We start from the raw sequence: 144179 nt of genomic DNA, 5'->3' as shown, positions 1-144179 counted from the left end.
GAGACTCCAGACTTGACTCGGACTCCAGTGATAAAGACTCCAGACTCGACTCAGACACCAGTGATGAAGAGTCCAGACTCAACTTGGACTCCAGTGATGAAGACTCCAGACTCGATTCGGACTCCAGTGATAAAGGCTCCAGACTCGACTCGGACTCTAGTGATGAAGACTCCAGACTTGACTCGGACTCCAGTGATGAAGACTCCAGACTCGACTCAGACACCAATGATGAAGAGTCCAGACTCAACTTGGACTCCAGTGATAAAGACTCCAGAGACTTGACTCAGACTCCAGTGATAAAGACTCCAGACTTGACTCAGACTACAGTGATGAGGACTCCAGACTTGACTTGGACTCCAGTGATAAAGGCTGCAGACTTGACTCGGACTCCAGTGACGAAGACTCCAGACTCGATTCGGACTCCAGTGATGAAGAGTCCAGACTCGATTCGGACTCCAGTGATAAAGACTCCAGACTCGACTCAGACTCCAGTGATGAAGACTCCAGACTTGACTCGGACTCCAGTGATAAAGACTTCAGACTTGACTCAGACTTCAGAGACTCGATTCGGACTCCAGTGATGGAGACTCCAGACTCGACTCAGACTCCAGTGATAAAGACTCCAGACTTGACTCAGACTCCAGTGATGAAGACTCCAGACTTGACTGAGACTCCAGTGATAAAGACTCCAGACTCGACTCAGACTCCAGTGATGAAGACTCCAGACTTGACTCAGACTCCAGTGATGGAGACTCCAGACTCGACTCGGACTCCAGTGATAAAGACTCCAGACTCGACTCAGACTCCAGTGATAAAGACTGCAGACTTGACAAAGACTCCAGTGATGAAGACTCCAGACTCGATTCGGACTCCAGTGATGAAGACTCCAGACTTGACTCGGACTTCAGTGATGAAGACTCCAGACTTGACTCGGACTCCAGTGATAAAGACTTCAGACTCGATTCGGACTCCAGTGATGAAGACTCCAGACTAGACTCGGACTCCAGTGATAAAGACTCCAGACTTGACTCGGACTCCAGTGATAAAGACTTCAGACTCGATTCAGACTCCAGTGATAAAGACTCCAGACTTGACTCGGACTCCAGTGATAAAGACTCCAGACTTGACTCGGACTCCAGTGATGAGGACTCCAGACTTGACTTGGACTCCAGTGATAAAGGCTGCAGACTTGACTCGGACTCCAGTGATGAAAACTCCAGACTCGATTCGGACTCCAGTGATAAAGACTCCAGACTTGACTCAGACTCCAGTGATAAAGACTCCAGACTTGACTCGGACTCCAGTGATGAGGACTCCAGACTTGACTTGGACTCCAGTGATAAAGGCTGCAGACTTGACTCGGACTCCAGTGACGAAGACTCCAGACTCGATTCGGACTCCAGTGATAAAGACTCCAGACTTGACTCAGACTCCAGTGATAAAGACTCCAGACTTGACTCGGACTCCAGTGATAAAGACTCCAGACTCGACTCAGACTCCAGTGATAAAGACTCCAGACTTGACTCGGACTCCAGTGATAAAGACTCCAGACTCGACTCAGACACCAATGATGAAGAGTCCAGACTCAACTTGGACTCCAGTGATAAAGACTCCAGAGACTTGACTCAGACTCCAGTGATAAAGACTCCAGACTTGACTCAGACTACAGTGATGAGGACTCCAGACTTGACTTGGACTCCAGTGATAAAGGCTGCAGACTTGACTCGGACTCCAGTGACGAAGACTCCAGACTCGATTCGGACTCCAGTGATGAAGAGTCCAGACTCGATTCGGACTCCAGTGATAAAGACTCCAGACTCGACTCAGACTCCAGTGATGGAGACTCCAGACTTGACTCGGACTCCAGTGATAAAGACTCCAGACTCGACTCAGACACCAGTGATGAAGAGTCCAGACTCAACTTGGACTCCAGTGATGAAGACTCCAGACTCCATTCGGACTCCAGTGATAAAGACTTCAGTCTTGACTCAGACTTCAGAGACTCGATTCGGACTCCAGTGAGGGAGACTCCAGACTCGACTCAGACTCCAGTGATAAAGACTCCAGACTTGACTCAGACTCCAGTGATGAAGACTCCAGACTTGACTGAGACTCCAGTGATAAAGACTCCAGACTCGACTCAGACTCCAGTGATAAAGACTTCAGACTTGACTGAGACTCCAGTGATAAAGACTCCAGACTCGACTCAGACTCCAGTGATAAAGACTTCAGACTTGACTCGGACTCCAGTGATAAAGACTCCAGACTCGACTCAGACTCCAGTGATGAAGACTCCAGACTTGACTCGGACTCCAGTGATAAAGACTTTAGACTCGATTCGGACTCCAATGATAAAGACTCCAGACTTGACTCGGACTCAAGTGATGAAGACTCCAGACTCGATTCGGACTCCAGTGATGAAGACTCCAGACTCGATTCGGAATCCAGTGATAAAGACTCCAGACTTCAGAGACTCGACTCGGACTCCAGTGATGAAGACTCCAGACTTGACTCGAACCTGTAGGCAGCTTGAATGGTCTACTGATATTCCATTTGATTGTGTTAGTGTTAGTCAGCTAGTAAATCACTCTATCAAATGAAATGTCTTTTATTTAAAATCTGCCTATATTGACACCCATACCTGAAGGTACATTTTTATGACCAGCTAAAAAATATGCTCCAGAATGAATGAATGGGCTTTCATATGTACTACTGTACACCCAAAGCTCTTTACACTCAGGACAGGGGTCTCTCCTCACACACCACCAGTATGGAGTACCGCTAGGCTCAGTGCTAGGACTGCTGCTTTTCACCCTGTACATGCCAACAATTCATCTTGTTGCCAGGACAAATGTTTTGTATTTTACATTATAATGTATTAAATGTAACAGGCTGGATGTATACCTTATAAATTAGGACCTTTATTCCAGTGATAAAGACTCCAGATTTGACTCGGACTCCAGTGATAAAGACTGCAGACTTGACTCGGACTCCAGTGATGAAGACTCCAGACTCGACTCAGACTCCAGTGATGAAGACTCCAGACTTGACTCGGACTCCAGTGATAAAGACTGCAGACTTGACTCGGACTCCAGTGATGAAGACTCCAGACTCGACTCAGACTCCAGTGATGAAGACTCCAGACTCGATTCGGACTCCAGTGATAAAGACTCCAGACTTGACTCGGACTCCAGTGATGAAGACTCCAGACTCGACTCGGACTCTAGTGATGAAGACTCCAGACTTGACTCGGACTCCAGTGATGAAGACTCCAGACTCGACTCAGACACCAGTGATGAAGAGTCCAGACTCAACTTGGACTCCAGTGAAGAAGACTCCAGACTCGATTCGGACTCCAGTGATAAAGGCTCCAGACTCGACTCGGACTCTAGTGATGAAGACTCCAGACTTGACTCGGACTCCAGTGATGAAGACTCCAGACTCGACTCAGACACCAATGATGAAGAGTCCAGACTCAACTTGGACTCCAGAGATAAAGACTCCAGAGACTTGACTCAGACTCCAGTGATAAAGACTCCAGACTTGACTCAGACTACAGTGATGAGGACTCCAGACTTGACTTGGACTCCAGTGATAAAGGCTGCAGACTTGACTCGGACTCCAGTGACGAAGACTCCAGACTCGATTCGGACTCCAGTGATGAAGAGTCCAGACTCGATTCGGACTCCAGTGATAAAGACTCCAGACTCGACTCAGACTCCAGTGATGGAGACTCCAGACTTGACTCGGACTCCAGTGATAAAGACTCCAGACTCGACTCAGACACCAGTGATGAAGAGTCCAGACTCAACTTGGACTCCAGTGATGAAGACTCCAGACTCGATTCGGACTCCAGTGATAAAGGCTCCAGACTCGACTCGGACTCTAGTGATGAAGACTCCAGACTTGACTCGGACTCCAGTGATGAAGACTCCAGACTCGACTCAGACACCAATGATGAAGAGTCCAGACTCAACTTGGACTCCAGTGATAAAGACTCCAGAGACTTGACTCAGACTCCAGTGATAAAGACTCCAGACTTGACTCAGACTACAGTGATGAGGACTCCAGACTTGACTTGGACTCCAGTGATAAAGGCTGCAGACTTGACTCGGACTCCAGTGACGAAGACTCCAGACTCGATTCGGACTCCAGTGATGAAGAGTCCAGACTCGATTCGGACTCCAGTGATAAAGACTCCAGACTCGACTCAGACTCCAGTGATGAAGACTCCAGACTTGACTCGGACTCCAGTGATAAAGACTTCAGACTTGACTCAGACTTCAGAGACTCGATTCGGACTCCAGTGATGGAGACTCCAGACTCGACTCAGACTCCAGTGATAAAGACTCCAGACTTGACTCAGACTCCAGTGATGAAGACTCCAGACTTGACTGAGACTCCAGTGATAAAGACTCCAGACTCGACTCAGACTCCAGTGATGAAGACTCCAGACTTGACTCAGACTCCAGTGATGGAGACTCCAGACTCGACTCGGACTCCAGTGATAAAGACTCCAGACTTGACTCGGACTCCTGTGATGAAGACTCCAGACTCGATTCGGACTCCAGTGATGAAGACTCCAGACTCGACTCAGACACCAATGATGAAGAGTCCAGACTCGGACTCCAGTGATAAAGACTCCAGACTTGACTCGGACTCCAGTGATAAAGACTTCAGACTCGATTCAGACTCCAGTGATAAAGACTCCAGACTCGACTCAGACTCCAGTGATAAAGACTGCAGACTTGACAAAGACTCCAGTGATGAAGACTCCAGACTCGATTCGGACTCCAGTGATGAAGACTCCAGACTTGACTCGGACTTCAGTGATGAAGACTCCAGACTTGACTCGGACTCCAGTGATAAAGACTTCAGACTCGATTCGGACTCCAGTGATGAAGACTCCAGACTAGACTCGGACTCCAGTGATAAAGACTCCAGACTTGACTCGGACTCCAGTGATAAAGACTTCAGACTCGATTCAGACTCCAGTGATAAAGACTCCAGACTTGACTCGGACTCCAGTGATAAAGACTCCAGACTTGACTCGGACTCCAGTGATGAGGACTCCAGACTTGACTTGGACTCCAGTGATAAAGGCTGCAGACTTGACTCGGACTCCAGTGATGAAAACTCCAGACTCGATTCGGACTCCAGTGATAAAGACTCCAGACTTGACTCAGACTCCAGTGATAAAGACTCCAGACTTGACTCGGACTCCAGTGATGAGGACTCCAGACTTGACTTGGACTCCAGTGATAAAGGCTGCAGACTTGACTCGGACTCCAGTGACGAAGACTCCAGACTCGATTCGGACTCCAGTGATAAAGACTCCAGACTTGACTCAGACTCCAGTGATAAAGACTCCAGACTTGACTCGGACTCCAGTGATAAAGACTCCAGACTCGACTCAGACTCCAGTGATAAAGACTCCAGACTTGACTCGGACTCTAGTGATAAAGACTCCAGACTCGACTCAGACACCAATGATGAAGAGTCCAGACTCAACTTGGACTCCAGTGATAAAGACTCCAGAGACTTGACTCAGACTCCAGTGATAAAGACTCCAGACTTGACTCAGACTACAGTGATGAGGACTCCAGACTTGACTTGGACTCCAGTGATAAAGGCTGCAGACTTGACTCGGACTCCAGTGACGAAGACTCCAGACTCGATTCGGACTCCAGTGATGAAGAGTCCAGACTCGATTCGGACTCCAGTGATAAAGACTCCAGACTCGACTCAGACTCCAGTGATGGAGACTCCAGACTTGACTCGGACTCCAGTGATAAAGACTCCAGACTCGACTCAGACACCAGTGATGAAGAGTCCAGACTCAACTTGGACTCCAGTGATGAAGACTCCAGACTCCATTCGGACTCCAGTGATAAAGACTTCAGACTTGACTCAGACTTCAGAGACTCGATTCGGACTCCAGTGAGGGAGACTCCAGACTCGACTCAGACTCCAGTGATAAAGACTCCAGACTTGACTCAGACTCCAGTGATGAAGACTCCAGACTTGACTGAGACTCCAGTGATAAAGACTCCAGACTCGACTCAGACTCCAGTGATAAAGACTTCAGACTTGACTCGGACTCCAGTGATAAAGACTCCAGACTCGACTCAGACTCCAGTGATGAAGACTCCAGACTTGACTCGGACTCCAGTGATAAAGACTTTAGACTCGATTCGGACTCCAATGATAAAGACTCCAGACTTGACTCGGACTCAAGTGATGAAGACTCCAGACTCGATTCGGACTCCAGTGATGAAGACTCCAGACTCGATTCGGAATCCAGTGATAAAGACTCCAGACTTGACTCAGACTTCAGAGACTCGACTCGGACTCCAGTGATGAAGACTCCAGACTTGACTCGAACCTGTAGGCAGCTTGAATGGTCTACTGATATTCCATTTGATTGTGTTAGTGTTAGTCAGCTAGTAAATCACTCTATCAAATGAAATGTCTTTTATTTAAAATCTGCCTATATTGACACCCATACCTGAAGGTACATTTTTATGACCAGCTAAAAAATATGCTCCAGAATGAATGAATGGGCTTTCATATGTACTACTGTACACCCAAAGCTCTTTACACTCATGACAGGGGTCTCTCCTCAACCACCACCAGTATGGAGTACCGCTAGGCTCAGTGCTAGGACTGCTGCTTTTCACCCTGTACATGCCAACAATTCATCTTGTTGCCAGGACAAATGTTTTGTATTTTACATTATAATGTATTAAATGTAACAGGCTGGATGTATACCTTATAAATTAGGACCTTTATTCCAGTGATAAAGACTCCAGATTTGACTCGGACTCCAGTGATAAAGACTGCAGACTTGACTCGGACTCCAGTGATGAAGACTCCAGACTCGACTCAGACTCCAGTGATGAAGACTCCAGACTTGACTCGGACTCCAGTGATAAAGACTGCAGACTTGACTCGGACTCCAGTGATGAAGACTCCAGACTCGACTCAGACTCCAGTGATGAAGACTCCAGACTCGATTCGGACTCCAGTGATAAAGACTCCAGACTTGACTCGGACTCCAGTGATGAAGACTCCAGACTCGACTCGGACTCTAGTGATGAAGACTCCAGACTTGACTCGGACTCCAGTGATGAAGACTCCAGACTCGACTCAGACACCAGTGATGAAGAGTCCAGACTCAACTTGGACTCCAGTGAAGAAGACTCCAGACTCGATTCGGACTCCAGTGATAAAGGCTCCAGACTCGACTCGGACTCTAGTGATGAAGACTCCAGACTTGACTCGGACTCCAGTGATGAAGACTCCAGACTCGACTCAGACACCAATGATGAAGAGTCCAGACTCAACTTGGACTCCAGAGATAAAGACTCCAGAGACTTGACTCAGACTCCAGTGATAAAGACTCCAGACTTGACTCAGACTACAGTGATGAGGACTCCAGACTTGACTTGGACTCCAGTGATAAAGGCTGCAGACTTGACTCGGACTCCAGTGACGAAGACTCCAGACTCGATTCGGACTCCAGTGATGAAGAGTCCAGACTCGATTCGGACTCCAGTGATAAAGACTCCAGACTCGACTCAGACTCCAGTGATGGAGACTCCAGACTTGACTCGGACTCCAGTGATGAAGAGTCCAGACTCGATTCGGACTCCAGTGATGAAGAGTCCAGACTCGATTCGGACTCCAGTGATAAAGACTCCAGACTCGACTCGGACTCCAGTGATAAAGACTTCAGACTAGACTCAGACTTCAGAGACTCGATTCGGACTCCAGTGATGGAGACTCCAGACTCGACTCAGACTCCAGTGATAAAGACTCCAGACTTGACTCAGACTCCAGTGATGAAGACTCCAGACTTGACTGAGACTCCAGTGATAAAGACTCCAGACTCGACTCAGACTCCAGTGATGAAGACTCCAGACTTGACTCAGACTCCAGTGATGGAGACTCCAGACTCGACTCAGACTCCAGTGATAAAGACTCCAGACTTGACTCAGACTCCAGTGATGAAGACTCCAGACTTGACTGAGACTCCAGTGATAAAGACTCCAGACTCGACTCAGACTCCAGTGATAAAGACTTCAGACTTGACTCGGACTCCAGTGATAAAGACTCCAGACTCGACTCAGACTCCAGTGACGAAGACTCCAGACTCGATTCGGACTCCAGTGATGAAGAGTCCAGACTCGATTCGGACTCCAGTGATAAAGACTCCAGACTCGACTCAGACTCCAGTGATGGAGACTCCAGACTTGACTCGGACTCCAGTGATAAAGACTCCAGACTCGACTCAGACACCAGTGATGAAGAGTCCAGACTCAACTTGGACTCCAGTGATGAAGACTCCAGACTCGATTCGGACTCCAGTGATAAAGGCTCCAGACTCGACTCGGACTCTAGTGATGAAGACTCCAGACTTGACTCGGACTCCAGTGATGAAGACTCCAGACTCGACTCAGACACCAATGATGAAGAGTCCAGACTCAACTTGGACTCCAGTGATAAAGACTCCAGAGACTTGACTCAGACTCCAGTGATAAAGACTCCAGACTTGACTCAGACTACAGTGATGAGGACTCCAGACTTGACTTGGACTCCAGTGATAAAGGCTGCAGACTTGACTCGGACTCCAGTGACGAAGACTCCAGACTCGATTCGGACTCCAGTGATGAAGAGTCCAGACTCGATTCGGACTCCAGTGATAAAGACTCCAGACTCGACTCGGACTCCAGTGATAAAGACTTCAGACTCGATTCGGACTCCAGTGATGGAGACTCCAGACTCGACTCAGACTCCAGTGATAAAGACTCCAGACTTGACTCAGACTCCAGTGATGAAGACTCCAGACTTGACTGAGACTCCAGTGATAAAGACTCCAGACTCGACTCAGACTCCAGTGATGAAGACTCCAGACTTGACTCAGACTCCAGTGATGGAGACTCCAGACTCGACTCAGACTCCAGTGATAAAGACTCCAGACTTGACTCAGACTCCAGTGATGAAGACTCCAGACTTGACTGAGACTCCAGTGATAAAGACTCCAGACTCGACTCAGACTCCAGTGATAAAGACTTCAGACTTGACTCGGACTCCAGTGATAAAGACTCCAGACTCGACTCAGACTCCAGTGATGAAGACTCCAGACTTGACTCGGACTCCAGTGATAAAGACTTTAGACTCGATTCGGACTCCAATGATAAAGACTCCAGACTTGACTCGGACTCAAGTGATGAAGACTCCAGACTCGATTCGGACTCCAGTGATGAAGACTCCAGACTCGATTCGGAATCCAGTGATAAAGACTCCAGACTTGACTCAGACTTCAGAGACTTGACTCGGACTCCAGTGATGAAGACTCCAGACTTGACTCGAACCTGTAGGCAGCTTGAATGGTCTACTGATATTCCATTTGATTGTGTTAGTGTTAGTCAGCTAGTAAATCACTCTATCAAATGAAATGTCTTTTATTTAAAATCTGCCTATATTGACACCCATACCTGAAGGTACATTTTTATGACCAGCTAAAAAATATGCTCCAGAATGAATGAATGGGCTTTCATGTACTACTGTACACCCAAAGCTCTTTACACTCATGACAGGGGTCTCTCCTCAACCACCACCAGTATGGAGTACCGCTAGGCTCAGTGCTAGGACTGCTGCTTTTTACCCTGTACATGCCAACAATTCATCTTGTTGCCAGGACAAATGTTTTGTATTTTACATTATAATGTATTAAATGTAACAGGCTGGATGTATACCTTATAAATTAGGACCTTTATTCCAATGATAAAGACTCCAGATTTGACTCGAACTCCAGTGACGAAGACTCCAGACTCGATTCGGACTCCAGTGATAAAGACTCCAGACTTGACTCAGACTCCAGTGATAAAGACTCCAGACTTGACTCGGACTCCAGTGATAAAGACTCCAGACTCGACTCAGACTCCAGTGATAAAGACTCCAGACTTGACTCGGACTCCAGTGATAAAGACTCCAGACTCAACTCAGACACCAGTGATGAAGAGTCCAGACTCAACTTGGACTCCAGTGATAAAGACTCCAGAGACTTGACTCGGACTCCAGTGATAAAGACTGCAGACTTGACTCGGACTCCAGTGATAAAGACTGCAGACTTGACTCGGACTCCAGTGATGAAGACTCCAGACTCGACTCAGACTCCAGTGATGAAGACTCCAGACTCGATTCGGACTCCAGTGATGAAGACTCCAGACTTGACTCGGACTTCAGTGATGAAGACTCCAGACTTGACTCGGACTCCAGTGATGAAGACTCCAGACTTGACTCGGACTCCAGTGATAAAGGCTGCAGACTTGACTCGGACTCCAGTGATGAAGACTCCAGACTTGACTCGGACTCCAGTGATGAAGACTCCAGACTTTACTCGGACTCCAGTGATAAAGACTCCAGACTTGACTCGGACTCCAGTGATAAAGACTTCAGACTCGATTCAGACTCCAGTGATAAAGACTCCAGACTCGACTCAGACTCCAGTGATAAAGACTGCAGACTTGACAAAGACTCCAGTGATGAAGACTTCAGACTCGATTCAGACTCCAGTGATAAAGACTCCAGACTTGACAAAGACTCCAGTGATGAAGACCCCCAGACTCGATTCGGACTCCAGTGATGAAGACTCCAGACTTGACTCGGACTTCAGTGATGAAGACTCCAGACTTGACTCGGAGTCCAGTGATAAAGACTCCAGACTCGATTCGGACTCCAGTGATGAAGACTCCAGACTAGACTCGGACTCCAGTGATAAAGACTCCAGACTTGACTCGGACTCCAGTGATAAAGACTTCAGACTCGATTCAGACCCCAGTGATAAAGACTCCAGACTTGACTCGGACTCCAGTGATAAAGACTCCAGACTTGACTCGGAATCCAGTGATGAGGACTCCAGACTTGACTTGGACTCCAGTGATAAAGGCTGCAGACTTGACTCGGACTCCAGTGATGAAAACTCCAGACTCGATTCGGACTCCAGTGATAAAGACTCCAGACTTGACTCAGACTCCAGTGATAAAGACTCCAGACTTGACTCGGACTCCAGTGATGAGGACTCCAGACTTGACTTGGATTCCAGTGATAAAGGCTGCAGACTTGACTCGGACTCCAGTGATAAAGACTCCAGACTTGACTCGAACTCCAGTGATGAAGACTCCAGACTCGACTCGGACTCCAGTGATAAAGACTCCAGACTTGACTCGGACTCCTGTGATGAAGACTCCAGACTCGATTCGGACTCCAGTGATGAAGACTCCAGACTCGACTCAGACACCAATGATGAAGAGTCCAGACTCGGACTCCAGTGATAAAGACTCCAGACTTGACTCGGACTCCAGTGATAAAGACTGCAGACTTGACAAAGACTCCAGTGATGAAGACTTCAGACTCGATTCAGACTCCAGTGATAAAGACTCCAGACTTGACAAAGACTCCAGTGATGAAGACCCCCAGACTCGATTCGGACTCCAGTGATGAAGACTCCAGACTTGACTCGGACTTCAGTGATGAAGACTCCAGACTTGACTCGGAGTCCAGTGATAAAGACTCCAGACTCGATTCGGACTCCAGTGATGAAGACTCCAGACTAGACTCGGACTCCAGTGATAAAGACTCCAGACTTGACTCGGACTCCAGTGATAAAGACTTCAGACTCGATTCAGACCCCAGTGATAAAGACTCCAGACTTGACTCGGACTCCAGTGATAAAGACTCCAGACTTGACTCGGAATCCAGTGATGAGGACTCCAGACTTGACTTGGACTCCAGTGATAAAGGCTGCAGACTTGACTCGGACTCCAGTGATGAAAACTCCAGACTCGATTCGGACTCCAGTGATAAAGACTCCAGACTTGACTCAGACTCCAGTGATAAAGACTCCAGACTTGACTCGGACTCCAGTGATGAGGACTCCAGACTTGACTTGGATTCCAGTGATAAAGGCTGCAGACTTGACTCGGACTCCAGTGATAAAGACTCCAGACTTGACTCGAACTCCAGTGATGAAGACTCCAGACTCGACTCGGACTCCAGTGATAAAGACTCCAGACTTGACTCGGACTCCTGTGATGAAGACTCCAGACTCGATTCGGACTCCAGTGATGAAGACTCCAGACTCGACTCAGACACCAATGATGAAGAGTCCAGACTCGGACTCCAGTGATAAAGACTCCAGACTTGACTCGGACTCCAGTGATAAAGACTTCAGACTCGATTCAGACTCCAGTGATAAAGACTCCAGACTCGACTCAGACTCCAGTGATAAAGACTGCAGACTTGACAAAGACTCCAGTGATGAAGACTTCAGACTCGATTAAGACTCCAGTGATAAAAACTCCAGACTCGACTCAGACTCCAGTGATAAAGACTGCAGACTTGACTCGGACTTCAGTGATGAAGACTCCAGACTTGACTCGGAGTCCAGTGATAAAGACTCCAGACTCGATTCGGACTCCAGTGATGAAGACTCCAGACTAGACTCGGACTCCAGTGATAAAGACTCCAGACTAGACTCGGACTCCAGTGATAAAGACTCCAGACTTGACTCGGACTCCAGTGATAAAGACTTCAGACTCGATTCAGACTCCAGTGATAAAGACTCCAGACTTGACTCGGACTCCAGTGATAAAGACTCCAGACTTGACTCGGACTCCAGTGATGAGGACTCCAGACTTGACTTGGACTCCAGTGATAAAGGCTGCAGACTTGACTCGGACTCCAGTGATGAAAACTCCAGACTCGATTCGGACTCCAGTGATAAAGACTCCAGACTTGACTCAGACTCCAGTGATAAAGACTCCAGACTTGACTCGGACTCCAGTGATGAGGACTCCAGACTTGACTTGGACTCCAGTGATAAAGGCTGCAGACTTGACTCGGACTCCAGTGACGAAGACTCCAGACTCGATTCGGACTCCAGTGATAAACACTCCAGACTTGACTCAGACTCCAGTGATAAAGACTCCAGACTTGACTCAGACTCCAGTGATGAAGACTCCAGACTTGACTGAGACTCCAGTGATAAAGACTTCAGACTTGACTCGGACTCCAGTGATAAAGACTCCAGACTCGACTCAGACTCCAGTGATGAAGACTCCAGACTTGACTCGGACTCCAGTGATAAAGACTTTAGACTCGATTCGGACTCCAATGATAAAGACTCCAGACTTGACTCGGACTCAAGTGATGAAGACTCCAGACTCGATTCGGACTCCAGTGATGAAGACTCCAGACTCGATTCGGAATCCAGTGATAAAGACTCCAGACTTGACTCAGACTTCAGAGACTCGACTCGGACTCCAGTGATGAAGACTCCAGACTTGACTCGAACCTGTAGGCAGCTTGAATGGTCTACTGATATTCCATTTGATTGTGTAAGTGTTAGTCAGCTAGTAAATCACTCTATCAAATGAAATGTCTTTTATTTTAATCTGCCTATATTGACACCCATACCTGAAGGTACATTTTTATGACCAGCTAAAAAATATGCTCCAGAATGAATGAATGGGCTTTCATATGTACTACTGTACACCCAAAGCTCTTTACACTCATGACTAGGGATGGGTACCGAAACCCGGTATTAAACGGGCCCCGGGGCTGAATTTTGAAAGACCGTTGTATCGATAAGCTCGGCCGTTATCGGTTCTGCTTTCGGTACTTTTGAAAATACACGTAGAGAGAGAGAGAGCAAAACGACAGCCCTAATGATGACGGAGGACAGAACAGAGCTAAGCATTCAAACATAGCCTGGTTATACTTTACACTAGATTGTGATAATGTGATTTTATTTTAGATTTTGGCTTCTTTGGCAAAGATTTTGGCTTTAGATTTTGGCAAAGAATATAATTTTAATATTTATGTCTAGCGCAACTTAATTCCCTTTGCAGCAGTAGCCTACGCTGTCATTTCTCCCTATAACTCAAACGTAATGACAGAATCAGCACGATCGGTGATTGTTGTAAAATACAGTCTAGCAACTGCTGGTAAATTGTGGGATGCGTTTAATAATAAAAAGAGCGATTAAAAGCACAAACATGTGCGGAAGAGATTGTTCCCAAGTCGGCGCGCGCTCTGAAACAGCCGCAACGAGACGAGCAAATTACACTTTCGGTTTCACACTCGCGTCTAAACGATCAAATGAACACAAACATCTGTGTCAAAATGACCGGCTTGGAGAGTCTCTTAAACACAGTTTGTGTCTAAAATGGACGTTGTTATTATGAATAGTCGGGAGAAAATTTAGTGCATCTGCCTATTATCAGTCGCCTATAGATCTGCACATCTGTCTTAAAGAGGCAGCAGTGTAAATAAACATGCTGACGAATTACTGCGAATTAAACAACCAAATGCAAAGAGAAAATCCCTCACAGCTCTTGAATGAATAACGTCAGCTTTAATAAGCATTTATTTATCCTATCTATGATAAACTATGCAGTGTTATTTTACATTTGATTACTAGAATTCTTCCTGAAATTAAAGCACTGTGTAGGCCTATATAATGTGTATCTTTGTTAATTGTGTGTGTGTGTGTGTGTGTGTGTGTGTGTGTGTGTGTGTGTGTGTGTGTGTGTGTGTATGGAATATATATATATATATATATATATATATATATATATATATATATATATATATATCAGGGATGGGCAGTATTTCAAATACATGTATTTAAAATACGTATTTGAAATACAAAATACTATTTTGTATTTTGTATTTTAAAGCCTTTGGAAAAAATCGAATGTAATTTGTATTTAAATACATTTAAGATGAGTATTTTTGTATTTTCAAAATACTCAAAATACTTTGAGCCAGGCAACCTCTTTATCAGGAGCTGTTTTCATGCATCTACTAGTTCAGACCAGACACGCCCCTCCCCCCAACATTCATTCAGGTGACCCGCAGCTGTACAACCCTAGCCTGACAAGCCTGACCCACATCAAGAGTTTTGGTCTGGAAACTCACCATTGGCAGCTCAATCCGAGGGGCGGATAAACGGCTGTCTTTCAAACTCCTTCTGCACGCGATAGGATAGCGCTACAACCAACCAGAGCAACGTGAAGCGGAGCTCATTGATAGATTAAACATTCGCCGTATCCGGTCGGCAAAACTCAGAACACATCTTCCCTTCTTCAGAATGACTTCAGTGCCGTTCTTTGTTCTTTTCTCAGAGAAAAGCTTAACTCCAAGTCTTCCAGAATCGCGGTCAGAGCAGATTCGAAAGACCGCCGTTCGCCAGTTTCTGTTTACTAGAAGCACGCAAACGCAACTCTGCCATCATTATGTTAAGCCCCGCCCACCGACTCTATACACGATGTGATTGGCCCGACCAGAGTTTGGTTTTTACAGCTCAGAAGTGTATTGAGAGTTGCTAGACGGCACTCGTGGCAGATTAGATTTGCTGCTGCTAGGGTGCGTCTAGATTTCTAGGCTAGTACAACCCAGCCTTGGATCGGCAACTTTACAAAATTGTTGGAATAAGGTGAGGATGTCATGGTCAATTCTACTTGTTGATTAAAGTAGCTTGTCAAATGTGTTTGAAGTATTAACGTTACTGCATGTTAGGGATGAGTGATATCATATGACAATACATATCGTAGATTCGTAGCAATAATATAAAATATGAATCGATGGAACTTTTTCTAAATCATTTACATAGATAGGCCTATCGGGGTAAGCACATATATCTGTGCAGCTTTTAGTGGGCAGGAATAATTGGAATGTTGGAGTGGAAAAAGAAGTGAGGGCGAATGAGTTATTGACATAATTTGTGTTATTATAACTGCCGCTAAAGGAAATTCAAATTCAAATTGAAAACGAAAGTCTAAGCAGTTGCACACATCTAAATGCTTTTTGGCATTCAGAATAGGCCCAGATAGATTACAGCCTAATATGGATACCTTCACTGAATTGCCAATTTCACAAGTATTTGGTGTATTTTCAAAATACAAAATACTGTATTTGTATTTAAATACATTTTTCCACACAGTATTTTGTATTTGTATTTAAATACATTTTTCCTCACAGTATTTTGTATTTGTATTTTAAATACATTTCCATGTATTTATGCCCATCTCTGATATATATATATATATATATATATATATATATATATATATATATATATATATATATATATATATATATATATATATAGTAAATCTCAAAAAGTACCGATAAGAATACCGTTAAAGTACCGGACCGATAAGCAGTATCGTTAAGAGTAGTAATACCGTTAAAACCTTAACGATACCCATACCTACTCATGACAGGGGTCTCTCCTCAACCACCACCAGTATGGAGTACCGCTAGGCTCAGTGCTAGGACTGCTGCTTTTCACCCTGTACATGCCAACAATTCATCTTGTTGCCAGGACAAATGTTTTGTATTTTACATTATAATGTATTAAATGTAACAGGCTGGATGTATACCTTATAAATTAGGACCTTTATTCCAGTGATAAAGACTCCAGATTTGACTCGGACTCCAGTGATAAAGACTGCAGACTTGACTCGGACTCCAGTGATGAAGACTCCAGACTCGACTCAGACTCCAGTGATGAAGACTCCAGACTTGACTCGGACTCCAGTGATAAAGACTGCAGACTTGGCTCGGACTCCAGTGATGAAGACTCCAGACTCGACTCAGACTCCAGTGATGAAGACTCCAGACTCGATTCGGACTCCAGTGATAAAGACTCCAGACTTGACTCGGACTCCAGTGATGAAGACTCCAGACTCGACTCGGACTCTAGTGATGAAGACTCCAGACTTGACTCGGACTCCAGTGATGAAGACTCCAGACTCGACTCAGACACCAGTGATGAAGAGTCCAGACTCAACTTGGACTCCAGTGATGAAGACTCCAGACTCGATTCGGACTCCAGTGATAAAGGCTCCAGACTCGACTCGGACTCTAGTGATGAAGACTCCAGACTTGACTCGGACTCCAGTGATGAAGACTCCAGACTCGACTCAGACACCAATGATGAAGAGTCCAGACTCAACTTGGACTCCAGTGATAAAGACTCCAGAGACTTGACTCAGACTCCAGTGATAAAGACTCCAGACATGACTCAGACTACAGTGATGAGGACTCCAGACTTGACTTGGACTCCAGTGATAAAGGCTGCAGACTTGACTCGGACTCCAGTGACGAAGACTCCAGACTCGATTCGGACTCCAGTGATGAAGAGTCCAGACTCGATTCGGACTCCAGTGATAAAGACTCCAGACTCGACTCAGACTCCAGTGATGGAGACTCCAGACTTGACTCGGACTCCAGTGATAAAGACTCCAGACTCGACTCAGACACCAGTGATGAAGAGTCCAGACTCAACTTGGACTCCAGTGATGAAGACTCCAGACTCGATTCGGACTCCAGTGATAAAGACTTCAGACTTGACTCAGACTTCAGAGACTCGATTCGGACTCCAGTGATGGAGACTCCAGACTCGACTCAGACTCCAGTGATAAAGACTCCAGACTTGACTCAGACTCCAGTGATGAAGACTCCAGACTTGACTGAGACTCCAGTGATAAAGACTCCAGACTCGACTCAGACTCCAGTGATAAAGACTTCAGACTTGACTCGGACTCCAGTGATAAAGACTCCAGACTCGACTCAGACTCCAGTGATGAAGACTCCAGACTTGACTCGGACTCCAGTGATAAAGACTTTAGACTCGATTCGGACTCCAATGATAAAGACTCCAGACTTGACTCGGACTCAAGTGATGAAGACTCCAGACTCGATTCGGACTCCAGTGATGAAGACTCCAGACTCGATTCGGAATCCAGTGATAAAGACTCCAGACTTGACTCAGACTTCAGAGACTCGACTCGGACTCCAGTGATGAAGACTCCAGACTTGACTCGAACCTGTAGGCAGCTTGAATGGTCTACTGATATTTCATTTGATTGTGTTAGTGTTAGTCAGCTAGTAAATCACTCTATCAAATGAAATGTCTTTTATTTAAAATCTGCCTATATTGACACCCATACCTGAAGGTACATTTTTATGACCAGCTAAAAAATATGCTCCAGAATGAATGAATGGGCTTTCATATGTACTACTGTACACCCAAAGCTCTTTACACTCATGACAGGGGTCTCTCCTCAACCACCACCAGTATGGAGTACCGCTAGGCTCAGTGCTAGGACTGCTGCTTTTCACCCTGTACATGCCAACAATTCATCTTGTTGCCAGGACAAATGTTTTGTATTTTACATTATAATGTATTAAATGTAACAGGCTGGATGTATACCTTATAAATTAGGACCTTTATTCCAGTGATAAAGACTCCAGATTTGACTCGGACTCCAGTGATAAAGACTGCAGACTTGACTCGGACTCCAGTGATGAAGACTCCAGACTCGACTCAGACTCCAGTGATGAAGACTCCAGACTTGACTCGGACTCCAGTGATAAAGACTGCAGACTTGACTCGGACTCCAGTGATGAAGACTCCAGACTCGACTCAGACTCCAGTGATGAAGACTCCAGACTCGATTCGGACTCCAGTGATAAAGACTCCAGACTTGACTCGGACTCCAGTGATGAAGACTCCAGACTCGACTCGGACTCTAGTGATGAAGACTCCAGACTTGACTCGGACTCCAGTGATGAAGACTCCAGACTCGACTCAGACACCAGTGATGAAGAGTCCAGACTCAACTTGGACTCCAGTGATGAAGACTCCAGACTCGATTCGGACTCCAGTGATAAAGGCTCCAGACTCGACTCGGACTCTAGTGATGAAGACTCCAGACTTGACGCGTACTCCAGTGATGAAGACTCCAGACTCGACTCAGACACCAATGATGAATAGTCCAGACTCAACTTGGACTCCAGTGATAAAGACTCCAGAGACTTGACTCAGACTCCAGTGATAAAGACTCCAGACTTGACTCAGACTACAGTGATGAGGACTCCAGACTTGACTTGGACTCCAGTGATAAAGGCTGCAGACTTGACTCGGACTCCAGTGACGAAGACTCCAGACTCGATTCGGACTCCAGTGATGAAGAGTCCAGACTCGATTCGGACTCCAGTGATAAAGACTCCAGACTCGACTCAGACTCCAGTGATGGAGACTCCAGACTTGACTCGGACTCCAGTGATAAAGACTTCAGACTTGACTCAGACTTCAGAGACTCGATTCGGACTCCAGTGATGGAGACTCCAGACTCGACTCAGACTCCAGTGATAAAGACTCCAGACTTGACTCAGACTCCAGTGATGAAGACTCCAGACTTGACTGAGACTCCAGTGATAAAGACTCCAGACTCGACTCAGACTCCAGTGATAAAGACTTCAGACTTGACTCGGACTCCAGTGATAAAGACTTTAGACTCGATTCGGACTCCAATGATAAAGACTCCAGACTTGACTCGGACTCAAGTGATGAAGACTCCAGACTCGATTCGGAATCCAGTGATAAAGACTCCAGACTTGACTCAGACTTCAGAGACTCGACTCGGACTCCAGTGATGAAGACTCCAGACTTGACTCGAACCTGTAGGCAGCTTGAATGGTCTACTGATATTCCATTTGATTGTGTTAGTGTTAGTCAGCTAGTAAATCACTCTATCAAATGAAATGTCTTTTATTTTAATCTGCCTATATTGACACCCATACCTGAAGGTACATTTTTATGACCAGCTAAAAAATATGCTCCAGAATGAATGAATGGGCTTTCATATGTACTACTGTACACCCAAAGCTCTTTACACTCATGACAGGGGTCTCTCCTCAACCACCACCAGTATGGAGTACCGCTAGGCTCAGTGCTAGGACTGCTGCTTTTCACCCTGTACATGCCAACAATTCATCTTGTTGCCAGGACAAATGTTTTGTATTTTACATTATAATGTATTAAATGTAACAGGCTGGATGTATACCTTATAAATTAGGACCTTTATTCCAGTGATAAAGACTCCAGATTTGACTCGGACTCCAGTGATAAAGACTGCAGACTTGACTCGGACTCCAGTGATGAAGACTCCAGACTCGACTCAGACTCCAGTGATAAAGACTCCAGACTTGACTCGGACTCCAGTGATAAAGACTGCAGACTTGACTCGGACTCCAGTGATGAAGACTCCAGACTCGACTCAGACTCCAGTGATGAAGACTCCAGACTCGATTCGGACTCCAGTGATAAAGACTCCAGACTTGACTCGGACTCCAGTGATGAAGACTCCAGACTCGACTCGGACTCTAGTGATGAAGACTCCAGACTTGACTCGGACTCCAGTGATGAAGACTCCAGACTCGACTCAGACACCAGTGATGAAGAGTCCAGACTCAACTTGGACTCCAGTGATAAAGACTCCAAACTTGACTCGGACTCAAGTGATAAAGACTCCAGACTCGACTCGGACTCCAGTGATAAATACTCCAGACTTGACTCGAACTCCAGTGATGAAGACTCCAGACTTGACTCGAACCTGTAGGCAGCTTGAATGGTCTACTGATATTCCATTTGATTGTGTTAGTGTTAGTCAGCTAGTAAATCACTCTATCAAATGAAATGTCTTTTATTTTAATCTGCCTATATTGACACCCATACCTGAAGGTACATTTTTATGACAGCTAAAAAATATGCTCCAGAATGAATGAATGGGCTTTCATATGTACTACTGTACACCCAAAGCTCTTTACACTCAGGACAGGGGTCTCTCCTCACACACCAGTATGGAGTACCGCTAGGCTCAGTGCTAGGACTGCTGCTTTTCACCCTGTACATGCCAACAACTCATCTTGTTGCCAGGACAAATGTTTTGTATTTTACATTATAATGTATTAAATGTAACAGGCTGGATGTATACCTTATATATTAGGACCTTTATTCCAATGATAAAGACTCCGGATTTGACTCGGACTCCAGTGATAAAGAGTCCAGACTTGACTCGGACTCCAGTGATAAAGACTGCAGACTTGACTCGGACTCCAGTGATGAAGACTCCAGACTCGACTCAGACTCCAGTGATGAAGACTCCAGACTCGATTCGGACTCCAGTGATAAAGACTCCAGACTTGAGTCGGACTCCAGTGATAAAGACTTCAGACTCGACTCGGACTCCAGTGATAAAGACTCCAGACTTGACTCGAACTCCAGTGATGAAGACTCCAGACTCGACTCGGACTCCAGTGATAAAGACTCCAGACTTGACTCGGGCTCCAGTGATGAAGACTCCAGACTCGATTCGGACTCCAGTGATGGAGACTCCAGACTTGACTCGGACTTCAGTGATGAAGACTCCAGACTTGACTCGGACTCCAGTGATGAAGACTCCAGACTCGATTCGGACTCCAGTGATGAAGACTCCAGACTAGACTCGGACTCCAGTGATAAAGACTCCAGACTTGACTCAGACTCCAGTGATGAAGACTCCAGACTTGACTCGGACTCCAGTGATAAAGACTTCAGACTCGATTCAGACTCCAGTGATAAAGACTCCAGACTCGACTCAGACTCCAGTGATAAAGACTGCAGACTTGACAAAGACTCCAGTGATGAAGACTTCAGACTAGACTCAGACTCCAGTGATAAAGACTCCAGACTTGACACGGACTCCAGTGATAAAGACTTCAGACTCGATTCAGACTCCAGTGATAAAGACTCCAGACTCGACTCAGACTCCAGTGATAAAGACTGCAGACTTGACAAAGACTCCAGTGAGGATGACTCCAGACTTGACTCTGACTCCAGTGATAAAGACTCCAGACTTGACTCAGACTCTAGTGATAAAGACTCCAGACTTGACTCGGACTCCAGTGATAAAGACTCCAGACTTGATTCGGACTCCAGTGATAAAGACTCCAGAGACTTGACTCGGACTCCAGTGATAAAGACTTCAGACTCTATTCGGACTCCAGTGATAAAGACTACAGACTTGACTCGGACTCCAGTGATGAAGACTCCAGACTCGATTCGGACTCCAGTGATGAAGACTCCAGACTCGACTCAGACTCCAGTGATGAAGACTCCAGACTTGACTCAGACTCCAGTGATAAAGACTTTAGACTCGATTCGGACTCCAGTGATAAAGACTCCAGACTCGACTCAGACTCCAGTGATAAAGACTCCAGACTTGACTCGGACTCCAGTGATGAAGACTCCAGACTCGATTCGGACTCCAGTGATGAAGACTCCAGACTCGACTCAGACTCCAGTGATGAAGACTCCAGACTTGACTCGGACTTCAGTGATAAAGACTTCAGACTTGACTCGGACTCCAGTGATAAAGACTTCAGACTTGACTCAGACTTCAGAGACTCGATTCGGACTCCAGTGATGGAGACTCCAGACTCGACTCAGACTCCAGTGATAAAGACTCCAGACTCGACTCAGACTCCAGTGATGAAGACTCCAGACTTGACTCGGACTCCAGTGATAAAGACTCCAGACTCGACTGTTACGGGCTGCGAGTGTATTGGATGTTTTGTTTGCCTTTTCTTCTCTGTGGTTGTGCTGTCTTGCTCTTAGGTCTCTGCTGATTGGAGGAAGCGACTGTCACTCTTCATCAAGGTGCCATCACTGCAGCCAATCAAGTGCCGCCCTGGTGAATAAATTCTCCCAGCGTGTCCTGATTAGGCAGTGTGTGTGCGTGCCAATTGTTTCAGTTGGCGTGTCAGTTTGAACCTCTTGTTATCTTGTGTTAATTCCACACTTGATTCTGTACTGTGAAATGTTGAGAGTTAAGAGTTATTTTAGTAGCCTACTTTCTGTGGGAAATAGAGAACAGGTAATCAGGTCGCGTGATGTACATCTTGCCCGCAGTTATCAAATGTTAAACACACCAGGTAAGAGGTGAGCGCCCTCTTTGTATTTATTTGTTCTTATTTAGTGTAGGTTTAGTTATGGCGTCGGATACGCTGAAGATTTCGGTTTTTCTTTCCACATTTTTCTTTGGTTAGAAGGTTAGAGGGTTTTTGGGGAATTTAGTTTAGGAACTCTTTTTGTTTTATTCTTTTCTTTAATTTGGCGCCACCACGTTCCTTTTTCCCCATTAGTTTATTGTATTTCTTCTTTATATTCCATTTAATACATTGTATTATAGCGCATACACACTGATTAGTGGCTTCGGCTTTTAGAATTAATAAATCAATTGGCAATATCAATTTCTTTGTCTGGTCTCTTCTGCTGCCCGCTCCACTAAAGCAATATCAATATCTAAATGTTACGTGCTGACCCTAGACCTTTAAAAGTTCGTAACACGACTCGGACTCCAGTGATGAAGACTCCAGACTTGACTCGAACCTGTAGGCAGCTTGAATGGTCTACTGATATTCCATTTGATTGTGTTAGGGTTAGTCAGATAGTAAATCACTCTATCAAATGAAATGTCTTTAATTTTAATCTGCCTATATTGACACCCATACCTGAAGGTACATTTTTATGACCAGCTAAAAAATATGCTCCAGAATGAATGAATGGGCTTTCATAAGTACTACTGTACACCCAAAGCTCTTTACACTCATGACAGGGGTCTGTCCTCAACCACCACCAGTGTGCAGCATCCACTTGGATGATGCAATGGCAGCCACAGTACAACAGCGCCAGTGCGCTCACCACACACACACACACACCACACACAAGCGATAGGTGGAGAGGAGAGAGAGTGATAGAGCCAATTCAGTGGATGGGAATTATTAGGACGCCATAATTGATAATGGCAAAACGAGGGAATTTGGCCTAGACACCGGGGTTACACACCTACCATTCGCGAGAAGTGCCATGGGATTTTAATGACCTCGGTTTAACGTCTCACCCGAAGGACGGTAGCCTGACAAGCCAGACCCACATCAAGATGTTTGGTCTGGAAACTCACCATAGACAGGGCTCAGTCCGAGGGGCGGATAAACGGTTGTCTTTCAAACTCCCTCTGCACGCGATAGGATAGCGGTACACCAACCGGAGCAACGGCGGTGAAGGGGAGCTCGCTGACTGATTAAACATTCGACGTATCCGGTCGGCTAAACTCCGAACACATCTTCCCTTTTTAAGAATGACTTCAGTGCCGCTCTTTGTTCTTTTCTCAGAGGAAAGCTTAACTCCAAGTCTTCCGGAGGCGCGGGCAGAGCTGATTCGAAAGACCGCCGCCGTTCGCCAGTTTCTGTGTTTACTAGAAGACTGTGTTACTAGAAGCACGCAAACGCAACTCGGCCGTCGTCATTATGGCCCTGCCTGCCGACTCTATAGCCTACCTACACGATGTGATTGGGCCGTCCAGATTCTGAGGAATACAGCTCAGATAGGAATTGTGAGTTGCTAGACCACACTTGCGGGCAAATTAAATTTGCTGCCGCTAGGGTGCGTCTAGATTTCTAGGCTATAAGGACGGTGCTCTTTGACAAAACAGTGTCCCCATCAGTATACAGGGGTGTTAGGACCCACACAGACCTCAGGGTGAGCGCCCCCTGCTGGCCTCACTAACACCATCACTATACTGGGGCGTTAGGACCCACAAAGACCACAGGGTGAGCGCCCCCTGCTGGCCTCACTAACACCATCACTATACTGGGGCGTTAGGACCCACACAGACCACAGGGTGAGCGCCCCCTGCTGGCCTCACTAACACCATCACTATACTGGGCGTTAGGACCCACACAGACCACAGGGTGAGCGCCCCCTGCTGGCCTCACTAACACCATCACTATACTGGGGCGTTAGGACCCACACAGACCACAGGGTGAGCGCCCCCTGCTGGCCTCACTAACACCATCACTATACTGGGCGTTAGGACCCACACAGACCACAGGGTGAGCGCCCCCTGCTGGCCTCACTAACACCATCACTATACTGGGGCGTTAGGACCCACACAGACCTCAGGGTGAGCGCCCCCTGCTGGCCTCACTAACACCATCACTATACTGGGGTGTTAGGACCCAAACAGACCACAGGGTGAGTGCCCCCTGCTGGCCTCACTAACACCATCACTATACTGGGGTGTTAGGACCCACACAGACCACAGGGTGAGCACTCCCTGCTGGCCTCACTAACACCATCACTATACTGGGGCGTTAGGACCCACACAGACCACAGGGTGAGCGCCCCCTGCTGGCCTCACTAACACCATCACTATACTGGGGCGTTATGACCCACACAGACCACAGGGTGAGCGCCCCCTGCTGGCCTCACTAACACCATCACTATACTGGGGTGTTAGGACCCACACAGACCTCAGGGTGAGCGCCCCCTGCTGGCCTCACTAACACCATCACTATACTGGGGTGTTAGGACCCAAACAGACCACAGGGTGAGCGCCCCCTGCTGGCCTCACTAACACCATCACTATACTGGGGTGTTAGGACCCACACAGACCCCAGGGTGAGCGCCTCCTGCTGGCCTCACTAACACCATCACTATACTGGGGCGTTAGGACCCACACAGACCACAGGGTGAGCGCCCCCTGCTGGCCTCACTAACACCATCACTATACTGGGGCGTTAGGACCCACACAGACCACAGGGTGAGCGCCCCCTGCTGGCCTCACTAACACCATCACTATACTGGGGCGTTATGACCCACACAAACCACAGGGTGAGCGCCTCCTGCTGGCCTCACTAACACCATCACTATACTGGGGTGTTAGGACCCACACAGACCACAGGGTGAGCGCCCCCTGCTGGCTTCACTAACATCATCACTTTACTGGGGCGTTAGGACCCACACAGACCACAGGGTGAGCGCCCCCTGCTGCCCTCACTAACACCATCACTATACTGGGGCGTTAGGACCCACACAGACCACAGGGTGAGCGCCCCCTGCTGGCCTCACTAACACCATCACTATACTGGGGCGTTAGGACCCACACAGACCACAGGGTGAGCGCCCCCTGCTGACCTCACTAACACCATCACTATACTGGGGCGTTATGACCCACACAGACCACAGGGTGAGCGCCCCCTGCTGGCCTAACTAACACCATCACTATACTGGGGTGTTAGGACCCACACCGACCTCAGGGTGAGCGCCCCCTGCTGGCCTCACTAACACCATCACTATACTGGGGTGTTAGGACCCAAACAGACCACAGGGTGAGCGCCCCCTGCTGGCCTCACTAACACCATCACTATACTGGGGTGTTAGGACCCACACAGACTCCAGGGTGAGCGCCTCCTGCTGGCCTCACTAACACCATCACTATACTGGGGCGTTAGGACCCACACAGACCACAGGGTGAGCGCCCCCTGCTGGCCTCACTAACACCATCACTATACTGGGGCGTTATGACCCACACAAACCACAGGGTGAGCGCCTCCTGCTGGCCTCACTAACACCATCACTATACTGGGGTGTTAGGACCCACACAGACCACAGGGTGAGCGCCCCCTGCTGGCTTCACTAACATCATCACTATACTGGGGCGTTAGGACCCACACAGACCACAGGGTGAGCGCCCCCTGCTGCCCTCACTAACACCTCTACCAGCAGAAGTCTACATTTTCCAGTTGGTCTCCCATCCAGGTATTGACCAGTCTCAGCCCTGCTTAGCTTCAGTGGAAAACCAGTCTTGGGCTACAGGGTGATACGGCTGCTGGTGAATTATATGGCTGCTGCAGTAAAAAATAACTCCTGTGACCAAACAAATAAATAATTATAGGTGATTTTAATATAAACAGAGATAATAAAACTCTTTTAAAAACCTTAAACGATCAACAGACTTGTTTAGCTTTCAACAAAAAAATCATATACTGTAAAATCTGACTGTGAGACACCCAAAAAACAATTACCAGCGAAAATGAAATCTTCTGGGAGGAGAGGAATTGGAGTTGGCAACTCCAAACTTCACTTTCAAAAAATATACGGTAGCCAAAACTATCAAATTTAATCTACACATTTTCAAACAAATTAGGCCTTTTATTACAACAGAGGCTGCTAAATCCTACCTCCATTGTATGATTCTTTTGTAAATCAAATTCTGTTTCACAGTTGTCGTTTGCTTGTGTTACTGCACTAAAATTCATTGATCAACTCTACAAAAAACAATTAAGGTTTTTGATAGGAAACTACATTCATGTCACCATTGTTCAATTTTAGAAAAGTATCAGCTCCTGAGTTTTGAGTAAAGTTACACCATTGCATAATGCATCTAGTAAAATTGTGATTTTGACCTTTTGGGTGGACCTGTGATGCACTGTGGCCTTTTGGGTGGACCTGTGGAGTGCTGTGGCCTTTTGGGTGGACCTGTGGAGCACTGTGGCCTTTTGGGTGGAGCTGTAGAGTGCTGTGGCCTTTTGGGTGGAGCTTTGGAGCGCTGTGACCTTTTGGGTGGACCTGTGGAGCACTGTGGCCTTTTGGGTGGAGCTGTGGAGCGCTGTGGCCTTTTGGGTGGAGCTGTGGAGCGCTGTGGCCTTTTGGGTGGAGCTGTGAAGCCCTCTGGCCTTTTGGGTGGAGCTGTGAAGCGCTGTGGCATTTTGGGTGGAGCTGTAGAGTGCTGTGGCCTTTTGGGTGGAGCTGTAGAGTGCTGTGGCCTTTTGGGTGGAGCTTTGGAGCGCTGTGACCTTTTGGGTGGACCTGTGGAGCGCTGTGGCCTTTTGGGTGGAGCTGTGGAGCGCTGTGGCCTTTTGGGTGGAGCTGTGGAGCGCTGTGGCCTTTTGGGTGGAGCTCAGAACTGCTGTGGCCTTTTGGGTGGAGCTGTGGAGCGCTGTGGCCTTTTGGATGGAGCTGTGGAGCACTGTGGCCTTTTGGGTGGAGCTGTGTACTACTGTAGCCTTTTGGGTGGAGCTGTGGAGCACTGTGGCCTTTTGGGTGGAGCTGTAGAGCGCTGTGGCCTTTTGGGTGGACCTGTGGAGCGCTGTGGCCTTTTGGGTGGAGCTGTGGAGCTCTGTGGCCTTTTGGGTGGAGCTGTGGAGCACTGTGGCCTTTTGGGTGGAGCTCAGAACTGCTGTGGCCTTTTGGGTGGAGCTCAGAACTGCTGTGGCCTTTTGGGTGGAGCTCAGAACTGCTGTGGCCTTTTGGGTAGAGCTCAGAACTGCTGTGGCCTTGGTTATTTAGAAGACCAATAATAATAATCCTATTGTGAACATGTGGTCTTGTTCAAAAGATGCATTGATGATTGTTATTTTATAAAGGTTCTGCCAGTGACTTTGAAATGTTTGCCTTTTACATGAATTGCCTTAGACCATCTATTGTGTACTTATCATGTGGGCTACTATAATCCATGTGGGACAGTGTACAGAAAAGAAACGGCTAAAAATAGCCTTTTACATGCCAAGAGTGCTCACCGTGGTCTACCGTATAGTAAATTCATGAGACAATCACATCTGCTCTAATGAGGATGATTTTGAAGTTAATGCCCAGACTTTAATTTTATACAGTGTATTTAGATCACAGGGATATCCAAACCATGTGATTAGACACTGCACTAGATAAAGTTCATTATTTTTAAGACAACACCAATTTGATTTACATTTAGCTCTTCGAGTTCATAAATAAAAATGGTAATCAATAACCACTAGCATATAATACGAAGTGATTGTGAACTGTCAGGTCTGTTTACTGATCCCAAATCTAAGAGACAAATCGGTGCATGCAGATACCTTTATCCCTACAAAGTTTTTACTGCTTTTTTTCATTATATAAAATGTAAATCTTTTACAAACCCAATTTTGGGTAAAAACTACAAAATTAAACAACTGATTACATCTAAAACTATACATTATATACATAATTATATGTTCCGTTCTGTACACTGGAATAAAACTAATGTGCATTGTGCACTAGAATTAAAGAGCATATGAGTGTCATTAGGAGACAAGATTACACGTCACCAGTTTTGTGCTATTTTTAGTTTGCAAAATATTCTCTTTCTGACTTAAAGTTCCTGGGCATTTAGAGAACAGCTTCATCTCGGCCAGTCTTTTTGGAATTTGCCTTTGGCTCTTATGTGCACTATTTAACCTTGCTTATCCTAACAAAATCTATCTTTGGCACTAGACTACGGATATTTAATTGTAACATTTTCAAGCCAGATCTATTAGCAAAATCTCCTGGTTTGTATAAACCTTCAAGCTCGGGTCCTAGGTTTGGCTTAACATTTCCAGCCAGCAGTAACATCAGTATAGTAAAACAATCTTTCCAAACATGCTTTAATATATCATCTCGTTTGATTGCACAATGCTGAGTTAGACATGATCTTTGTCCAAACACTATAACATTTTCTCTAATCAGACGAGAAACAAACAAGGGAAAGATGAATGTCAGGTTCATGGATGAAAAGTTTGGCGTAGAACGCTCAGAATCTGAAACGTGAAGCTCACATTATCAGCTCGTTCTAACTAGTGGCTGATCGTTTGGTGTTATATGCCCTTTTGTACTGGCATCTTTTTAGTGATTTAGCTTTACCAGCAAAAACGATATACTTATAGTTCATCATCACGCAACCTTGTGCGGGTCCATGATAAACGCAATTCTCGCGTGTGAAAATTATCTATCACTCTGTAGTATGTATAGGCGGCAAGGTCGCAAGAAAGATTGATGTGTGCCTGTAACAAATGATTTAAGATAATTTTTTTTCTATTTCTGTTGTAGATTCCCCTGTTGCACGTCTGCGGTGTGCACTTTTTACGCTCTCCAAGCGCTTTTGTGGTTGACAACTCGCTGTACCTTAGAACAACGATTAGATTTTAGAAGATAGAGTCGCAATTGTGAATGGTAGCAAACAGTTCAGGAAAAGGAGAATTGATTTGACTGTGAATGCTGATGGAAGCGGCCAAAATGTCTTAGGAATCTGTAAGGAAAAGATTTTAGCATTGAATTGCTTCGAGCTGTTTAAATGTGCTGTCCGTAGCTTTTTTTGTGTTCAAGATTTACAAAAAATTATATAATGAGAATATACAACATGAATCCATTTTCCAAACTGTGTTTTTGTCTTACCCTGAATCTTTATGGTACACTTATAATAAGTGTTTATATTAGGACTATTTCAGGCCAGACTGGTAGGATCCGCTGCGGAGGAGCACAGTCCCTGCGTGATCCACCATAGACATAAACAGACAGAAGTAGATCCGGCTGCAATGTTCTTCCGCAAGACACGTGCAGTTCTGTTTATTAACCACTAGAGTGCAAAAAGTTACGGACCGCAGCTTTAAGCTATAATGCACGAGATGGCGGGCGAGGCGACCTGCCAGAAAAGCCATTCATGCTAAAATTAAAATAGACAACAAAAGAAGGTAAATCTGCTGTATAAACACATCTCTTATCGTTGATTAGCTTGATGAGCTCCACTTGTGTTTAATTAGGTTTAATTATCTGCACATGCTCCTCCTAAAATTATGTTAGTAAAAACATCACTAATAATAATCATGTTACATTTATATATTTTAAATATACATTTATATATTATATTTACACAAATTTACCTTGCATCAAAATGATGAAAATCATTTATCCATCACACCAATATCCGACACCATACCTTTCCCATGATTGGAGTAGGAGATCATCAAAATTCACATGTGGTAACTGTCTGTCTTGCAGCAAACTTCACAGGTTACATAAAAATACACATAATACATTGGTGCATGTTTAAGGCATTGTTTGGTGGTTACTTGTTATAACTAAGAAAATGAAACATGCACAAATAGGTAGCAATAAATGTTTGCCACGTTAAAAAAACACCATAGGTTATATAGACATCCATAATACATATAGTACACGCCAAGTTCCGATTGGGGGTTAATTCATATTATTGAATCTGAGGTGTAATTTTAGTCCTTGTGTCTGCATTGATGTGAGGTCTTTGCGTGATGTTCAAAGAGCCTTTGGAATGCACGGGTTGAGGAAGGAGGGCAAAGAACAGATGTCTTCTAATGTCTGTTGATTATGAGCCGACGATAAGCTTTTAGCAACTTTTTCCCCGATAAGGTTTTAAAGGTGCCCTAAAATGAAAAATTGAATTAACCCTGCCATAGTGAAATAATAAGAGTTCAGTACATGGACATCACATACTGTGAGTCTCAGACACCATTGCCTTCTACTTCATATGTAAATCTCGTGAATCAAAAACACCACGGAAAAAAAGTGCTTCTCAACATAAACCCAACTGTGACGCAAGCGTTGGGGATCATTAATATGCACACCCCCAACATTTGCATATGTCCGAACCAGTCAGAACATGTTCATTGTCAGGAGGAACTGACGGAGCCGAATCATCGGGACTGCAGGTAGCCCAAGACACTCGAGGATAGCAAAAACGGCAGCTGAGCTCTCATGACACATATGTCATGTTCAGGCTGTGCAGGGGACGTGAGGACTTTTCATATGGCAACAGTCATGTTGAGGTTTACTATAATCGGATACCACAACAATTTATTTCAAAATCATTTGTTTGTTCGGCCCATTTCAAGCAAGCTTCGCTCAGTGCCTTAAACTGAAGAAAGGGGCGACTGTATTCCTGCAAGCAGTAAGTAGTGATTTATCCACTTATTGACTGTTTAAACAATTTCTGATTAAATTAAAAGTTTCTTAGAGAGGCAGCATTGTCTAGATAACGCGAGATGCTAGTACAGTAACAATAGATTGTTCACTCGATCCTTCTAGCAAACGTCTCCTTTTCCACCATATAAGTTAAAACGATAGTCATTTGACAAGGCTATTCATTTTGTAAAAATATAAGTTATATATTTATATTTTTGAGAACTGAAGTATGGTGTTTCCTATGATGTTTTTGCCTATTTGTATTTCAGATTAGGCTACATCACAGTCACGGCGTAACGTTAGCCTACATTGTGACTAACGTTATATAAACATGCAATATCCTTGACGAAAAAAGACAAGTCTAAACTGTAGGCTGAACGACACACTTTAAAGCCTAGTTCAGACTGCACGATTTTCAGACTCGTCGGGTCACTGCTCTTTTCACACTGCATGACTATCTGGGGTATCATTCAGTCACTGCTGTGTTCACACTGCACGATGGTTTGACGACAGAGGAGTTCACACTGCATGACTGAACAAGAGGAAGAATTGCTGACAACTCTCTCTCTCCGGTGCGCAAACAAAGTTTCCCAAACACACGAGCGATGTGACACGTAAACAACGCGAGATCACACGTGCGTCAGACCGAAGTTCTCGCGCGAGACTTGGAATTGTTATTAAAAATGATCAACTGCACAAAGTTTGCTTCAAACTGTATGTGCGCTGATTTGTGGAGAAAACGAAAAAGGATTATGGCGGAGGAAATTGTTGGAGAGACAGAGGGAGCCAGGATTGTGTTCTGCAAAGACAGTTTGGGGTAAATAAACTATTTTGTAATGTGCTGCTGCTGCTGTGGCTGGATGTGCAAATGTTTGGCCTTTGTTTCTGTTTGATAGAATTGTAAATATATCTATTAAAATACTGATATTCTGCTCTATAACGCCTCCCTGAACCTCCTGCTGCCCTGTATCTCACTCTCTCATTGGCTGTCGGTGTAATTTTCAGTCAGAAATAATTTCACACAGCAGGATTATAAATCGCCGACAGGTCCAGATATTTAGCATGCCAAATATCTCGCGGGCATCAGCAACTCGTCTGCGATTCTCTCTTATCGCGTCTTTGATTATTCACACTGCGTGATTGTCACTGGTGTGCACGAGCACGATTTGCCGATGATCTCGGGCATTTGTCGGCGATTTCGCAAAACCTGTCACCGACTCAAAATTGGGGCAAAAATCGGGAGTGTGAACTAGGCTTTAGCAAAACATCTCAAATGGAGATTGATAAAATGCAGCTTACTAGTTTATTGGTGTTTTCAGTTCACCGGCGCACGCGCGAGAGAGCTCGCGTGCATATGGTTGTCAGATTGGACATGTTTAGGTATAAACACAGGATATCATGCAGTTTTTTTTTCACAGAAAAGCTCTGTTTGGGGGAATTAATTACTGAAATCTGGCAACCGCACGAATGCAAGCTCTTTCTCGTGCGCGGATGATCTGAAATTCTGTGTTGTGTCAGGACGGTCAGGACTCACGAGCCGCTTCGCTGAACTGCTGTGAGCTGCTGAAATAAGCCAATCAGAGCAGAGCTCAACATTAATATTCATGACTCTTCCAAATAAGGCAAAAACAGAGCATTACATCCTAGGGACAATTTATAGGGTTGTAAATGGACCTGTAAAACTGGATCTGGACAATTTTTGCCCTTAAATAAGCCACATACCCTCTATGTAGATATCAGAGAACAGTTTAACATATTGTTTCAGATCATTCTAGGGCACCTTTAAATTTATGTCTGGGGTAATAAAGAAGTCCCATTCTTTGTGTGGTTATGCCCGCTCTTACGTTTGTGGAACAAAGAGGGACCACGTCACCTGCCCTATCTTGTCCTTGTGCTGGTTTTGAGATAAAGCAGGTGAAAGAGGGGAGATGTTGTCTCGGGCCGTTTGGGCGCCATTGATTCGTTTTATGGTTCGCTAATATTGGGAGAGGATGAGTTTCTGGACGGATTTTCTGGAGTTTCATGTGATGCTTGTGTTTAATGATGCCTGACATCTGTGTGCATCAGGATTCATCAGGTTCGATTAGCAGATACAGATCAACACATAATGTGACGCCTGACCTTTTTATGTCTTCACAGGGATTTGATCAGTTTTATGTATTTATTGAAAATAATAACAGACAAAACAGCACAAACACTCTAATGTTGCAGCAGCTTTAGTGCTTGAACTTCTAAAATACACTTGGTTTAAACTATGTTTAAATCACAATTCTACATACATAGATTGGATTTAAAACAATAAAACTAAATGAAGCTGATCTCCATCAACACAAACAGATACACTGAGAAAAGCACACACACACAGTACATATTGTCTATATGTGGATTTATTACACACACACGTTTCAGTGACAGAAGTTCACTGTAGTATTAATGTAATGAAGAGACTCTATAACATCCCACGGTTAAGCATTATGGGTAGAATCTCTCATCAGTCTATTCTGATTTATCAAAGCAGTTTCACAGATGATCCAGAATCAATCCTAAACCCAGGATAGATCGGCTGAGTGAATGTGGTCTTTACTGAGTGGATGAGGATCATTGAGTCTCCAGAGATGCTGTAGAAGGACAGAGTTCCTGCACTGGGATTCACATACACTCCTACTCTATTATCTCTATTGCTGATGGGCTTTACAGGGAGAACAGTCTTTACTTTATTGTGCCAGAATGAGTATTTGTCAGGATAGCAAACCAAACTCCAGGACTGATCATTACATCCAACTGCACACTCATCACTCCCTCCCTTCCTGCTGATGCTCTTATATGACACTGCTATAAACACATAATTTCCATTCCACTCAACCTCCCAGTAAGAGCGTCCACTCACAATCTCTTTATACAACAGCTGAGAATAATAATCAAATCTGTCAGGGTGATATGGATATGGATTCTCTGTGTTAGTGTGAGTAATCTCTCTTTGGTCCCTAGAGAAACGGAGGTTTCTATGCACTGTGTCCAGGTCTGGATTGAGCAGAAGGGAATCTGATGAAGAGAAAACACATCACAATCAGGAATTATTCATCTGATCTTCTAATGTAGCTGAACTCTTCATGTTCAATATATCAGCAGTCTCCGTTCAGTTTAATCATCATTTACAGGATCAACTCATGTCACGTTTTCTTTCCCCTTCTACAGGAAGAACATGAACACACTCAGGAGTTTATTTGCTTGTGTTCTTATTGACTTACAGTGTAGGAAGTCGCTCCTGGTCTCGGGATCAGTGTCTGTGGAAATCAACAGACAGAAAGAGTGTGATTATCATGCCAAGAGAAATGCATCCATTGCTAACACATGTAGAAATCATCCAACACTGAATATATTTAGAGAAATGTCTCTGCTGTTTCCAGAGCCCAAATCCTGACAGAAGTACTATTGAGGGTTTGATAATGTTAAAAAGGCCCATTGTCACTTGAATTTTGAAGTTGTGTCTGTGAGACTTGCTCTGGCAATCAGCCAGTGTCAGTTGATTTAGGTACTTCAGCTCATGTTAACTGTTTGATTAACTGAATGTATTATTTTTGGTTGATATCTCTTGTTTAAGGATACGTTACATTGAAGTAATGATTTATTTGTGTTCATGGATTCACACAATGTTGCTTTATTGTTCATGGAAGTGTAGCGACTGCGGCACATAATAGTCAGACACATAATCGCCTTTTACATTTAACCAATATGTTTTAAATGCTTTGTGATTCATATTAGACCTACACCAAACACAACAGAGAAAGATCCTCAGTTACCCTGAATACCAACTGATGACGTTTTATGGCCCCAAAAAATGTTCCACATGGGAAAGGCCATAGTTAAGATACAAAGCTTGTAAAAAACATGCTTTTGCAAGTTTAGACGAACCGTCTATATGAACATGTGACATTGTATGTATGCATATAACTGTAATTGTGAAGTGTTCATTGTATTTTATTTAATCTATGCATCTATGTGTCTTATGAACAACTTACTATTTCACATGTAATCTCATATGCCTTGTCTCCTATCAGAATAAAGCTTGTTTCACGTCTTACACTTTCATGTAGGTTCCTTATTCAGAGGATGCAGCATGTGTTTGTTGCATTGATTAGAGTATAAATGGGCACAGACAGACCCATTGATTCATGCTTGAAACAAAGAGCCCTAAAATCTCCAGAGGAATTTCCCTTGGAAATCCCAACAATCTCATTGGTAGACTTGACCAATGAGATTGTTGGGATTTCCAAGGGAAATTCCTCTGGAGATTCCAGAGATGGAAGGGTGACACCTCAGAAGGGTGTGACTACTCCTAAACCTTAAAAGAGAAACGCTCGGATTCCCTCACTCTCTTCTCTTTTTCCTGGCACCTACGACACACGCTGGGCCTGTGGGCTTCCACCCGACAGGCCACCAAGAATTGTGAGCTAACACACAGAGAACCTGCGTGTGTGGTACAGGAAACCCGACTCCACCATGCGGCCATGGGCCAAGAGGCCCAAACACCTCATGCTATGTGCAACTTCCTCAACCTCGACGGAGTCAAAGCAACTATGCAAGTTCTTCGTCCTTCGCATAACATGGAAGGAAACATTCACAACTGCAAAACGATCAGACGGAACCCATCAACACTTTCTCCTACGACTATATCTCTGGACGCCATCTCGGGCAAATGCAAGTAATATATTAAGAAGTACAAATTGGTAGCTAGTAAGACCGTAAACTCCTTTGCTCCGACAAATGAGCTTATCAGAGATGGTTCTCACCGGTTAGACTCTTTGGATAACTTTATCCATCTGTTCTGACCCAGTTCTTCTAACTGACTTTGCCTCTTGCAATGTATGTTTTGTGTATGTATGTTGTATGTCTGTTTGATCTTATCCATTATGACTCCCCGCTGCAAATAAATTGATGTGTTGAATATAAGTGACTTAAATGATCGATCTTGTTGTGCATTCTGAGCACTTAATTCTAATCCTTTTCTTAGAATTAATTAATAATCAATGCTGAACGTTCATAGGATGAACTGATTGATTGAGTATTGATTTGAGTCGTTGGCAGACCGTTGCGTTGATTAATCTTTGGGATAATTATAAGGGCGGACTGTATATTTGTCTCCTCTCCACCAATCAGCTGGTGTGTGGTGAGCGTTCTGGCGCAATATGGCTGCCGTCGCATCATCCAGGTGGATGCTGCACATTGGTGGTGGTTGAGGAGATTCCCCCCTTCAATGTAAAGCGCTTTGAGTGCCTTGAAAAGCGCTATATAAATCGAACGCATTATATTTAAAGCCGAGCAAGTTAGCCGGCCATTAGGAGAAGCGCGTCGGTCAGAGAAGGAGCTCGAATCGCAAGTAAGTCTATCCGAAATAGTCTGTATTTGCTGTAGTGCTTGGTGTATTAATTACTCGAAGGAAGATACATTTCGTTTCTGCACTTATTCTTTTTATTCATAACTTTGTTCCGGGAGCTACTCACAAATTGCACTTTAACCAGGGCAGTTTGAAGCGCGCTGTACGCAATCACCAGCCGTTATTAAATAATAATTGGTGGCTTTTAGCACAGGTAGTGAGTGATAGTTTGGTTTCGATTTGAGTCGTTGGCAGACCGTTGCGTTGATTAATCTTTGGGATAATTATAAAAGCGTCCACAGCTGTTCTCACTCAAGCAGTGATCAGTGTGTATTTAATAAGCGTGTCAGCGCTGTCGCGGTAGTGTCAACGGGAGCGTTCAGCCCTCGTGTTCAGCCGCCTCGTGTGAAGACCGATAAGTGTAAAGACATCTTTTTCGACTCGACCTACGATCGACTCCACCATAGAACGAACACCGAGAACGCACTTAAGTATTTATTTATTTCTCTATCCTCTTTCTCCTTCTCTCTCTTTTCACAATGTGCTTTCAATACATACCCACTATTTCTACCCCTCGCTCCACTATCAGACGCAGACGGCAGCGCAACACTGCTAATCTGCGTCCTATTCCTTCCTCTACTAATATCCTTCCCTCCTTTTCTCTGGGTCTATGGAATTGTCAGTCAGCTGTAAACAAAGCTGACTTCATTCCAGCCTTCGCCACTCATTCCAATCTGAATATCTTGGCCTTGACTGAGACCTGGATCCGTCCAGAAGACTCAGCAACTCCTGCTGCTCTCTCTAACAATTTCTCCTTCTCACACACCCCTCGCCACACTGGCAGAGGTGGAGGCACAGGTTTCCTTATCACAAACAATTGGAAATACTCAACCCACACCTCTCTCTGTAATAACAACTCATTTGAATACCATGCTATTACAGTTACAGCTCCTGCTAAAATCCATCTTGTAGTCATTTACCGCCCTCCAGGTCAATTGGGCACCTTTGTTGAGGAACTAGATGTGCTGCTATCCTCATTCCCTGAGGATGGCAGCCCACTTGTAATCCTTGGTGATTTCAACATCCACCTGGACAAACCGTATGCTACAGATTTTCACTCCCTTCTATCCTCATTCGATCTCAAACTTCTTACTACCTCACACACACACAAATCTGGCAACCAACTTGACCTCATCTACATACACAACTGCACTACAGAAAACACTTTGGTCAAACCCTTACACTTCTCTGATCATTACTTCATCACATTTAATCTACATCTCACTACTCATATGCTTCCACCTCCTCTACCAGTTAGTTTCAGACGAAACCTGCGTTCTCTTTCTCCCTCTCACCTCTCCTCCGTTGTGTCATCCTCTCTTCCGTCACCCACACAATTCTCCTCTATGGATGTCAACACTGCAACAGACACTTTATGTTCCACTTTAACCGCTTGTCTAGATACTATCTGCCCTCTGTCTTCTAGGCCAGCTCGCGCTACTCCCTCTAACCCTTGGTTATCTGATGTTCTTCGTGAACACCGGACCAAACTTAGGGCAGCAGAGAGAAAATGGCGCAAATCAAACGAAACATCTGAGCTGAGTAAGTACCAATCTCTGCTCATTTCCTCCTCACAGGACGTCCATACAGCTAAATCCTCATATTTTCACAACAAAATCAACAGCACCTCAGACTCTCGCACACTTTTCAGAACTTTCACCTCTCTCATCTGTCCCCCTCCACCACCTCCCACCACCTCTCTTTCTGCAGACGATCTTGCCAATTTTTTCACACAAAAAACCACACTCATCAGCAGTCAGTTCACACCTCCACACACACACACACACTTCTGAATCAGCCACATCCACACCCAAACATCTTCTCTCCTCCTTCTCTACACTCATGAAGGATGAAGTATCTAAGCTTCTCCTCTCCAGCCATCCCAATACCTGCCCTCTAGATCCCATCCCCTCACATCTCCTACAAGCCATCTCCCCTACACTCTTACCAGCACTCACACACATCATCAACACATCTATCTCCACCGGCATCTTCCCCACCACATTCAAGCAGGCTCGGGTAACCCCACTGCTTAAAAAACCCACATTAGACACATCACTTGTAGAGAACTACAGACCTGTTTCTCTCCTACCATTCATTGCGAAAACACTTGAAAGAGTTGTTTTCAACCAGGTCTCATCTTTCCTCTCACAGTCTAATCAACTGGACGTAAACCAGGCAGGCTTAAAAAAAAAGGGCCACTCAACTGAGACGGCATTACTGTCAGTTACTGAAGCCCTGCGGCTGGCTAAAGCTGCATCCAAATCATCAGTCCTCATCCTCCTTGATCTGTCTGCTGCCTTTGACACTGTGAATCATCAGATTCTTCTGTCCACCCTCTCATCACTGGGCATCACAGGGACTCCTCTCCACTGGTTTGAGTCCTATCTCACAGGTAGGTCTTTTAAGGTTGCCTGGAGAGGAGAGGTATCCAAAACACATCAACTGACCACGGGGGTTCCTCAGGGCTCAGTGATTGGACCTCTCCTCTTCTCCATTTACACTACATCACTGAGACCCATCATTCAGGCACATGGTCTCTCATATCATTGCTATGCTGATGACACACAGCTCTACCTCTCATTTCAACCAGATGATCCCACAGTAGCTGCCCGAATATCAAGCTGTCTGGCGGACATCTCGGCATGGATGAAAAAATATCACCTGCAGCTCAATCTAGCAAAGACTGAGCTGCTTGTTTTCCCTGCTAACCCCACCATACAACACGATTTTACCATCCAGCTAGGTTCATCTTTGATTACTCCTTCAGGGTCGGTCAGAAATCTTGGAGTAATCTTTGATGACCAGCTGTCCTTCAAAGACCACATCTCGAAGACGGCGCGGTCATGCAGGTTTGCATTGCACAACATCAGGAAAATCAGACCGTTCCTTACGGAGCATGCAACACAGCTTCTTGTCCAAGCCCTGGTCATTTCTAGACTTGACTATTGCAATGCGCTTCTGGCTGGACTTCCATCTTGTGCAATCAAACCGCTGCAAATGATCCAGAACGCTGTGGCACGTCTTGTATTCAATGAGCCCAAAAGGGCTCATGTCACACCTCTATTCATCTCTCTGCATTGGCTACCACTCGCTGCCCGGATCAAATTCAAAGCTCTGACTCTTGCTCATGGATCTTCCACAAGCGCAGCACCCGCATACTTCGACTCACTCCTACGAGTCTACACAGCCAGCAGAAGCCTTCGACTCACTCCTACGAGTCAACACACCCACCAGAAGCCTTTGCTCAGCTAATGAGCGAAGGCTTGTGGTACCATCACAGAGAGGCATGAAATCCCTCTCTAGAACTTTTTCTTTCATTGTTCCTGGTTGGTGGAACGATCTTCCGTCCTCCATACGCACAACAGAATCACTCGCTTCATTCAAAAGACAGGTAAAAACTCATCTCTTCCATGAGCACTTAATCTTTCATTAAAAAATAAAAAATAAAATAAAAAACTCTTTCCCCCTCTATTTCTCCTTTCTTCTTTCCTTTTCTGGTCTTTGCTACTCTGAGCAGTGTACAAATCTTGGTATTTAGGGCACTTTTTGTGTTTCGTTGCCTCTTCTTGACGGATCACTTCCTGTTCTCCTGAGTTGTAAGTCGCTTTGGATAAAAGCGTCTGCTAAATGCATAAATGTAAATGTAAATGATTATAATGTGGCCACATCAAGTTAATCTATTTAACTGATTAAAATATTCATAATTAATCATAAAGGATAATCATAATGGCCCTTATTTATCAAAAGTGCGTACACCAAATTTCCAGCATCAACAACAACATAGTAATTATAAACTTCAGTGTTTATTTTTGTGGAACATGGACTTCAATGTTTAATTTGTGTGACTATACCAAAGCATTTGATTTGTATGTATTCCTCCAGTTGAGTCTGTGCGCTTTACCTGACGGTTCTGGGACTGAAAATAATTCAGACTGATAACAATAAGCGACATCATCATCCTCATAATAATAAGTATCTTACAAATTGTCATGCAATTATTAAGTAAGGGATAATGTCCACCCAGCTAGTTGTTATCACAGAATAAACCCCTTCAGAGTGATCAGGACCCCGACGCGAAGCGGAGCATCACTCTGAAGGGGTTTATTCTGCGATAACAACCGGCTAGGTGGACATTATCCCGCTTATTACATGGCCATTAGACACAAAATTACATGGCTACTAGACACATGGCTACTAAATTAGACACAAAACATTGTCTTGAGATTAAATATTTTCTTCCGCAAAGCTTCCGCAAAGAAAAACAAGGCTTAAGCCTTTGTCTATTGCTGCTAAATGTTGAAAATTAATGCTGAAAGGGTTAGTTCACCCTAAAACGAAAGCAATGATTTACTCCTCCTCAGGTCATTATAGGTGTATATGACATTCTTCTTTCAGACAAATACAATCGGAGTTATATTTAAAAAGTCCAGGCTAACGTTAATCCCAGCAGTAGTTGTAACGTTAGCTGTTTTTGAAGTCCATAAAAAAATGCAGCTGTCTGCCAAATAACGTGCTCCACACGGCTCCGATGGGTTAATAGAGCCTTCTGATTCGAATCGATGCGTTTGTGTAAGAAAAAAATATCCATATTTAAAACTTTATAAAGGAACCCCGCCTTGAAGTCTTCCATTGTAACCCACGGCTGTTTAAGTATTTAACAGCCACAAGATGGTGCCAGCGTTAAGCATAGAAGCAGTACCGGTCAAGATAACTTGTAGTACCCGGATGAACAGGTGTTATCTGGAAATAACATACCGCTGGAATGCACGATTGACCAATCAGAATCAAGTATTTCACAGAGCCATGTAATAATGTGAATGAATGGTACTCCACATCACATCATCATCATATCTTACATCCCAATACATGTGCCGTGATACGAAATTAAATGCTAATTGTTTCAAAATGTGCTGTAAAATAATGCATTGTGATGGTAATTTATCATCCAGACAGCTATTTAAACTGTTGGAGTGCACTTCTCAACCTCCACACTATTAACAGTACTCATAATTTGGGTCCATATTTTGTTTTTGTGAGCACCTTTAATCCCACTCTTTAAACTCCCAAATAAAACAGTTTCGTTTTTTTCCACTTTTCTGGTGATCGTCTCTTTATGGGCTCGTCTCAATCATCTCACTAGTTCAGTAGTCAGGGCACTGATCAGGGAGTCAGGCCATTGACTTATGTCCTAATCAGTGCCCGATCTCCACGTCGGAGAAGTTTCGCTTCTTTGCCGTCTTCCGTGTGTCCATGGTGTAAAATGAGGGCGTGGGGGAGGCGAAGACTTGAATATATAGGGGCGTGTTATTCTAATGACATCCGTTTTCAGCTGTGGCATTTATCAAGGGCAGGTATTGCGTACACCTGGATTGCAGAGGTGCGCACAGCTTCATAAATCAGACGGTAAGAGGAGTGTAAGCATAATCTTACGCCAACATATACGGCCGTTTCTACGCAAGATTGATAAATGAGGGCCAATGAGTTTTTGATTATTGCTCTGACACAAAAGCCACACCTTTAGGTAATAAGGTTGTCAATACAAACATTGATTGTGTGAATGAAGCAAATATTTTTTTAAAGATAAAGATGATTTTTTTTTTAAAAAATTAAAAATAAATAAATGTGAATGTGAATATGAATATGAATATGGCACTTACCCTGAGACGGTATGGGGCCGATAGTGTCACTGGCCTCACTCACTCCCACTTTACCCACTACCCTGTAGCGGATCAAGTACTGCTTTCCAAACTCCAAACTCAGGGTAAAGACTTCATCAGGTGTGTTTATGACATGCCACTGTTCCCCATTCACCTGCCGGTACTCCACTCTGTACTGCACAGTTTCTCCAGTTGGGGACTTCTGCAGTTTCAGGGACACACTGCGCTTCAGGGTCTCCTTCGCTTCTGGTGGCGGAGGCTTCGACACGGGCTGGAACTGAGTGTCTGTCAGCTGCCCTTTTTCATACAGACGAATGGACGAGCCTGGACTGGATGGATCGGAGATGGCCGACAAAATGAATCTGTATCTATTTTCATCTTTATTAGCCTCTGAAAAACTTTTGAAAAGAATTAAGGTCTCTCTCATCTTTGAGATGATAGCAGGATCATTGAACCACTTTCTAACAGATGCAACAGAAACCATGGTTTGTTCCCCATCTAGCACTTTAAACTTGTCAGATTCCAGAAACTCCTTCAGGGTTGAAATATACAGGTCTTCATACTTCAGAGATGTGAAGGTCAAGCACACCACAACATCAATATTAAGATTAAAGAAGATGTTGTTGAGACGATCCGAGTCCTCAGTTGGGATTCCCTCCAGCATCTTGGTGTGAGAACTCAAGAGGTCAAGTTCAGACTTTGCACCATCTAACCACTGGTTAAGCCTGTCCGCTTTAAAAGGGGAGCTGTAGTGGATCTTCTGAATGTCTTCTAGCGACTTCTCCTCCATCTCTCCTCCTCGTATAGCAGGTAAGACCCTGGCCACTGCTTTCAGGAGCATTGTCTTGTAAATGCTGAATGAGCTCTGAAATGACTGCAGCCTCTCTTTAATATCATTGAAAACATTCACCAGTGTTTTTCTAGACAGGTCGTTGTATGTTCTCTCTACTTCTCCCAGCCCCTCCATTATATCTTCAATGTTGGTAACCAGACGTGTGGTGATTTCTCTCTCCAGCTTTGCAGCTCTTGAATCTAGTAGAGAAAGAGGATAGAGCCAGACTTTGATTGGAACTGCATTCTGTGGATTCTCCTTCAGGATAGTGGGGAGCTTTTTGAACACATCTACGGCCTCTGTGTAAGTGGTGGGGTTCTGATGAAGGTGGAAGTCACCATGAAATCTGCAATCAACACTATCAGCCATTTTCTTATCACTATCTGTCATTTCTAAAGCTCCTTGTCCCTCAATAGAAAACAGAGGGATCTTCTTGACCATGACATTCAGTTTTCCCTCAATCTCCTGCTTTTGTTCTTCTTCTGAAAATCTCCGATCAAACACCATGAAGGCCTGAGCTCCGTACAGTACAGCCGTGACCACATGAGTAGCAGTTTTCTGGTCAAACACCTGAGGGTAGGTGATCTGGCCCAGATGGGTCATAGTGAGCTGTTCGAATCTGGAGGTTTCACTGTAATGCATTGTTACTCTGGACTGTTGGTTTGAGGATTTGGTGTCTCGCAGATACTTGGCAGATCCTCCCACCTCCACCAGCCCTCCTAAGAAGCTGGCCTTCAGGGAAGCACTTACATCCAGAAGACTGGCCTTACTAGAGAGAGAGTCAGAGCTACTGAAGTCAAAATCTGTCTTGTGCTGTACACGGCTGTCCAAATCTTCTCTCAGTGACTTCTTATCCCACAGAGTAACACCTGAAATGAGAAATGACTTTAACAGTCCTGTATGAGGACGCAATGTACTGGTGAAGATTAATGCAGGTTTTATTGTGTTGTAACACAAGTACTAGTGAGCCAACATTTGGTGAAGAGGGGACATAAACCTTCATTTATATAATTTTATTTTAGGTTGGTAAAGCACCTGGAATGAAGGTATCCTTGCGGCAGTCATACAGCATACCAGGAAACAGAGGTCTTCCTAGAGCTGCCACTTCAATGGGCTCTGATGCCAAGGCTGCAGTAAAGAACAAAAAAATGGTGATTTATACTTAGAATATTTATAATATACACACTCTCAGAAAAAAGGTACAGTGGAGGTACAATTTTGTTCTTTGGGGAACAAAACAAATAAATGTACCTTTAAAGGTACACAATTTGGTCCTTAGGGTACAATTATACCATTGTTTTTCTAGGTTCGGTCCTAGTGAGCCGCTGTCCTGCAGAGTTTGGCTCCAACCCTGAAAGACGTCTATAGAAGCTCTTATTGAGAATTAACCGGTTTAGATTTGAATTTTTTATAGAAATAGTTTGGTCACCATTATGGTGATCAGTATTTCCTTTAGCTGGGCAATTTGACTTGGAATTTTAGGTAAGTTGTGGTTATTATTACAGTGTAAACAAAACACATAATTGCTTAAAACAAAAGAGGCAAAACAAACGGTATCAGGAAGAATAATGTTTGACTAAACTCATCACTAAATAATAATAAATAAAATTCACCAACAATACTTGCTTGTCACAGATCAGACGTTTTAAATATATTTTTAAAAATATTCTAAAGGGGGAATGGTTTAGACGCACGCACACAGATGGCTGCAGCATTTTACATTTGAGTCATCTCCATTTGGATGACTCTCAGAGAAGATTTGTTAAAGTAAGTAAAAAGCGAATTACAGTAATCTAAACGCAAAGAAATGAAAGCATGAACAATCAACACCATTGTAACTTTGGTCAACAATGTCCTCAGTTTAGAGATATTTCTAAAATAATAAAAACAGTTTCTGATCAACTGCCTGAATGACCATCCAGAGACATTGATTGGTCGATCCGAACACCAAGGTTTCTTAGGCTCAACTGAACGGTTGAGTCCAAGGAACTGAGATGCTGTTTAATTACAGATTGTTTTTGGTCTGGAGCATGGATTAAAGGGGGGGGGGGGGTGAAATGCTGTTTCATGCAAACTGAGCTTTTTAAACTGTTAAAGGGTCATGAAACCCCCCCTGCCGAGGCGGTGTTTTTTTCACACCTTCGATTTGAAAAGGCTTGTTAAAAGGGGAGTGGTCGACTGTGAAAAGGTGGGATGGTATTGTGTGGAAAGAGGGAATGGTTTGCATAAATAGGGGAGTGTCATTATGTGCATTAAGATTAGCGATACCAACAGCAGCAGTTGGCTACCACAGTGAGATTAAATGAGGGATGAGTATAGCGATTGAGAGAGCTATGAGTGGCGTGCAGCAGAGATCGCAAATCATTCAGCTCTTCAAACCAGCATAATTCAGTGAGAAATGAAAGTAAATGTATTCTGCATGACGAAATGTTTTGCAAACATGATAAAACTATATTTGTCCAAATATGCACGCTGTTTGGCAAGATGAACAACGTGCCGACGTGATAAGAGAACGTGAACCACCCAACATGCGATGCGACAGAGATTTGTAATTCTAGATCGGGGTAAAAGCGAAGGTGTTTGAGGCTAGTCTCGACCGCGCATCTGAAGCACAGAGCGACGCGCGCTGGGTTGCCGTGACGATCCGCGCTGTCTATCACTCGGCAGCTAAATCTATATCTGTCCAAATATGCAGCACACTGTTTCACTAAGAGCCCGAACACATGCGGTTTAGTGCATAAAACGGAGAGGACGTGGCTTTTGTTCATTAGCCTACAGATTACAGATCGGTTATTTTGCACTCCTGACATAAATTAGATAGTCAACGCTTGCAGGATCGGCATGCGATTCCTCAGGTGAATTTTACTTTACCGAGCCTTTGTAGCAAAGGCTTCCACAGACGGCGCCGGTTACAGCTCGCTCAGCGCCCTTACGTTACTTCGTATCAGCACAACGCCTAGCTTTCCTCCGTGACTTTTCCAGACGCTGCTTCCAAAACTTCCCCACCATATCTCTACAATAATGATGACAGAAGTGACTGTCTCATGCATATTAACTAAATTATCTTGTATGCATACTACAGCGCAGGGATTGGACTGAATTAGCTTTATGTCATGAATATATATCGAGAATCGCTCGGAGCGGTCGACGTCAGCATGTCCCCAGCACCCCATACTCGGGCCGAAAGCACACGCTGACGTCAGCATTTGTGACGTTGCTCCGACTCAGCTTTTCAAACCGGAAGACAGAAATCGCTCTGAAAAATGCAAAAATAACTATTTTCTCATATGAATACCATTAATGAGTACCCTTAGTGTTTTCAATGATGTACAGCCTATACATATCTGTTTACATCTCAAAAAAAGTGTTTTGAGGTTTCATGACCCTTTAAAGACTTGGATTCCCATCCTAAACATAGACAAAGTTTCAAACACTAAGTTGGACATTTGATGGAGTATTTCTGTGTCATAAATACTCCTTCCGGTTTCTCAGTTTTTTTCGAGTATGGGTCAGCTTGACATTAATAGAGCGGAAGGTCCTTGTATGGGCCGTACGGGCTCTTCTCCCGGAAGGGTGCACGCGCGCGTGACTAGATGCACGCCGCCCATAAAGAACTGCTCTCAGCTGCAGATCCACTCGTCCGTGCAACACTTCTGTCGCGCCGCGCTCCACTTTATTCCTATGGGTGTAGATCCATTCGTCTGTGCAACGCAGAGATGACGGGAAGCATCACAACATCACGCTTCAGTCGTGTCAGAAAAGTGGATCTCCACGGTCACTGCTGTCACGAAATCAACAATGTTACCAAAGAAGTGTGTTTTTGACGGAGTGGTCCCAACGATAAAGGTTCACGGTCGTGCTTTGGAAACAGGCAGTGAATAAAATTGCTTCAAATGTCTGTGCTGTTGGCTAAAACCTGCCCATTTTTTTTGCTTGTTTCTCGTTTAAATACATTGAAATCATTTACAAGCTTTAAAATTACCCGTGTATCGACTAGCCTATCTGATTTCAGAAACAACATTCAGTGAAATGAATGCAACGGTACTTTTCAGTCCATTCATTTTTTGTTTTTAACCATGGAAAAAAAAAATAATTAAATGGAATGGTTGTTGTATCTTTAAATACTACTTTGAATAACACAATTAATATCAAAATGTAGGCTATACACAAATTCCATATGCGCACAAAATAAAATAACTTATTTTTGGATTTTTTGTTTTTTAAATTAGACTAGCTACGTTTTGCATTTTTATAAACTAAAAACGAACAGATTCATATAAAAAAATGTAAATTTACAAATGTTCTTTTGTACAATTATTTCCAGATAAAGGATCAGTAAAATGAAACACAATAAACTTACAAATAATGATTAGGCCTACAAATTAAAAACATTTCGGAAATGTCGTCCAATCTTCTAATACTATTATTTGATGACAATACATTTGGAAAACAAAATACAGCCATATCTGCTTTTTTTTCTTTTAAACAAAAAAATCAAGCTGCAGCCTTTTTTAAATTACATCTTTCATTCTGAAATAGAATAATTAATGAACAAAAAAGTACACAGACTTTCTATGCCTCTGTCCGTAGTCATTCTATTGATTCCAGAAGAAAAGGCAGTCTGATTATTATGCTATTAAACTATAAGCTTGTCACGGAAAATAATGTGATCAACTTTTAGGCGGTCAATGAGTGTTTTTTTTGAGTGGATATATGGATATACAAAATAACCCACTTTAACATTTCAATTATTTCAAAATACATGAAACATGCATAGGCATGAATAACATTACATGAAAATCACGCTGACCATATTATTTGGACAACATGTGTCAGTCTTTGCAGAAGCAGAACGTTCGTGCACGGTGGGCCATCTCTAGACAAAGCACGTCAGCCAAGCCAGAGCTGTAGTGTGTGTGTGTGTGTGAGTGAGTGAGACTGCTGCCTGTTGAACAGAGGGTCGCAGGAAGAAGGATCTGAAGTGCCGGTGTTTTGGCTACAAAAAACCCTCCGCACTGTTCCAAAACCAGCCCAATTTTTATCCACCCGCCCAAACCCACTTTTGCCCGCAAAATAGATTGCGAAACCGCCCAATATGGCAACCCTGATTAGGGTATTATTCAGTCTTATTATGCTGCTTTCATTGTCGCTCAGATCATCTCTATAGCCGGCCAGTGCGCTGCATAAATAATTAGCCACGCGTCCCTTGGAGGGCGGGGCAATAACAAAAGCCAGTATGGAAATACACACATATAAAACAAGGCGATTCAACCTCAAAATGTACACTTTTATATATACAATTAATGCCATCTCAAACACGGAGAGGCTTCTTTATGATTTCAACTAAAAGATTCTGCAAAAAAGCAAAAATCATATTAAAAAAAACAAAACAAAAAACGCTTCTTTCTCATTTTGCTCAAAAGTAGAGCTGCCAACTTGTGTCCCTGGTTTCCGTGACGGGTCACAAATGTTGAGAGGCCACTAAATACAGTACATACCACAGAGACGGACGTCCTGCTGTTGTTGCTTCTCCTGTTCAACTTATTTCAGCCTCCGGATCTGATTCTGGATCATATCTGTATTAGTTGAATCTGATTGATAGACATGGTTTATTAGAGTAATGTTTTCTTCTCCACGCTTGAGGACGTCACCGCTTTGTGTGCGCTCGTCATTATTTAGCTCCGCCCACTCTATAGGCCTCCAGGCACTCCAGCCGTTTTTCCGGAAAGACTCGGTACAGCCTATATTTATTTTATAAATATAATAAAACTAAAGAATTTTCGGAGATATGAAGGATGCAATACTACTCTATAGGTACTCAAGATTGACATGATATTGACTGAAACTGAGTGTTTCACCCTCCCTTTAAATAGACTCAATCAAACAACTGTGGTAAGTTTTGGATTCCGTTCCGATTAGAACATCAAACAGGTTCTCCCCCCTCAGTGACGTACCCACTAAGGATCCTGTTGAAAGTACCTTAGTTATTGGCGATTCTATTACACAGAATATGAAAATATAGACACCAGCCACCATAGTCACATGTTTACCAGGAGCAAGAGCGCCTGACATCAAAGCAAATTTAAAACTGCTGGCTAAATCTAATCATAAATTCTCTAAGATTATTATTCACGTTGGCACTAATGATGTTCGACTTCGCCAGTCGGAGATCATCAAAGTTAACATTAAAGAGGTGTGTAAACTCGCAAGTACTATGTCAATGGCAGTATTTTTCTCTGGTCCCCTCCCTGCTAAAAGGAGTGATGAAATAGTTAGCAGATTATCATCACTCAATGGCTGGTTGTCTAAGTGGTGTCTGCAAAATAACATAGGGTTCATAGACAATTGGAAAAGGTTTTGGGGCAGACCTGACCTGTTGAAGATAGACTGCTTTCATCCCTCCTGGGCTGGTGCTGCTCTTCTCTCTAGTAATTTGGCACATAGTCTTAGAGCTAAACCTTGACTCACTGGGGCCCAGGTCAGGAAGCAGACAAACTGGCTGAACCAACCGTCTGCTAGCTGTCTCACGTCACCAAAGTCAGCTAAATCCCAGCACATAGAGACTCTTTCACCTAGATATTATCGCATAGAGACTGTGTCCCTTTCCCGAATTAGTAAACAGAAAAAAAACATTAAAAAAACATTTAACAGTAAAAATTTAATTGATGACCAACAAATAAACAACAGTGCAACACGGTTCGTAGATGGGAAGGAAGGAGGCGAGAACCGGCGAACGTTCAACAACATTTATTCAACATAAATAAACAAAACGAAAGTAAAACCCTCACGGACGACTGCCCGCAAACACACAAAATAAAATGTGGGCAGCCCCTCACGGACGACTGCCCACTAACACATAAACAAAACATAACATAAAGTCCAGGCCTGGCCCTCTCTCCCGCTGTCCTTGCTCCTCCTTTTATGCTCCCGTCACATGGCCGCGAGACGAGACCGGTGTGTCATGCAGCTGGCACTCGTCAACATTAATCACCGGCCCACTCTCGCGGTCCCTCGCCCTGCTGCCTGTCACACCACAAACAGATATAATACGGATGAACAATTGATAAAGCTCGGGTTACTGAATATTCGATCCCTTTCTCCAAAAGCGCTTATTGTTAATGATATGATTATAGATCATAACTTAGATGTGCTGTGCTTGACAGAAACCTGGCTAAAACCTGACGATTACATTACTTTAAATGAGTGCACCCCCCGAGATTATTCTTATAAACATGAGCCACGTCTGAAAGGTAAAGGGGGAGGTGTTGCTGTAATTTATAATAATATCTTCAGTATTACTCAGAAGTCTAGTTTCAAATATAATTCCTTTGAAGTTTTGGTGCTTTATGTAACGTTATGTAGTGTAAATGATAAATCCCGTCTGACATTTGTGTTGGCTACTGTATACAGGCCACCAGGGCACATTACAGACTTTATCAAAGAATTTGCTGGTTTTCTATCACAATTAGTACTGGCTGCATAAAGTCCTAATTGCTGGTTATTTTTAAATACATGTAGACAGTGACTACGTTTACATGGACAGCAGTAATCTAATTATTGACCTTATTCTGAATAAGACAATATTCTGATTAAGGTGTTTACATGAGTTGCTTTTAGACTGCTTTTAGAATACTTCATGTACCCGTTATACATGTTATAGAACACAGGTTGATTAATCGCACGTCAGTACGTCCCCATGCCACGCTACATTCTCCAGCATCCAATCATAATGTGACTTTGGCAGGTCTGTTCAAATTGAATGGGCAGGAAATCAGCTGTAACTTCACCTGTAACTTCACCTGTGTAGCTGTTGGACAGTGTTACTTTAAATTAAAAAGTATAAAAATCACTCGTTTTTATAATGTTTTACATTTACGTTTTAGGGCCCAAGCCCTGAAAGGGCGCAGAGACCTATTGTTTTTTTTTTAGGATAATTTAGTTTTTTCGACTATTCAGGCACTTTTGGGGCCCTTATCATGTTCGATAACTCTTGAAACTTTGCACACACATCCAAATCTGTGGCCACCATCCCCCATCTGTAGGTGAACCCAAAACATCTGATTCCAGCTCTCAGTGATGTGTTTTGGGTCCCCGCTATGATAACAGTAACTTTATCAAATGTTTACAAAACAAGTGGGAACCCACCTTGCCTGTCTCTTTCTCTATCTCTGTTCTGTTACGTGAAAGAAAGTCTAAGGCCCTGTCCACACGAACACGGGTATTTTCAAAACCGCAGCTTTTTCTACGCGGTTTGGCTGTTCGTCCACACGCAAACGCTGTATCCGGTTACTGAAACCGGACTTTTTTGAAAACTCCGGCCAGGGTGAAGATTTTTAGAAACTCCGGTTACAGCGTTGTCGTGTAGATGGTGAAACCGGAGATTTCGGCTTTTTAAATTGAAGTGCGCGCCGTTCTCTCCTTTGTTTGACGTCAGATTTTCCACATCTCCTTTTGATTTACGTGAGTCGATTCTATGCGGTGGACTCCACTAACAGCGCTTATCACACGTATATAGATACATGTTCAGTTGTATTGCAGAACAAAGGCGCCAGAATGCATTAATACAAAATAGTAAAGCAAGTGTGTAAAGCTATTACAGTCCACTTCGGCCCTGTACCTGTGTATACGGTTACCTGTCACTGAGTCCAAAGCAAAGGAACTTGTAGGAAGTGTTTCACTTGAGCCCATGGCATATCCCTCAGTCAGTGCAATGTGCATCGGTGCAGTGAATGGGACCCATGTGGAAATCAGGCAGCCAATCATAGCGTAGTTTTGCGTTCTCATGTGGACATAATTTTTTTTAAAACCGTGCTTGTGTGGACGCGATTGTTTTTTAAAACGGAGGGGGGAAAACTCCGGTAATAAAAATACCCGTGTACGTGTGGACTAGGCCTAAGGCCTTGTCAGGCCGTTTAACAAACCAATATAATCTGCTGCCTGTTACCTGTCAAACTGAGACTAATGTAACATCTGTTCACTTAAGAACAAGCAGACGCTTTGGATAAAAGCGTCTGCTAAATATGAGTGTTTGCAGAGCTGTTAGGAGAGGTGGGGGTGTTGCTGCTCTTTTTAAAGATGTCTTTCAATGTAAGCAAGTTTCATTTGGTGAATATTTGTCTCTAGAATATCTGGGTATTGTGTTAAAAGGTTCTCCACGCATCCTGCTTATCATTGTTTACAGGCCTCCAAAGTACTCTCCAGCCTTTATTGGGGAATTTACAGAACTGTTATCAATAATTTCCTCAGAGTTTGACTGTTTTGCTATTGCTGGGGATTTTAACATTCACATAGATAATATTGAATCCAGTACAACCAAAGAGCTCATGACTGTTCTTAACACTTTTGATTTGACACAGCATGTAAATGGACCCACACACAATCGTGGACACACTCTAGATTTACTTATCAGTAAGGGTCTAAACATTTCATCAATTGTTATTAAGGATGTGGCACTGTCTGATCATTTCTGTATTTTCTTTGATATATCAATCTCTCCTGCCATTGAAGCTAGATCTGTCTCTGTCAAAAAGAGATTTTTAAATGAGAACACTAATGTGCTGTTTATGAAGGCTTTATCTCTAACACCAAGCATATCTGCAGACTCTGTTGATTTTCTCCTTGACTCCTTTAACTCAAAAGTTTAGAGTGTAATTGATGATATTGCTCCTCTGGAAGTCAGGAAAAAGAGTGGCAAACAAAAGGCACCATGGAGAAACTCAACAGCAGTTCAAATAATGAAAAGACAATGCAGAAAATCTGAACGCATGTGGCGGAAGACAAAACTTGTAGTCCATTATAACATCTATAAAGACACCCTTCATGCTTTCAATGTTGAACTAGGCAAAGCTAGACAGACCTTCTTCTCAAATATTATAAACAAACACATAAACAACACGCGCACTCTTTTTGCTACTGTAGACAGACTAACAAACCCCCCGAGTCACATTCCCAGAGAAATGCTCTCAGACAGCAAATGCAGCGAGTTTGCTTCCTACTTCTCCGAGAAAATCAAAAATATCAGAAAGGCAATCAGCACATCCTTGAGTTGCGCTGGAGTCAGACAGATCAGACCAAAACCTCAGAAAATTACTATGTCTGTTTTCGAAACAATTCACGGTAAAATTTTAGAAGACACAGTACAGCACCTTAAAACATCAACCTGCGCCCTTGACGCACTCCCCACTTCTTTTTTCAAAAGTGTGTTTAACTGTTTGGAAGCAGATCTCCTAAAAGTGGTGAACTCCTCACTTCTCTATGGGACTTTTCCAACTGCCCTTAAAACTGCAATAGTTAAGCCTCTTCTGAAAAAGAGAAATCTGGATAACTCCATACTGAGCAACTACAGACCAATCTCAAATCTCCCCTTCATAGGCAAAATCATTGAAAAAGTTGTTTTCAATCAGTTGAACAAATTCTTAAACTCAAACGGATTCTTTGACAATTATCAATCTGGTTTCCGACCGCATCACAGCACAGAGACAGCGCTCATAAAGATTATAAATGATATTCGCTTAAATACTGATACAGGCAAAACATCAATTCTGGTTTACTCGACCTCAGTGCTGCATTCGACACTGTTGACCACAACATACTTCTAGACAGGCTGGAAAACTGGGTCGGGCTTTCTGGGATGGTTCAGATCATACTTAGAAGGGAGAGGTTATTATGTGAGTATAGGAGACCATAAGTCTGAGTGGACGTCCATGACATGCGAAGTCCCACAAGGGTCAATTCTAGCACCTCTCCTGTTTAACCTTTATATGCTACCACTGAGCCAAATAATGAAAAAGAACAATATTGCTTACCACAGCTATGCTGACGATACCCAGCTCTACTTAGCACTATCACCTAATGACTACAGCCCCATTGACTCCCTGTGCAAATGCATTGATGAAGTTAACAACTGGATGTGCCAAAACTATCTTCAGTTAAACAAAGACAAACCGAAATCATTACATTTGGAAACAAAGATGAAATTCTCAAGGTGAACGCATATCTTGAGGCTAAAGGCCTGATAAAAAAAATCAAGTCAGGAATCTTGGAGTGATTTTGGAGTCAGACCTGAGTTTCAGTAGTCATGTCAGAGCAATAACTAAATCAGCATACTATCATCTGAAAAATATTGCAAGGATTAGATGTTTTGTCTCCAGGCAAGACTTAGAGAAACTGGTTCATGCTTTCATCACCAGTAGGGTGGACTATTGTAACGGCCTTCTCACCGGCCTTCCCAAAAATACCATTAGACAGCTGCAGCTCATACAGAACGCTGCTGCCAGGATTGTGAGCAGAACCAGAAAATATGACCATATCACACCAGTCCTCAGGTCTTTACACTGGCTTCCAGTTACATCTAGGATCGATTTTAAAGTTCTACTACTTGTTTATAAATCTCTCAATGACCTAGGACCTCAATACATCGCAGATATGCTGATTAAATACAAACCCAACAGATCACTCAGATCAGCAGGATCAAGTCAGTTAGAAATACCAAGAGTTCACTCAAAGCAAGGAGAGTCTGCCTTTAGCTATTATGCCAGCCGCAGCTGAACCGGCTTCCTGAACAGATCAGATGTGCTCCAACAGTAGCCACATTCAAATCCAGACTCAAAACACATCTGTTCAGCTGTGCATTTACTGAATGAGCTCTGAGCCACTGTACGTCCGACTGATTGCACCTTATCTATGCATCATTTTTTTAAATTATTTTTATAATTGTTTTAGTTTACCTGTTCTTTTCTTTGGTTATCATTTTATTATTTTTAATTCTCTTTACATTCTATTCTTTTTCTTATGCATTTTTTTATCCCTATTTTAATTCATTTCTATGTGAAGCACTTTAAATTGCCATTGTGTATGAAATGTGCTATATAAATAAACTTGCCTTGCCTTGCCTTGCCATCAGGGCCGGGCTGAAGCTAGTACCCATGCTTGGCAGAGGGGCTTGTCAGCGCCCCCTTAAGTGGGGTCTGAAAACTTGGTCCATATATCTAACACACTTGCACGTAGATGTATGAAACTCGGTACACATATAGATATGATCGGAGAAGGTCGTGTTATCAAAGATCAAATATGATGCATATGTCTTTAAATTAATTATTTACTGATATAATTAAAATGTATTAAAAGTAACTTTCACATGATTTTTTTTTAAAGTGGCTGTTTATAATAAACTTCCATAAAATTTAGAAGCAAATCTTACTCTTACTTGATATTAAAATTATTGTTGCGGTTTCTGTGACTTAAATCCATTTATTACGTTTTTAATTAACAAAGGATGTTTGACTATTGACCCTAAATTAATTTGAAAATGAATTGACTTAAAATGAATATATTTTGACCAATACATTGGTTTTCTTGAACATTTTGTATTTGAAGATTATTTCTTGACACTAATAAATCCTCAGAATTATACATTATTGATTGCTATATTAAACAAAATAACATTAGGAAAATAAAACACATTTGAGTTTTTTTTCTAACAATGAACTTTTTAGATTATAATATTATTGTTTTGTTTAAAATCATGTTCAATCTAAATCTCACTCTACCTCTCTCTGTCCTTCTCTCTCTCTCTCTGACGTATCAAAGCAATACGGGACGCGATTTGTCCCATATTTTACATAGGTCCACCCGCATTGTGTGAAGACACGTCCTATTCTGCCCCTAAATGGGTCGCTGCCGTCTTTGGTTTGTTTGATTGGTTTGTTTCAGGTTCACGGGGCGTGAATCACGGCCAATCAGAGTCAGAAGAGGAGGGGACCCCGCCTCGCCGGTGCTTTTCTATATGGGCAGAATCCATTTGAAACGATGGCGGAGGCAGCTCCAAATACCCTATATCAAAATAATTTTTTGATTGATAACGTTAGATTTCATATGCTGCCTATTAAGAAATAATGTTAATAATGTAGGCTACATTAATGATGTTATGGTATGATTTGTTTATTAAGGTTAAGTTGTACAGTCAGACACAAGCATTACTTTAATAAGAGATAAGATATATATATATTTAATACATATTTAATCAAAATAGGACCTTTTAGGAATAAAATAAACAACTATTTGTTATGCTTAACAAATTTAAATAATTGCATCATCCAATACTATAGAATTAACAATAGACTATATAAAAACGGAATAATACATAAACATATTTACTTAACTTACCAAAAATATAAATGTTGTTAAGTGTTTAATTAAAATAAGAAATGATTGTAGATATTATATCATTAACAGTTATTTAGGTGTGGTTTCACTGTTTGGATGGTGTTACTGCAAACAATGACAAATATTTTAGTCAGAATCTTTGTTCACAACACTATAAAATTACTCGAGTTAAAGGGGGGGGTGAAACACTCAGTGTCTGTCAATCTCATGTCAATCTTGAGTACCTATAGAGTAGTATTGCATCCTTCATATCTCCGAAAAGTCTTTAGTTTTATCATATTTATAAAAGAAATATGGGCTGTACCGAGTCTTTCCGGAAAAAACCGAGCGCCTGGAGGCGTATCGTGTGGGCGGAGCTAAAGAATGACGAGCGCGCAAAGCGGTGACGTCCTCAAGCGTGGAGAAACCCATCTATCTCAGCTAATACAGATAATGATCCAGAATCATTCGGAGGCTGAAATAAACTGAACAGGAGAAGCAGCAGCAGCAGGACGTCCGTCTCTGTGGTATGTAAGTTACTGTATTTAATGGCCTCTCCACATTTCTGTGTGTTTACTTGCAGTGTATGAGGACATGATTCGGTTTATGGACTATTGTATGCGACTAAACCTTAGAAGTAGCAAGCAAAACGGTTTTGCACGTCAGAATACTGTAACGTTATACAGAGAACAACAATGGAGTAACCGTTAGCGCATTTGAATGACGAAGCACGCGATCGTGTCGTTTACTGATGTTTACTCATGTGACGGTAGCCGACAGCACAGACATCTGAAGCAGTTTAAGTTAACTCACCGTCGAAGCTTTATCGCTGGGACCGCTCCGTCAGAAACACACTTCTTTGGTATGATTTGGTAAAGTCCTGTGACAGCAGTGGCGTGTAAATCCATTTTGAGACGCAACTGAAACGATGTTGTCAAGCTTCCCGTCATTTCTGCGTTCAAATCGGTTCAAATGCAGCGCTGCCTTCCCGGAATGCTGTACTGAAGAGTTGAAGTCGCTCGACGTCACCCATAGGAATAAAGTGGAGCGCGGGGCCGTTCACGGACGACTGGATCTGCAGCTGAGAGACTGTTTACAGCGTGCTCTAGTCACACGCGCGCGCACCCTACCGGGAGAAGAGCCCGTACGGCCCATACAAGGACCTTCCGCTCTATTAACGTCAAATAGACCCATACTCGAAAAAAACTCTCCGAAACTTGTGAGAAACCGGAAGGAGTATTTTTGACACAGAAATACTCCATCAAACGTCCAACATTAGTTTTTGAAACTTTGTCTATGTTTAGGATGGGAATCCAAGTCTTTAACAGTGGAAAGCTCAGTATGCATGAAACAGCATTTCACCCCCCCTTTAATCTGCGATTTCTTCTCCTACTCCCCTCTAGGTGACAGCAGCTGAGTTTGATTTTCATTGTCATAGCTGTGTATTATACTGAGTGCATCTGTTCACACTGATTTCAATAGCAGATATCCTATTATAATGTCCATTAGGATCAATCTTAATATATATACAAATTATGAAAACATGTTTTAAGTTATGATATACCACCACTGCACTGGCACACCATCGGGGCTGCATGTAGTCATCGTGGCCCCGAGGGGTGTGGCCACCGCTGCGGCAGGCGTCCCTTATTTTTCTGTATTGAAGGTGGCAACCCTAGTTGCGAGTAATAATGGAGTCAAACGACGCCTTTTCGCGTCTAACTCCTTAACACGGATTCAAGTGCATGCCACAGGAGAACATGAACATCGAAGACGTTCTGCTAGCCGTCAGTCGGAAGGTTGGTGGATTAAATATTAAATCAGCTGCCAGGATGACATAGCACTTGTTGTTTTTCTTGCTGAAGTTGAGATGGTTGACGAATTAATCGAGACAGGACTTGAGGTAAACAATATGTTTTTACAATTACTGCCGTTATCTAGTCCATCCAAAAAAGTAGTTATTTCAAATGTACCGCCATTCATAAAAGATGAAACTTTGAAAGGAATACTTCAGCGTTACGGTAAAGAAACTGCGCCAATCAAGATGATCCCTTTAGGACTTAAAAATCCTGACATAAAGCACATCATGTCCTTCCGACGATTCACATATATAATGTGCGAGAAGAGACAAACTCAGAGCCTCAAAACCGAGAGGAAAATACAAACGATGGCAAACAACCAGAACAGAGAAATGAGATTTCTGATGTCAGTCAGAAAACGCAGTTTCTCAGTCTAAAAGTGGGGAAAATACCTGTTTACCTGTTAATGTAAAAGACACAGAAGAACAAAGTATTGTGACAAATGAAAATGAATCTGAAGAAGGGAAATTTAGTCAGTGGTCAAATGTAAGTGCAGATAATATTCTGTCAGATGATAATTCAGATCATGGAAGTGAAGGGAGTTTTGTTGACATGGAAGAAACCGGTTCACAAGCAGGATCTTTAGAATCAAGTGATACAAACTCCCCATTATATTCTGCGAAACAAATTAGTATTTTCCTTGATAAAACTAAAGGCACCAGGAATCCCCAGATGGAAATGTTTTTTCCAGATTTGAACAGCTTTCTTGCCTCTGCTAGATATGTAATAACAAATGCAACTCTTGAAGAATTCAATAGACAAAAACGATATTGTCTCAAGAAAATTATGACTAAAGTAAAAAAGATGATCCAACGTAGCAATAAAATAGTGTAACAGGTTAAAATGAATCTTGCAATAATGGTACTCAGCTGCATTAATATTTCCCTGTTAATAATTATGGCATCCTTGAACATTGGATCCTTAAATGTTAATGGATGCCGTAGTGTAGGGAAAAGATTTGCTCTTTTTAATTTTTTAACTTGAAAGAAGACAGGTATAATCTTTTTACAGGAAACTCACACTGATAAATATAACCAGACAGAATGGCTTAGTGAGTGGAAAGGGCAGGTTTTTCTCAGCCATGGGAGAAATGTCAGTGCTGTTGCTATTCTGATATCTGTTAAACTCTAAGGACAGGATTTCAGTATGATAGATATTATACCTGGTAGAATGCAGCAAGTAGATATTTTTTTGCAAGGTTTATCTTTTTCATTCATTAATGTTTACGCCCCTTAATGTTGGATCTGACAGAATTGAATGCTTTAGAAAATTACAAGAAGTGATTAGTGGGATTCCCCAAGAAAGAGTAATCATTGTAGCCGGAGATTTTAATTGCACTATTGATCATACAGTTGATCGGAATCACGATGAGCCTCACCCAAAATCATCAGAAGCGCTTAGAAATGTTTTAAAATATCATGCACTTGTTGACGTGTGGAGAGAATCCTTTCCTAAAGAAAAACAATACACATGGTTGAAGATGAGTTCAAAAATTATATCTGGAGCCAGGTTAGATAGAATCTATGTTCAAAAAACTATAGACAGTATTTTCTTAACAGCAGTATTAGTCCCACACCCCGATCTGATCATCACTACATATCTGTCAAGGTCACAACACTGAATACTAGGGCTGGGACAACGCGTCGACGTCATCGATGACATCGACGCAAAAAATACGTCGACGCAAAATATGCGCGTCGATTCGTCAGACTCAAAATAAAGATGGCGGCGCCGGAGAGTAGTAGCAACCATAGATGTACATAATAAAGTATATTATGTAATTAAGTATATTATTTATTATGTATATCTATGGTAGCAACACGAGTGGCTCCTCAGACTTTCAGAAGTGCAAGGCTTGCGGGTTGGCCAGTCTATGGGGTTGGCGCGCGATGCGCACGGAGCATCACAGGCATGCGCGCACGCGTTTTGTTGTCACGGCTACATAAACAAATTTCTGCACACAGGAAGACAGATGTTTTGGTAATATGTGATGTATTTTAATCACAAAAACAAACGTTTGCATCAAGTGAAAGCATCGGACACATTGGCTACGTTACCTACATAATAAGCTGTTTTAAATTTAAAATGTTCAATGTCTAATCGCGCTGATGTGACCGAGGGTATCCATCCTCTAAGTGAGCAGTTTCATCCCAGGACTATTCCGGTTTTAAACGGAATATTGGCGCCCGTAATGCACTCTACATGTAACTTTTTTCACTGTCATGCCGCGGATGCGCGTGGCGTTTCTGTTGCGGGTCAGCCACGGGGCTGCGTGGCGTTTTCTCTGCCTTTGGACACTAGAAGCGTGTCTGACGCGGCGCTGCTGCTGCTATTGATGCGGAGGGAAGCCCTATTCCTAATGTTAAACATAAATAGCCTACTGATACAGCAAAGAAAACGTCGGGAGTAGCCACATATCTATGGTATTGACGGCAAAATAGGCTACAGAATATTTCGTTCTGTATTGACAGTTGCAATATTTCAAAATCGATAATTGTCGTTTTTTATTATTACAATTAGGCCTATATCTGCATTTATGTAAACCTACAGACTTTCAAACATGAAAATGTAATTTAATAATATGTATTCGTGTCAAAATTATATATAAACATCTTTTCCTATTCTATTTTGCCTGGAGACGCTCCCAACACGCGTGAAAAATAGCGCTCTTCTATTTCCAGCATGCACGCGTTTTCCGCGCGTCACAGTCAGTGTGCAGAACCTGTTAACATGGGAGCCGAAAAAAAACGGACACGCCACGCAGCCGAGACGCTCACGCTTGCAGTGTGTCCCTGGATTTGATTAACCAACTTGTTGATATTTAATCGATGGGCATAGCCTGTAGGCTGAGTTGCATACATAGAAAAATCGTATAATATGTTTCTTTGTTGTAGGTTAATACTTATTTATTTGTGTGTGTGTGTGTGTGTGTGTGTGTGTGTGTGTGTGTGTGTGTGTGTGTGTGTGTAGCCTACTTTATGTTTTAAGGTTTTATTGAATGCATTGCTCTTGTATAGTCTTACTTTGGAATTTTAAGAGCAATAAACATATATTGCAATGTTAAGGAATTCGTTTTTTCATTCAGATAATTAAATCAAAATGTAGAAATTGCTATTAGGCAATTAATGGGGAGATAATCGGTAATCGAATCGAATCGCAACCGAATCGGACAGGAAAAATGAATCGTTAGATTAATCGATGCATCGAAAAAATAATCGCTAGATTAATCGTTTAAAAAATAATCGTTTATCCCAGCCCTACTGAATACTCATAATAAATCTTATTGGCACTTTAATAATAGACTGTTAAAAGATCTCTCTTTTGTGCACTCTTTTACTCTTTTCTGGAGAGCTTGGAGAGAGAGAAGGCCACAGTTTAAATCCTTAAGCCAATGGTGGGACATTGGAAAAATCCAGATGAAGTCTTTCTGCCAACAGTATACAAAAAATAATACGAATGAAACTAAAAAGAAGATAAAACTTTTGGAAGAAGACATTTTAAAGTTAAGTAGCTCCATAAGTGAAGAAGATGGGAAAAGTGAAGATCTGCTTGAACAGAATAAATTTATTTTAAAAAAATCTGTATGAAGAAAGAGACCAAGGAGCAATAGTTCAAGCAAGAATCGCTCAACTTCACAACATGGACACTTCCTCAAAGTTATTTTTTGCCTTGGAAAAGAAAGTTCGAGAGAGAAAAGCAATCGATCATCTTAAACTACCTGATGGGAGAGAGAGACGTTGGATAAAGAGGAGATTATCTTACAAGCCTTGTCAATCTACGAAAAACTTTACACTGCTCAGTCTTGTGATCCTAAAGCTGTGGAACATATTCTTAATGATGTCCCTAAATTAAATGACGACAACAAGAAAGAACTGAAACATTCACTGTCATTTGAAGAACTAAGTACAGCTTGTGAACAACAGTCTGCTGGACGATCCCCAGGGTTGGACGGTCTGACATCTGAATTTTGTTGAGTTTTTTGGTCACTTATTGGACCTGATTTACGTTCTGTTTTTACTGAAAGTGAAAAACTGAAAGTTTTACCTTTGAGTTGCAGAAGAGCCGTAATAACTCTATTACCTAAAAAAGGTGACTTAAGGTCCTTAAAAAACTGGCGCCCCATCTCAATTTTAAACACAGACTAAAAGATTCTTTAAAGGCATTACCGAATCGGATGAAAGAATGCTTGGGTTCCATAGTCCATGAAGATCAATCATACTGTGTTCCAAAACGCTCCATCTTTGAAAACTTGTCTCTGGTGCGTGATCTACTACAGTTACTGACATATATACGAGCTTGATGTTGGACTTCTGTCACTTGACCAGGAGAAGGCTTTTGACAGAGTCGACCATCACTACCTCTTTAAAACTCTGACTGCCTTTGGATTTGGAGAGAAATGTATTTCACAAATCCAGCTACTTTACACTGATGTATACAGTATGTTGAAGATTAATGGAGTTTTAACAAGAACTTTTCCAGTGTGCAGAGGTGTTTGACAAGGCTGCAGCCTTTCTGGACTTTTATACACCTTGTCCATAGAGCCCTTACATTTACATTTATGCATTTGGCAGACACTTTTATCCAAAGCGACTTACACTGCATTTAAGGTACACATTTTACATTTTTGTCAATTCTTGCTTTCCCTGGGAATCGAACCCATGACCTTGGCGTTGCTAGCGCCATGCTGTTTGAGCTATAGGAAAGTTTTAAGCCCTTGCTGAGACTTTTGAGGAAAAATCTACATGCCATTTCAGTTCTTAATCCTGATATCTCAGAAGTAACTAACGTAAGCCTTATAGCTTATGCGGATGACCGTGATAATACGATCTCAAGAAGATATTGAACACTTGAAAATGAGTCTTGACCTGTATCAGAAAGCATCTTCAGCACCGTTGAACTGGAATAAAACCAATGTACTACTTCTGGGCCATTGGCAAGAAGAAAGTCCACCTCATCTTCCTCAAATGTGCCAGTGGAAAACAGACGGTTGTAAAATACTTGGAGTCTTCTTTGGTACTGATCAATACATGAAAAAAAACTGGGATGGAATAGCAGAAAAAGTTTTGGGGAAACTTCAGAAATGGAATTGGATTCAACCTCAGCTGTCCTATAGAGGAAGGGTATTAGTTCCCTTTCAGTCGGTCACGTTCGACGTACGTCAGAACTGAACCGACGAATGGGATCTTACTTTAGAGACCAATCCTACTTCGAGCATCTAACAACGAGCCAATGAAATTTGGCATGCGATCACGCATTCCACGCTCCGCCCCGCAGCGCGGGTATTAATAGGAAGTGGAATGGTAGATCAGCGCTTTCTACTTCGGAGCCGAACAGTTTCATTTGCTGTTTCTACGAAGAGCTTTCTGACTACGAGTCAAATTCCTGTGAACGAGAGTTTGCCAGTGCGGGTGATACGGCGCGTCAGCGAGAGACCGTCCACATCAGTGACTGAGTGTACAAAGAGCTGTTGGTTCGCTGAGCGTTTCCTTGCATTACACTACATTACAGTTGGTTCGCTGGGCGCTACACACACATCACTGAGAGCTCACGCAGGCTTGCACTATCGAACTGCGTGGAGCCGCGGTCATCTCCCTGAGTGCTTCAGCACTAAAAGAGCAACTTCCATTCACAAAAGAGCAACACGGTTTGACCCTGCGTCTTTTTCAAGATGTCATTCAAGCCGTGTGTTTCTGGGTGCGGTCGATTTCTGTCTCCGCTTGACGGACACGTTCGTTGTCTCTCGTGTCTGGGCGCACAGCACGCTGAGGCTGCGTTCGTGGATGAGACATGTTCCCATTGCGGGAATATGTCCATTGCAGTGTTGCGGTCCCGTCTCCAATACCTCAGAAGAGGTGGAACGCCATCGTCCATCCCCCGATCTAGTGGTCCTCCAGCTGCAAAGCAGAGGGCTACTACTTTGGCTGATGACCTTGGTGGGGACCTGAGGGTGTCGGTCAGGGTAAACCCGACGGGTCTCACGGCTCCTCGGGCCCCTCCCCCCTCCACTGTACCGGTGGAGCTTCCGGAAGGGCGCGCTGACCTCCCACGTGGAGCGCCAGTCGTCTCTTTTGGGGCTCCGGCGGAGGACCAGATGTCGGTTGCTGCATCGGGGGATGAGCTAATGGGTTCCGAGGATGAAGACTCGGCTGCGTTGCCCCCTTCGGGTGTGACAGCGTTGCCCGAGTCTGACCCGGAACTTACGGCTATGCTTGCCCGGGCCGCCGCAAGTGTCGGGCTTGAGTGGAACCCTCCACCACGTCCCGAACCTTCGCGGCTGGATGATTGGTTTCTCGGGACGGGTCGCGCTGGTTCTCAGCGTCCCGCCCCGGTGCCTTTCTTCCCGGAAGTGCATCAGGAGCTCACGAAGTCCTAGGTAGCGCCGTACAGCGCACGCCAGCGATCGACTGACTCCTCCATCCTCACCACTCTCGATGGTGGTGCAGCTAAGGGTTACGAGGGGATCCCTCCAGTCGAGCGGTCGGTTGCGATGCACCGATGCATACAGTTAGTATTAGCTGTAGATAAAGTACTAATTGTTGGGGATTTTAATATCCACGTAGACAATGAAAAAGACGCATTGGGATTGGCATTTAGAGACATTCTAAACTCTATTGGAGTTAGACAACACGTATCAGGACCCACTCATCGCCTTAATCATACTTTAGATCTAATAATGTCACATGGAATAAATGTTGATACTGTTAAAATTCTGCAGCAGAGCGATGACATCTCAGATCATTACCTAATATCATGTATACTTAATTTACCTAAGGCTGCAAAGCCATCCCCTCGCTTCAAATATGGCAGGACGATAACCGCTGCGACTAAAGATTGCTTTGTACATAATCTTCCTCATCAGTTCCATCTCCTCAGCATTACAGATAGCCAAGATGAACTTGATGCTGCAACCGAAACTATGGACTCTATCCTTACTAGCACTTTAGACATAGTTGCTCCCCGGCGCTTAAAGAAGATTAAAGCAAATAATCCAACGCCGTGGTACAACGAGCACACTCGGGCCCTTAAAACAGCAGCCAGAAAAATGGAGCGCAGCTGGAAGAAAACAAAACTAGAGGTTTTTCGCAACTTGTGGAAAGAGAGCATGATTGCATACAGAAAGGCCATAAAAACTGCTAGATCTGCTTACTTCTCATCTCTTTTAGAAGAAAACAAACACAACCCTAAGTATTTATTCGATACAGTGGCTAAATTATCAAAAAATAAAGCTTCAGCTTCGGATGTTTGTAAACAACACAGCAGTAATGACTTTATGAACTTCTTTACTAGTAAGATTGATAATATTAGGAATAAAATTATAACCATGCAGCCGTCTATTACAGTATCACTTCAGACAGAGCATTGTAGGGTCACTGAGGAAAAATTACACTCATTCACTGCTATAGGAGGAGAAGAATTGGCTAAACTTGTAAAATCATCAAAATCAACAACATGTATGCTTGACCCTATACCGACTAGGCTATTAAAAGAGATACTTCCAGAGGTCATAGATCCTCTGCTTAATATCATTAATTCATCTTTGACATTAGGATATGTACCGAAAACTTTTAAGTTGGCTATAATTAAACCACTTATTAAAAAAACACAACTTGATCCTAAAGAATTAGTCAATTACAGGCCAATCTCGAATCTACCGTTTCTATCAAAAATACTAGAAAAGGCCGTGTCTTCACAATTATGTTCTTTTTTAGAAAGAAATGGTATTTGTGAGGATTTCCAGTCAGGATTTAGACCGTATCATAGCACTGAGACTGCTCTAATTAGAGTTACAAATGATTTACTCTTATCATCTGATCGTGGTTGTATCTCTCTATTAGTGTTACTCGATCTTAGCGCTGCATTCGATACTATCGATCACAATATTCTTCTGAATAGACTCGAAAATTATGTTGGCGTTAGTGGAACTGCTTTGGCATGGTTTAAATCGTACTTATCTGACCGTTATCAGTTTGTAGCAGTAAATGAAGAGATGTCACACCGATCACAAGTTCAGTATGGGGTACCGCAAGGCTCAGTGTTAGGACCGTTGCTTTTCACCCTGTATATGCTACCACTGGGAGATATCATTAGGAAACATGGCGTTAGTTTTCATTGTTATGCTGACGATACTCAGCTCTATATTTCCTCACGCCCGGATGAAACCTACCAATTCACAAGATTAACAGAATGCATAGCTGATATAAAAAATTGGATGAATAGTAATTTTCTGCAACTTAATTCAGATAAAACTGAATTTTTAATTATTGGACAGAAAAGCTCCACAAGTAGTAACCGAGAATACTGTCTAACACTTGATGAGTGCTCTGTCAAGCCCTCGTCGTCAGTGAGGAACCTGGGTGTGCTCTTTGATACCAATCTTTCATTTGAAAGCCACGTTTCTAGCATCTGTAAAACCGCATTCTATCATCTTAAAAATATATCTAAATTACGGCACATGCTTTCAATGCAAAATGCTGAACAGTTAGTACATGCGTTCATGAGCTCAAGGCTAGATTATTGTAATGCTCTACTGGGTGGTTGCCCTGCTCGCTTAATAAACAAACTCCAGCTAGTCCAAAATGCAGCAGCTAGAGTTCTTACTAGAACCAGGAAGTATGATCATATTAGTCCAGTTCTGTCAACACTGCACTGGCTCCCTATTAAACATCGCATACATTTTAAAATCTTGCTTATTACTTACAAAGCACTAAATAGTTTAGCTCCCCGGTACTTAAGCGAGCTCTTAACGCATTATACCCCATCACGTCGATTGCGGTCTCAAAACTCTGGCCAGTTGATAATACCTAGAATATCTAAATCAACTGCAGGCGGTCGATCATTTTCCTATTTAGCTCCTAAATTGTGGAATAGTCTTCCTAGCATTGTTCGGGAAGCAGACACACTCTGTCAGTTTAAATCTAGACTAAAAACACATCTCTTTACTATGGCATACACATAGAACATTTTTAACTTTCATTATTCAATTCAATTGACTGATTGTTAGGCTGCATTAACTAGGTCAGCCGGAACCGGGAACACTTCCCATAACACCTGATGTACTCGTTACATCATAAAAAGAGTGACATCTATGCTAATGTTGTCTCTCTGTTTATCCCGAGGTTTATCCCGGATCTGGGCCCTGTCCGGATCGGATGGTGGACCTGCCTGGACATGACCAACGCATCCTGGAGTGTCTGCTGAGCCGTGTCAAATGGTGTCTCCTCCGAATTTGCCTCACTGGCACGACATGCTCAAAACCCGTCTTTCGGCGCAATAATTCCGATCTTTCATGTATTCATACTCTTGTGTAATCGACGCCCCATCCTAAATAAATCTGTCTCTTCCGTGATACCCTGAAAATTTTGAATAATACGATCTAATATGATTTCCGACCTGTAAGGTTGCCAGAATAATAATCTTACACGGTGTGTTAATAGGCCAGAGGAGAACTGGCACCCCGACTGAGTCTGGTTTCTCCCAAGGTTTATTTTTCTCCATCATGCCCCGATGGAGTTTTGGTTCCTTGCCACTGTCGCCTTTGGCTTGGCTTGCTCAGTTGGGGACACTAAAAATATGATTAAAGTTATTCAACTTATTATACAAATAAAATATATGAATTAGGTCTTATTTAATTCTATAAACTATAATACTGATCTGCCAACATTGTCGCTATATGATAAATTAAAATAAGCTGATAACATCACTGTTTACTCCAGTACGACTGTACAGCCAAATCTAATTTTGTCGCAATATTACCCTGTTTGACACTGTGAAGCTGCTTTGACACAATCGTGATTGTAAAAGCGCTATATAAATAAAGTTGATTGATTGATTGACCTGTGTCCTAAGACCGCTGCGGACTGGAGGCACGCCCCGCGTCTCCCCTCCCGGGCGTGTAGGTTCTCGTCCGGCTTGACGGGCAAGGCTTACTCAGCCTGCGGAGAAGCTGCATCAGCTTTGCACGCCATGGCGCTCCTGCAGGTCCACCAGGCCAAAGCGCTCATGGAACTGCACGAGGGTGGTTCCGACCAGGCAGTTATGCAGGAACTGCGAGCCGCGACGGACCTCGCCCTCCGGGCGACGAAAGTCACGGCCCGCTCCCTGGGTCGGGCGATGTCCACCTTGGTGGTCCAGGAACGCCACCTGTGGCTGAACCTGACAGACATGCGGGATTCGGACAAGGTTCGGTTTCTAAACGCCCCTGTCTGTCAGGCCGGCCTCTTCGGCGACGCCATCGAGGACTTTGCCCAGCAGTTCTCGGTGGCCAAGAAGCAGACGGAGGCCATCAAAAACATCCTGCCCCGGCGGCCCGCTGCTGCCTCCACCCAGCCGCCCGGGGCAGCCCCCCAGTCTGCTCGTCGCCGAGGGCGTCCTCCAGCGTCCGCCTCCGCCCCTGCCAAGCCCAAGCAGCAGCCTCCACCCGCGAAGCAGGGCGCCGGACGCAAGGGGGCCGCCCAACCCGTCCAAGGGCCCGCCAAACCTGCCGGCAAGCGTAAGGGGAAGCGGCCCTGAGACGGGCAGCCCAGGGAGAAGAGGAGCTGCTCTGAGGGAGATGATGTCCGCATCCCTCCCACCCCCCCGGAGGAGGACCGGGGGGGCAACACTGGTTACAACATCTCTGCCGCTGGCTCTCCGGAGTCCAGCGGTACCCACATTTTCACCAAAAGAGCAATTTCCTCTCTCTCTGGGCCCCAAGAGGGTCAGGTTGGCAGTGTGCGACGCCCACGGGCCTTGTCACTCCTTTCCTACCCTCCCGTCGCCAGGGGGCAGCTGTGTGGGCCTCGAGGACGCCCCTGGGCCTTCTCACCCACACACTGCCTCTCTCGTGAGCACTCAGTCAACACTCCGGGCCGCCCACGGGCCTTCCGGGTCGGGGCTGAGTGCTTCACTTCCCTGCCTCCGGGCAGTGGACAGCAGAGTGGGCTCCGAGGACGCCCCCGGGCCTTCTCACCCACTCTCTGTCCAAACCAGGAGTGCTCAGGCAACACTACGGGCCGCCTCCGGGCCTCCCGAGTCGGGCCAGAGTACTCCGCTTCGCTGCCCCACCCCGGGCACGTCTGTGGTGCCGTTGGTCCCGCTTGTACGGTCTCTGGGGGCCTGGCTAGGTCTCCCCAGGCCGTCTCGCTGGCTCATCCGTACCATCAGACTCGGCTACGCGATTCAGTTCGCACGCCGGCCACCCAAGTACAAGGGCATCCTCTTCACCTCCGTGCGAAGCAGCGATGCTCAAGTCTTGCGGTCAGAGATCGAGGTCCTACTGGCGAAGGACGCGATCGAGCCGGTTCCTCCAGCCGATATGAAGACGGGGTTTTACAGCCCCTACTTCATTGTGCCCAAGAAAGGGGGTGGGTTACGGCCAATCCTGGACCTGCGAGTTCTGAATCGGGCCCTGCACAAGCTCCCGTTCAGGATGTTGACGCAGAAACGCATTTTCCAATGCATCCGTCCCCAGGATTGGTTTGCAGCGATCGACCTGAAGGGCGCGTACTTCCATGTGTCTATTCTCCCTCGGCACAGACCGTTCCTACGCTTTGCGTTCGAGGGGAAAGCATATCAGTACAAGGTCCTGCCCTTCGGGCTGTCCCTGTCGCCCCGCGTCTTTACGAAGGTCGCGGAGGCAGCCATTGTTCCACTCAGAGAACGCGGCGTTCGGATTCTCAACTACCTCGACGATTGGCTGATCCTAGCCCAGTCGAAGGACCAGTTGTGCGAACACAGGGACCTGGTGCTCAGTCACCTCAGCCAGTTGGGCCTTCGGGTCAACCGAGAGAAGAGCAAACTCTGTCCCACACAGAGGATCTCTTATCTCGGTATGGAGCTGGACTCGGTCAACCGGACGGCGCGCCTCACCGAGGAGCGAGTCCAGTCGGTGTTGAACTGCTTGAATATGTTCAAGAGCAGGACAGCGGTCCCACTGAAATTCTTTCAGAGGCTCCTGGGGCATATGGCATCTGCAGCCGCGGTCACGCCGCTCGGATTGCTTCATATGAGACCGCTTCAACGCTGGCTCAATGGCCGAGTCCCGAGGTGGGCGTGGCAGAGCGGTCAGTACCGGGTCCCAGTGACTCCTTACTGCCGCCAAACCTTCAGCCCGTGGTCCAGCACTTCGTTTCTCCGGGCCGGGGTGCCCCTAGAACAAGTGTCCAGGCATGCTGTGCTATTCACGGATGCCTCCACCACCGGCTGGGGGGCCACGTACAACGGGCATGCAGTTGCTGGTCTGTGGACGGGGCCGCAATTGCATTGGCATATCAATTGCCTCGAGTTACTGGCAGTACATCTGGCACTCCGCCGCCTCAAGGGGCCGCTGCATGGCAAGCATGTACTGGTCCGTACGGACAGCACCACGGCCGTTGCGTACATCAACCGTCAGGGTGGTCTACGCTCCCGTCGTCTGCTCCAACTCGCCCGCCACCTCCTCCTGTGGAGTCAGAAGCAGCTGAGGTCGCTTCGGGCCATTCATGTCCCTGGTGTGCTGAACCAGACAGCCGACGAGCTCTCTCGTCAGCCGACACCTCCGGGAGAGTGGCGACTCCACCCCCAGGCGGTCCAGCTGATATGGGACCAGTTCGGAGCCGCACAGGTCGACCTGTTTGCCTCTCCGGACTCGACCCATTGCCAGTGGTACTATTCCCTGACCGGGGGTACCCTCGGCACAGATGCACTGGCGCACAGCTGGCCCCGGGACCTACGCAAGTATGCGTTTCCCCCAGTGAGCCTTCTTGCACAGACTCTGTGCAAGGTCAGGGAGGACGAGGAGCAGGTCTTGTTAGTTGCGCCGTATTGGCCCAACCGGACCTGGTTCCCAGAACTCACACTCCTCGCGACAGCCCCTCCTTGGCCGATTCCCCTGAGGAAGGACCTTCTTTCTCAGGGACGGGGCACGCTATGGCACCCGCGTCCAGACCTCTGGAATCTTCATGTCTGGTCCCTGGACGGGACGCGGAGGTTCTAGATGGACTACCACAAGCTGTCGTAGATACCATCGCTTCAGCTAGAGCCCCCTCTACGAGGCGCCTCTATGCTCTGAAGTGGAACCTGTTCGTTGAGTGGTGCGCTTCCCGCCGGGAAGACCCCCGAAGGTGTTCGATCAGTGTCGTGCTTTCCTTCCTGCAAGATGGGTTGGAGAGAAGGCTGTCTCCCTCCACCCTCAAGGTATATGCTGCAGCAATAGCAGCGTACCATGATGTAGTAGAAGGTAAGTCCGTGGGGAAGCACGACCTAATCGTCAGGTTCCTCAGAGGTGCGAGGAGACTAAATCCTCCTCGTCCATCCTCGATACCCTCTTGGGACTTAGCTCTAGTGCTCAGAGCACTTCAGAGCCCTCCCTTCGAGCCTTTGGCGTCTTGTGAGTTGAAAATCTTGTCAATGAAGACAGTGCTCCTGACGGCATTGGCCTCGATCAAGAGGGTAGGGGACCTGCATGCACTTTCGGTCAACGAATCGTGCCTAGAATTCGGGCCAGGTAACTCTCACGTTGTCCTGAGACCCCGGCCCGGATATGTGCCCAAGGTTCCTACCACTCCCTTCCGGGATCAGGTGGTGAACCTGCAAGCGCTGCCTTCGGAGGAGGCAGACCCAGCCCTGGCTTTGCTGTGTCCGGTCCACGCTCTTCGCGCTTACGTTGACCGGACCCAAAGCCTTCGGACCTCAGAGCAACTCTTCGTCTGTTACGGAGGCCAGCAGAAGGGAAAGGCTGTCTCCAAGCAGAGGTTAGCCCACTGGATAGTGGATGTTATAGTCTTGGCCTACCAGTCCCAAGACGTGCCTTGCCCGTTCGGTGTAAGAGCTCACTCCACTCGGAGTGTTGCTTCTTCCTGGGCGCTGGCTCAAGGCGCCTCGCTGACAGACATATGTAGAGCTGCGGGCTGGGCGACACCTAACACGTTTGCTAGATTCTATAGCTTACGTGTAGAGCCGGTATCTTCCCGCATCCTCGCCCCCAGTGGCCAGGAGCGCTAAGTGCCCGTTCTAAGTGTCGGCTTGCGAAACGCCACTCCCGCCCTCGGGGCCGGATACGTGCGTCTATTGTCTCCAGTTGTGTTCCCCGGGAAACCGGCTAACCCTGTCGAGCTCCTCCGTCACCCCTCCGGTGTCAGACGTTGCGGACCGTCTGACGCCAGGCCTGCACCCGTATGCTTGTGAAACGTGGCTGTAGGCTGGGTTCCATATGTAGCGGTTCCCTCACGGCAACCCCATATGTGTATTCTTCCACAGTATCAGCTACCCTTCGGGCTAGCCCCGTGTCTTTCCCTCGACAGAGCCCGCTCTGTCGTCTCTGGGCGGGTTCTTTCCCCCCTTCAATCAGGCTGGAACCACCCCAGAGACTGCCATATGTTGCACTACCCTGCCAGGTTAGTCCTTATGTGTATTCTGCCACCTCTCCTTCCCTGAAGGACGTGGCCCCGCAGCGTACCCTCTCTCTCAAAGTACGAGGTAGGCACGCTTTCCCAGCGTTATCCAATAGTCATTCTGAGTGGGTCTTGCAGAAACAGCAGTGACTGTACTCCCTGCTTGGAGCCCTGACTTCCGTACCATACTAGACGGTGCAGTGCGCTCAAGCAGGACGCTGGAAGGGCCAGCATCCTGGCGTTTTCCATAGGGATCCCATTCGTCGGTTCAGTTCTGACGTACGTCGAACGTGACCGACTGAAAGGGAACGTCTCGGTTACGTATGTAACCCTCGTTCCCTGAAGGAGGGAACGGAGACGTACGTCCCGTCGCCAGATGCTGTGCTTCCGCTGGGAGTCCGGTCACCCTTCGGCTCCTCAGTAGGAAAAGCGCTGATCTACCATTCCACTTCCTATTTATACCCGCGCTGCGGGGCGGAGCGTGGAATGCGTGATCGCATGCCAAATTTCATTGGCTCGTTGTTAGATGCTCGAAGTAGGATTGGTCTCTAAAGTAAGATCCCATTCGTCGGTTCAGTTCTGACGTACGTCTCCGTTCCCTCCTTCAGGGAACGAGGGTTACATACGTAACCGAGACGTTATTAATAATTTGGCTGCTTCGATGTTGTGGCATCGTCTGTCCGTTTTAGACCCTCCAACAGACCTTTTACAACTACTCCAGAAACACTTTGTGGATTTCTTCTGGGGAGGATATCACTGGCTGAATTCAGGAGTCTTGTGTTTGCCAGTATTTGAAGGAGGTCAAAGCCTTATTCATCTAGTCTTAAAAGTGAAGGCAATGAGATTACAGATAGTTCAAAGACTGCTCTATGATCGAAACCCTCAGCCATGGATAATGTTCAGTTTAGCCATTTTACGGAACTCTGGTGGAAAAGGACTTGACAGACAATTATTTCTGATGAAAAATTAAATGTTTAAAAATGGCTCTTTTACTAGTTTCTATAAGAATGTCTTAAGTGTCTGGAATCAATTTAAAACTGACAGAGAAGAGCATTTTGGCCTTGACGAACCACTTTTTTATAATTCATGGTTTCACCAAAAAGTTATATCAGATACCGAAATTAAGAATTTTGTTTCAGCAGGTATTTCAAAAGTAGAAGATTTAATTGATTTAGAGGAAAGAAAATGGAATTCAGTACAAGAAATTTGTAGACAAGTTGGGGGAAAATCTGAGAGAATTGTTGGAAATATCTTAAACAAGCTGAAAGAATCCTTTCCAGTGTTACTGAGACAGTTTATTGAGAGGTTTCTGTCTACTGGGTTAAAGCAATGCCTCTTTCCTGAGATGTTTTTTACTCCACATAGTTACCAAGATGATAAAGACGAAAGACCGCTCCTTTCATTTCGAGAGCTAGAACGCGAATCATTTCTAGAAATAAATAAAAGACAATGATATATTGTATGTGTTAAAATTACATTTTCTAAACAACTAATAGAGAAAAAAGATACAAAATGGAGAAGTTTCTTATCTGTATCCCAAGAACAGTCACTTTCTTGGTGGTTGTTTTATAAAAGTCCTTTACCTAAGTGTAACCGGCGGAGAAATTGCGTTCTGGTTGAAGTTTGTCCCTCTGCAGCTACGGTAACCCCCTGACGTCACCCGGCTAGCTGTGAGTGGCTAAACAACTCATTTGCGTCTAAACCAGTTTATATAAAATCGTCTGCCTATTGGGCTTGGATATATTCTCTGGTGTACGGATACATTTTTAGCCTTGTTGCTGCTCAGGTATGTGGTTCTCCTGTGTCACAAAGGTGTTTGACTGATTGCCAGACCCTTCCGGGTAATCGCGCTGTGTATTGCCGAAGGTCTTGGGCAAAGCACACGCCGGGTAGCTTTACCACAATTAAGTAGTGGCATCAAGAAGGTATTGTGCATTTCATTGTTAACCATAATGTGGGTGTTATTGTTGGGATATATGCATTTTAATGAGCATATTTTCACACAGGTCTGGGGCAAAGTACCCGGCGTGTAGCTGTAACGTTACTGATAGATGCTTCCGGGTAATCGTGCTGTGTATTGCTGAAGGTCCTGGGCAAAGCACACGCCGGGTAGCTTTTACCACAACTAAGCAGAAGTATCAAGAAGGTAAAAAAAGTGTTTATTGTGTTACGATGATGACTTTGTTTTATTTTCAATTCTTAATACAAATGTATTTAATGAGTATGCTGTTTGCAATAACTTATGTAGAGTTGTGAAAACTGGCACAACGGGCTGTTTTTCCATTGTGGCAGTTCGTATGTCAACATTGAGGCAGATTGCTCCTGCTTTTTGCCTTGCCTGAATTAAGTTTTATTTCTTTACTTTATTGTGTTTATTTTGCTGTAGCCTCTGTCTACTGCTCGGTCTGACTGATGTGGTATTGGCTGTTCTAGTACTAGATTTCTCTATCCACTCTGCTAGTGATAACACCCTTTTCTTTCTTTTTTCCAGAGTACTAGTGTAGCTGCTCACAGGGGAGGTTCCTGGTTCCGTCCCCACACACTGCACCCCGTATTGTAGTGGTAAACTGCACTTCACAATATTGTTTGAATCGTGTGTGTGTGTGTGTGTGTGTGTGTGTGTGTGTCTGCATGCATGTGATCGTGGGCCCTAGGTTCCAGAGCACGATTGGTGGATGTCACACGTGTATCGGACGGGTTACCCCTGCCTTGCCAGTGACTCAGTATTTTCCAGTTCAATTGGTAATCATATTGTCCCTCGTAACAGCTAATACCAGGTCTAGTCTCTCGTGCCAGTAATATGTTTTTAGTATGACGGTATGGCTTTCTGTAATTATACCATTATATACTAAAGTTGTTATTGTTTTTGAGAACACGTCTCTGTCTAATTCATCTCACGTGTACTTCGACGAATCTGCTCGCCTTAGATCAGGTATTTAGCAGTTAAGGTGTAAAGTATATCCTGGTGTGAGAGCCACCAGGTGGCGTAGTCAAGAACCTTTAAATCTGTTTAAAACACGAAAAGGGGGTCACATAAGCGCTCAGGAGACCTTCAGTGGCGTATTTTGCACTGTGCAATGCCAACAAAATCCTTTCTGTTTAAATGTAATCCTGATATATTACCAGTTTGTAGTTTGTGTAATGTATTACAAACTGCGTTTCATACTTTTAGCGAATGTCAAAGACTGTATGCTCTCTTTAATTTTTTAAAGGGTATGTTATCAAGTCTTGGTTTGGTTTTTTGATAAATTAAAAATGATAAATTATGATTATATGTTTGGTTATTGACCCAAAATGAATTTTAAAATTGACATACTTTTTTAAAATCAATGTATTGGTTTGCTTTAACATTTTGTATTTGAAGATTCATTCTTGACTTTAAAAAAAATTCTCTGAACTATTCATAATTTTTTTCTACATATAAAAACATTAGAAAAAAACACATTTGAGTTTATTTTTCAAAAAAACGAAACTTTCCCCCACTTTTTAGATTTTACTATTATTGTTTTGTTGTCTGTGTGTGTGTGTGTGTGTGTGGTGGTGGTGGGGAGGGAGGGTCTCTCACTCGGTGTGTGTGTCGATTTCCCTGAAGTGCCACCGCCTTGGGCCTGTCATCACTGCTCGCAGCTTTAATAAGGGGCCGAGCACCGAAGGTGCGAAGGCACCTATTGTATCCGTTCTCTTACCTTTTTCTTCCCCCATTGAAGTCTATGGCAGCCCATAGAACTGTTTGTGCGAAAGTTGTAACGATTTGACATTCTGATAGAGGGCAGCTCCAACATTAAATACACCAATTTTGGTGTCTCTAACTCAATCCCTCTAGCGCCACCATCTGTCCAAAGTTGCACTTATGTTTTTGCTAATAACATTTGAACCTTAAGGGCTCGAAACAAAATTGTTTTTTCCTCGGATTTCTAAACTTCTGCCCATCTGCTCTCAGATTGGAAGTGCCTGAACTTGACGGCATTTGACTCATTATATATTTCCAGCCATTTTGAATTTCCACAAAAACTTTTGCGAACTCGTCCTAGACTGTTCATTTCGTCAAATTGTTTCCAATAAACGTGCAAACTAATTTTACAAAGTGCCTGTATCTCTGCAACACTTTATCGTATTCAGTCCAAACTTGGTACATGTTGGCACAAGCATGTCCTGAGCTAAAATGCGGTGTTTCAGTGCAGCGCCACCTACTGGTCCGGAGATAGGATTTTTTTTTGCCGAGTCGACTGATATCCAATATCCATCTTGAATTATGTGCCAGAATGCTGTATTTTATCATATTCATGAACGGATTGTTACGAAACTCGGAATGGGTCATCACCACAATGCCCTGAATTAGCCTGATAAGTTTTGAAACAGTGCCACCTAGTGGAGATCTTTTTTAAAAAGTGCTTATAACTTTGGGTGTGGTTGATTTATTTTCACGAGACTCATCTCCTTAGACTCCTGAATCGTTGCCGAGTCCAACGATACCATACTTGCCAGGTTTCAGCTTATGGTTTGTGCACTGCTGTAATTTAGCGCTTTAAAAAGATTAGCCGATATCTTCGAAACCGCTTGTCCGATCGAGACGAAACCAGCGTCAGAAGTTCGGAAACATATGTCGTTAGTAACTCACTCAAGCCCATATGTCAAAATTTTGATGGTAAGGGGTAGTAAAATCCAATCAAATTCAGGCGTCAGGCTGAAACCCTATTGGAACTGTTCATTTCCCCCGATGCATCATTTTCCAGCTAAAACTGCTCGGGCAGACCAAACCGTAAGGTGTAGAGACTTGAAACTTTCAGGGCTGGTAGTACTCACAGCGACTGCAGACGTCACTGAAGCCCGTCCCGATCGGCCTGACGGGGGCGCTACAGCGATCAAAAGGCTCATAACGGCTCATAACTCTTCAACCGTAAGATGTAGCCTCGAGGGTCTTATATCGCTGGAATCCTGACGGACAAAATGCATGCCTCGGATTTGCTCGCCCTTCAGGCTCAAATTTCGAGTTATTTTATGTTTTTTGTAAAACCTACTTAATTTTTCCCAGGTTATTTGACTGATCGGAACCAAACCACTGGAAAAATGTTCTCTAGAGAGAGAATATCAATAATTATAAAAAAATAATAACATTTGGATTCATGGTCGCTAAGGGGAGCCAAAATGTTTGATGTGACCTGGACCTCTTTTAATAAAATGGCTATAGCTTGTGAACAGAATGAGATTTTTTTCACCAAATTAAGGTCACATATGAGTGAGATCAGTCTGAGATCTCATGAAAAAAATCGCAACAATTGACCACTTGGTGGCACTATAACAGGAAAAACACAAGAAACTGGCAATATACGCACCCAAACATTAGTCAGATGAAAATGGGCATTCATTGTCTTCATCCTGAGTGCCACGATAGTCTATGAGGACACTGGCATATTGCAAACCCAGTATATGTCATTGCCACAATGCCCTGAAGGGGCCTGAGAATATTCAAGCCAGTGTTTTTCACAGTATTCACCTCCTTAGACTCCTGAATCCTTGCCGAGTCCAATAATACCAAACATGCCTGGTTTCACCTTATGGTTTGTAGAAAGGTGTACTTTAGCACCTAAAAAAACTTTGTGAATGTCTTTGAAACAGTTAGTCCAATCAAAACAAAACCACAACAGGAGATGCGGAATATTTACATAGGTCAATAGCTAAACCATAATGACCAAAAGCCAAAATTTTGGAAGGAAAAAAATCCAATCAATGCCGCCCATGCTCTCATAAATATAATAACTTTAAAACAAAATTAGCCCCCATTGAGGACACTTAAAAAGCTATGTTACGTTATAACTGTCAAAAACCAAAAGTTTATTTGTTTATTTGGATCCCCATTAGCCAATACCTAGCGAGTTAATAATCTTCCTGAGGTCCCAAAAAGTAAAAAATACAAAACTACATTAAAGCTGCAAGAGGAATGAAAGGGTCCTTGCAACTGTGCCACCGCCACCTTGTGGTTGTAGGAACACAGAGCACGGTGGGCAATATGCATTTAAGTATATAAAAATAGGAGGACTATATCAATCATTTGTATTTGCCACACTTCCTGCTGCTGGGCTGTATTCTGATCAGAGGGTGGACCTGTGCCAGGACATGACCAATGCATCCCTGAAATGTCTGCAGAGAACGTGTCAATTAAACTCTGCTCTGTAAATGCAGACTCGAAAAGACATCCTTATAAACCTGTCTCCGGCACGACAACTCCAATCTATCAAATAATCCTACAAATATCTATTTATCTAATATGACTTCTGAACTGTAATGTTGCTAGAATTATAATTATACACTGTTTGTTCATCGGCCAGAAGAGAACTGGCACCCCGACTGAGCCTGGTTTCTACCAAGATTTTTTTTTCCATTCTGGCCCTGAAGGAGTTTTGGTTCCTTGCCACTATTGCCTTTGGCTTGGCTTGCTCAGTTGGGGACACCTAAATTTCAACTATATTACCGATCTGCCCACATTGACACTACATGATAATTGAAATTAGCTGGATAACATCACCATTTTCAACAGAGCAACTGTACAAAATCTGTTGCATTATTTTCCTGTTAACACTGTGAAGCTGCTGTGAAACAATTGGACTTATTATAAAGCACTATATGAATAAAGGTGACTTGACTTGACCAGCTGGTGGCACTATAACTAACTAAAATTTTGCGGAAACATCAGACTTTGTCAGGATACCATGGGTACAACGTTCAACAAAAGTCAAGATCTTTGAAATGTAACATCACTAAGGTTTAATGTTAGACTGACCAAATATGTTGTTTTGGTTCAATCTTAATGAGGAGTTAATCACAGTTTACTGTTGCCCACAGGTGGCACTATAACTGACTACATATTGACATGTAGACCACCATATTTTCATTCCTCTCTATTATAATCCATTGTTGTGCAGTGGTTTTCAAAACAATATGACTGTCTGTGCACAGTTTAAAACAGGAGGAAGCTCATTGGTAAAATAATGTTTTTTTTTAAATAATAATAATATACTAAACAACTTACTAGAAACACCACATTACTCTTTAAAATCTGAATAACTTCCTTAATAACATAACATTGTCACATATTTAACAGATAACCTTTAAACCCATGTACACAGTAAGAAGTACATTTGTGACATTTCAATTTATCCAGCAATTATGTATGATTCTTTACATAAAATGTTGAGCTAAAATCTAACAATATAACTTATAGTAACTTAATTGTCATCAATTTGTGTACATACTAGTCCCTAATATTGATCTGTAATTCATATTTAGACATTATAAACTCACTATTATTACATTTACAATAAAATTGTGTAAAATGCATTAACTTTCTTTCTATTGAATTATTGGTATTACATTTACATTTAATCATTTAGCAGATGCTTTTATCCAAAGCGACTAACAAAAAAGGGGAGAGCAATAGAAGCAACGAAACAAACAAGGCCAACAACCTGTAAGAAGTCTCAGTTAATTAGCACAGGTTTTTTTTTGGACAAACACATAAATTAATGGATAGTTAAGTGCTGTTCTTTATTGGTCAGGTGCAATTGTAAGAGATGTGTCTTAAGATGTTTTTTTAAAAATGGCTACAGACTCGGTAGCACAAATTGAGATCGGCAGGTCATTCCACCAGGTGGGAACGGTCCAGGAAAATGTCTGTGAGAGAGATTTCATGCCTCTTTGGGATGGAACCACGAGGCATCGCTCACCCGCAGAACGCAAGCTTCTGGAGGGTGTGTAAGTCTGAACAAGTGAGTTTAGGTATATTGGTGAAGAGCCAGTGGTTGTTTTGAAGGCGAGAACTAGTGCCTTGAATTTGATGCGAGCAGCCATTGGCAACCAGTGCAGTCTGATGAAGAGAGGCGTAACATGCACTCTCTTCGGCTCATTAAAGACCACTCTCGCCGCTGCATTCTGGATCAGCTGCAAGGGTTTGATAGTGCATGCTGGAAGCCCAGCCAGAAGAGCATTACAATAGTCCAGTCTGGAGAGAACAAGAGCTTGAACCAGGAGTTGTGCAGCCTGTTCTGATAGGAAGGGTCTAATCTTTCTAATGTTGTATAAAGCAAATCTGCCGGAGCGGGCTGTTGCAGTAATGTGGCCAGTGAAGTTTAACTGGTCATCAATCACAACTCCAAGGTTTCTGGCTGTCCTTGATGGAGATATGGTTGATGAACCGAGCTGAATGGATACATTTTGATGAAGTGCTGGGTTGGTTGAGACAACAAGTAAAAGCGATAAGAACGCTGACTTTAGGATCATCTGGTTGAACTGAGAAGTAGAGTTGAGTGTCATCAGCATAGCAGTGATAGGAGAAGCCGTGTTTCTGAATGACAGAGCCTAATGATGACATGTAGATGGAGAAGAGAAGTGGTCCAAGCACTGAGCCCTGGGGAACCCCAGTAGCTAGATGATGTGACTTAGACACTACACCTCTCCATGACACCCTGTAGGACCTACCAGAGAGGTAAGACCTGAACCACTGGAGAGCAGTTCCTGAGATCCCTGTCTTCTTAAGTGTTGACAGGAGGATCTGGTGGTTAACTGTATCAGAAGCAGCAGACAGATCCAGCAGGATGAGCACTGAGGATTTGGAAGCTGCTTTTGCCAGTCTCAGTGCCTCAGTTACCGAGAGCAAGGCAGTCTCAGTCGAATGGCGGCTTTGGAAGCTGGATTGGTTGTTGTCCAGGAGGTTGTTCTGTTCGAGAAACACAGAGAGTGTCACGGTTCACTAATTCATCGTCTCTTTCCTCTCTATGTGTGTGTGGTTGTGTTGGAGGCGGGGTCACTGATTACTGGGATTGGATCACCGTCACCTGCTGCACTCATTATCCACTGTATATATACAGTCTTGTTCAAAATAATAGCAGTACAATGTGACTAACCAGAATAATCAAGGTTTTTAGTATATTTTTTATTGCTACGTGGCAAACAAGTTACCAGTAGGTTCAGTAGATTCTCAGAAAACAAATGAGACCCAGCATTCATGATATGCACGCTCTTAAGGCTGTGCAATTGGGCAATTAGTTGAATTAGTTGAAAGGGGTGTGTTCAAAAAAATAGCAGTGCGGCATTCAATCACTGAGGTCATCAATTTTGTGAAGAAACAGGTGTGAATCAGGTGGCCCCTATTTAAGGATGAAGCCAACACTTGTTGAACATGCATTTGAAAGCTGAGGAAAATGGGTCGTTCAAGACATTGTTCAGAAGAACAGTGTACTTTGATTAAAAAGTTGATTAGAGAGGGGAAAACCTATAAAGAGGTGCAAAAAATGATAGGCTGTTCAGCTAAAATAATCTCCAATGCCTTAAAATGGAGAGCAAAACCAGAGAGACGTGGAAGAAAACGGAAGACAACCATCAAAATGGATAGAAGAATAACCAGAATGGCAAAGGCTCAGCCAATGATCACCTCCAGGATGATCAAAGACAGTCTGGAGTTACCTGTAAGTACTGTGACAGTTAGAAGACGTCTGTGTGAAGCTAATCTATTTTCAAGAATCCCCCGCAAAGTCCCTCTGTTAAAAAAAAGGCATGTGCAGAAGAGGTTACAATTTGCCAAAGAACACATCAACTGGCCTAAAGAGAAATGGAGGAACATTTTGTGGACTGATGAGAGTAAAATTGTTCTTTTTGGGTCCAAGGGCCACAGGCAGTTTGTGAGACTACCCCCAAACTCTGAATTCAAGCCACAGTACACAGTGAAGACAGTGAAGCATGGAGGTGCAAGCATCATGATATGTGGTAGTATGTTGTTTAGAGAAAGAGAAAGAAGAGAGAAGAGACTGACACAAGGCAAGGTCAGTATAGTTTTTAGATTTCCGCCATTTCCTCTCTGCCGCCCTGAGTCCAGAGCGATGTTCACGGAGAACATCAGACAGCCAGGGGGCAGATGGGGTGGGGCGGGCTGGTCTGGATGAAAGGGGGCAAAAACTGTCTAAGTAGGATGTTAGAGTGGAGCAAAGAGTGTCAGTAGCACTGTTAGTGTCCAATGCTGAGAACTGAGCAGGTGGAGGGAGTGAAGATGAAACCATAGTGGATAGGCGAGAGGGAGAGAGTGAGCGTAGATTACGCCGAAAGGTAATCTGTGTAGGAGTATGTGTTGTATCAGGAGTCAGTATGAGGTTAAGAGTGATGAGAAAGTGGTCTGAGGTGTGTAATGGAGTAACTAAAGTGTTGTCTGTGGAGCAGTTGCGTGTGTAGACCAGGTCTAATTGGTTACCTGATCTGTGAGTAGCCGTAGTAGATACTAACTTAGGGTCAAATGAAGTCAGTAGAGTGCTGAAGTCTGCAGCTAGGTGTTTATCAAGATGAATGTTGAAGTCACCAAGCAGAATCAGTGGAGTGCCATCCTCAGGGAAGCTAGAAAGTAACACATCCAACTCCTCCACAAAGTTACCGAGGTGACCTGGAGGACGATAGACCACTACCACATGGATTTTAACAGGGTGAGTAATAGTGATTGAGTGCGATTCAAATGAACTGGCCGATAGAGATGGTAAGGGATCAAATTTCCAATCATTTGAGATAAGCAAACCAGTACCCCCACCCCTCCCAATAGAACGAGGGGTGTGTGAAAAAGTTTTTTTCAGCTTCGCTTAGCCATATTTTCTGGTCTTAGTAATATATTTCAGGTTGACGAAACTCAGTATGGGTCATCAACACAATGCCCTGAGGTACCCTGAGTAGTTTCGAAACAGCGCCCCCTAGTGGATAATCTTTTTTTCAAATGCTTTTAACGTTGGGTGTAGTTGACTTGTTTTCATAGGAGTAACTTTTTTTGTCTCCTGAATCCTTGCCAAGTTCATTGATACCAGACTCGCCAGGGTTCAATGTATGGTTTGTGCAGTATTGTGATTTAGCACTTAAAAAACATGTCTTCGAAACCGCTAGTCTGATCGAGATGAAACCAGCTTCAGAAGTTTGGAAACAAAATATGATTCCTTTGTTTTAATAAGGCTTTGGCATATCATTACGAAACTCTGTGTGTGTCTTCTGGACCATGCCCCGAAGGTACTCAAAAAGTTTCTGACCATTCTGACCACACCTCATTAATTCGATCCCAGCTCCACCTATTGGTCAAAAGTGATACATTATAATTTTATATATTTTTATTTTATTTCATGTATAATTCTATATCTATTTTGTCTAAGCTTATGCTAATAGGTATTTAATGGTTCATTGTTGCAGCCTTTTTCTCCCAGCCATGATGGCATTTCTTTTTTCTTCTTTGCGCTTGGCCCCGTAATTGCTGCTTGCAGCTATATTTCTATTTTATTTTTGTAATTTTATGTTTTGTCTCTTTCAGTTTTTTTTAATAGACACTGCCCCTCTTTCCTCCTTCTTGACAGCCTACATTTAGAATGATAGCTTTGATTAATCCTGCCGTCGAGCCACAGGCGCTCACTGAATGACCCATTTATCTGGTTCGCAATTACAGATACAAACATATTGTATTTTACTTTTACAATAAGCATAATAGACGCAGTGTTCAGAATGAACAGTCAAGCAAAACACATGCTACCCACAGCAACGCGTTATGGCAACGACTGACAGATACATAAAAGATAAAAAGGACTTTTCCGCCATTTGTTACTGTTTTGTACACGTTGTTATATTAATTATAAATAAAATTATGTTTTTTTGGCCACAATATTATTGACTATTGTTGAGATGGGCACTTTTGATTAATTTTTAAAAAGGCCAGGGGCTCGAACCCCCAAAGCCCTCCCCTCTGCACTTGCCTGGTGTGCGTAACATTATGCGTCCTATCACTAAATGCGCCGAAATCTCCGACACAACGTTAATTCGCCTCTTTCACCTGGCGGCCATTTTGAAAACTCTAACGCTGTTGTGGGGTACACAAACCCGGAAGCTGGACTCCGATACAGTACTAAACAGTAGCAGCATTCTGTTTCACTGCACTTCGTCACTCAGGAAAAAATCCTACAGAGGACAAACCTTTCACCGTTTTCCGGAGGATAAGGGATTACATGGAGAGTGGATTAAAAAAATATCAGAAGGGATCCTGGTCGTAATTTCTGCATTTTACTACAGACGAAGCTCGAAAGACTCAAGCAATAGCAAGACTGGGACATGTCAAGTCAGCTTTATTTAGCGCTTTTACAATACCGATTGTTTCAAAGCAGCTTCACGGTGTAAACAGGACAATATTGCAACAAAATTTGATTCGGCTGCAGTCATTCTGGAGAAAACGGTGATGTTATCAGCTTATTTTAATCTATCATATAGTGTCACCGTGGGCAGATCAGTATTATAGTTGATACAGTTAATTTACATGTGGGAGATATGTGTATGTATAAGCTACTGGATCTTCATATATGTAAAATAAAATGTCCATTTATCTAAAGAATAAAGTACAATTTTATGACACATGGATGATGTCTTTCATAACTTTACAACTGGTCAGAACATCAGAAAGAAATAAGTCATTCAAAAACATTGATAGGCATACTGGTCTAGGTTTGTAAATGGTAACTATGTACATTTATTGGTATGGAGGAATACAAATGGCCTGCTTGTATTTTGTAAGTATGAAAAAACGTACCAGAAAAGGGCAGAACATTAGAAATTACATTAGGAGGAAAATTAAAAAACATTAACAAATGAAAACTATATTACATAAACATATTATCAGTGATGCATTACATGATTTTGTTACACACAGCAGGCAGAAAGTGAGTGACACAGAATGCTGCTATTGATTAGTACTGTATCGGAGTCCAACTTCCGGGTTTGTGTCCCCCACAACAGCGTTAGAGTTTTCAAAATGGCCGCCAGGTGAATAAGGCGAATAGTAAGATTAAGGTGTGTACATGTCTGTAATGCTCTCCAATAATGCGACTAAAATAGGCATACTCCACATCTTAATCCAATTTACGTTTAGTTTGATTATGACTTTAATCGGACTAAAGTCATTAAAAATCGCTGTTTACATGGTAGCCTCTTAATCAGAGTATTGTCTTAATCAGATTAATATCAGAGTATTGTTGTCCATGTAAACATAGTCAGTGAGGACCCACTCATTGCCGTAATCTTACGTTAGACCTAATAATGTCACATGGAATAAATGTTGATATTGTTGAAATTCTGACCTATAAATCACCTATAAGACTATCACCGCTGTGACTAAAGATTGCTTCTGAAGATAAAAGATTCTGTCAAAAAATACTAGAAAAGGCAGTGTCCTCACAACTATGCTCCTTTTTAGAAATAAATGGTATATGTGAGGATTTCTAGTCAGAATTTAGACCATATCATAGTACTGAGACTGCTGTCATTAGAGTTACAAATGATTTACTATTCAGTCAAGTCAACTTTATTTATATACTGTAGGCTTTTACAATGACGATTCTTTCAAAGTAACTTCACAGTGTTAAACAAGAAAATATTGCAATAAAATTTTATTCGCCTGTACAGTTGTTCTCCCTAATTTACAACTGAGCGAAGATGAAGATGAGAAAGAATGTATCGGACTGGCGTCAGACAAATAGGACCGTAAGATGTCAGAGGCTATATCGATAGTAACATTTGATGTGGATAAAGACAGAGAAATGGGGAAAATCCAATACTTTCTATTTCCTTCTTTCTTTATTTATAAAGCACTCCGGGTTCTAATGTTCTTGAGTCGACATCACAAGCTAATGTCTGAGGCCTCGTGCGTCCTTGTGCACACATACACAACTGCAGGGGGTCCAGACGGCATCAAGCATAGTGCTATGCTGATGATATCCCAGGACTGCTCTTTAAACTAAAAGACCTGAAGGCTTGCAGCTGGGGCTCATCTGTTTAAAGCCTCATGTAGCAGGTGTGCGAGTGACGTCTCCAAGAGAGGCTATAATACTTCTGGGTAAATTTCATTGACATGTTAAACACACTATTCGCAGCTGGTTACGATAAAGACACATTCCCATATGCACTTTTGCAGCATCTCGTTCCATTTTATCAGGGAACAGGGTGATGGTCACGTAACCCCAAGCATTTTCAAGGTTGTGTGTGTTGTTTACCATTTACATGCAAATGTTTTACACACCCTGCGTTAACAAACTTTCAAGACTATAACGTTTATAAATGACCTACTTCTAAAAATCAAAAAAGATGTATTTGTAATAAAAATTCCTGGATCATATCTACGTCTCTCACCCGGATTTGTGCGTTCAGGCGGGTATGTTACATAGTTATCATAACTATCAGAATCCAGTGTTCTGTATTTTGCGTACGTGAGTTTTTGTTGTAGATGGCTATTGCTGCGCGTTTAGCTAGAATACAAAACCAACCCATTGGGCCACTGACAACACCGACAACAGCTGGGGCCACAGCCTTAGTCCTAATGGGTTGTTATCATAGCTATCAAAATCCAGTGTTCGGCATTTTGCGTACGTGAGTTTTTGTTGTAGATGTCTAAAAAAATAAAAATAAAATAATAATAATAATAATAATTGTGTATTGTGCTAATTATGTGTATTGTGTATTGTGTATTGTGATAATTATGTGTATTGTGTATTGTGCTAATTATGTGTATTGTGTATTGTGCTAATTATGTGTATTGTGTATGTGTATTGTGTATGTGTATTGTGCACACACAGGATGCTGGATCCGATGACGATGGCGATGGCGCCTGTGTGTTGGGCTTGCCGTCTGCCGCTCTTCTGGTTGCTCGTCTGGTTGTCTGTTTTATTTTTAAACTGTCACACGCTTTTAACCTATGACCGTCAAGCACTTTTGGATATTCGCAACTCGGTTGCGACCTCACTTTCAACTGTTTACACTCTAGATGTGGACTGCTCTTTTAACAAGACTGATGAGTCGTCCACATCGGCTGTCCCATGGCATATTCGCCGATGGCCCCTCAGCATCCCGCAGAAAAAACGAAGGAGGAAACGAGGAAACCGCGGAGGTTACATCGTGAAGCTAAAAGCTCATCTAAGGGCTGGCTTTCTCTCGGATCCTTCACCCGCATCACTTCACGGCGGTTCTACCTGGCGCCCACGGGACGTGGCACACTGGTGGCTTCGTCATGTGCTCCCTGTGCACCCAAGCCCGGTTTTTCGTTCCGGTGTCCACCACATCGGCCTCGGCTCCGGATGTCGGGGACGGGGAGTGACTCACAGTAATCTGCGCACGCTGGAAAGAGCGTCCTCATCTCCCGCTACTATCCCTCCACCGAAGATGGCATTATTAAATGCCCGTTCTCTGGTGAACAAGACCTTCCTTCTAAATGACTTTTATTCAGCACACAACTTGGATTTTATGTTTATCACGGAATCATGGATAAAGGTTGGTAATCTAACTCCGTTTTCTGAACTGATCCCGACTGACTGTACATTTTTTAACTCTCCTCGTCCGAGTGGCCGCGGGGGTGGCATAGTAACTATTTTACGGAACTCGCTCTCTGCACGCTGTCGATTGGTCCCTGGAACGGCCTTCTCCAGCTTCGAAGCTCAGTTTCTTCACTTGGACTGGAACGGTCCTGTATGTTTAGTGGTGATTTATCGTCCTCTGCACTCCACTAAGGACTTTATACAGCATTTCACTGAACTGATTGGCAATATTGCCATAAATTATGACCGCTTCCTATTGGTGGGCGACTTTAATGTCCATGTCTGCTGTCCTTCTAACCCCTTATCACACGAGTTTCTTAACATTATTAATGATTTTAATCTCTCACAGTGGATCAGTGACTCTACACATATTTTGGGTCATACGTTGGACCTTGTACTATCATATGGGTTTGATGTGACAGATGTTGTGCTCTCAGATTTTATGATTTCTGATCATAAGCCTATATTATTCACACTATCCCTTCCAGAGCTGTCACTTTCTTCTAGTACAACTGTTAATCTTTCTCGTTTCTATTCTCCTCAGTTTAGCACAAATTTCAACTTGTGCTTTGAAGAGTATTGTTCCTCACAATTAAATTTGGCTCAACCATTTCTTGACTTGGATGCTGATCAACATCTGAGCCTTCTGAACTCTGTCTGGCTTAAGGTAGCAAATGCAACTGCACCACTTAAGCCTCACAAACTGAAATCCAAAACCATACTGTGGCAAAACTCTGCTACCCGCCTTTTGAGACAAAACTGCAGGAAGGCAGAACGTAAATGGAAACAAGACAGGCTGCATATCTCTCTTCAAATGTTCAGAGACTCGCTAATTTCATACCAGGCTGCAGCCAAGTGTGCTAAAGCTGCATACTTCTCCAAATTAATTGGAACCAATCACTCTAAACCTAAGGTTCTGTTTTCTATTATTCAATCTGTTACCAATCCTTCCGTGAACACCCCACCGGTGGCTTCTGATGCTCTCTGTGAAAACTTCTTGAGATACTTCAGTGACAAAATTACAAACTTAAGACTTGACGTCCGTCCCACCTTAACGTTAGCTAATTCTCCAATCATGTCACCCGCCTATGTATTTCTGGACACTTTTGAACCCATCAATCTCCAGGAGTTGAAGGAAGTTATTGACAAAATTAAACCTTCCTTTTGTCCTGGCGATATTATTCACCCCAAATTTTTAAAATTGATTATTGATTCGATTGGGTCTGGTCTGCTATCTCTTGTTAATAAGTGTCTCCTAACGGGTTCTGTTCCTGCTGACCTTAAAGTCGCTACAGTCACTCCTCTGCTCAAGAAGTCTTCTCTGGACCCCACTGTCCTAAAAAAATTTCGTCCCATTTCTGTTCTGCCTTTTATTTCAAAAGTTTTAGAGAAAATTGTGCTGAATCAACTTCAACACTTTATGTCTAGTAATTCTATTTATGAGGTTTTTCGGTCTGGTTTTAAATCCGCTCACAGCACTGAGTCTGCCCTTCTGAGAGTTGTTAATGACATCTACATCTCCACTGACTCTGGGGACTCTGTGGTTCTTATTCTCTTAGATCTGTCGGCTGCTTTTGATACCATAGACCACTCCTTACTATTATCTAGACTAGAGTCCTGGGTAGGCCTAAAAGCAAATGCACTGAAATGGTTTCATTCTTACCTATCTGACAGAAAGTTTTCAGTGAAACTGGGCAATTTTTCCTCCTCCCCCACCCCTCTGACCTGTGGCCTCCCTCAAGGCTCTATTTTAGCACCCTCTTTATTTTCTCTGTACATGCTGCCTCTGGGCTATATTCTAAGAAAGCATGGTGTGTCCTTTCATTTCTACGCAGATGACACTCAAATCTATCTTCCTGTCAAGAAAAATAATTCAACTGCGATCACCTCTCTTCTCCATTGTTTAGAGGAGGTTAAATTATGGCTAGCCCAAAACTTCCTCTTCTTAAACGAGGACAAAACTGAGGTCATTGTATTCAGTCCCAATGACAACACTCAGCATATAAGCCCTGAGCTAGAAAGTTTATCCGCTTTTAGATCAACAAGGGTCCAGAACCTAGGTATTATTTTTGACCAGCATTTAAAATTTGACAGACATATCTCCTCCGTCATTGGTTCTAGTTTTTATCAGCTTCGTCTTCTGTCTAAAATTAAAAACTTTCTCTCCCCGAAAACTCTAGAAATGGCTGTTCATGCGTTTGTTACATCGCGTCTAGATTACTGCAATTCTTTATATTGCGGTATATCTAAATCTCAAATTGCACGACTTCAGCTTGTCCAAAATGCTGCTGCCAGATTTCTTTTAAAGCGTCGTAAATATGAACATGTCACTCCTATTCTTAGATCACTTCATTGGCTGCCGATTTGTCAGAGAATAGATTTTAAAATTCTCCTCTTCGTCTATAAATCCCTTCATAACAAAGCGCCTGTCTATCTATCAGAACTCCTTCACTCCTATACTCCTTCCAGAAGACTCCGTTCTTGTGATCATGCTTTGCTGGTCGTTCCACGCGCTAGACTGAAGCGTAGAGGTGAGCGTGCATTTGCGGTAGCAGGGCCACGACTCTGGAATACCCTGCCTTTAGAGATCAGGCTGGCCCCTACCCTGTCTATTTTTAAGTCACTGTTAAAAACTTTTCTATTTACTTTAGCGTACTTATTACCCTGATGTGTTTGACTTTTAAAAGTTGTCCTTTTTATTTTTTACTCTCTTCTGGTTTTATTTTTATGTATGTATGCTATTCTTGACCTTCTGTAAAGCACTTTGGTCAGCCTGGGGGCTGTGGGAAATGTGCTATATAAATAAAATTGAACTTGAACTTGAACTTGAACTAATTAATTGAGATTTCTTACAGCTCTTACAGGTTGTTGGCCTTCTCTGTTTCGTTGCTTCTATTGCTCTCCCCTTTTTTGTAAGTTGCTTTGGATAAAAGCGTCTGCTAAATGATTAAATGTAAATGTAAATGTAAAATGCTCACTATGCTTTGGAGCTGCTGCTGTGACTCCATATAAATGCATCAGGTGTTATGGTGTAGTTACGCAGACGTGAAGCTGTATGAGACGGCCATGAAAGGGATCAGCTCATAGATTCTGATCTCTCAACTGAGGATGTTGACAGAGTTTTAAATTCCAGAGCTCCCAGCACAAGAAAAATGTATGACTGGCCATCCTATTTTACTTAAAGTTTTCTTCCCTTCACCACATGAATTGCCGTACCAAGAGAAAGTCTTCCTTCATACAATTAGAATCTGGTTATTCTGTGACATACAGGCTCATTTATGGACTCACTGACTTATCACACTGTCCCCAGACCTCACAATTGTTGTGTGTTTTGCTTCAGATACCAGTTCTGCAGCAGTCATACCCACAGCATGACACAGCGTCTCACACCCCTCTTAACCGGGTTACATACGTAACCTGAGACAATTTGTCCTTCTAATGATTTTAAATCTTACCTGGATTTTTTGTGTTTCCTTTAGTGTCTTCAGTTAAAATCTTCTCAGGTTTGGGTTGTAGCACCTCCTATATTTGGAATAACGGTTCATAAAATAATTTTCTAAAAAGATATAAAGAATTTTTTTCCCTTAATCTCATGAAATGCATCTGGTTACACTCCACATTTTGTCTGAGGGAGTGCACTTACCTGTGCATTCACCACAGCTAGGGTTGCCAACACTAAACATGTATAGTAGATCCAGCTCGGCTGCTTCAGGGACATCATAAGTACCGCCATCTAGGGATCGTCAACAAGGAGACCTGTGTGAATGTCAGTGAAGGTCAGTGAAGGAGTCGCATACCACAACCTTGTCTTGTTTAGTTTCATTGTCATATTCAGCTTTTTCTGTGACCATTTGCCTGACTTCTCATTGTTTTTTTTGTTGTTTTTGTTGCACAAATCTCAAGCTGTCTGGCGGACATCTCGGCATGGATGAAAAACATCACCTGCAGCTCAATCTAGCAAAGACTGAGCTGCTTGTTTTCCCTGCTAACCCCACCATACAACACGATTTTAACATCCAGCTAGGTTCATCTTTGATTACTCCTTCAGGGTCGGTCAGAAATCTTGGAGTAATCTTTGATGACCAGCTGTCCTTCAAAGACCACATCTCGAAGACGGCTCGGTCATGCAGGTTTGCATTGCACAACATCAGGAAGATCAGACCGTTCCTTACGGAGCATGCAGCACAGCTTCTTGTCCAAGCCCTGGTCATTTCTAGACTTGACTATTGCAATGCGCTTCTGGCTGGACTTCCATCTTGTGCAATCAAACCGCTGCAAATGATCCAGAACACTGCAGCACGTCTTGTATTCAATGAGCCCAAAAGGGCTCATGTCACACCTCTATTCATCTCTCTGCATTGGCTGCCACTCGCTGCCAGGATCAAATTCAAAGCCCTGACTCTTGCTTATGGATCTTCCACAAGCTCAGCACCCCAGAAGCCTTCGCTCAGCTAATGAGTCTACACCCCCACCAGAAGCCTTCGCTCAGCTAACGAGTCCACACCTCCACCAGAAGCCTTCGCTCAGCTAATGAGTCTACACCCCCTCCAGAAGCCTTCGCTCAGCTAATGAGTCTACACCCCCTCCAGAAGCCTTCGCTCAGCTAACGAGTCCACACCTCCACCAGAAGCCTTCGCTCAGCTAACGAGTCTACACCCCCTCCAGAAGCCTTCGCTCAGCTAATGAGTCTACACCCCCTCCAGAAGCCTTCGCTCAGCTAATGAGTCTACACCCCCTCCAGAAGCCTTCGCTCAGCTAACGAGTCCACACCTCCACCAGAAGCCTTCGCTCAGCTAATGAGTCCACACCTCCACCAGAAGCCTTCGCTCAGCTAATGAGTCCACACCTCCACCAGAAGCCTTCGCTCAGCTAATGAGTCTACACCCCCTCCAGAAGCCTTCGCTCAGCTAACGAGTCCACACCTCCACCAGAAGCCTTCGCTCAGTTAATGAGTCTACACCCCCTCCAGAAGCCTTCGCTCAGCTAACGAGTCCACACCTCCACCAGAAGCCTTCGCTCAGCTAATGAGTCTACACCTCCACCAGAAGCCTTCGCTCAGCTAATGAGTCCACACCTCCACCAGAAGCCTTCGCTCAGCTAATGAGTCTACACCCCCTCCAGAAGCCTTCGCTCAGCTAACGAGTCCACACCTCCACCAGAAGCCTTCGCTCAGCTAATGAGTCTACACCCCCACCAGAAGCCTTCGCTCAGCTAATGAGTCTACACCCCCTCCAGAAGCCTTCGCTCAGCTAACGAGTCCACACCTCCACCAGAAGCCTTCGCTCAGCTAATGAGTCTACACCCCCACCAGAAGCCTTCGCTCAGCTAATGAGTCTACACCCCCACCAGAAGCCTTCGCTCAGCTAATGAGTCTACACCCCCACCAGAAGCCTTCGCTCAGCTAATGAGTCCACACCCCCTCCAGAAGCCTTCGCTCAGCTAACGAGTCCACACCTCCACCAGAAGCCTTCGCTCAGCTAATGAGTCTACACCCCCACCAGAAGCCTTCGCTCAGCTAACGAGTCCACACCTCCACCAGAAGCCTTCGCTCAGCTAATGAGTCTACACCCCCTCCAGAAGCCTTCGCTCAGCTAACGAGTCCACACCTCCACCAGAAGCCTTCGCTCAGCTAATGACCGAAGGCTTGTGGTACCATCACAGAGAGGCATGAAATCCCTCTCTAGAACTTTTACTTTCATTGTTCCTGGTTGGTGGAACGATCTTCCATCCTCCATACGCACGACAGAATCACTCGCTTCATTCAAAAGACAGGTAAAAACTCTTCCATGAGCACTTAATCTTACATAAAATAAAATAAAAATCTTTCCTCCTCTATTTCTCCCTTCTTCTTCACTTTTCTGGTTTTTGCTACTCTGAGCGGTATTCAAGTCTTGGTTTTTAGGGCACTTTTTGTGTTTCGTTGCCTCTTCTTGACGGATCGCTTCCTGTTCTCCTGAGTTGTAAGTCGCTTTGGATAAAAGCGTCTGCTTAATGCATAAATGTAAATGTAAATGTTTCTCAAAAAAATTCTACTGCTTAACAAGGCTGCATTTATTTGACCCAAAATGCAGCAAAAACAGTAATATTGTTAAGTATTTTTATCATTTAAAATAATTATCTTCTATTTGGATATATTTTTAAAATGCAATTTATTCCAGTCTTCAGTGTCACACGAGCCGGTACCACTTTATAATAAGGTTCAGTTGTAAGTCATTTATAAGTGGTTAGTTAATGATGAACTAATCATTTACAAAACATTCATAAATGATTATCAAGTGATATGCTAACATTTTATGAATGTTTTGTAAATTCTGTTACAAGTCATTTACAAGTAAGTAGTAAATGATTAACTAATGATTTATGAAACATGACTACGTGTTCATTAATGATTAATGAGTGATTTGTTCATTATTTTACATATATTTAGTAGATTCAGTTATAAGTAATTTACAATTGATTAGTTAATGATGAACTAATGATTTACAAAACATGACAATGCATTTCATAAATGTTACTAAATTGTTATTTTTTGTATATTTTGTAGATTCAGTTATAAATTATTTACAAGTTATAAGATAATGATAAACTAATCATTTTGGCTAGAGAGGAGCAATTAATTGACTGATAGACAACTACTCTGTAAGTGTTTGTAACTTTTCTCATTTGATTGTTTGTTCATTTGTTGTTGGATAAGTGTGTCTGTGTAGTGCAGTGGTGTGTATTATTAGTTTTGGTATATTCTCTCGGTGTGTGTGGGAGTTAGCATTTGTTGAGTTAGCATTTGTTTGGTCATTGCCACGTTGGGAGTGAGTTTGTTGGGGGCATTCCCAGCTGCTTTCAATAACGATACTCAAGTGAGTATAAATAGCTTGATAGTCTGCGGCAGCGGAAGCGGCAGTGTGAAGCCCTCCTTGTGTGAAGACCAACGAGTGTAAAAACTTCAACTCTTCCCAGCGCAACTCCGCCCGAGCAAGGACGCCGGTAAGGCACTTGAGTATCATCTTCCTTTTCATTATTTGTGTTCGGTTCTTTTCTAATTCCTATCTGGCCTTTTCTCTGATCTGTATTCACCATGTGCTTTCAAATCTCAACTATAACTACTAGCACTCGTAAATCACGCTCTGTACGCACGAGACGCCGTAATCCTAATAATTTGCGCTATATCCTAACATCCTCTGCTACTTTCCTCTCTATTCCAATTGGTCTCTGGAATTGCCAGTCTGCTGGAAACAAAACAGACTTTATTTCATCTATTGGGACTCATTCTCCAGCCTCATGGCCCTAACTGAGACCTGGATCAAACCAGAGGACACTGCCACTCCTGCAGCCCTCTCAACCAATTTAACTTTTTCACACACTCCTCGGCCTATTGGGAGGGGTGGGGGTACTGGTTTGCTTATCTCAAATGATTGGAAATTTGATCCATTACCGTCTCTACCGGCCAATTCATTTGAATCGCACTCAATCACTATTACTCACCCTGTTAAAATCCATGTGGTAGTGGTCTATCGTCCTCCAGGTCACCTCGGTAACTTTGTGGAGGAGTTGGATGTGTTACTTTCTAGCTTCCCTGAGGATGGCACTCCACTGATTCTGCTTGGTGACTTCAACATCCATCTTGATAAACACCTAGTTGCAGACTTCAGCACTCTACTGACTTCATTTGACCTTAAGTTAGTATCTACTACGGCTACTCACAGATCAGGTAACCAATTAGACCTCGTCTACACACGCAACTGCTCCACGGACAACACTTTAGTTACTCCATTACACACCTCAGACCACTTTCTCATCACTCTTAACCTCATACTGACTCCTGATACAACACATACTCCTACACAGATTATCTTTCGGCGTAATCTACGCTCACTCTCTCCCTCTCGCCTATCCACTATGGTTTCATCTTCACTCCCTCCACCTGCTCAGTTCTCAGCACTGGACACTAACATTGCTACTGACACTCTTTGCTCCACTCTAACATCCTCCTTAGACAGTTTTTGGCCCCTTTCATCCAGACCAGCCCGCCCCACCCCATCTGCCCCCTGGCTGTCTGAAGTTCTCTGTGAACATCGCTCTGGACTCAGGGCGGCAGAGAGGAAATGGCGGAAATCTAAAAACTATACTGACCTTGCCTTTTATCAGTCTCTTCTCTCTTTTCTTTCTCTACAAATGTCTCCACTGCTAAAACAACATACTACCACAACAAAATCAACAATTGCTCTGACTCTCGCAAACTCTTTAAAACATTCTCCTCTCTCCTTTGTCCTCCTCCTCCCCCTCCTTCATCAACTCTTACAGCTGATGACTTTGCATCATTTTTCACAAACTAAACAGCTCTCATCAGCAACCAGTTCTCCTCATCACAAACTGACACGCACATCTCAACAACTAACACGAACACGCTTCCATCCTTCTCTCCGCTCTGCAAGGCAGATATTTCTAAACTCATCCTTTCCAATCACCCTACTACCTATCCACTTGATCCTATACCCACTCACCTCCTTCAGGCCATTTCTTCTTCAATCACTCCTGCACTCACTCACATTGTCAACACTTCTCTTCACACGGGAACCTTTCCCACAGGCCACAGCATTTAAGCAGGCTCGGGTAACCCCACTGCTTAAGAAACCCTCTCTGAATCCAGCACTTTTAGAAAACTACCGACCGGTATCCCTTCTGCCTTTCATTGCAAAGACCCTTGAGTGAGTTGTGTTAAATCAACTCTCTATGTTTCTTGAACGGGACAACCTCCTAGACAACCAATCCGGCTTCAAAAGCGGCCATTCGACTGAGACTGCCTTGCTCTCGGTAACTGAGGCACTGAGCTCATTCTGCTGGATCTGTCTGCTGCTTTTGACACAGTTAACCACCAGATCCTCCTGTCAACACTTAAGAAGACGGGGATCTCAGGAACTGCTCTCCAGTGGTTCAGGTCGTACCTCTCAGGTAGGTCCTACAGGGTGTCATGGAGAGGTGTAGTGTCTAAGTCACATCATCTAGTTACTGGGGTTCCACAGGGCTCAGTCCTTGGACCACTTCTCTTCTCCATCGACATGTCATCATTAGGTTCTGTCATTCAGAAACACGGCTTCTTCTATCACTGCTATGCTGATGACACTCAACTCTACTTCTCATTTCAACCAGATGATCCTACAGTCAGTGTTCGTATCGCTGCCTGTCTGACAGACATTTCTGACTGGATGAAGGAGCATCATCTTAAACTCAATCTTGCAAAGACAGAATTACTTGTTTTCTCAACCAACCCAGCACTTCATCAAAATTTCTCCATTCAGCTTGGTTCATCGACCATAACTCCATCAAGGACAGCAAGAAACCTTGGAGTTGTGATTGATGACCAGTTAAACTTCACTGACCACATTACTGCAACAGCCCGGTCCTGCAGATTTGCTTTATACAACATTAGAAAGATCAGACCCTTCCTATCAGAACAGGCTGCACAACTCCTGGTTCAAGCTCTTGTTCTCTCCAGACTGGATTATTGTAATGCTCTTCTGGCTGGGCTTCCAGCATGCACTATCAAACCCTTGCAGCTGATCCAGAATGCAGCGGCGAGAGTGGTCTTTAATGAGCCGAAGAGAGCGCATGTTACGCCTCTCTTCATTAAACTGCACTGGTTGCCAATGGCTGCTCGCATCAAATTCAAGGCACTAGTTCTCGCCTACAAAACAACCACTGGCTCTTCACCAATATACCTAAACTCACTTGCTCAGACTTACACACCCTCCAGAAGCTTGCGTTCTGCGAGCGAGCGGCGCCTTGTGGTTCCATCCCAAAGAGGTATGAAATCGCTCTCACGGACATTTTCCTGGACCGTTCCCACCTGGTGGAATGACCTGCCGATCTCAATTTGTGCTGCCGAGTCTGTAGCCATTTTTAAAAAACATCTTAAGACACATCTTTTCCAATTGCACTTGACCGATACAGAATAGCACTTACTGATCACCACAGCAACGACCAAAAAGCGCACACTCCTGGATCATATCTACGTCTCTCACCCGGATTTGTGCCTTCAGGTGGGTATGTTACATAGTTATCATAACTATCATAATCCAGTGTTCTGTATTTTGCGTATGTGAGTTTTTGTTGTAGATGGCTATTGCTGCGCGTTTAGCTAGAATACAAAACCAACCCATTGGGCCACTGAATCTGCATTAACGACAACAGCTGGGGCAACAGCCTTAGTCCTAATGGGTTGTTATCATAGCTATCAAAATCCAGTGTTCGGCATTTTGCGGACGTGAGTTTTTGTTGTAGATGTCTAAAAAAAAAAAAAAAAAAATGTTGTGTACTGTGCTAATTAATTGAGATTTCTTACAGCTCTTACAGGTTGTTGGCCTTGTTTGTCTCGTTGCTTCTATTGCTCTCCCCTTTTTTGTAAGTCGCTTTGGATAAAAGCGTCTGCTAAATGATTAAATGTAAATGTAAATTTACAAATCCTGATTATACATTCATAAATGATTAAGTATAATATACTAATTTGCAAATCTGTGGTAAGTTATCTTTTAAAAATAGCATTTCATAAAATAACCAAACAGATCCTTAGTAAATGGTTAAGTTACTAGTTAATATATTATTAATCACTGAAATGTCAATATACCATTATCTCAATAAATTGTTAATCATGAACAAATGATGATCAAATCATTAGTAGATAATGAATATATAATTTATTGATGCATCATTACATTTGTAAGCTGGTCAGTTAAAACCCACAAAATGCATTTATAAACGAATGCATTTATATTTTAAAGAATGATAAATTACTAGTTGTCAAATTAATAACCATTTTAGACTGACTTATAGTCAGGGGATTGCAGTGTTAAGTTAAATCCTTTCACTCAGTGGGTCAGACTGGTGTTCTGTGAGGGGTCTAACGTTAGTGATAATGTGAACTGGTGTTCTGTGATGGGTCTAACGTTAGTGATAATGTGAACTGGTGTTCTGTGAGGGGTCTAACGTTAGCGATAATGTGAACTGGTGTTCTGTGAGGGGTCTAACGTTAGCGATAATGTGAACTGGTGTTCTGTGAGGGGTCTAACGTTAGTGATAATGTGAACTGGTGTTCTGTGAGGGGTCTAACGTTAGTGATAATGTGAACTGGTGTTCTGTGATGGGTCTAACGTTAGTGATAATGTGAACTGGTGTTCTGTGATGGGTCTAACGTTAGTGATAATGTGAACTGGTGTTCTGTGATGGGTCTAACGTTAGTGATAATGTGAACTGGTGTTCTGTGAGGGATCTAACGTTAGTGATAATGTGAACTGGTGTTCTGTGAGGGGTCTAACGTTAGTTATAATGTGAACTGGTGTTCTGTGATGGGTCTAACGTTAGTGATAATGTGAACTGGTGTTCTGTGAGGGATCTAACGTTAGTGATAATGTGAACTGGTGTTCTGTGAGGGATCTAACGTTAGTGATAATGTGAACTGGTGTTCTGTGATGGGTCTAACGTTAGTGATAATGTGAACTGGTGTTCTGTGAGGGATCTAACGTTAGTGATAATGTGAACTGGTGTTCTGTGAGGGGTCTAACGTTAGTGATAATGTGAACTGGTGTTCTGTGAGGGATCTAACGTTAGTGATAATGTGAACTGGTGTTCTGTGAGGGGTCTAACGTTAGTGATAATGTGAACTGGTGTTCTGTGAGGGATCTAACGTTAGTGATAATGTGAACTGGTGTTCTGTGAGGGGTCTAACGTTAGTGATAATGTGAACTGGTGTTCTGTGATGGGTCTAACGTTAGTGATAATGTGAACTGGTGTTCTGTGATGGGTCTAACGTTAGTGATAATGTGAACTGGTGTTCTGTGAGGGATCTAACGTTAGTGATAATGTGAACTGGTGTTCTGTGAGGGGTCTAACGTTAGTTATAATGTGAACTGGTGTTCTGTGATGGGTCTAACGTTAGTGATAATGTGAACTGGTGTTCTGTGAGGGGTCTAACGTTAGTGATAATGTGAACTGGTGTTCTGTGATGGGTCTAACGTTAGTGATAATGTGAACTGGTGTTCTGTGATGGGTCTAACGTTAGTGATAATGTGAACTGGTGTTCTGTGATGGGTCTAACGTTAGTGATAATGTGAACTGGTGTTCTGTGAGGGGTCTTACGTTAGTGATAATGTGAACTGGTGTTCTGTGATGGGTCTAACGTTAGTGATAATGTGAACTGGTGTTCTGTGATGGGTCTAACGTTAGTGATAATGTGAACTGGTGTTCTGTGAGGGGTCTAACGTTAGTGATAATGTGAACTGGTGTTCTGTGATGGGTCTAACGTTAGTGATAATGTGAACTGGTGTTCTGTGAGGGGTCTAACGTTAGTGATAATGTGAACTGGTGTTCTGTGATGGGTCTAACGTTAGTGATAATGTGAACTGGTGTTCTGTGAGGGGTCTAACGTTAGTGATAATGTGAACTGGTGTTCTGTGAGGGGTCTAACGTTAGTGATAATGTGAACTGGTGTTCTGTGAGGGGTCTAACGTTAGTGATAATGTGAACTGGTGTTCTGTGATGGGTCTAACGTTAGTGATAATGTGAACTGGTGTTCTTTGAGGGGTCTAACGTTAGTGATAATGTGAACTGGTGTTCTGTGAGGGGTCTAACGTTAGTGATAATGTGAACTGGTGTTCTGTGAGGGGTCTAACGTTAGTGATAATGTGAACTGGTGTTCTGTGATGGGTCTAACGTTAGTGATAATGTGAACTGGTGTTCTGTGAGGGATCTAACGTTAGTGATAATGTGAACTGGTGTTCTGTGATGGGTCTAACGTTAGTGATAATGTGAACTGGTGTTCTGTGATGGGTCTAACGTTAGTGATAATGTGAACTGGTGTTCTGTGATGGGTCTAACGTTAGTGATAATGTGAACTGGTGTTCTGTGATGGGTCTAACGTTAGTGATAATGTGAACTGGTGTTCTGTGATGGGTCTAACGTTAGTGATAATGTGAACTGGTGTTCTGTGATGGGTCTAACGTTAGTGATAATGTGAACTGGTGTTCTGTGATGGGTCTAACGTTAGTGATAATGTGAACTGGTGTTCTGTGATGGGTCTAACGTTAGTGATAATGTGAACTGGTGTTCTGTGATGGGTCTAACGTTAGTGATAATGTGAACTGGTGTTCTGTGATGGGTCTAACGTTAGTGATAATGTGAACTGGTGTTCTGTGAGGGGTCTAACGTTAGTGATAATGTGAACTGGTGTTCTGTGAGGGGTCTATCGTTAGTGATAATGTGAACTGGTGTTCTGTGATGGGTCTAACGTTAGCGATAATGTGAACTGGTGTTCTGTGAGGGGTCTAACGTTAGTGATAATGTGAACTGGTGTTCTGTGATGGGTCTAACGTTAGTGATAATGTGAACTGGTGTTCTGTGATGGGTCTAACGTTAGTGATAATGTGAACTGGTGTTCTGCGAGGGGTCTAACGTTAGTGATAATGTGAACTGGTGTTCTGTGATGGGTCTAACGTTAGTGATAATGTGAACTGGTGTTCTGTGATGGGTCTAACGTTAGTGATAATGTGAACTGGTGTTCTGTGATGGGTCTAACGTTAGTGATAATGTGAACTGGTGTTCTGTGAGGGGTCTAACGTTAGTGATAATGTGAACTGGTGTTCTGTGATGGGTCTAACGTTAGTGATAATGTGAACTGGTGTTCTGTGAGGGGTCTAACGTTAGTGATAATGTGAACTGGTGTTCTGTGATGGGTCTAACGTTAGTGATAATGTGAACTGGTGTTCTGTGAGGGGTCTAACGTTAGTGATAATGTGAACTGGTGTTCTGTGAGGGGTCTAACGTTAGTGATAATGTGAACTGGTGTTCTGTGATGGGTCTAACGTTAGTGATAATGTGAACTGGTGTTCTGTGAGGGATCTAACGTTAGTGATAATGTGAACTGGTGTTCTGTGATGGGTCTAACGTTAGTGATAATGTGAACTGGTGTTCTGTGATGGGTCTAACGTTAGTGATAATGTGAACTGGTGTTCTGTGATGGGTCTAACGTTAGTGATAATGTGAACTGGTGTTCTGTGATGGGTCTAACGTTAGTGATAATGTGAACTGGTGTTCTGTGATGGGTCTAACGTTAGTGATAATGTGAACTGGTGTTCTGTGATGGGTCTAACGTTAGTGATAATGTGAACTGGTGTTCTGTGATGGGTCTAACGTTAGTGATAATGTGAACTGGTGTTCTGTGATGGGTCTAACGTTAGTGATAATGTGAACTGGTGTTCTGTGATGGGTCTAACGTTAGTGATAATGTGAACTGGTGTTCTGTGATGGGTCTAACGTTAGTGATAATGTGAACTGGTGTTCTGTGAGGGGTCTAACGTTAGTGATAATGTGAACTGGTGTTCTGTGAGGGGTCTATCGTTAGTGATAATGTGAACTGGTGTTCTGTGATGGGTCTAACGTTAGTGATAATGTGAACTGGTGTTCTGTGATGGGTCTAACGTTAGTGATAATGTGAACTGGTGTTCTGTGATGGGTCTAACGTTAGTGATAATGTGAACTGGTGTTCTGTGATGGGTCTAACGTTAGTGATAATGTGAACTGGTGTTCTGTGATGGGTCTAACGTTAGTGATAATGTGAACTGGTGTTCTGTGATGGGTCTAACGTTAGTGATAATGTGAACTGGTGTTCTGTGATGGGGTCTAACGTTAGTGATAATGTGAACTGGTGTTCTGTGATGAGTCTAACGTTAGTGATAATGTGAACTGGTGTTCTGTGATGGGTCTAACGTTAGTGATAATGTGAACTGGTGTTCTGTGAGGGGTCTAACGTTAGTGATAATGTGAACTGGTGTTCTGTGAGGGGTCTAACGTTAGTGATAATGTGAACTGGTGTTCTGTGATGGGTCTAACGTTTGTGATAATGTGAACTGGTGTTCTGTGATGGGTCTAACGTTAGTGATAATGTGAACTGGTGTTCTGTGATGGGTCTAACGTTAGTGATAATGTGAACTGGTGTTCTGTGATGGGTCTAACGTTAGTGATAATGTGAACTGGTGTTCTGTGATGGGTCTAACGTTAGTGATAATGTGAACTGGTGTTCTGTGATGGGTCTAACGTTAGTGGTAATGTGAACTGGTGTTCTGTGAGGGGTCTAACGTTAGTGATAATGTGAACTGGTGTTCTGTGAGGGGTCTAACGTTAGTGATAATGTGAACTGGTGTTCTGTGATGGGTCTAACGTTAGTGATAATGTGAACTGGTGTTCTGTGAGGGGTCTAACGTTTGTGATAATGTGAACTGGTGTTCTGTGAGGGGTCTAACGTTAGTGATAATGTGAACTGGTGTTCTGTGATGGGTCTAACGTTAGTGATAATGTGAACTGGTGTTCTGTGATGGGTCTAACGTTAGTGATAATGTGAACTGGTGTTCTGTGAGGGGTCTAACGTTAGTGATAATGTGAACTGGTGTTCTGTGAGGGGTCTAACGTTAGTGATAATGTGAACTGGTGTTCTCTGAGGGGTCTAACGTTAGTGATAATGTGAACTGGTGTTCTGTGATGGGTCTAACGTTAGTGATAATGTGAACTGGTGATCTGTGATGGGTCTAACGTTAGTGATAATGTGAACTGGTGTTCTGTGATGGGTCTAACGTTAGTGATAATGTGAACTGGTGTTCTGTGAGGGGTCTAACGTTAGTGATAATGTGAACTGGTGTTCTGTGATGGGTCTAACGTTTGTGATAATGTGAACTGGTGTTCTGTGATGGGTCTAACGTTAGTGATAATGTGAACTGGTGTTCTGTGATGGGTCTAACGTTAGTGATAATGTGAACTGGTGTTCTGTGATGGGTCTAACGTTAGTGATAATGTGAACCGGTGTTCTGTGAGGGGTCTAACGTTAGTGATAATGTGAACCGGTGTTCTGTGATGGGTCTAACGTTAGTGATAATGTGAACTGGTGTTCTGTGAGGGATCTAACGTTAGTGATAATGTGAACTGGTGTTCTGTGATGGGTCTAACGTTAGTGATAATGTGAACTGGTGTTCTGTGAGGGATCTAACGTTAGTGATAATGTGAACTGGTGTTCTGTGAGGGGTCTAACGTTAGTGATAATGTGAACTGGTGTTCTGTGATGGGTCTAACGTTAGTGATAATGTGAAATGGTGTTCTGTGAGGGGTCTAACGTTAGTGATAATGTGAACTGGTGTTCTGTGAGGGGTCTAACGTTAGTGATAATGTGAACTGGTGTTCTGTGATGGGTCTAACGTTAGTGATAATGTGAACTGGTGTTCTGTGAGGGGTCTAACGTTAGTGATAATGTGAACTGGTGTTCTGTGATGGGTCTAACGTTAGTGATAATGTGAACTGGTGTTCTGTGATGGGTCTAACGTTAGTGATAATGTGAACTGGTGTTCTGTGAGGGGTCTAACGTTAGTGATAATGTGAACTGGTGTTCTGTGATGGGTCTAACGTTAGTGATAATGTGAACAGGTGTTCTGTGATGGGTCTAACGTTAGTGATAATGTGAACTGGTGTTCTGTGAGGGGTCTAACGTTAGTGATAATGTGAACTGGTGTTCTGTGAGGGGTCTAACGTTAGTGATAATGTGAACTGGTGTTCTGTGATGGGTCTAACGTTAGTGATAATGTGAACTGGTGTTCTGTGAGGGGTCTAACGTTAGTGATAATGTGAACTGGTGTTCTGTGATGGGTCTAACGTTAGTGATAATGTGAACTGGTGTTCTGTGAGGGATCTAACGTTAGTGATAATGTGAACTGGTGTTCTGTGATGGGTCTAACGTTAGTGATAATGTGAACTGGTGTTCTGTGAGGGATCTAACGTTAGTGATAATGTGAACTGGTGTTCTGTGATGGGTCTAACGTTAGTGATAATGTGAACTGGTGTTCTGTGAGGGGTCTATGTAACGGATTCACAGAGGCAGGTTTCAATAGCAAGTAATTCAGTTTAATTGACAGATAGTGTCACAGAAGTCAAAACTCAGAACACTGATGAAGTCCGGATAAGACGGAGCAGTGAGAGAGGCTCTGTTGGCGACACGGGCAGGCTGTGAGCAGCTGTGACTCGGGAGGTCGGTACAGGTAATCCGGGAAGGGATCCAGCGTTTCACGGAAGGGGGAAACGACAACCAACACGGAGACACAAGGGGAAACATCCAACAGAATCACGGGGAGGACGGGAGACGCAGACATTACACAAGGATCCACACAGACTGATGAACACAAGGAGATTATAAAGGGAACAAACAAGGCAGATAATGAGGGAGAACAGGTGGGGCAAATTAACCAATAATCAGATAACAAGGGGGAGGGAACTGACAGGGACACGAGCACATGCTCAACATAACAAAACCCACAAGTGCACACAAGACAGGACAGGCATGTGACAGTCTAACGTTAGTTATAATGTGAACTGGTGTTCTGTGAGGGGTCTAACGTTAGTGATAATGTGAACTGGTGTTCTGTGATGGGTCTAACGTTAGTGATAATGTGAACTGGTGTTCTGTGATGGGTCTAACGTTAGTGGTAATGTGAACTGGTGTTCTGTGATGGGTCTAACGTTATTGATAATGTGAACTGGTGTTCTGTGAGGGATCTAACGTTAGTGATAATGTGAACTGGTGTTCTGTGATGGGTCTAACGTTAGTGATAATGTGAACTGGTGTTCTGTGAGGGGTCTAACGTTAGTGATAATGTGAACTGGTGTTCTGTGATGGGTTTAACGTTAGTGATAATGTGAACTGGTGTTCTGTGATGGGTCTAACGTTAGTGATAATGTGAACTGGTGTTCTGTGATGGGTCTAACGTTAGTGATAATGTGAACTGGTGTTCTGTGATGGGTCTAACGTTAGTGATAATGTGAACTGGTGTTCTGTGAGGGATCTAACGTTAGTGATAATGTGAACTGGTGTTCTGTGAGGGGTCTAACGTTAGTGATAATGTGAACTGGTGTTCTGTGAGGGGTCTAACGTTAGTGATAATGTGAACTGGTGTTCTGTGAGGGGTCTAACGTTAGTGATAATGTGAACTGGTGTTCTGTGAGGGGTCTAACGTTAGTGATAATGTGAACTGGTGTTCTCTGAGGGGTCTAACGTTAGTGATAATGTGAACTGGTGTTCTGTGATGGGTCTAACGTTAGTGATAATGTGAACTGGTGATCTGTGATGGGTCTAACGTTAGTGATAATGTGAACTGGTGTTCTGTGATGGGTCTAACGTTAGTGATAATGTGAACTGGTGTTCTGTGAGGGGTCTAACGTTAGTGATAATGTGAACTGGTGTTCTGTGATGGGTCTAACGTTTGTGATAATGTGAACTGGTGTTCTGTGATGGGTCTAACGTTAGTGATAATGTGAACTGGTGTTCTGTGATGGGTCTAACGTTAGTGATAATGTGAACTGGTGTTCTGTGATGGGTCTAACGTTATTGATAATGTGAACTGGTGTTCTGTGAGGGATCTAACGTTAGTGATAATGTGAACTGGTGTTCTGTGATGGGTCTAACGTTAGTGATAATGTGAACTGGTGTTCTGTGAGGGGTCTAACGTTAGTGATAATGTGAACTGGTGTTCTGTGATGGGTCTAACGTTAGTGATAATGTGAACTGGTGTTCTGTGATGGGTCTAACGTTAGTGATAATGTGAACTGGTGTTCTGTGAGGGGTCTAACGTTAGTGATAATGTGAACTGGTGTTCTGTGAGGGGTCTAACGTTAGTGATAATGTGAACTGGTGTTCTGTGATGGGTCTAACGTTTGTGATAATGTGAACTGGTGTTCTGTGATGGGTCTAACGTTAGTGATAATGTGAACTGGTGTTCTGTGATGGGTCTAACGTTAGTGATAATGTGAACTGGTGTTCTGTGATGGGTCTAACGTTAGTGATAATGTGAACTGGTGTTCTGTGAGGGGTCTAACGTTAGTGATAATGTGAACTGGTGTTCTGTGATGGGTCTAACGTTAGTGATAATGTGAACTGGTGTTCTGTGATGGGTCTAACGTTAGTGATAATGTGAACTGGTGTTCTGTGATGGGTCTAACGTTAGTGATAATGTGAACTGGTGTTCTGTGAGGGGTCTAACGTTAGTGATAATGTGAACTGGTGTTCTGTGATGGGTCTAACGTTAGTGATAATGTGAACTGGTGTTCTGTGAGGGGTCTATGTAACGGATTCACAGAGGCAGGTTTCAATAGCAAGTAATTCAGTTTAATTGACAGATAGTGTCACAGAAGTCAAAACTCAGAACACTGATGAAGTCCGGATAAGACGGAGCAGTGAGAGAGGCTCTGTTGGCGACACGGGCAGGCTGTGAGCAGCTGTGACTCGGGAGGTCGGTACAGGTAATCCGGGAAGGGATCCAGCGTTTCACGGAAGGGGGAAACGACAACCAACACGGAGACACAAGGGGAAACATCCAACAGAATCACGGGGAGGACGGGAGACGCAGACATTACACAAGGATCCACACAGACTGACGAACACAAGGAGATTATAAAGGGAACAAACAAGGCAGATAATGAGGGAGAACAGGTGGGGCAAATTAACCAATAATCAGATAACAAGGGGGAGGGAACTGACAGGGACACGAGCACATGCTCAACATAACAAAACCCACAAGTGCACACAAGACAGGACAGGCATGTGACATTACCCCCTCCTTAAGGAGCGGCTACCAGACGCTCCACTAGGGACGGGAGGGACAGACATTACACAAGGATCCACACAGACTGACGAACACAAGGAGATTATAAAGGGAACAAACAAGGCAGATAATGAGGGAGAACAGGTGGGGAAAATTAACCAATAATCAGATAACAAGGGGGAGGGAACTGACAGGGACACGAGCACATGCTCAACATAACAAAACCCACAAGTGCACACAAGACAGGACAGGCATGTGACAGTCTAACGTTAGTTATAATGTGAACTGGTGTTCTGTGAGGGGTCTAACGTTAGTGATAATGTGAACTGGTGTTCTGTGATGGGTCTAACGTTAGTGATAATGTGAACTGGTGTTCTGTGATGGGTCTAACGTTAGTGGTAATGTGAACTGGTGTTCTGTGATGGGTCTAACGTTATTGATAATGTGAACTGGTGTTCTGTGAGGGATCTAACGTTAGTGATAATGTGAACTGGTGTTCTGTGATGGGTCTAACGTTAGTGATAATGTGAACTGGTGTTCTGTGAGGGGTCTAACGTTAGTGATAATGTGAACTGGTGTTCTGTGATGGGTCTAACGTTAGTGATAATGTGAACTGGTGTTCTGTGATGGGTCTAACGTTAGTGATAATGTGAACTGGTGTTCTGTGAGGGGTCTAACGTTAGTGATAATGTGAACTGGTGTTCTGTGATGGGTCTAACGTTAGTGATAATGTGAACTGGTGTTCTGTGATGGGTCTAACGTTAGTGATAATGTGAACTGGTGTTCTGTGATGGGTCTAACGTTAGTGATAATGTGAACTGGTGTTCTGTGATGGGTCTAACGTTAGTGATAATGTGAACTGGTGTTCTGTGATGGGTCTAACGTTAGTGGTAATGTGAACTGGTGTTCTGTGATGGGTCTAACGTTATTGATAATGTGAACTGGTGTTCTGTGAGGGATCTAACGTTAGTGATAATGTGAACTGGTGTTCTGTGATGGGTCTAACGTTAGTGATAATGTGAACTGGTGTTCTGTGAGGGGTCTAACGTTAGTGATAATGTGAACTGGTGTTCTGTGATGGGTCTAACGTTAGTGATAATGTGAACTGGTGTTCTGTGATGGGTCTAACGTTAGTGATAATGTGAACTGGTGTTCTGTGAGGGGTCTAACGTTAGTGATAATGTGAACTGGTGTTCTGTGATGGGTCTAACGTTAGTGATAATGTGAACTGGTGTTCTGTGATGGGTCTAACGTTAGTGATAATGTGAACTGGTGTTCTGTGAGGGATCTAACGTTAGTGATAATGTGAACTGGTGTTCTGTGATGGGTCTAACGTTAGTGATAATGTGAACTGGTGTTCTGTGATGGGTCTAACGTTAGTGATAATGTGAACTGGTGTTCTGTGATGGGTCTAACGTTAGTGATAATGTGAACTGGTGTTCTGTGAGGGGTCTAACGTTAGTGATAATGTGAACTGGTGTTCTGTGATGGGTCTAACGTTTGTGATAATGTGAACTGGTGTTCTGTGATGGGTCTAACGTTAGTGATAATGTGAACTGGTGTTCTGTGATGGGTCTAACGTTAGTGATAATGTGAACTGGTGTTCTGTGATGGGTCTAACGTTAGTGATAATGTGAACTGGTGTTCTGTGAGGGGTCTAACGTTAGTGATAATGTGAACTGGTGTTCTGTGATGGGTCTAACGTTAGTGATAATGTGCACTGGTGTTCTGTGAGGGATCTAACGTTAGTGATAATGTGAACTGGTGTTCTGTGATGGGTCTAACGTTAGTGATAATGTGAACTGGTGTTCTGTGATGGGTCTAACGTTAGTGATAATGTGAACTGGTGTTCTGTGATGGGTCTAACGTTAGTGATAATGTGAACTGGTGTTCTGTGATGGGTCTAACGTTAGTGATAATGTGAACTGGTGTTCTGTGATGGGTCTAACGTTAGTGATAATGTGAACTGGTGTTCTGTGATGGGTCTAACGTTAGTGATAATGTGAACTGGTGTTCTGTGAGGGATCTAACGTTAGTGATAATGTGAACTGGTGTTCTGTGATGGGTCTAACGTTAGTGATAATGTGAACTGGTGTTCTGTGAGGGGTCTAACGTTAGTGATAATGTGAACTGGTGTTCTGTGATGGGTCTAACGTTAGTGATAATGTGAACTGGTGTTCTGTGAGGGGTCTATGTAACGGATTCACAGAGGCAGGTTTCAATAGCAAGTAATTCAGTTTAATTGACAGATAGTGTCACAGAAGTCAAAACTCAGAACACTGATGAAGTCCGGATAAGACGGAGCAGTGAGAGAGGCTCTGTTGGCGACACGGGCAGGCTGTGAGCAGCTGTGACTCGGGAGGTCGGTACAGGTAATCCGGGAAGGGATCCAGCGTTTCACGGAAGGGGGAAACGACAACCAACACGGAGACACAAGGGGAAACATCCAACAGAATCACGGGGAGGACGGGAGACGCAGACATTACACAAGGATCCACACAGACTGACGAACACAAGGAGATTATAAAGGGAACAAACAAGGCAGATAATGAGGGAGAACAGGTGGGGCAAATTAACCAATAATCAGATAACAAGGGGGAGGGAACTGACAGGGACACGAGCACATGCTCAACATAACAAAACCCACAAGTGCACACAAGACAGGACAGGCATGTGACATTACCCCCTCCTTAAGGAGCGGCTACCAGACGCTCCACTAGGGACGGGAGGGACAGACATTACACAAGGATCCACACAGACTGACGAACACAAGGAGATTATAAAGGGAACAAACAAGGCAGATAATGAGGGAGAACAGGTGGGGAAAATTAACCAATAATCAGATAACAAGGGGGAGGGAACTGACAGGGACACGAGCACATGCTCAACATAACAAAACCCACAAGTGCACACAAGACAGGACAGGCATGTGACAGTCTAACGTTAGTTATAATGTGAACTGGTGTTCTGTGAGGGGTCTAACGTTAGTGATAATGTGAACTGGTGTTCTGTGATGGGTCTAACGTTAGTGATAATGTGAACTGGTGTTCTGTGATGGGTCTAACGTTAGTGGTAATGTGAACTGGTGTTCTGTGATGGGTCTAACGTTATTGATAATGTGAACTGGTGTTCTGTGAGGGATCTAACGTTAGTGATAATGTGAACTGGTGTTCTGTGATGGGTCTAACGTTAGTGATAATGTGAACTGGTGTTCTGTGAGGGGTCTAACGTTAGTGATAATGTGAACTGGTGTTCTGTGATGGGTCTAACGTTAGTGATAATGTGAACTGGTGTTCTGTGATGGGTCTAACGTTAGTGATAATGTGAACTGGTGTTCTGTGAGGGGTCTAACGTTAGTGATAATGTGAACTGGTGTTCTGTGATGGGTCTAACGTTAGTGATAATGTGAACTGGTGTTCTGTGATGGGTCTAACGTTAGTGATAATGTGAACTGGTGTTCTGTGATGGGTCTAACGTTAGTGATAATGTGAACTGGTGTTCTGTGATGGGTCTAACGTTAGTGATAATGTGAACTGGTGTTCTGTGATGGGTCTAACGTTAGTGATAATGTGAACTGGTGTTCTGTGATGGGTCTAACGTTAGTGATAATGTGAACTGGTGTTCTGTGATGGGTCTAACGTTAGTGGTAATGTGAACTGGTGTTCTGTGATGGGTCTAACGTTAGTGATAATGTGAACTGGTGTTCTGTGAGGGGTCTAACGTTAGTGATAATGTGAACTGGTGTTCTGTGATGGGTCTAACGTTATTGATAATGTGAACTGGTGTACTGTGATGGGTCTAACGTTAGTGATAATGTGAACTGGTGTTCTGTGATGGGTCTAACGTTAGTGATAATGTGAACTGGTGTTCTGTGAGGGATCTAACGTTAGTGATAATGTGAACTGGTGTTCTGTGATGGGTCTAACGTTAGTGATAATGTGAACTGGTGTTCTGTGAGGGGTCTAACGTTAGTGATAATGTGAACTGGTGTTCTGTGATGGGTCTAACGTTAGTGATAATGTGAACTGGTGTTCTGTGATGGGTCTAACGTTAGTGATAATGTGAACTGGTGTTCTGTGAGGGATCTAACGTTAGTGATAATGTGAACTGGTGTTCTGTGATGGGTCTAACGTTAGTGATAATGTGAACTGGTGTTCTGTGATGGGTCTAACGTTAGTGATAATGTGAACTGGTGTTCTGTGAGGGGTCTAACGTTAGTGATAATGTGAACTGGTGTTCTGTGATGGGTCTAACGTTTGTGATAATGTGAACTGGTGTTCTGTGATGGGTCTAACGTTAGTGATAATGTGAACTGGTGTTCTGTGATGGGTCTAACGTTAGTGATAATGTGAACTGGTGTTCTGTGATGGGTCTAACGTTAGTGATAATGTGAACTGGTGTTCTGTGAGGGGTCTAACGTTAGTGATAATGTGAACTGGTGTTCTGTGATGGGTCTAACGTTAGTGATAATGTGCACTGGTGTTCTGTGAGGGGTCTAACGTTAGTGATAATGTGAACTGGTGTTCTGTGATGGGTCTAACGTTAGTGATAATGTGAACTGGTGTTCTGTGATGGGTCTAACGTTAGTGATAATGTGAACTGGTGTTCTGTGATGGGTCTAACGTTAGTGATAATGTGAACTGGTGTTCTGTGAGGGGTCTAACGTTAGTGATAATGTGAACTGGTGTTCTGTGATGGGTCTAACGTTAGTGATAATGTGAACTGGTGTTCTGTGAGGGATCTAACGTTAGTGATAATGTGAACTGGTGTTCTGTGATGGGTCTAACGTTAGTGATAATGTGAACTGGTGTTCTGTGAGGGGTCTAACGTTAGTGATAATGTGAACTGGTGTTCTGTGATGGGTCTAACGTTAGTGATAATGTGAACTGGTGTTCTGTGAGGGGTCTATGTAACGGATTCACAGAGGCAGGTTTCAATAGCAAGTAATTCAGTTTAATTGACAGATAGTGTCACAGAAGTCAAAACTCAGAACACTGATGAAGTCCGGATAAGACGGAGCAGTGAGAGAGGCTCTGTTGGCGACACGGGCAGGCTGTGAGCAGCTGTGACTCGGGAGGTCGGTACAGGTAATCCGGGAAGGGATCCAGCGTTTCACGGAAGGGGGAAACGACAACCAACACGGAGACACAAGGGGAAACATCCAACAGAATCACGGGGAGGACGGGAGACGCAGACATTACACAAGGATCCACACAGACTGACGAACACAAGGAGATTATAAAGGGAACAAACAAGGCAGATAATGAGGGAGAACAGGTGGGGCAAATTAACCAATAATCAGATAACAAGGGGGAGGGAACTGACAGGGACACGAGCACATGCTCAACATAACAAAACCCACAAGTGCACACAAGACAGGACAGGCATGTGACATTACCCCCTCCTTAAGGAGCGGCTACCAGACGCTCCACTAGGGACGGGAGGGACAGACATTACACAAGGATCCACACAGACTGACGAACACAAGGAGATTATAAAGGGAACAAACAAGGCAGATAATGAGGGAGAACAGGTGGGGAAAATTAACCAATAATCAGATAACAAGGGGGAGGGAACTGACAGGGACACGAGCACATGCTCAACATAACAAAACCCACAAGTGCACACAAGACAGGACAGGCATGTGACAGTCTAACGTTAGTTATAATGTGAACTGGTGTTCTGTGAGGGGTCTAACGTTAGTGATAATGTGAACTGGTGTTCTGTGATGGGTCTAACGTTAGTGATAATGTGAACTGGTGTTCTGTGATGGGTCTAACGTTAGTGGTAATGTGAACTGGTGTTCTGTGATGGGTCTAACGTTATTGATAATGTGAACTGGTGTTCTGTGAGGGATCTAACGTTAGTGATAATGTGAACTGGTGTTCTGTGATGGGTCTAACGTTAGTGATAATGTGAACTGGTGTTCTGTGAGGGGTCTAACGTTAGTGATAATGTGAACTGGTGTTCTGTGATGGGTCTAACGTTAGTGATAATGTGAACTGGTGTTCTGTGATGGGTCTAACGTTAGTGATAATGTGAACTGGTGTTCTGTGAGGGGTCTAACGTTAGTGATAATGTGAACTGGTGTTCTGTGATGGGTCTAACGTTAGTGATAATGTGAACTGGTGTTCTGTGATGGGTCTAACGTTAGTGATAATGTGAACTGGTGTTCTGTGATGGGTCTAACGTTAGTGATAATGTGAACTGGTGTTCTGTGATGGGTCTAACGTTAGTGATAATGTGAACTGGTGTTCTGTGATGGGTCTAACGTTAGTGATAATGTGAACTGGTGTTCTGTGATGGGTCTAACGTTAGTGATAATGTGAACTGGTGTTCTGTGATGGGTCTAACGTTAGTGGTAATGTGAACTGGTGTTCTGTGATGGGTCTAACGTTAGTGATAATGTGAACTGGTGTTCTGTGAGGGGTCTAACGTTAGTGATAATGTGAACTGGTGTTCTGTGATGGGTCTAACGTTAGTGATAATGTGAACTGGTGTTCTGTGAGGGGTCTAACGTTAGTGATAATGTGAACTGGTGTTCTGTGAGGGGTCTAACGTTAGTGATAATGTGAACTGGTGTTCTGTGATGGGTCTAACGTTAGTGATAATGTGAACTGGTGTTCTGTGAGGGGTCTAACGTTAGTGATAATGTGAACTGGTGTTCTGTGATGGGGTCTAACGTTAGTGATAATGTGAACTGGTGTTCTGTGATGGGGTCTAACGTTAGTGATAATGTGAACTGGTGTTCTGTGATGGGTCTAACGTTAGTGATAATGTGAACTGGTGTTCTGTGATGGGTCTAACGTTAGTGATAATGTGAACTGGTGTTCTGTGATGGGTCTAACGTTAGTGATAATGTGAACTGGTGTTCTGTGATGGGTCTAACGTTAGTGATAATGTGAACTGGTGTTCTGTGATGGGTCTAACGTTAGTGATAATGTGAACTGGTGTTCTGTGATGGGTCTAACGTTAGTGATAATGTGAACTGGTGTTCTGTCAGGGGTCTAACGTTAGTGATAATGTGAACTGGTGTTCTGTGAGGGGTCTAACGTTAGTGATAATGTGAACTGGTGTTCTGTGAGGGGTCTAACGTTAGTGATAATGTGAACTGGTGTTCTGTGAGGGGTCTAACGTTAGTGATAATGTGAACTGGTGTTCTGTGATGGGTCTAACGTTAGTGATAATGTGAACTGGTGTTCTGTGAGGGGTCTAACGTTAGTGATAATGTGAACTGGTGTTCTGTGAGGGGTCTAACGTTAGTGATAATGTGAACTGGTGTTCTGTGAGGGGTCTAACGTTAGTGATAATGTGAATTGGTGTTCTGTGATGGGTCTAACGTTAGTGATAATGTGAACTGGTGTTCTGTGAGGGGTCTAACGTTAGTGATAATGTGAACTGGTGTTCTGTGAGGGGTCTAACGTTAGTGATAATGTGAACTGGTGTTCTGTGATGGGTCTAACGTTAGTGATAATGTGAACTGGTGTTCTGTGATGGGTCTAACGTTAGTGATAATGTGAACTGGTGTTCTGTGAGGGGTCTAACGTTAGTGATAATGTGAACTGGTGTTCTGTGATGGGTCTAACGTTAGTGATAATGTGAACTGGTGTTCTGTGAGGGGTCTAACGTTAGTGATAATGTGAACTGGTGTTCTGTGAGGGGTCTAACGTTAGTGATAATGTGAACTGGTGTTCTGTGATGGGTCTAACGTTAGTGATAATGTGAACTGGTGTTCTGTGATGGGTCTAACGTTAGTGATAATGTGAACTGGTGTTCTGTGATGGGTCTAACGTTAGTGATAATGTGAACTGGTGTTCTGTGATGGGTCTAACGTTAGTGATAATGTGAACTGGTGTTCTCTGAGGGGTCTAACGTTAGTGATAATGTGAACTGGTGTTCTGTGATGGGTCTAACGTTAGTGATAATGTGAACTGGTGTTCTGTGAGGGGTCTAACGTTAGTGATAATGTGAACTGGTGTTCTGTGATGGGTCTAACGTTAGTGATAATGTGAACTGGTGTTCTGTGATGGGTCTAACGTTAGTGATAATGTGAACTGGTGTTCTGTGATGGGTCTAACGTTAGTGATAATGTGGACTGGTGTTCTGTGATGGGTCTAACGTTAGTGATAATGTGAACTGGTGTTCTGTGATGGGTCTAACGTTAGTGATAATGTAAACTGGTGTTCTGTGAGGGGTCTAACGTTAGTGATAATGTGAACTGGTGTTCTCTGAGGGGTCTAACGTTAGTGATAATGTGAACTGGTGTTCTGTGATGGGTCTAACGTTAGTGATAATGTGAACTGGTGTTCTGTGAGGGGTCTAACGTTAGTGATAATGTGAACTGGTGTTCTGTGATGGGTCTAACGTTAGTGATAATGTGAACTGGTGTTCTGTGATGGGTCTAACGTTAGTGATAATGTGAACTGGTTTACCCTCCAGTGAAGCATCAGGTGGTCGTGTCAGAGAAGACAGCTGTCTATACCCTCACCAGTCAGCATTTACATTAAAGTACACACTACACAGTGTTCATCACCTGTTAGAGATGATGCTGTAAACGCATGAATAAATCATTTAAATGGACTACACATCACATCATATACACATCATACATAGATATTTCTAACCCGTTACAAATGATCTGCACACGTATACAAGGCATTTACATCGCTCTTAGCGTCCCCTAATCTAAAGTGTAGACTATTCATTACTTGTAAATGTTTTACACGTCATTTGTAGATATTTCTCACCCGTTGCAAATGCGTCCATTGATTGCTACAACAAATGTAACGTTAAAATGTGAACATTCAATTCTGTTATTCCTCGCCTGTTGCAATAGAAATGTGTAAATAGGTAATTCATCTAAATACTGAAAGCATTTAACTCCAATTCGTCACAACCAATCCCTTCCCTAAACCTACCCGTTTGTGTTTTATATTATAAAACAACAGGCAGATACAATTGCAGGAACAATTTATTTAAAAAGTAAAAATATTCCAAGTGTCCCGAGGCCAAACGATTGGTTTGTGTGAAGTCAATCCGCAGAAGCGATCAGCAGCGTTGAGTCCATCAACCGGCCGATGATCAACACATTTCAAAATCTGCCGCCGGAAGAAACGTCATGTCAGCTTTGATTGTAAAATGCCATTGGCTCTCATGTGTCATGTGACCGATTGCATCATGCTAGAGTCAGGAGTATTATTTGAATGATAAATAGGTTAAATATGCCTTCATGAAGGGATCATCATTTCAATGATTAAAACTGTTCTTCACATAAAGATATCGTATGACTTCAGAAAACGTTGAATACAACATGAGCTAATACTTTTATACTGTTTTTGGTCAGTTTTTGCAATAAAAAGTAGCCTATTTATATTTTTATCATGTCTACTTTTACAAACGTAAAGAATTAAATGCGTCTTGATCTGATGCATTGGGATATGCAACAAAACATTATATGGGCTACTCATCATTTACTATAGCCTCACGTGGTCATACTCAATTCTAGTCAGAATATGAGTCTGAAACTGCTCCATTAGGCTGTGATTATGGGGCGTTTCAACCGAACCAGGAAAGGCTACTCATCATTTACTAATGGTTTCATCATCATTTGTTCATGATTAACAATTTATTGAGATAATGGTACACTGACATTTCAGTGATTAATAATATATTAACTAGTAACTTAACCATTTACTAAGGATCTGTTTGATTATTTTATGAAATGCAATTTTTTTTAAAGGGATCCCATGGTGTTGAGACTTGTATGGCTTAATATAACATAAATGATGTCTCTTACTGAATTATGTGGTAGAAAACCCATGAAAGATCTACATTATTTAAAAAAATCGATTTTATATTTAGACCATGGGCGGCGCCATTTTGTTTGCGTTCTAGGTTGATGACGTAGAGTGGTTGAACTCCTCAATCAGCTGGCGTTACCCGTTGCTATTTTTACCACAACGCAACTCGAAAATTGTTTCAGAGTTAAACAAAACAAATGAATTGCTTTGTAATTGTACTTAAAACATACTCAAACATACATGTGCACACAAACTCACCTACACAAGTCACAAACAGATCGGCGGGCGCGCACACACCTAGGTCAGCGACAGACTGCTCTGTCTCAATCGCATGCATCATCACCAAAACATCCTGCCTCTCTTTCTCACGTTACTTTATCCCATCGTCCTACCTAGATATTTCCCTCTGCTGGTCACATTAGGCATTACAGTTCATCTACTATCAACAGTCTATCTAGGATATCAACACAGGGAATAGATTGAGGGTTATGTTATGTATGCGCGCATGCAGTGCGTGCGTGTGTGTGTGTGTGTTCGCGCCGATCTGTTGGGGTGTGTGTGTGTTCGCGCCGATCTGTTGGGGTGTGTGTGTGTGTGTGTGTGTGTGTGTGTGTGTTCGCGCCAATCTGTTGGGGTGTGTGTGAGTCTGTGAGAGAGAGAGAGTTTGTGTGCACATGTATGTTTGGGTGCGTGGAGTCGGACAGCTGTTGTGTGTAAATCGGCTGTACACTCGTTATTGCGGTGGAACGTGAGACTGAATGACTGCACTCGAACATGTCCACTATGGTGTCGGACAACACTACAAATGTCCGTCCCTTCAAATAATGCCCTATTTAAGGGTATAGGGTCGATTTCAGATTCAGCCCCTGTCGTGGAGACTGAGCAGCCCAACATCTCGATTGAAACAGAGCCTGTCGTGTGCGCGCCCGCCGATCTGTTTGTGACTTGTGTAGGTGAGTTTGTGTGCACATGTATGTTTGAGTGTGTTATAAGTATAATTACAAAGGAATTCATTGGTTTTGTTTAACTCTGAAACAATTTTCGAGTTGCGTTGTGGTAAAAATAGCTACGGGTAATGCCAGCTGATTGAGGAGTTCAACCACTCTACGTCATCAACCTAGAACACAAACAAAATGGCGCCGCCCATGGTCCAAATATAAAATCGATTTTTAAAATAACGTAGATCTTTCATGGGTTTTCTACTACATAATTCAGTAAGAGACATCATTTATGTTACATTAAGCCATACAAGTCTCAACACCAGGGGATCCCTTTAAAGATAGGGCTAACTTATGACAGATTTGTAAATCGTTACCATATTAATAATTTACGAATGTATAATCATGATTTGTAAATGATTAGTTTATCATTATCTAATAACTTGTAAATAATTTATAACTGAATCTACAAAACATACAAAAAAGTAACATTTATGAAATGCATTGTCATGTTTTGTAAATGTTTTGTAAACCAGGAGTCAGGATGTTCAATCATCAGAGAGAATTTTACTGAAGAATAGTTTGCAAGAATCAGCTTCAGAGTCTCTCAGGGCGGTGTCAGGCCAGACTCTACTCTACACAAAATTACCACACCAGTTATACCAATTTCAAGGGCATGATTTACATCATTATGGACACGTGGAATATTACTGATTGGCATAAAGTCTAAACAATGTGTCACGCGAGAATAGATAGGAGATGTTGTTGTTGTTAATCAGGATGTCTACATCAGACAATCCCAAGATTGGGGTAGTGTTGACTTCAGGGGAGTCCTAGAAAGACGCCAAGAGGTGTAGAGTGTGAGAAAAGCGGTCCAATCCATTCCATACAGGATGGATTGGACCTGCACAGAACATGTAACACACACACACACGACTCTAGGGCACATCTCTCCTCCAAGGTTAGCACAGCAGTGAGCCTATCAACAGGACAAGATATCAACACCACATGACAAACGAAAAAACGAAGAAAAGTATGAGTTATATCATCTACCTCATTCTATAAAGAAATATAAAGACAAAAATGTACTTTTTTAATCAATGGGAAAAATCACACTATATAAATGGGAAGAAATCACAATTGGGAGACTCAAATCCTCCCACCCCTTCCTGTCCTGGGGTTACTAACAACAGGCAGGATTCACCTCTTGGAAGTTCTAACTTTCTCTCCAAGGCCCTTTTGGTCAGGACCCAGAGATAGAGGTCAGGCTATCTATGTCAGGGCATATAGGGGTCAGACTGTCTTTGTCAGACCGTCTCTGGAAAGCAACTTAGAAACCATACAGCAGACATAGAGTCAAAATCATATTAAATAATAGTTAAATGTATTAATGATCACATAAAATTGATTGTCAAAATAATTCATTATTTTGAAAGGATAATAACTGATTATTTAATTCATGAGGTTATTAAAAATCATTCAAAAGGATAAGATGCATATGATGAAGATGCATATGATGAAGAGGCAAGGGTGTCGGCCCACTCCCCCTTTCAAGAGAATGCACAATCAAGCTTTTGTGGAGTCATTTGTTCGATTGTGTGTAATGTGAGCGAGGTTTTCAATCCGAGATTGCTCCGTTCTCGTCTAGCGCTCTTCCTGAGGGAAGAGCATTTTTGCATCTGAGAGTAGTGATGTGGTCCCCGCTCACGCCGAGGCTGAGCGCGGATGCACGTCACGGTTCCTCGGATGGGGTCGCCGATCGCCGCGAGAGGATGTTTCCCTCCGGCGATCTAGCGACTGACGAGATTAATCACGAGTGCTCTTAGAGATGGCTGGTGAGAAGGGAAATACATTTCTCGGCCATCCTGACAGTGTACGCTGAGCCGATATGAGCACGCTGCATGTAGGCTGCGGCCGTCATGTGGGCGCTTTAAAGGAGAGATCACTCATTTAAAAAAGAAAAGCCTGCCATCTGAGCTTCTTTCAACTATGTTTCATTTAGATGGCGGGGCATTTAGAGCACGGCAGCGGGTCAGCCTGGTGCTACTTTTACGCCATGTCGGTGTTGCAAGTGTACTAGGAAGACCTGCTGAGGGATCTCAATCAGGGAAAATACCCTGACGCACTGCGCAGCCGTGCGCCATATCAGCGATAGCAGGGCCTGAGGGCCAGTGTCGCAGAAGCGCGGGTGGTGGTGTCCGAGGAACCGCACACCGCTGAGATCCGGGTCCCAGGCAGGCGGGAGGCATCATGGTCTACGGACCAGTGTCGGGCCAGAGGGCCGACATCGCCTCTCGTGCTCCCCGCGGTTAAGGGCGGGGCGCAAAGAGGCGAACTCCCAGAGAAGAGGAATAGTATCACAACGCGGTTGGCGTGGATGAAATATCCCTCCCTTAGGTGGGTGAGTTAAGAATTACATCTAATTTACTGCTCTACTTCATTGTCTCCCCAGGCGCTTCTTACATCCGACCCGGAGTGGGGCCATGACGATGATACTCTAGATCCCGCCTGGCTGGGCTGTGAGAAGCGCACCCTCAGGCGTTTGCGCTCCTAAGCATGCATACTGTGAGTAAAACTTATGCGTGGATATCGTCGCGCGCAGGAGGCGAGCTGGTAAGTCCCCCTTGTGAGGGAAACATTTATTCTTGATGTTGTGTGAGACTTCATGCTCCCCGCCGAGGGTTTGGGGATCACGGTATAGATGGAGGACACCATAGGGCCCTGTAGTTCCCCTGTCCGGTGGCTAGAACGATTTTCTAGGATGCCATTATGTGGTATGTTTATAGCTAGCTTTGCTAGGAGAGAATAGCCGCCTATGTATGTACAGCTGTGTGAACAGTTTAGCCTCCTCTCTGTGTGATGGAGCAGTAATTGAGGCAACCGCTCATTCTTGCGGGAATGTGCTGTTGTTTTAGGCGAGTGTGCTCTCTTAGTCAAACACCCCAGGGTAAAGTGGTTAGCGTTGCCCCTCGTGGAATTTCATAGACGGGAGGGTGAGTTCAGGCTGACGCACGAACTACAGATTTATGTCTAGCCTCGCGGGGCTTGGACAGAGTATTATTAAGGTTTTTTCGCTCCCCCGAGCCACGGATAATACTCTTATGCAGGCTGGCCCTCTCCGGGCCGCCGCATCTGTTGGCCTAGGCTTTTTCGGGATGGGGGGCATTTCTTTCCAAAGAAGGAAAGTAATTATCGCCCGAGGCCCTCTGTTTGAAATATTGCAGGGCTTTTTCTTTCGCATCCCTAGTCAGCCTCCTCTTACATTAGAGACGTCCGGCCAATGCCCGCCCCCTTCTCTGCGTTCTGGGGTTTTTAGTAATGCAGGTTGGTGTGAAGCAGAATGAACAGCGACTTAGCCAGGGGTCGTGGGGCGGGGTTTGGCGTCCCACGCTTGTACACGGGTGGGCAAGAAAGTGGGGAAACCCCGTTTTCCAGAGCTTGTTGTGGCTGCCACCTTCTGGCGGCCCCTGGCCCCATCCTGGAGGATGTTGGGCTGGTGGGTAGTATATTTGTGAATATTTTTTGCCCTCTGCTCTGTGTCTTCTGCTCCACCTTTTAGGGCTCGGGTTAAGCTGCACTTGCAACCTGCGTGCTTCGTGATGGTTCGGTCGGATGCTCCCCTGGAAGCCGAAGCATTGCCATGGCTGACACCCTAGCCTGAACGGCAGGCCACTGCATGAAGGAAGAGCGACCGCACAGACGCAGGTGATGTAAGTTGTACTCCCCTCGCTTTGAGGGTCTAGGTACTTTCAGCTGAGTACACTGCTATTGGCAATGTGTTTAAGTCTATGTCTGTAGGCACTGCCGGATGGGACTGCGTCATCTCATGGAGGACCCCGTGAGCCTCTGGGATGAAGCCAGCCCCGGGAGGGGCATGTGTTGCCAGCTGGCTGTGTGCAGCCGGCTTGGGCAGTCCTGGCAGTGGACTCTGAGCAGGAGGCCTCAGTAGGCCTTCTTGCGGGTGAGTCGCGACATCGGGCCCATGTGCGCCTGGGAGGAATATCCCCGACGATGTCAACAACCGCAGAACCTCGTCGACAAGTAGGCCCCTCATGGCCTCCCTGGGGATGAGTCCCCAGGTGGTAACTGGATGTCTAGTTCTTCGTCAGCCAAGCAGACAGCCACTGTCAGCCCGACTTGGAGCGGCCAGCATTCATCCAACCTGTGTCGCTAGGCTCACCAGGCTGGGTTACAGCAGGCCTCATCTGCTAACCGGTAAAACGTGGTGTCAGGTGATAGGCCCCTTTTAGGCCTCCCTGAGGAGGGATTTCCGGATCTGGTCTCAGTGACAAGCTAGCCGCTAGCAGGGCTTGCTGCCAGGTAGTAGGCGTCGCCAGAACGTCGAGCTCCATTGTTTGGACACACCAGGCTAGCATGGGTGGCTTCTGGTGAATGGCCTCATGGGCCTCCCTGAGGGGACCAGTTAAGCCACTTTCCTGCGGCTTTAAACAGCTAGCTTTAACGGGGCCAGGTAGAGGCTCCTTCGGGCCTCCCTGGGGGGAACGAGTTCCTTGGACGGAGACACATAACTGGCTCAAGCTGACAGCTAGTGGTTCCTGCCATCAGGCTTCAGTCCTAGCCGGCAGCACCTGATGGCGGTCGCACACTCTAGCACGACGAGATGACTCTGCTGCTATGCGGTCTCTACCGGACAGGGACCTGCATAGGTTGCCTACAGCATGGTACCTACCGGGCAGGCTTAAGAGCTCCCCTCTTATGAGGGTCCTCTGTGAGCTTACGGCCGCCTGGGCCTGATGAGTTGGTCGTAGGGCCCCGCGGGGCCTCCCTGTGAGATCAGCCTGTAGGCCTTCTCAGGCCTCCTGAGCACCCCTGTAATGTATGTGCTCGGTAGATCCTAGGATCGAGCAGCTGACTCCCCTCGCTAGCAAGGGTCGGAAAGCACTACGCTGAGCGCTGTTCTCCAGGATAGTCCGTCTCTGAGGTCCGGCCTGAGGCGGACACTGCCAGTTTGCAGTCCCTCAGCTGGATGCCTCTCCAGAGGCGAGTTTCCAGAGGCTCTGTTTTTCAACAGACAGGGCTGGCCGACGGAAGCGCCCCGATTAGTGACGCCAGGTCAGGCCTCCCTAGTGGCATTCATTGAAGTTCTTCCCGAATAGTGACTGGCTGGGGCGCCCTCGGGTCCCCTAGCCACATTCCCTTAAAGGAACCAGGCCTTTCCAGGCCTTTGAGCGGCCGGGGTAGGGTACATGAAGGTGCCCCAAGGCCATGGCTCGGGCTATGACTGTAGGGAGTGCTGTCACTGACAGCCTAGTGTGACCAGAGGGGGAGTGGTTCAGGCATTTCAGTTGAATTTGCTTGTCCTGACAGTTGTCACTGCCAGAAGGCATGCACTCCCCTCGGCATGGCGGCGTGGGTATATTGTTCCCCTTAGCGTCAAGCTGATGCAGCTTGAGTTCCCTTTCTAAAGGGAATGTCTCTGGCTACGACTGTAACCTTAGTTCCCTGAGAACAGGGAACAAGACGCTGCATCACTTTGCCATGCCTCTGGGCTTTCCTGCGAATAATGGTTCACAATGTTCAAATTTTGACATTCAGGCTCACGAAGGTGACTAACAACATATGTTTCCGAATTTCTGACGCTGGTTTTGTCTCGATTGGTCTAGCGGTTTCGAAGATATCGGCTAATTTGTTTAAAGCGCTAAATTACAACAGTGCACAAACCATACGCCGAAACCTGGCAAGTGTGGTATCGTTGGACTCGGCAACAATTCGGGAGACTAACAGGATGAGTCTCGTGAAAATAAGTCAACCACACCCAAAGTTATAAGCCCTTTTAAAAAAAATATCCACTAGGTGGCGCTGTTTCGAAACTTCTCAGGCTACTTCAAGGTATCATAATTCAAGATGGCAGACAGCCAAAATGGTTGATATGGTAAAATTGGATATCAGTGGACTCGGCATGACTTCCCGAATCTGACGAGACCACTTTTGTGATTTTTGGAAAAATGGTTCAGCAAAAAAAAAGAGCAAAAATAGCCATTTTTTCTATCTCCGTACCAGTAGGTGGTGCTGCACCGAAATGCCGCATGTTGCCTCAGTACATGCTTGTGCCAACATGTACCAAGCTTGGTCTGAATATGATAAAGCGGTGCAGAGATACAGCCTTACGTCTGTTTTTGCAAGCGCTGTGTAAAATGATTGTGTGGTTATCGGAAACGATTTGACGAATCAAATTGAATTCCATAACTTTTTGTCTGCACTGGCTGATGATGATCTGGTTCAATTTTCCTGCAAATCGGACGAGTTTGCAAAAGAAGGTTTTTGGGGAAATTCAAAATGGCGGGAAATATATAATGACGTCATAGGGATTGGATTGCTTTCGGATTGGCAGGAGCTCAGAAATCCGAGAAAAAAATAATTTTGTTTCTAGCCCTTAAGGTTCAAAAGTTATTAGCATAAACATGAGTGCAACTTTGAAAGGTGGTGGCGCTAGAGGGATTGAGTTAGAGACACCAAAATTGGTGTATTTAATGTTGGGACTGCCCTCTATCAGAACGTCAAATCGCTACAACTTTCCCAGAAACGGTTCTATGGGCTGCCATAGACTTCCATGGCAGAAGAAGAAAGTATGAATATAAATGGATACAAGAGTTGCCTCCGCACCTTCGGTGCTTGGCCCCTAATAAAAAGGGCATAAAAAGGGTCTAAAAATGCCTGTAAAAAAGATTATAGGCTCTTGATTTTTGAGCTGCTGGTTGGAAAAACTTTATCAAGCCTGGTGACGTGCATCATAGAGGTCAAAAGTCAATTTTTGCATTTTTCAGCTCATTTATCATGGAAATGTTTTGTGTATTTATCTAACAATTTCAATAATACCCTAATAATAGGAACCATCAATTACAATAGGTCCCTAAGCACATTTGGTTTGAATGCATAAGTAGTCTAAATAACCAGTGCTGAATAATTACAATTTAAGGAGTTACTTGTCACTTCCTCAAATTAACAGTTGTACACTTTGCCTTAAATGTAACCAGTGGACATGCATGTTACTCTGGAAACTTATCATAAAGATTAATTGCAAACACTTATCCACTATGCACCTCAATTTTATCTAATTTATTTTATCTAATCTATAATCTGAGATTTGATCTATTTTTTATCTATCTATTTTAACTTTGATCTATCTATTCTTCTTAAAGATCAAACATGTGTGGCCATAAAAGGACCTGGCAGCAGGTCAAGATTAAGTACAAGAACATTTTGCTGGCTTATAAGTAACCTAATTGCTGAAAAAAGTATAAATTAGGGGAATAGTGTCTGCTGACATATTTTATTGTCTGTACTGATTTTAGCACTGAGAAACAAAATGCTCATTTATCTGGCACGGGGGTGGCCTTCCAACCCAAGACCACAGCAGAGGAGCTGGACCTGGAGTTAGATAAAGGGAAGCCAATGATAGAAGGGATCCAGGGAGGGACAGCCAATGACTGTGGCCCAGCGAGAGAAACTGGCCTCTTCATACAAGGTACATTACTGCCGTACGACTGCATATGGAAAACAATCAAATAATTAGATTGTGATATATGGACTGTCTGACTTAAGCCCTATTCGGACTGGATTAGTTTAACATGGGGACGTGGGGGTAAAGTAATTATTACCAGAGGTTCTCGGTGATTTTAGTCCAGTCCGAATGTGCCATCTTATGACTTATGTCACTGAACTTCAGAAGGCTTGAGGTATCATGGCAATTTTGTGGAAATAGCCAAATGTGTTGTCCATAATGGATAAGAAGTCAGTGATGTGGTGCTAATGGAACATAACATATTTGTAACAGGATCCAGACACTGAAAAGCAGGCTGGTACATAGTGAGTATTGCCTAAAGTAAATCTACATCATACACAAATCCAGCTTTGCTAATTAATATTTGTTTTACAGAATTCACAAACTGTCAGACGTCTTTACACAATACATCTTAAGAGACATATTGAGCTTGCAGAAGTCAAGATCGAAGCGAACAACAGAAAGCTGCAAGACATGGACCTTAAAATAGAAATGAAATGCAAGACATTGAGGAAACTGCACTTGGAAATCCAAAAGCTAGAATTAGTAAGTTGTAACGCTGGCTACCTGACTAAATCACTCAAATAATTTGTTTCGGGTGCCAGGTAGACAAAAGTCTACCAAAAGGATTAAAGTTAGTCAATTTTACCCAGAATAACTCAAACCACCAGTTACGAAAATATAATTAATCCCAGTAAATAATGAATTCATAATGAAATGCATCCCACACAATTTAAAGATATGTATTGTAAAGCAAACAAGAAACACAAAAAGACAATATTTTTTTTAATAGTATGCACAAATCAAACAAAGTCTTTGCAAGTGGCCTGCTGAATCTTAGTGTTCAATGTTTACGAGTTCATGTCGCCACAAAAGGAGGAACAAAAACAAAGACAAAATGTTGCCACAACACAGGTTCAATCCCAAACCCACACACAAAAAAACACACAAAAAAACCCCTCAACATCAGTTTCTCACGAAATTAAAAAAACAAATCAAAACAAAATCAAGGAAGTCTGTAAGCGGGTGCGTGTGTGTGTGTGCCTGAGTGTGTGTGTGTGTGTGTCAGGAGTGCGAACGACTGACGGCTGATAGCGTGGGAAGTTTTCTAATAATAATAATAATTTGTTCGATTTATATATCGCTTTTCAAGGCACTCAAAGCGCTTTACATTGAAGAGGGGAATCTCCTCACCACCAATGTGCAGCACCCACCTGGATGATGCGACGGCAGCCATATTGCGCCAGAACGCTCACCACACACCAGCTGATTGGTGGAGAGGAGACCGAGTGATGAAGCCAATCAGGAGAGGGGGATGATTAGGAGGCCATTATAGACAGAGGGGCCAATGGGCAAATTTGGCCAGGAAGCCGGGGTTACACCCCTACTCTTTATCGAAGGACATCCTGGGATTTTTAACGACCACAGAGAGTCAGGACCTCGGTTTAACGTCTCATCCGAAAGACGGTGCTCTTTGTCAGTATAGTGTCCCCATCTTATCTAAAATAACAGTAGGCATACTTGGATGAAAGACAGCCTATGCCCTTCGTGGTCAATTTTTATTTGACAATGTTCAAGAGACACAACAACTCACAAAATAAAAGTTCTTTGGAAAGCTGCAATAAACACAGCAGGCACAATCAGTTCTGATGCCAATGAACTTCTGTAAAGAATATTATGTATTTTGGGATTTGACCTACGGTGTGTACTGATTTTGGATGTGTGTAAGTAGTTACAGGGTTGCAGACTCTCACGCATTTGGCATGAGACACACGCCTTCAGGGTCTGTCACACACTCTCACTCTGCCCAACTTAATCTCACGCCAAACCTGCTTTTGATATTAAACAAAGCTAAGCTTTTAATTTTTTTAAAAAGTTTTAATGCGAAATTCAAACAATAAATTGGCTTTTGGCACTAATGTGGCATAATGTTAAAGCCAGAGGGGTTGACTAATGGAGTTGCATGCTCTCGTCTCCCGGCGACGCGCGCAGTCATGTGGCTCATGAGCGTTCAATACTTCTAGCGCGGTGTCAATGCATCTGAATGGCTTCAGCGGGTATACAACAGTTTCACTCTACAGATGTTTGCAGCAAGTTTTAGTAAACAGTACAGCTTAGTGTGCATTGATTATTAAGTCAGCCATATTTCCAGGATCGTTTTATTATGGAGAGTGATAGAGATGCAGCATTGTTAACATTAATGTTACTCTTGTATTTAGCCCTCAGGTATTCCTTACTCATTGGTCACACTAATACTCATTGATGACAAATGTGACCATACACCACAACTATTTTTCAATTAAATAAATGGTCTATATATTAATTCAATAATATTTATTGAATATTTTCAGAAGATATTTTGGTACTTAATACTATTTGTGCAAAAAATATTGTCAATCAATGACCACTTAAAATATTTTTCTTATTTATATTGCACTTTGTGTAGTAATTAAGGTTAAATAGAGAATTCCAATTCAAAGAGGCAAATTATAGTCATTTTGTGGCTAAAATATGATCATGTTTATTTGTAATGCCATTACCCAGTACGCTGTAAAAAATGATTTTAAATAAGTTATGACAACATATGTTTTTACATTGGTTTATCTCATCAAAATAAGTTAAGAAATGTTCAACTTTTTTTAAATTAATTATACAAGATGTAACTCATTTTTTACAGTCAGCTTAACATAATTTAAGTTGAAATAACTTAAACATCCAAGTCGATTGTACTGCAAACTTGTTTTTACGGTGTAGGTGCCTTATTGCTCTTTAATAAATATACATGTATCTAATGTAGTTGCTCCAAAAAGTATTGCAGTCTTGCATTTTAATAAATATTTAGATATCATCAAACACTAGATTTCTTTAAATGTGAAATGTTAAAATGTTTATAACTTGCACCCCCCCCCCCCACACACACACACACACACACACAAAATCTCACTCCGACCTGAACTTAAAAGTTGGCAACCCTGCAGTTACTCCCTCTTGCGGTCTGAGGCAGACCTGTTGTGCAATAGCGCACGGAGAGACTTTACAGGGGAAACACGGTTTTAGCCGGGTTAGATGACAAATATAACGGATGAGATGTTTTGAGCTATTGACTTGATAGCAGAAGATGTTTTGGATGGGGAGAATAAAATGTTTTATTCAATTACATAACATATATTACTGCATGTACTGAGGCATGTGTTAGTGTTTTAGACACAGGACAGCACTATTACACATATTAGTGTGAGTTTTAAAGGAAGTGTATGTAAGATTGTGGCCAAAACTGGTACTGCAATCACTATCCCCTCTCCCCCTCCCCCTGACTCGAGGTTGCCAGATTGGCAGCAGGATCAGCAGGAGCGTTTGTAGATCTGTAGCTGTGGTAACTAGAGCAGATCTGGCAACCCGATGCCGAAACACTACTGACTTGGTGATTGGTGGATAAGTGGAGGGTGGAGCTTTAGGCCAAAACACAACATGACATCATCATCAGTTGAGGGCAACAACAACTTTATAATGACAATATCCTGGCCGGACTACTGTTGTCAGTGATTCAAGTATTTAAAATGATGATGATTTCTTAATGTCCAGTGACATTTTATGATTACTTAAAAATACATTTCTTACATACAGTTCCATTAATATGAAATAGTTCTAATATCACAGCACTTTTGTTTTTATTTGCACAAAGTTTAGTTTCAAGAATCAGAAAAACACTATAATGTTTATGTTTCATTTACTATGCGTCAGCCATTATTCACAACAATATTTAAAATCTGGATAAGGAATGGTATACCTTTAAGTGTAACCATTCATTAGAGTCCAAAATTATGACAGTACATCAAAGCGTTCAAGAACAGCAGCATTGTGCAAGTGATTTTTTTTGCAAAGCGCCTTGACATAAACTTAGATAAGCATGTGCAAAACACATTTCCTAAAGGTATTGTTGTCAAATATGAAATTGGACTTGGTAAGACTCCTGCTGTGATTCTATTGTGTTTTCCAGCTAATAGCTCCCAGCTATAGTCGTTGCAGGTATCTTTGAACATACTGAAAAAGAAAACTCTATTTTTTTCAAAGTGCTATTACTCAATATCAGAATGACGTATCACCTTTCAAAAGAGACCAAAACCATGCATATACACAGTGGTTCAAGAACAGCACTTTGGGTATTCCTTTTCTAGGCATTTAGGAACATTTTACAGGCATTCTAAGGGGATATCTAGTGTTTCAATGCTGGATAATAAAAATTATACAACAAATTTACAGAACACCATGGAGTGACTGTAAAACACATTAATTTCTAGTAGGATTGACAGCAGATACATCACTTGGAATAATCTTAGCCTGGTTGTTAGCCTGCTCTGGAGATTAAATCTCCATAATACCTTAATTTAGCTTTCTTTCATGCAACAGAGTCAGGGCTAAATTCAGCCAGGATAACTGGAAAATCTCAGGTTAATCCCTTATCTTGCTTTCCTGCAATACCCCTCAGGAAATGGGCCTATCTGTGCTGTTCAATATTTAGCATTGGGTGGAGAATTCCTTAAAGCTTTACTCAAGCATTGGCAGTTTATTTATAGTTATCCAAAGTTGACTAATGTATTTAAAGAAGGTTCTCAATTGGTATTAAAATCAGATTTTCCGCTTTGTAAGGTGAAAACTGGTATCCCGACTCTTCTTCTGGTAATTATCGCTGTGGTAACTGTGCCCAGTCTACTTTTACACAAATGTAAATCTTTCAGTCATCCACACACTTGCCTGAATATTTGGATACATGGGACGATTACTTGCTCATCCACACATGTGATTTATCTTATACGCTGTCCATGTGTTCTTGAACAATTGAACAATATTAGGACGGAGATGTGCGCAGTCCTATAGCATTATACTTCAGACAAGCGGGTCATAATGTTAGTGTCGTACAATGCATCAGTCTAGAAGGTACACAAACCGGCAAGAGGAGGACATTTTGAGAGAAAACTGTTGCAACAGGAGAGCTTTTGGATTTTTACTTTAAATACTTTATCGTCTTTTTGGGTTGAATCATTTATTTTATTTCATTTTCAAATTATTTATTTACTGTATTTTTATTTTTTATTTCAATTTTTCATATTATTATTTATTTTTTTGTATATTTTTATTTCTATTTTCTCTTTTTTTATTAATTTGTATTTATTTATTTATTTATTTATTCAAAACACTAGTATTATTTTTTATTTTTGTGGGATACGTGTGATCACCTGTTACCTATAAAGGAGATTTTATCTTGGTTCACAAAGTTTGTGCCAGATGAAGACTTATGCAAGAAATGTTGCAATAAATGACATCACATTGTTGTTGTTTTTTCCTTCAATAACACTAAATTTGCCACAACCAAGTCAAAACACATATGTACAGGTAAAATATATAGTCAACTTTTTTTCATCAAAACATCATCAAAGGCCCCATTTACACTGCATGGTTCAAGTGACCCGATTCCGATTTTTCCCTCTCATGTGGCTCAGATCGGATATGGCATGTGAACGTGTAAGCAGGAAAAAAAACGCATGGATTCCTCAGATCGGATTCAGGCCTCACTCATATGTGGTAATAAATCCGATATGATTCGGATGCGTGCATTAGCGTCTGCCATGTAAGCGGTCAAATCGGATATTCCCCAGTAAATGCGAGTCGTACCTCATTGAAAAAATACATTTCATTTTTTGGTGAACAAACCCTTTAAATATAACCTTGCACTTTCTAGTCTCTCCTGTTTAAACAATGGTTTCACAACTTCTTATATCTATCCTCTGAAAAACTTAACATGTAGATTAAGTAAAGGTGGAGCAAAGCATCACAGCAAATCAAACACATTTACAGCAATACTGCCTAAATCACATCTTACCTGGAGTCTCTGTTCTTGATATGGTAAGTCTGATGCTTATCAGAAATCTGTAGTGATATTTATAGTACTGAGGGAATGACTCATGAAAACATGCGATGTAGGGAATTGTTGTGTAAGATTGGAGAGGGGAGGTCAATGCCTCTTTGATTTTGTGTGAGGTACAAAGTAGAAATGATTAAAAATATTAATTGAAAACAAGTTGAATAAGCTATTGAAAAGCAGTTACTGTTAATGAAACATTTATATAAATACTCAATTTTGTGTAGAAAAGGGATACTTTGTGATTGTGTTTATTGTACTAACACAAATGAAAATATGCTGAATAAAATAAAAAAAAAGTGCACTTTGATAATAATAATAATAATAATAATAATAATGCGTTCGATTTATATAGCGCTTTTCTAGACACCCAAAGCGCTTTACATAGAAGGGGGGAATCTCCTCAACCACCACCAATGTGCAGCACCCACCTGGATGATGCGACGGGAGCCATAATGCGCCAGAACGCCCACCACACATCAGCTGATTGGTGGAGAGGAGACCGAGTGATGAAGCCAATCAAGATAGGGGGATTATTAGGAGGCCATGATGGACAGGGGCCAATGGGCAAATTTGGCCAGGATGCCAGAGTTACACCCCTACTCTTTTTCCGAAAGACATCCTGGGATTTTTAATGACCACAGAGAGTCGGGACCTCGGTTTAACGTCTCATCCGAAAGACGGTTCTCTTTTGACAGTATAGTGTCCCCATCACTATACTGGGGTGTTAGGACCCACACTGACCACAGGGTGAGCACCCCCTGCTGGCCTCACTAACACCTCTACCAGCAGCTACCTGGTTTTCCCAGTTGGTCTCCCATCCAGGTACTGACCAGGCTCAGCCCTGCTTAGCTTCAGTGGGAAACCAGTCTTGGGCTACAGGTGGATATGGCTGCTGGCATCTATTGTGATATTAGTAACGTCTCGGTTACGTATGGTAACCCTAATTCCCTTTCGTTCAGTCACTCCGACGTAACGTCAGTGACTGACGAATGGGGGTTTCGCCTAGAAGCCAATCATCTTCGAGATCTTAGAAAACGCCCAATGGCAGTGCCAATGCCATGGGCATGCGAGATTTGCATGCGTAACTCCGCCTACCCATATGGGTATATAAGGAAGTAGCTGGCATGTATCGCATTATGTTTCTGCTTCGGAGCCAAGAGCATCTCTTCACTCCGGCAAGCCTGAATTCTGAAGTCCTCTCTTCAGTCTTTGAGACGAGCGGTTCTCCAGGGTGTTGGTGTAACGGCACGTTCCAGCGATCTCACATTGCCTGCCTGCTGATATGTGCAGTGATCTGCAACAGCTGTGTGTGTTTTCCCTGGGCGCTTCGGCACTCTGCAGAGCTTCCTCTCACAAAAAGAGCTTGCGTGTGACACGTCTTTTTCAAGACGGTTTGCCCGCGCACTTCCGGGTGCGGTTGATATCTGTTGCTTTTTTTGGGACGCATTCACTGCTCGACGTGTTTGGGTCCAGCACGTTCGGACAGTGTTTGTGGATGTGCTGTGTTCCCTCTGCGGGAACATGACCATCGCGATGTTGTGGTCGAGACTCAATGATCTCTGTTAAGAGAGAGAGTCCCCTCTGCCACACCCCGATCTACCATCTCCGAGAGAGGTGGTACTTTGGCTGGTGGCCAGGGTGACCTGAGGGCGGTGCTGTGGTATTAAGAACCCCGACGATCATTCCTCGGGCCACTCCCGCCCTCTTGCACATCGCTTCCAGTGAGTGTTGGACTGAAGCAGCGGGACCGTCTGCTGACGCCTGGTTCATTTTGTTCATACTCCAGATAGCAGCGAGAGGTCGATTGCTGCATCTCAAGGTGGGCTAGAGTCCTTTGGGGATGACGATTTGGCTGTGCTCCGCCTCCGGGTGTGGTAGCACTGTAGAATCTGACCTAGAGTTGACAGCCATGTTATCTCGGGCAGCCGCGAGCCTCGGGCTGGTATGAATCTCCACCCTGTCACGAGCGCTCGCGGTTGGGCGATTGCTTTTTGGAGGTGGCACCCGAGAGCTGCGGGCCCCGCCCCCAATGCCATTTCGCTCCTGAGACGCATGAGGAGTGCACGCGGTCCGGGAGATCTCCAGGTCTTCCCGCGACCGTTCGGTGGCCTCCTCCGCCTTCTCTGCCCTCGAGGGGTCGCGGCCTAGGGGTACACTGGCGTCCCTCCCCCTCAGTCAGGTGCTCTGTTGTGCACTACGTTGTCCACTAAGTGCTTTGACCTGACGCGGTGAGGCTATCCTAAGCGCCCTCCCAAGCGTGTTAGCTCGTCTACTTCGGTGGCGTAGTCCAGCAGTGCTATGGGGTAAGCTGCCGCCCCGATGCGTATGCACGAGGACAGAGCTGATCCAGGGCTTACGAGCTGCGTGCCGCCACCGATCCCGCCCAGCGCGGCGTGGGTGACCACATGCCCCCTGGGTCAGGAGATGTCCACAGCTGTGGTCGGGGAAAGACAATTGGCCTTACTTGGACGATGTGGGAAGGCTGAGTGAGCCCGCCTCCTCAGCTCGCCCATATCCCAGGCTGGCCTTATCGGCGGCACAGTCAAGGACTGCGCCCAACAGTTCTTGGCCGTCCCCAGAGGCAGACTGAGGCCATCTGCCCCGGCGGCCCGCTGCTGCACCTAAGCGCCGCCGGCACATTTGCCTCAGCCTCCTCGCCACCAGGGCGACCTCCTGTGACCCCCTCCCGCGTGGCCACAGCAGCAGCCTTCACCCTGGCCACGCCGCGGAGCGCGCCGCAGGAAGCCGTCCCAGTCTGCGCCAGCCCCGCAGCCTGCTGAACACTAGGCTAAGCGGCGCTCCGGACGCTGACAGCTCTGGGATGGGCAGTTCTTTTCAGGGGACGGTGGCAGGTCCACCCCTTCCCCCGGTGGAGGGCCGGGGGAGAATCCTTTGTCCAGCTGTTGGCCCACAGGTCAGCAGCACCCTTTGTAAAGAAAGAACTGATTAACCCATCCTGGAGCACCCAGAGACCGGTGACGGTAGTGCGCATCGCCCCCCGGGCCACGCCGCTCTCGCCCCTCACTGTCGCCAGCCCCCTCGCAGAGCAGAACCCAGTGGAACGCGAGTCCTTCCCTGGTCTCCTCTGTCAGGGCGCAGTAGTTACCAGTGCCCCGACACCGGGCCGCTATGCCACCCGAGTCCGGGCCGGTAACACTGCCCCGCTGCCCCACCGAGGGTACGCCGGTGCTCTGTATGACCCAGTTGGTACACTCCCTGGGAGCTGCCGGGACTGTCCCACTGGGTCGCATGGACCATCAGGCTCGGCTACGCGATTCAGTTCACGCGAGCTCCTCCCCGCTTCCGGGGTGTCCGGTTCACCATGGTAAGGCCCGATGCCCCTCCCCTACTGGCGAAGGGCGCGATCGAGCTCGTCCCTCCAGCCGAGATGAAGTCTGGCATCTACAGCCCTTACTTCATTGTACCGAAGAATCCGGTGGGTTACGGCCAATCCTGGACCCTCGCGTCCTGAACCGATCCCTTCTCAGGCTTCTGTTCGGGATGTTGAATGCATAACGCCTTTTTGAATGCGTTCGTCCATACGATTGGTTTGCAGCGATTGACCTGAAGGATGCGTACTTCCGTGTGTCTGGATGGACACACTTCCGTGTGTCCATCCAGACCGTTCCTGCGGTTTGCGTTCGAGGGGCGGGCATATCAGTATGCTGTACTCCCATTTGGGCTAGTTCTGTCCCCTCGCGTCTTCACGATTGGCGAGGTAGCCCTTGCGCCACTCAGGCAGCAAGGGGTTCGCGTCCTGAACTATCTCGACGACTGGCTCATACTGGGCCACTCTCTGGAGCGGGTGTGCGAACACAGAGACCTGGTTCTCCACCACTTAGCCCGTCTGGGCCTTCGGGTCAACTGGGAGAAGAGCAAACCCTGCCCCGTGCGGAGGATCTCTTTTCTCGGTATGGAGATCGACTCGGTCACCATGTGCATGCAGCTTACAAAAGGAGCACGCGCAGTCACTTCTGACTTGCCTCTGTCAGATAGAGAGCAAGAGTGCGGTTCCACTGAATTGTTTCAGAGGCTCCTGGGGCATATGACATCCGCAGCCGCGGTGACACTGCTCGGATTGCTTATATGAGACAGCTTCAGCACTGGCTTCGCGATCGAGTTCCGAGATGGGCATGGCAGTCTGGCACGCTCCAGGTCCCAGTGACTCGGGCCTGCAGACAGACACTCACCCAGTGGTCGAACCTCAGTTTTCTACGGGCAGGTGTGCCCTTAGAACGAGCTTCCAGGCATGTTGTTGTGTCAACAGATGCTTCCACTACGGGTTGGGGTGCCATGTGCAATGGACGTGCGGCTGCGGGCTCCTGGACAGAGAGCCAGCGCCGCCTGCATGTCAATTGCCCCGAGTTGCTGGCAGTACGGTCACCCTGCACCGCTTGCTAGCGTTGCTGTAGGGTCAACACGTAATAGTCAGGTCGGACAACGCGGCCGTTGTAGCGTACATCAACCACCAGGGTGGTTTACGCTACCGCTGCATGTCCCAACTCGCCCGCCATCTCGTATTATGGAGTCAGAAGCGCCTGAGGTCCCTTCGTGCTGTCCATATCCCGGGGATCCTGAACCGTGCAGCCGACGAGCTCTCACGGATTCAGTCAATCCCTTGGGAGTGGGGACTCCCTCCCCAGTCGGTCCAGCTGATCTGGGATCAGTTTGGGGACGCACAGGTAGATCTGTTTGCCTCCCACGACTCGTCCCATTGCAGCCTGTACCATTCCCTGTCCGAGGGCACGCTCGGCATGGATGCACTGGCGCACAGCTGGCCGCAGGGCCTACGTAATATGCGTTCCCCCAGTGAGCCTTCTTGCACGTGTTTGTGCAAGGTCAGGGAGGACAAGGAGCAGGTCATGTTGGTCGCCCCGTTTTGGCCGGACCTGGTTCCAGAACTAGTACTCCTTGCGACAGCCCCTCCCTGGCCGATTCCTCAGAGACAGGATCTCCTCTCTCAGAGACGGGGCACCCTGTGGCACCCGCGTCCCGATCTTGGAACCTCCACGTGTGGCTCCTGGACGGGACGCGGCAGGTCTGAGTACCCTACCACCTCCGGTGGTGGCTACCATCACTTACGCTTGGGCCGAGTCCACGAGACAGGCCTATGCGTTGAAGTGGAACCTCTTCGTCAGTTGGTGTTCTTCTTGCCTCGAAGACCCCTGGAAATGCCAGATCGGGTCTGTGCTCTCATTTCTCCAAGAAGGGTTGGATCGAAGGCTGTCTCCTTCCCTGAAGGTTTATGTGGCCGCTATCGCCGCCTACCATGACCTATTGGACGGTAAACCGGTAAGTAAGCACGACCTGGTCATCAGGTTCCCGAGGGGTGCGGGGAGACTACTTTCTCCTTGTGCTCCTCTCGTACCCTCTACGTTTGAGCCTTTGTGGTCAGTAGACGTAAGTTCTTGTTGATGAAGACAGCGCTCCTGACCGCATCGGCCTCCATCTGGAGGGTAGGGGACCTGCAGGCATTTTCGGTTGACGAAGCGTGCCTGGAATTCGGGCCAGGTGACTCTCACGTGATCCTGAGACCCCGGCCTGGATATGTGCCCAAGGTTCCCGCCACTCCATTCAGAGACCAGGTGGTGAACCTGCAAGCGCTGCCCTTGGAGGGGGCAGACCCAGCCTTGGCACTGCTCTGTCCAGTACGCGCCCTTCGCGCTTACGTAGACAGGACGCAGTGTTTCAGGACCTCAGACCAGCTCGTTGTCTGTTATGGTGGGAAGCTGAAAGGGAAGGCTCTCTCAAGCAAAGGTTGTCTCACTGGCTAGTGGACACCATTGTTTGGCTACCAGCAGCAGGGGCGCCTATGCCCCCTTGGGGTCAGGGCACACTCCTCTCGGAGTGTGGCCTCCTCTTGGGCTTTAGCGCATGGTGCTCCGCTGACAGACATCTGCAGAGCTGCAGGCTGGACGAAACCACACACATTCGCCAGATTCTACAATCTCCGAGTGGAGCCTGTATCCGACTATGTACTCGCCTCTACAAGTGGCCGGTAATGGATTGGCTCAGGTGTCTTTGCTTGCTTGCCATTCCACTCTACGGACTGGATACGTGCAATATTCTTCTCAGGTGAGCTCCCCGAGAGCCCTGAGCTCCTCCAGCACTGACGACGCCGATGCCAGTAAGTCTGCCCTTAGCCCAGACACTCGTGTCCAGCCAGGTGCCCCATGTGAATGGTTCCCCTCCGGCGCCCCCCACATGTGTATTTCCACCGTAAGCCTCCTTGAGCGGGTGTATTCCCCTGGCAACCTTGCCACCCCCTGGGGTTAAAAATCAACCTGCGGCTGGTACCCAGGTCCCCAGTTGGGACCTGCAGGTCTACTATGTTACGTCGGATTGACTGAATGAAAGGGAACGTCTCGGTTACGTATGTAACCCTCGTTCCCTGAAGAGGGAACGGAGACATAACGTCCCGCTGCCACATCCGCTGTACTGCTGGAACGGCCGAGAGTTCAGTCTTGGCTCCTCAGCAGGTAAACATAATGCGATACATGCCAGCTACTTCCTTATATACCCATGTGGGTAGGCGGAGTTAGGCATGCAAATCTCGCATGCCCATGGCATTGGCACTGCCATTGGGCGTTTTCTAAGATCTCGAAGATGATTGGCTTCTTGGCGAAACCCCCATTCGTCAGTCACTGATGTTACGTCTCCGTTCCCTCCTCAGGGAACGAGGGTTACATATGTAACCGAGACGTTCCCTGAAGGAGGGAACGGAGACGTATGTCGGAATGACCGACGAATTGGGATCACTTTTATGAGCCCTATCAGCTTTGCGATATAGAAAAGGGGCCAATGAACATTGGCGTGCGTGCTTTGCATATTGCACCCCGCCCCGCGGGTATAAAGTGGAAGCACTGTTGTTTTTCACTGAGGAGCCGAACTAGTGACTCGGCCTGTAGTGATGGTACAGCAACTGTGGCGACGGGACGTACGTCTCCATTCCCTCCTTCAGGGAACGAGGGTTACCATACGTAACTGAGACATTCCCTTTCAGTCGGTCACTTCGACGTACGTCAGAATGACCGACGAATTGGGATCGCTATGGAAAACGCCACAGTTACTACTACTTCCAGTGCCCTGCTAGAGCCCATCAGACCCTGTCTGAACGGGCGGCGAAATTCCTGCAGGAAGAGTCACATTGCTGTTCTACAAGATCCATTCACCAGACTATTGGATATTGCTGGGAAAGTGTGCCCCGGGGGCCGCTGCGGAAGCCACATCATGCCCAGAGGAAATTACCATGTGGTGAGTACCATGTGGTGAGCTATAAAAAGAGATACTTCCAGAGGTCATAGATCCTCTGCTTAATATCATTAATTCATCTTTGACATTAGGATATGTACCGAAAACTTTTAAGTTGGCTATAATTAAACCACTTATTAAAAAACCGCAACTTGATCCTAAAGAATTAGTCAATTACAGGCCAATCTCGAATCTACTGTTTCTATCAAAAATACTAGAAAAGGCAGTGTCTTCACAATTATGTTCCTTTTTAGAAAGAAATGGTATATGTGAGGATTTCCAGTCAGGATTTAGACCGTATCATAGTACTGAGACTGCCTCTAATTAGAGTTACAAATGATTTACTCTTATCATCTGATCGTGGTTGTATCTCTCTATTAGTGTTACTCGATCTTAGCGCTGCATTCGATACTATCGATCACAATATTCTTCTGAATAGAATCGAAAATGATGTTGGCGTTAGTGGAACTGCTTTGGCATGGTTTAAATCGTACTTATCTCTCAGGGTCTCAGGATCACGGAGAGTTGTCCGGCCCGAATTCCAGGCACAATTCGTCGACCGAAAATGCCTGCAGGTCCCCTACCCTCTTGATGGAGGCCAATGCAGTCAGGAGTACCGTCTTTAGAGACAGGATTTTCAACTCTGCTGACTGCAAAGGCTTAAAGGGAGGTCTCTGCAGTGCGGTCAGCACCAGAGACAGATCCCAAAAGGGTACAAAGGAAGGGGGAGGCGGATTTAATCTCCTCGCCCTCCTCAGGAACCTGACGATCAGGTCGTGCTTCCCCAAGGACTTACCTTCAACTAGATCGTGATTAGCGGCAATTGCGGCAACGTACACCTTGAGGGTGGAGGAGACAGCCTTCTGTCCAACCCCTCTTGTTGGAAGGAAAGCATGGCCCTGATCGAACAACTTCGTGGGTCTTCTCAATGAGACGAGCACCAGTCAACCAACAGGTTCCACTTCAACGCAGAGGCGCCTCATAGAGGGCGCTCTAGCGGAAGTGATGGTGTCCACCACAGCCTGGGGTAGATCACCCAGAACCACCGCGTCCCGTTCAGGGACCAGACATGGAGTTTCCAGGGGTCCGGACGCGGGTGCCAGAGGGTAAAGCCCTGCATTTATGCCCGAGCCCGATACAGCAAAGACAACGTTGGCAGTAGCCGATGATATTGATACAGCAAAGACAACGTTGGCAGTAGCCGGCCCATGCCATATCCATGGTATTGACGGCAAAAGGCTACAGAATATTTTGTTCTGTATTGACTGGTTTAATATTTCAAAATCCATTATGTGTCACAATGTGTTATGGGCTATATATGTCAGATAGATATGATGGTGCTGCAACACGCATCACTGCAAATAACTAATGCAAGCCAACGCAAAGGTCCGTAAATGAAACTTAAAATAAGTCTAAGATGGTCAAAAACACAATCATCTTCAATAAAAATGAATGAGAATAAATGATCTTACCAGTCTGCTTAGGTCGCGCTCTCTTATGTGGTCTTTGAATTTGAAATGAGCTGCTGAATAAAATGCATCTTGAATCTTTTGCTTCCGTTGCTGTAAACTCCATTAAATGAGCATACCACGGGAATTGAAGATCGGATTTATATTCATTTGCGTAGGTGTAAGGTAGGCTATAAGACAACCTGCATGTTCTTTTTTAATTTTATTTGTTTAGCTCCGTTTCCGAGAGCCGCGAGCAGAATCAGCCTGCCTCAGCTCATCAAAAATGCCTTTTAGGCTACTGGTGGTGGTGGTAATAGTTGGCGAAATTAACTAACATTGTGTTGCTTGAAATGTTTTATGGATTTTATTATAGGCAAGACAAGTCAAGAGTTGATTTGAGAGACTAAATCGATTAAATATGCGGTTAACTCACTGTCGGCCGCTGGCCGCTTGGTCGTCACTTAAAAAAAATTAAAACTTTAATTTAACAAACAAAAAAGTGCTCTAAACATATTTCTAAATTAACTTAATAAAGAAACGAAACGAAATATAACTACTTTGACATTAAAAACAAAACAGAACTATTTTAATGGCTGCAACAATGTAAAAAAAAAGAAAAAGAACGGGCTCCAGTCGGACTCAGGCCGAGAATTTTTATAAGCTGTCGGACACGGGCCGGGCTAGGGCCTCAGCGTCTCGGGCCAGGGTCGGGCTAGGGCCTAGGGCCTAGATTTGAGGCCCGTGCAGGGCTCTACCACAGGGTGCCCTGTCTCTGAGTCAGGAGCTCCTTCCTCAGAGGAATGGGCCAAGGAGGTGCTGTTGCGAGAAGTACTAGTTCCGGGAACCATGTCCTGTTGGGCCAATACGGAGCTACCAACACGACCTGCTCCTGGTCCTCCCTGACCTTGCACAGTGTCTGTGCGAGAAGGCTCACTGGGGGGAACGCATATTTGCATAGGCCCTGGGGCCAGCTGTGTGCCAGGGCATCCGTGCCGAGGGTCCCCTCGGTCAGGGAATAAAACAACTGGCAATGGACCATGTCCGGGGCGGCAAACAGGTCTACCTGTGCGGCCCCGAAGCAGCTCCATATCAGCTGGACCACTTGGGGATAGACTCTCCACTCTCCCAGTAACACTGGCTGTCGTGAGAGCTCGTCGGCTGCACGATTGAGCAGGCCCGGAATGTGAATGGCACTAAGCAACCTCAGATGCTTCTGACTCCATAGCAGGAGGTGATGGGCGAGTTGTCACATGCGACGGGAGCATAGACCACCCTGTTTGTTGATGTACGCTACGACCGCAGTGGTTTCCGTACGGACCAGAACGTGCTTGCCCTGAAGCAGTATCTTGAAGCGGCTCAGGGCAAGACAGACTGCTAACAACTCTAGGCAGTTGATGTGCAATTGCAGTTGAGGCCCCGAAACTGCAAGCCCGTTGTACGTGGCACCCCAGCCGGTGGATGAGGCATCCGTGGAGACAATCACATGCCTGGACACCTGTTCTAGGGGCAACCCCGCCCGTAGAAATACAGGATCCGACCACAGGCTGAAGGTTCGGCTGCACCTCTGTGTGACTGAGACACGTAGGGACCCGCTGTGCCATGCCCAACTAAGGTATTGGTTGTGTAGCCAGTGTTGAAGCGGTCTCATTGGGAGTAATCCGAGTGGTGTGACTGTGGCTACGGATGCCATATGCCCCAGGAGCCTCTGAAATTGTTTCAGTGGGACCGCTGTCCTGTGTTTGAACAAATTCAAGCAGTTCAAGAGTGGACACGCTCCTCTGTGAGGCGCGTTGTTGGAGCGACCGAATCCAGCTCCATCCCGAGAAAAGAGATCCTCTGCGTGGGGCAGAGTTTGCTCTTTTCCCAGTTGACCCGAATTCCCAACTGGCTATGGTGCCTGAGCACCATGTCCCTGTGTTCGCACAACAGCTCTCGCGACTGGGCAAGGATCAGCCAGTTGTCGAGGTAGTTGAGGATGCGAACATCACACTCTCTCATGGGAGCAATGGCCGCCTCCGCGACTTTCATGAAGACACGAGCCGACGAAACAGGGGAGTCCAGGAACTGGGTCTTGTCCGCCTCCCTCATATCGGCCAGGTTGAGCCAGAGATGGCGCTCCTGGACCACCAAGGTGGACATCGCCTGACCAATAGCACAGGCGGTGATTTTTGTCGCCCGGAGGGTGAGGTCCGTCACTGTCCGGAGCTCCCGGAGGAGCTCTGGGCCAGGGTTACACTCGTGCATGTCCATGAGTGCCTTGGCCGGGTGTACCTGAAGCAACGCCATGGCATGCAAGGCCGACGAAGCCTGGCTACAAGACCTGTAGGCCTTCGCGGTCAGACCAGAAGAGAATCTACAGGCGTGAGCTTCGGGTCCCCGCGCCAGTTGGAAGCGGTCGCCAGACACAGTTGCATCGCGACGGCCCATTCCACTGGCGTGAGACCTTCAAATCCCCTGGCTTGCCCGCTGTCAAGGGTAGTGAGGAGCTCCGACTCGACCGTTCCCACTCTCCCAGAGGGAGGCAGTACAGCCGAATCTTCATCCCCCGAGGACTGAAACTCCCCCTCCGATGCAGCGATTGACATCTGCTCATCCGCGGGTGCCCTAAAGGACACCATCGGACGCCCATGAGAGGGGCCGACGGAATCCTCCAGAAGCCCCCCCGGTTGCGGCTCTTATAATGGAATAGGGTCCCGAGGAGGATCGCTCGTCGGGTTTGGCCTAAACGTAATCCTCAGGTCACCCCGGCCATCCGTCGAAGTAGGCCTATTCTGCTGGGCAGGAATAGACTTAAATCGAGCTATGAGTAGGGGGACTCCACCCTCCCGAAGGTAGGTGAGTCTCGACCTAAGCGCCGAGATAGTAATGTTCATGTTCTCACTGCGGGTACTATCCACAAACGCCACCTCGGCGTGTTCTAAGCCCAGACACGTGATGCAGCATTTGTGACCGTCAGCGGGCGACAGAGAACAACCGCATCCAGAAACGCACGGGTGGAATGCCATCTTGAAAAAGACGCAACGTCACCCGTGTAGCTCTTTTTGTGAGGAAACTTGCTCTTTTAGTGTTGAAGCACTGCGGCAGAAATACAGGTTTGTAGTGCAGCCTGTATCTGCACTCACCAAAGGAACACGCCCACCGAACCAACTGTGTGTCGTGTGTGTGTAGTGCAATTTGCTCAGTGTCTCTGTTTTGCTGTAAGAACAGCAGCTCTCTCAGCAGCAGTGAGGTCGCGGTCGCACTTTTTTGTGCCGTCTGGCCAACACAAGAGCAATTTCCCCTGGCACACGCTTTCTCTCTCTTGCTGAATGCAGGCAGTCTGAATTTCATTAACGCCGTTCGGCTCCGAAGTGAATGACAACAGTGCGTGGCGATCGCTTCCGCTCTCTACCCACGCCGCGGGGGAGGGGTGTGACATGCAAAGCACAAACGCCAATGTTCATTGGCCCGTTTTCTATATCACGAAGCTGATAGGGCTGTTAGAAGTGATCCCAATTTGTTGGTCATTCTGACGTATGTCGAATTGACAGACTGAAAGGGAACTAAGAGTTTTGAAAATGTACCAGTTGCTTGTGAAAATTACACCAAAGCAATTAATA

At 44.3% G+C, this 144179-nt stretch overlaps 2 protein-coding genes across 2 annotated transcripts; one reads left to right on the top strand and one right to left on the bottom strand.

Annotated features, from left to right (window-relative positions):
- Positions 1-15743: 15743 nt before the first annotated feature.
- LOC137079572 (clumping factor A-like) lies at positions 15744-22527 on the top strand. The gene is made up of 7 exons (XM_067447519.1): positions 15744-15763; positions 16778-17174; positions 18131-18201; positions 18613-18852; positions 20249-20476; positions 21458-21771; positions 22517-22527. The coding sequence occupies exons 1-7, from the start codon at positions 15744-15746 to the stop codon at positions 22525-22527; spliced, it is 1281 nt and encodes a 426-aa protein (XP_067303620.1).
- Positions 22528-33822: 11295 nt separating this feature from the next.
- LOC137079105 (neoverrucotoxin subunit alpha-like) lies at positions 33823-131947 on the bottom strand. Its single transcript, XM_067447069.1, has 7 exons — positions 131837-131947; positions 91726-91838; positions 91538-91604; positions 44415-44507; positions 42548-44248; positions 34702-34737; positions 33823-34495 (listed from the first exon to the last, which is right to left on the bottom strand). The coding sequence occupies exons 2-7, from the start codon at positions 91813-91815 to the stop codon at positions 33963-33965; spliced, it is 2520 nt and encodes an 839-aa protein (XP_067303170.1). The 5' UTR covers positions 91816-91838; positions 131837-131947; the 3' UTR covers positions 33823-33962.
- Between the last annotated feature and the right edge of the window lie 12232 nt (positions 131948-144179).

This window comes from Pseudorasbora parva, chromosome 6 (assembly GCF_024679245.1).
Source record: "Pseudorasbora parva isolate DD20220531a chromosome 6, ASM2467924v1, whole genome shotgun sequence".
Classification (NCBI taxonomy): Eukaryota; Metazoa; Chordata; class Actinopteri; order Cypriniformes; family Gobionidae; genus Pseudorasbora; species Pseudorasbora parva.
This window is presented reverse-complemented; position numbering and strand designations above follow the sequence as displayed.

What these genes read in the sequence shown, in the direction of transcription:
- LOC137079572 (XM_067447519.1), top strand. Translation starts at nt 15,744, where the DNA reads ATGTTGGAGTGGAAAAAGAA. An exon ending in CAGACTTGACTCGGACTCCA is followed by an intron (nt 17,175 to 18,130) that starts GTGACGAAGACT and finishes CACTCATGACAG; the next exon opens with GGGTCTCTCCTCAACCACCA. An exon ending in TCAGACACCAATGATGAATA is followed by an intron (nt 18,853 to 20,248) that starts GTCCAGACTCAA and finishes CTCGGACTCTAG; the next exon opens with TGATGAAGACTCCAGACTTG.
- LOC137079105 (XM_067447069.1), bottom strand. Translation starts at nt 91,815, where the DNA reads ATGGCGGTACTTATGATGTCCCTGAAGCAGCCGAGCTGGATCTACTAT. An exon ending in CAAGGATACCTTCATTCCAG is followed by an intron (nt 44,249 to 44,414) that starts GTGCTTTACCAA and finishes TTCTCATTTCAG; the next exon opens with GTGTTACTCTGTGGGATAAG. An exon ending in CGGCCCCATACCGTCTCAGG is followed by an intron (nt 34,738 to 42,547) that starts GTAAGTGCCATA and finishes TGATTTCCACAG; the next exon opens with ACACTGATCCCGAGACCAGG.